Here is a 144,179-nt window from a genome sequence, read left to right as displayed (position 1 = left end):
CATCTCTTCAGCCAGGCATTCATATAATAATTTTAATCTTACAGTTAAATCCGGTCTCTAGTTCATAAACGCCAGAGGAGAACTGGCCCCTGACTGAGCCTGGGTTCTCCCAAGGTTTTTTTTTTCTCCATTAGGTCACCTGATGGAGTTTTTCGGTTCCTTGCCACTGTTGCCTTTGGCTTGCTCAGTTGGGGATACTTAATTTAATTAATCAATCAACAATACTATTGATCAGCATTACTTAACGTGGATGTTTTACACTAGAAACAAACACTAGAAACTGATGTACTATTTTATCTAATACTGTGAAGCTGCTTTGATACAATCTGTATTGTGGAAAGCGCTATATAAATAAAGTTGACTTGACTTGAACCAGATGTAAAATAAACAGAAAAAAATACTCAGATAAAACTAATATTGACTTACAGATAACAAACATCCTTGTTTTAAAAATAAATAATTGCACCCGGTTCATATTATTTGCTGCTTTAATTATAATTCACAACTAGATTTGTCCTACTATAACAGAGCTAAATGTGATGAACTGCTTTATAACCTTAATGTTCTTCAGCCTCACTAATGAAGAATCAGGAATAAACACCAACCTCTTTGTTCTTCAGTGTGTTTCATTCTGCAGTGTTCTGGATCTCTCATGTTCTCACTGTCCTTCAATAAACTCTGTCTTTGCAGATTTCAGCTCTTCCTGATGGTTTGATGCTCGTCTTCACTTGTAGCTGATGGGAATATTCCAGCATTTATTGGGGAATTGCAGTGGGAGGAGCTTCACTGAAGGAGGAGGAGTTTCACTGAAGGAGGAGGAGTTTCACTGAAGGAGGAGGAGCAGATCTGACAAAATCAAGAAGAAATCACTTACTGAGTAAAAAAAAATAGTCCACCCACTTTACGTATTTATAGTCACATTGTAAAAAAAATAAGAATAAAACAAGATTAAAACATATAAATATATTTACAGATTTGCAAGAAACAAATGGCACAGCTATTGAGTTAACTCAACTTTTTTTTGTTTATTGTGTTGCATATGAAACATGGTTCATCACAGATTATTGAAATAAAAGCCATTATAAAACTTACCTATATCTTGCAGATGTCACAATAGCTGATCGTGTCGTTTGCTCAAATCTGTTGACAATAAAATTTGCTTAATGTGTCAATTTACAGATCTGAAGACATCAGCATAATGAATGAGGAGAAAACAGGATCTATTGACATGAAATAAAGAGGCTTTTCAGCTGCTCTGATAATAGTGATGATCCATAGACTATCAATACTCATTCAACAAGCCATTCAGGATCAGCAGATCATCTCACTTTATTAAGTATTTGCTGCTAGAAACAGATTGAGTCAGAATATAAATGTAACAAATTATTATTATTATTATTATTTTACTGTCACTTTTGATCAATTTAATGCAATAAAAGTATTAATTTCTTTCCCAACACTTTTTTTTTATAAATTCTAACTAACCGCAAGCTTTTGAATGGTAGTGTATAATGCTACAAAAGTTTCTATTTCAGGTAAGGATCTGTTTACAGATCGTTTCTGATGAAATAGAACGGTTAAGATTAACTTTTCGATTTCCCCCCCACCAGTAGACTGGGTGTATGGTGCACTCGAACACTCCTTCCTAAAACACATTAAACTTTCGTTTACAAAGACGTGAAACTCACCGAGTGGTCAGGGGTGTCCACTGATATGCTCACACAAAAATCGCTGCAAAATATGCTTTCCAACAGGTTTTATCGTAGTTTTTTGTCTCCTCAATTGACTTGATGGGCTGTGAGGTAAGTTACTACTCCGCGCCGGAAACTGAAATGGGTTTCAGGGGTTGTTTTCTTCTTCTTCTTCGGTTTTTTTTTTTTTTTTTTTTCGGCGGATCGCAAACAATGAAATGCCAGTGGTTTGCTTGCAAAGGTGCATTATCGCCACCAACTGGGCTGTCTATTATTCAAGCTCTCAACGGAAGAAGGTACGGGTGTGAGGCGTTTGGAAAAATAGATCCACAGTTTTACAACGAATGGTAAAACACCTGTTGGAAAGCATATTTTGCCGCGATTTTTGTGTGAGCATATCAGTGAACACCCCTGACCACTCGGTGAGTTTCACGTCTTTGTAAACTAAAGTTTAATGTTCTGACCTCACTACGTGTCACTTCTCTATCCAGCTAGAGAGACAGTGAACAGGCGAGATGTTGATTCATGGCTTTTAATCCTCCTTTAGCTTTCATGAATATTTTCTCATTTAATTTTAACATTGTAAAACTGTAAATAGACATAGAAAATACAGCAATTAGAATTGCACATATTCAAAGTGCAGTTGACTGAACAGTATTTACTGACTAGCTAAAGCATTCAAATGAAACATTAAATCAAAACATTAAACGTTACATTTTCGTGCATTTGTTAATTATATTCCTTGTTTTAGGTAATGGCTTATAATCACGGAATAAGCCATATAATCATAACAAAAGATCGCTATGGAACTGACTAACTTTTAATACTCACGCTGTGCACGTCACTTCAAATTTCGTTTTTAGCAACATTTGCATCTCTAGATTAATGAATTTACTGATAAACATCTTAAACCTAATAAACATCATATTTATATAATAAATAATAGCGACTTACAGCCTTATGCGGCCACGACTTCACCGTACGAGCCGCATGTCAGCCATGATACTTCACAATGAACTCAACGCAACAAGTTATATGAAAGTTACCAGGGCCACAAGACGTGACTACACTCCAGGGCCCAAAAACATCTAAGCCGACCCTAGTGAACGGGGGCTCCATGGTGAGTCGATCTTCTGGGAGGTTGGCCATTTTTTGTTCAACAGGTTTTCCTCTAAGCCTACGACAAGTGACACACTGATAGACTAGTTTCCTGCCTCCAATTATCCAAACACCAGCAGATCGCAACGCTCCCTCAGTGAGATGACGACCTTGGTGTGCGACGCCTTGGTGGCAATGTCTCACAAACAGAGTTGACACATGATGTTTTTTAGGGAGTATCAGCGGGTGCTTTTTGTCGTATGGAAAGTCGGCTAGAGACGTCCGACCCCCCACCCTTAACAGCCCATCTGAGTCTATGAAAGGGTTTAGAGTCCACAAGGGGCTTGTTTTTGGGATTCGTTCCCCTTTATGCAGTTTCTTAATGTCCTCTTTGAATGCATAATGTTGGACACTTGAGATGACTGTAAGTTTAGCTTGAGTTTGAGGATTTGTACTGTTTTGGCCTGAAGCTTTGGACTTGTTTCTAGCTAGAGAAGTTTTGCCATACCTCGTATGAGATGTTTCCATGTTGAGAATCGTTCGAACTGGTGAGGTCTGAGGGGTTCGATGTTGGCTTTAGTTACATAGACATTTACTTCTGGTCGAATCTCTGAATCATGCTCTGGTTCTATTAGCTCAAACTTGTTTGTAGCTGCTGTAGATGAACACTGGGGCAGTTCCTTCGTCAAGAATGGGGGTCCGGTGAACCAGTATGTTTGTGGCAGTAGAAGTGCTGCTATTGGGCGAGTAGCAATATCTGCTGAGTTGTTTTCTGATGAGACATGATGCCACTGGTTTGGTTCTGAAGATTTTCTGATTCTAGAGACTCTGTTCGATACATAGACATAAAATCTTCACATGTTGTAGATGTAACCTAGTACAATCTTACTATCTGTGTAGTACTTTACAGCATAAAGCTCCAAGTCGATTTCTTGGCATATAAGCTCTGCCATTTCTGTAGCAAGGACAGCGGCGCATAGCTCCAGCCGTGGAATTGTGTGAGCTGTTTTTGGTGCTAATTTAGCTTTGCCCATGACAAATCCGGTGAAGTGCTGTCCCTGCTCATTGACAACTCGCAAGTAGGCGACAGATGCTATTGCTGTGGATGAGGCATCACTGAAGACACAAAGCTCTCTGTGCTTTGTTGAGGAAAGAGACAAAGGTACGTACGGTCTGGGAATGTGTAGGTGCTCTAACTCGAGAAGAGAGTCTCTCCATACAGACCATAGTCTTTCTTTGGCTGGCGATAGGGGGTCGTCCCAGTCGCATGGTTCGGAGGTTAGTTCTCTTATGAGTGCTTTTCCCTGTACAGTTATAGGCGCAACGAAACCTAGGGGATCGTACAAACTATTAACAGTGGATGGCACGCCTCTTTTGGTGAATGGTTTTTGTTCTTTAGAGATTTGAAATGTGAACGTATCCGATTCAAGACTCCAGCTGATGCCTAAACTTCTTTGCACAGGTAATGGGTCAGTGTCTAAGTCAAGGCTTTTAATGTTTTTTGCTAAGTCATTTGCTGGGAATGCCTCCATGACCTTGCTGCTGTTTGAGGCAATTTTGTGCAAACGCAGATTTGACTCAGCTAACATTTTCTGTGTTTTTTGCAGGAGAGCAATTGCTTCAAATTCAGTTGGAAGTGAGGTTAGACCGTCATCTACGTAAAAGTTTCTGGTGACAAAATGCTCTGCGTCCTTGCCATATTCCTTCAAACTGGCTTCAGCTGCCTTGCGGAGCCCGTAGATTGCAACAGAGGGAGACGGACGATTTCCAAAAACATGGACTTTCATGCGATACTCAATGATCTCTTTTGTGACGTCATTGTCTTTAAACCAGAGAAATCGCAGGAAATTGCGATGGTCTTCCCTTACTGTGAAACAGTAGAACATTTGTTCCACATCTACTGTTATTGCGATGGGCTCTCTGCGAAATCTGATTAGAACACCAAGCAAAGTGTTGTTGAGATCTGGGCCACTTAACCCTCTGAGGTCGGCAAACGCGCCAGCGCGTTTTGCCGGATTTTCTCCACATTGTAGCACTATAAACTTAAATTACTCCATCATTTATGGTCATACAGAAAAAAGAAATATAAAAAAAGAATCTGTGATATTTCTCCTTTTGTATGTGTCCACTTACAATCAAATCAAAACATTGTGCTTTTGTAAAATAAAGAAAATAAACAGGGTGTGCGTTCTGCCTCTCCGTCGCGGTGAACTTTTTTTTCTTGAGCACGTCTATAAACTGAAACAAAACTCAGCGAATACTTGTCACACATTTATGAGCCATATACCTTTATAAACATTTAAGTGTGTACTTTTAAATGATCGGATTCAAAACGAAAACAACTATTCTCTGTTTAAGTAATTTGTATAAAACCAACAAGATGTCCAGCTTCTCAAACGCTTGCTAATTACAGGTAATTTGGACACGCCCACTCGCGCAAAAGATATTCACATGCAAATCTCCACATGGGGACGCGAAAGCGCTCGTTACCTCAACAACAAAACACCAAAACACTTCACAAGTCTCTGCTTTTCGTCCAGTTTGAAAGACGCGCCTGAGCTTACATTGGAATTATACCTCAGAAGAAGAAGAACGCGATTTGACAAGGAAGATGTAAGGTAAGAAATTATTACATATTAGTTTGTTATTGTTGCATACATTTCACATTGCAGTTGAACTGTTGCTAGATTTATGGTGAATATTATAATATTTAGACCCGGGTTTACTGTTACTGTGTTTGTGGATATCTGCTCAATGTAGATATGGTAATCATAATGTTTTGAGCGCGATCGCGTTTGAATGTATCATATTTGGAGCGCGATCGCGTTTGAATGTATCATATTTGGAGCGCGATCGCGTTTGAATGTATCATATTTGGAGCGCGATCGCGTTTGAATGTATCATATTTGGTGAAAAGCACCAAACGGCTTCATGTTTTTACTATTATCTCATGCCATATCATCATAACAAATGGAAACATTTGAAGTAACATGATAATCAATATATTTTTCTCTAGCTTAGTTGTTTTATTTTGGAATATTTATAGGCTGCTAATATGGTTATTGTTATTATTTTATGCAGCACTGCGCATTTAATTTTTTTTTCTTTCAGGGCCCAGATGCCACTCCTGCTGACTTCAACATTCACATGAGTCTCATGAACATGGTAAAGTGAAAATCAAACACCTTGGAAATAAAAGGTATGTACAATGTTTTTAGGATTGGCACAAAGGTCTCTGTCTTTCGATAATAGTTTTCAATGAGTGCTTTTTTGTCATTGGTTTTGTATCTTTGGATTATGTTGTGTTGTAAATAAAGCCAAACAATTTAAAAGCCATTCTTTTTTAAATCTCCTCATTTACTGTATTGTGCAAGGTTGCTCAGAATGATAGGGCCATGATAGCTCCTAATAGGGACATTAGAGAGTGTCTTTGTCTTTCTCAGGTGAGAAAAGCCATACATATTAATGAGCTCTCGCATAAGGCTTATTCACACAAAACACGTCGTAAAATTTTTAAATCAATATATTGTCTTATCTGAATGAGCAGTCAGGGTGATTTTCACATAGTTTTAGAGCAAATATTCTAGGCTACGTCATACAATTTTCAAAAGTCTTGTGAAGAAATAATCAGTATGGGTTTCATGGCCTTATTTCAGTGAGAATTTTTTTTTGTATTTTCACAAACCACGCATAAATGTCATTATCTCAAAACAACAAACTTTTACACACATGCTGCTGATATATTATTGTAGCAGAGTTTGTGCTGAATACAGTGTAATTAGACTTTAGCCATGAAAATGTCACAAGTAACATAAATAAGCACAAATGTCAGAGCATGTCAGAACACCTCCAGGGCCCAGAAAACAGCTCAGACCTCAGAGGGTTAAAAGAACGTCGTTGAGTGCTACACCCTCATGTTTGGCACTTGAGTCAAAAACCACACGTATTTGCTTGGGCTTCTGCGGGTGGTACACCCCAAACATGGGAAGATACCAACACTCTTCATTCAGCTGTAAGGGGGGTGCGACTTCTGCTTGCTTGTTGTCTATGACTTTTGCATAAACTGTACAAAGTGCTCTCTCATTTCATGTTTTTTTGTCGAGACTTCATAGTGTGATGAGTCTTTTTAAAGCCTGGTCTCGGTTATTTGGTAGACGTTGTCTGGGTGTAACAAAAGGAAGGGGTGCAACCCAGCTGTTTTTCTCATCCTGATACATTTCGTTCTGCATTATTGTGAGAAATTGCGCATCCTGTTGTGAAAGTGCTAATTTTTTTATAATCCTCCCTCCTGATGAAGATAGTGTCCCCGAGATTGTCTGTTTGCATTGCCTGGTAAATATCTGTGCAGATTTGAGTGTCTTTTAGTTGACTTACAGATTTGTCTTTTATTTGCAGGACATTGGTACATGGACTGAGGTATGATGGACGCCCGTTGAGCAGTGTGTTAGTTTTGTATGCTGCGACAGATCTTGATTTGTGTGCACCATTCAAACAGACATCTCCCACAATAACCCAGCCGAGGTCAAGGCGCTGGGTGAATGGTGCACTATGGGGACCATTGCGCTGCTCTCTCACTTTGTGCAAACTCAGGATGTCTCTACCCAAGAGCAACAATATTTTTGCATTTGAGTCTATGGGATGTATCTTGTGCGAGAGCTCCTTTAAGTGTGGGTGGTATTGGGCGACTTCAGGCGAGGGAATCTCTGAGCGATCCTCTGGGATCATGTCACATTCTAGCATCGCAGGCAGTTGCACCTTTATGTGACCATCTATAGACTCGACAATAAAGTCTTTAGCCTTTCTCCCTCTCACTTGCATGATTCCTGAACATGTCTTTAATGTATACACCTCTGTGCCTCCTTTAACACTAAAGAGGTCAAAAAACTCTGAGCGGGCAAGAGACTGATTACTTTGCTCATCCATAACAGCATACAGGTTTATTGCTTTGTCCCTCTGTCCTACTGGATACACTTTGGCCAGGCATTTTTTAGCACAAGACCTTGAGCCGCGCTGTTCGCCACATACCTCTGTGCACATTGCAGTAGCTGAGACTGATGGTGTGCTGGTCTCAGGCTCCCGCCATGCTGCTTCACCTCTGTTGGCGGTGTGATGCTGTTAGGAGGGGGTGGGCCTGGATGTAGCACTGTATTGTCTTTCACTCCCACATTCTTTGCAGGTGAGTTTGATCTGACAGTTTTTGGCTTGGTGTTTGGTTGATGCACAACACTTGAAGCATATGTTTTTGTCCTTCAGATATGTTTTTCTCTCTTCTAGGGACTTACTGCGGAAACTGCGACATTTTCTGAGAGGATGCGGCTTTTTATGCAAAGGACATTGTTTGTCTGGATCCTCACTAACATCTATTGTTTCATTACTCTGTGCTATTTCTGTCTTTTTCACTGAAATCATAGGGCGAGTACTGTTTTTAACTGGTCTGTCAAACTTGGACTGAGCTGCTGACAGAAAGGCGAAGCTAGGATCATTTCTTATGCGTGCTTGCTCCCGTACAAAGTTAGAAAAGGTAGAAAATGGTGGAAAAGTGGCATTGTAATCTACCTTGTATTTGGATGCATGTGAGATCCATCTTTCTTGGATGGAGTAAGGGAGGAGCCGTTCCACTATGGGATTAACACCACAAGCTGTATCCAGAAAGGCTAGCCCAGGTGAATAACCCTCTGCTTTAGCTAGTTGTAGTTCAAGTAAGAGGTCTCCTAGCTCCTTTAGCTTACTTGAGTCTCTAGCTGTAATCTTAGGAAAGTTTTCAACCTTTTGAAAGAGTGCATGTTCAATTACCTCAGGTGCTCCGTAGGTTTCTTCCAAGCGTTGCCAGATCATTTTTAGAGCTTCAGAGGCATCGTTGAATTGAGCCGCACTGATTCTTTTAGCTTGTTGGTTTGACTTTGGTCCAAGCCATTTTACAAGTAGATCTAATTCTTCTTTAGGGGACAGGGACAAGTCTTTAGTGACATTCAGAAATGACGATTTCCAGCTACGATAATTTTGTGGATCATCATCAAAGGTTTGCAAAGTGGCTGACACCAGTTCACGTCTCATTAGATATTTAGCCATATCATTTACCGTAGATGGCTGTTTTGGGGATTTGGGGGCGTTGAGCTGAATGACTGGTGTTGGTGGTTGAGAACTGGATGTGATATGTTAGGATGTGGTGTTGACGTGTATATGGACAGCCGTTGTTGTCTGTGCAGCGGGGTTTCTTGCTTGGTTACAGGAGTATTGTAGAGGATTGGTGATGGTTCTACGCCTGTGTTATGTTGGTAGAAGGGGTTCGAGATTGAGATTTGAGGCTGTGACAGCACTTGGTTGTTTTGCAAGAATGCTTGACTGTCAATGAAATTTTTAACCTTCTCCTTAAGGTTAAGGTCCTTCTCCTTAAGGTTAGGAGGCGGGTGCGGTTTTGAAATTTGGTCAAAAACGTTGGTGCGGATGGATGGCGGACAGATAATGAGTTTTGTGATGCGGTTGCGGATGAAATAATAGCCCATCCGCGCATCTCTAGAAAACGCACAATGAGCGCTCCCTTTATAATTGCTAAAAAGCTGTTATCCATCTTCATCTAGATTTCTAGCACTCACTTTCTAGCAAGTTTGACTTCACAATGTTTGCAAAGACTAATTAGAACTGAGTACAGAACAGTGTGCTGAAGACCACAATCGCACCGGAGGAACCTTCTCATAGTTCCTAGAACTATTGGCGGAAGTTCCCGGATTTTGGCGTGTTCGCACCGCAGGAACTAGGAACGATTTTAGTTCTAGGAACTCCTTTTGGAGGAACTAATTTACTCCTACTTCAGAGTCGGTCTAAACCAGCGCTATAGGAACTACAGTGACGGTAGTGTTCGCTGATTGGCCGAACGCACGCGAAACACCAGCACCGCCATTATTAACACACAGATTATAGCCTATATATTTACTCCAGAAACTAACTCTACGAACATGTAAAAGAGTGATAGATGAAGCTCTTAACCTTTACGCTGAGGAGAAAATCCAACGCAACTTTGAGGGGATCAAGAGAAACATGATTATATATTTCTGCTCAGCAACACTGGACATCAAACACACGACATACGCTAATAACTGTTCATCACTGTCTACTTTATATGTATGACAGTTCTATCTAATGACGTATTAGACAGGACTGTTAGACAGATCGTAAACTAATGAACACAGAGAATGCAAGAACTGTTTGTATGCTCAGGCGTTTTTAGTGCTGTCAAAATAAAGGTCCCCCGCGCCTTCAAAATAAAAGTCACAACAACAAGCGTGTCTTACGTCACTTTAGAGCGGTGCAAATACAACCAGGAAAATGTTCTCAAGGGAACCATTAGTTCTCGGGGAAACACCCTGGTCTGCAGACAACAGCGCATGTGCGAGTGACTTGAACGCTTGAAAATAAAGTCCACTGATAATGCCCACACACAGAATGTGTCTTTCCGCGCTCACTGGCAAAAGAGTAAGCTTAGTTCGACCGGCTCGCGGAACAAAACTGAGCGGAACGCGGAAAATGAAGTATTCAAGTAATCCTGAAGACCTTGATTAGCTGGTTTAGGTGTGTTTAATTAGAGTCGGTGCCAAACTCTGCAGGGCTGCTGCTCTCCAGGAACTGGGTCTGACACCCATGATCTATAGCCTTCATTAAAAATAATAATAATAAACAGGCTATCTACCACAAATCAACAGAGATAAGTGGGATCATGATTATAGTTAAATAAGATAAAAGACACATCTAATATGACCAATTACATTTATTTTAATATTAAATATCACAATGTGTCATTCACTTTCAAATGTGACAATTTATCATTTATAATTAATAATGAATTTATATTATAAATACACATCTATGTAGCTATTATATGCACATGTATATTTATTTAATTCAAGTGTCGTCTGTGTTTGATGACGTTGCAGGTTGACAACGCATTTTGTCCAGTGAACCGAGTTTGAAACTAAATATATAAAAACTAAATTTAAATTTGTTCACAAAATAAAAACTTGTCCTTGTGTAATTCAGAATTAACTTTAATTCTAAAGTTTGTTATGTAACTATGTCTTTGAGGCGAGACACTACAGACAAAAACTGTTTTATCATGTTAATTTTGAGATTTTGGGCTTTTTGGCTTTATTTTTCAGACTAGTGTAAAGAAAACATCCTAAATACACTTTTAAGTGTATCTTTTATAGCACTTTATCTATTTGCGTCTGTAGATTTCAATTACAGTATGTGTCTTTAAAGTCTGCTTTAAAGGCCCTCTATTATTCTCAATATATATGTTGCCACTTGGAAAATTATAAGGAATATATATTTCATCACGGCCGGATGAAAACGCTAAATTATCCAAACTGACAGAGTGTGTTAAAGATATAAAAGATTGGATGACGCGTAATTTTCTTTTATTAAATCCAGACAAGACAGAGGTACTACTTATCGGTTCAAAAAACCGCCCACAAAACCTCTTACAATACAACTTTAACATAGTAGGATGTCCTGTTACTTCATCCTCTACAGTAAAAGACCTGGGTGTTATATTAGATTGCAACCTGTCTTTTGAAAATCATATGTTACAAAAACAGCCTTTTTCCACCTTAGAAACATTGCTAAGCTACGTAATATCCTATCAGTTTCTGATGCAGAAAAGTTAGTTCATGCATTCATGACCTCGAGACTAGATTACTGTAATGCTTTATTAGCCGGTTGTCCTGCATCCTCAATAAACAAGCTACAGTTAGTCCAAAATACCGCCGCTAGAGTTCTAACTAGATCAAGAAAATATGATCATATAACATCGATTTTATCATCACTACATTGGTTACCTATAAAGTCCCGTATTAATTACAAGGTATTGCTACTGACTTATAAAGCCCTAAACGGCTTAGCTCCAGTCTATTTAACCGATCTTCTATCGCCCTATAATCCATCGCGCTCTTTAAGGTCACTAAATTCGAGGCTTTTGGTCATACCTAGGATATCCAGATCCACCAAAGGAGGGAGAGCATTTTCACATTTAGCACCAAAACTCTGGAATAGCCTTCCTGATACTGTTCGTTGCTCAGACTCGCTCTCCCAGTTTAAAACTAGATTAAAGACGCATCTCTTCAGCCAGGCATTCATATAATATTTTTAATCTTACAGTTCAAACTAAAATCCGGCCTCTAGTTCATAAACGCCAGAGGAGAACTGGCCCCCGACTGAGCCTGGGTTCTCCCAAGGTTTTTTTTTTTCTCCATTAGGTCACCTGATGGAGTTTTTTCGGTTCCTTGCCACTGTTACCTTTGGCTTGCTCAGTTGGGGATATTTTGGGGATATTTAATTTTAATTTTATCAATCAATAAATTCCATTAGAAACAAACCTTGTTGTATTATTTTAATTTAATACTGTGAAGCTGCTTTGATACAATCTGTATTGTGAAAAGCGCTATACAAATATACTTGACTTGACTTGACTTGTTTTCTCAAAATGACTTTTTCTCTCCACTTCAGCAGCACTTACATATACCAAACTTTACAGTTTTATTCCTATCAATATTCTGAAGGTTTTTACAGAGGGGTTTGTTCATATAGAATTTACCTGATTTTATTCTATAAAAAGAAAAAAAGGAAATTTATTTATTCCTGGTTGTTGACAGTATTTTTTTAAACTTATGGAGTGATAAAAAGAGAAATCCAAAATCCCCTCTGTAAAAACCTTTGACTATAATATGTCAAAAAAGAAAAGAAAAACGAAACAAGAATTTTGTTCTAGAAATGTATGCACATTTGTGAGATAACGCTCCATTTACATATTTAATAAACATAACATTTCCGAAAACTTATAATACAAAAAATTTTTGCAATTTTAATGTAATCAGTCAGCTGAGGTGAGCTATTTTTGTTTACACTTTTCAAACTTTTGTAATGTATATGCAAATATGGTTGAGTGAAGCATTTCATATCTGATTGGCTGATAAAGTAATGGTCCCGCCTCCCGTACTGGAAAGAGGATTCCTATTGGATAGTTAATTGTCATTCAGAGGAGAGCGGTCACACGCGTATTCCTCAGTTGAAAACACTTAGTTATAGTTGTTATTTAGATTGTGTATTGAGTGGTTTCGACAAGAAATTCTAGAAATTTTAATGTATTTTATTTTGTTTCGTTATTTATAAAGTGGTGAGATACTGTTTGTTTACATTTGAAAGGAAAGTTCGTTAAATTGACCCTTCGCTAAGTCACGCCCGAAAACCGCCACAGGCCAATCGTGGCTTAGCAACCGTAACTAGGCGCGGGAGGTCTGGCAAGCTTTCGAGCGAGGGAAACATGCCGAAAGCGTTGTGCGTATGGATTGTGCAAATCTGATACCCGGTATCCTAAAAGTTTGGACGGGGTGGTGGATTTTGTTCCCTTCCCGAAACCTAAAACCCAAGTGGAGAAATGCCGGGCGTCATTTTCATTTATATAGCGCTTTTAACAATGTAGATTGTTCCAAAGCAGCTTTACATTGATAATAGGAAACGTTAGCCTGGCGCACTACAAATATAAGCGGGAGATCGTTATCATTGCAAAGTGGTCAGGCTAATGTCTTGTGTTTTTTCCACAATACATATGGATAAGTTGTTTGATTTATAAATATTAGAATATTTTCACATTTCACTTACCCTGCTGGCTCAATTTGTGTGTTTCCCATTTGAGTGGTCAGTGTATGAGGCGGCTGCTGCTTGCGCTGGGACCTAACGTTATAGACTTTAGCTTCAATTTTGATGAAATTATTCTGTAATCGTTTGCATATTATGTGGTGGATATATCCCTCGAATGCATACTGCAGTCTTGTTCTCTCATATTTTCACCTGTTCGCCAAAAATGACTAATTATCTCCTAGGAATGTCTGAAACCAGTGCATACATACTGTAATAGAGCTGGTAAGTCCCGCCCCTTCCGTAAAACCCCGCTGGACCTCAAAGTTGAAAAACCGTCAATGCAAGTGAATGGGAGAAAATAATTATTTTCTGATCCCGTTTGAATTGTGCCATGAATTGAACATATGTTGTCTGTGAATTTTTTATATAACTCTCCATGTTATGAGTTTGACAGTGTATGGTATGATTCTTCAGCTAGCAGTTGTGGAAAAGACATAACGAGAAAGACTACATGTCGCCTATGTGACGTCACCCCATAAAGTTGACTTACCCGTGGTTTTCACCAACTTCAACGATTTTGTTCTCTCCCTGAAAGAAGGCGGTGAAGTGCACCAAAGACACAGCCATGTTTAGCGGGATCCGTGAGCTAGTCCGTGTGCGAGTGTGTTGACGTTTCTAACGCGTCGAGAGTTGTAGTCCACAAAGTGCTCTCACATAAAGTCTAACCGTATCAAACTTCTACCCACTAAATTGTATCATTCTTTACACGAAAAGTTATATAAAAAATTCACAGACAACATATGTTCACATTCATGGCACAATTCAAACGGGACCAGAAAATAATTATTTTCTCCCATTCACTAGCATTGACGGTTTTTCAACTTTGAGGTCCAGCGGGGTTTTGCGGGAAGGGGCGGAACTTACCAGCTCTATAGACGTGCCAGGCGCAAAAGCTTGACAGGCGTAGCAACAGTAACTAAGGAGGGCGGGGCTTAGCGAAGGGTCAATTAACTTGGCGAAATACAGTGGTTAGTTGATGATTTATTCGGCGGACGACATCGCTGGAGGACAGACCCACAGAGAACTCTGATTCCCTCGCGATCGAGAGTTCTCTGACACCGAGAGAAAGAGTACGACACATCCAGATACTAGCGCTGAATTCCCGCGTGATTCAGATTTCCTCTGGCACTGAGGAAGAGACGACAGCGCTTCGGAAGCATTTCAGCGTCGGAATGAGTGAGAACCTGAGGTGACCGCTCGTGACGCTTGACTGCATTACTCCGAGAATTGAGGTACTATTATTTTGTTTGGCTCTATAGAATAAAGAGGCTTATCTAGAGGTGAGTAATAACTTTCATATTTTTTGTCGTGAGAAACTTATTGCTAGAACCCAACAGAATTTTTGGGAGACGTACACACACACACACACACACACACACACACACTCTGTAGATTTAGAATCTCTAAAAAGTACTGTAGTGTTGAATGACGAGCGGCAAGGCAAAGGTTTGTTTAACAACATAACTTTACTAGAGGAGATGCAGAAGTTCAACATACAAGCATATAACTTCATCACCGTAACACATACTCGCGCATGCGTAGAAACCAGCTTTTACAACTTAGTCTGTTGGATTTAAAGCTACAGAGCACTCTGTTCTACATCCTCCTTCTTTAATTGTGACAGATATTCCTTAATGAAAAGTTCCCTACAAAGTTCCTTAAATTGTAAGTTAACTCAAAGCCTTTATCTTTATAAGCAACACATTTAACAGATTAGTTAAGCTGAGAGTAAAAAGTCTTTTACACTTAACCTCTTTTTTCCAAAATAACCTCAACATTTACAAATTGAACATTTTGTTACTAAACTAAACTGTTTCCTCTTTCTTCTTCATTCCATGTATTTAGGGTTTGGTTTGCAAAGGCGACCTGCTCTGGTCACATATGGAGCTGTGGAAGGAATTCTTGTTGAATGTTCATTCAGCGGCTTCTTCTCGGCTCCTTGTGGGGTGCATTGTTCTTTGACTTCACTTGGAGTGGAGTATTTGTGCTTAGATTCAACAGAGGGGGTCTGGACAAAGGGAAATGTCACATCGCTGTGCTCGAACCGTTGTGGTTGTGGCTCCGCGACAGGAAGGATATGTTTTCGGTTTCGTCTGTATTCTTTTCCTTCAGTCTCCACAAGATATGACCTTGGTTCATCACAGAGCTGTTTGACGAGTCCGATCCTGTTATGGCCTTTAGAAGTTGCAAGTCTCACTATCTCACCTTGTATGAGTGGCCGGAGAGCTCTGCTGGACTTGGCGTAGTATCTCTTTTGACAGTGTCTCTTTTTTGAGAGTTGAGTCATGACAGCAACGTTGTCCTTTGAGGCTGGCACCAGAATGGACTTGCTGATTGGCAGAGTTGTGCGCGTCTGCCTCGACATTAATCTCTCCGCTGGCGAACCCAGTGTCTCATCGCGTGGAACATTTCTGAGGTTAAGCAAGTTTTGAAACACATCCGAGCCATCCCTTTTGGATTTCTCCATTAGATGTTTTGCACTCCGCACTGCCCTCTCGGCTAGCCCATTAGCTTGTGGATACTCAGGGCTACTGGTAGTGTGTATAAAATCCCAGGCAGCAGCAAATTCTTTGAACCGTTGGCTTGAAAATTGGGTACCATTGTCTGAAAAGACTTTGTGTGGACTCCCATGAACTGCAAAGTGCCTTTTGAGTTTTGTAATCACTGTACTGGAGGACAGGTCACGAAGCAGATCAATTTCAAACCATCCTGAAAAGGAGTCAACTAGTACGAGATAGTGTTGACCATTCCACTCAAAGATATCTGTAGCCACACTTGACCACGGAAGTTCAGGGATGTCGTGTAAGTGAAGAGGTTTTTTTTGTTGATGGGGCTTCATACTATTACAGACGGAGCACGACAGTACCTCCTTTTCAATGTCTTTGGTAAGAGAAGGCCAGAACACAATGCCTCGGGCCCTGCGTTTAGTTGCATCAAGGCCGGGGTGACCTCTGTGAATTATAGTGATATACTCGCTGCGCAGTGATTCTGGAACAACTGTTCTCGACCCCTTCATGAGCACATCTTCATCGACTGTGAGCTCATCCCTGAACGGAAAATACTCACGAATTTCTGCTGGCAGCTTTGATTGGCTAGAGGGCCATCCTGACTTGATAATCCTGCAGAGCCGTTGAAGGGTCGGATCTTGTGTTGTGTGAGTTTGAAGCTCTTTCAGTCTGGAAGATGAGATGTGTTGAATTGACATGACCTCGAAGTCAGCTCTGTCATCAGTGTGTTCGTCTGGTGAGTCTCTGGGGGAACGTGACAATGTGTCAGCGACGAACATATGTTTTCCTTTCTTGAATGTGATTGTGAAGTTGTATTTCTGCAATCGTAGCATCATACGTTGCAGCCTTGCTGGAGCTGTGTGGATAGGCTTGTTAAGGATGGTTACCAAAGGCTGGTGGTCTGTTTCAATGTGAATTTGTTTACCATATATGTAGTCATTGAATTTGGTGCACGCGAATACCACAGCCAGAAGCTCTTTGTCAATCTGTGCGTAACGCACTTCTGTTTGCGTCAGAGTGCGAGAAGCGTACGCGACAGGTGCATCTTCTTGAAGACACGCAGCTCCGAGTCCAAACTGGGAAGCATCACAGGTGAGTGTGACGGGTTTCTGGACGTCATAGTATTTCAAGGTAGGTGGACTGGAAATCCTGTGCTTCAGATCTTCGAAAGCATCCTGATGCTGTTTAAACCAGCACCACTCTGTGTTTTTACAGGTCAGCTCACGCAGGGGTGCAGACAACTCACTGAGGTTTGGTATGAATTTTCCTAAATAGTTGATCATACCCAGGAAGCGCTGCAGTGCAGTAACATTGTCTGGCGGCAGCATTTCTGTGATTGCTTTTTTGTTTTAGCAGGGTCAGGTTGTAGTCCCTTGCTTGTGAAAATATGTCCAACATAGCTCACCTCATTTAGGCGGAATTTGCACTTTTGAGGATTCAGTCTCAAGTTCACTTCACGAGCACGGTCTAACACTTTCTTCAAATTTACATCGTGTTCCTGCTCGCCGTTGCCCCCCACAATGATGTCATCAACTATGACTGAGCACGGGTAGCCAGCGAAGATCTGTTCCATAGCACGCTGAAAGACCTCGCTGGCTGAATTAATGCCAAAGGGCATCCGAAGAAATCTAAATCTTCCAAATGGCGTACTGAAAGTAGTCAGTAGGGAAGACTTATGATCCAGTGAAATCTGCCAGAATGAGCTTTTGGCGTCTAGTACTGAGAATACAGTGGAGTTTGGCATCTGCGCTGCCACTTCTTCCACTGTGCGCATAGGGTGATGTGGACGTTTTAGAAATTTGTTCAGGTCTCTAGGGTCTATACACAGTCTTATTTCATCTGAGTTTTTCTTGTGAGTGGCCACCATAGATGACACCCAATCGGTTGGCTCAGATATAGGAGTGATAACGCCGATAGCGACCATTCTTTCCAGCTCTGCTTTTACCTTGTGTTGCATTGCTGCAGGAATTCTCCGTGCTGGACGGACGACAGGTTGAGCTTCTTTGTCAAGTTTCATGCAGTATGTTACAGGAAGCCTTCCTACTTCATCTAGGAAAAGATCTGCATATTCTGTGTTAATCTCCTGCGCAAAACTTCCCAGCTGGCATTTTAACGTAGAGTCAGCGTTGAATCAACGTCAGGTGTCAGTGTTGGATAACCGTTGGATTTTGTTTAGATTTTGCAAATCTAATCAACGTTGAAATAGCAACGTCATTCCAACGTCAATCTAATCAACGTTGAAATAGCAATGTCATTCCAACGTCACGTTTCTCAACATAGGTGAATTCGCCAACGTTGAATCAATATTGATTTTAGTTTAGATTTTGCAAATCTAATCAACGTTGAAATAGCAATGTCATTCCAACGTCAATCTAATCAACGTTGAAATAGCAATGTCATTCCAACGTCAATCTAATCAACGTTGAAATAGCAACGTCATTCCAACGTCAATCTAATCAACGTTGAAATAGCAATGTCATTCCAACGTCACGTTTCTCAACATAGGTGAATTCGCCAACGTTGAATCAATATTGATTTTAGTTTAGATTTTGCAAATCTAATCAACGTTGAAATAGCAATGTCATTACAACGTCAATCTAATCAACGTTGAACAGTCAGCTAGGAAGAAGCCAACTGGTCAAAGCAAGACCAGGAAGAAGATTAATAAAGACATTTCACTGACGTAAGAAACATGCTTTATTGCATGGCTGCAAGTGTGCCAACATTTCACACAACATCATTTTACACGTGTCGAACTTTAACCTTTAGAAAAACGGCCCAAACATTGGGCAACATTGAACACGGCTGGTTAAATCTTCCCTTCTTGTTACTTCTTTCTGCCACCGCCACCTATCCTCTCTGGTGCATATTTCAAGTATTTGGCCATGTATTCGTCTACTTTTGTTGTAGTTGTATCAAATGAGCTCAAGACAGCGTCTGATGAGGGGGGGAAAAACAGATCAGTATTAGCAAACGTTAACCTCTCAAATTAAAATATTTTGCAAATATCAACTTTTGTGGAATTGCCAATGTTTCAAGTATATAAATTAGTATTGATCAATGTGCAAGGTCATTGATAATCATGTGCTTGGGCAAGCAACAAAAGGCAGTTGGTAGTAACCAGTGCTGCCGGTAGAGAAGTTAGTCTAGAGCCCAGAATGGAGTACTGTATATAATATTTGAGCATGCTCTGTAGAGTCCTCCAACTAAAATGATTTCTTCATTTCTTATGAATTATTATTCTGCTTACTATATTCAATTATTTAAAACACTGTTACAAAACTACTATGTTAAAGCAAACTCACCACAGATTATCTTGTAGAGACGGGTCTTCATGAAGGCAACCTTCCCACTTCTTCCTCTGAGGCTCATTATGGCCATCATTTTATTTGTCATAGTTCTGCCATGGTTAAACAGATTTATATTAGAATATTATATTGCAATCAAGTTCATTATGAAAATGTAGCAGAGAGTGAGTAAGTGGGTGTGTGGGGGGAGTGCATGACAGTATATGACAGGGAACATCACTGTAAACTAATGCAAAAAAGGAACATAAAGTTACTTACGCAGCCATTGACTTCTTCACATGGTCTGCAGCATCAACGCCTCCCAACATCTTCAGATGTTTACTCGGAAAAGAACAAGAAACAAGAAATTAAAATTATAACCAGAAAATGTGGTCAGAGTCAGACCTCCACAAAGCAGGCACATGATGAGGACGAGGAGTTTGTAGTGGTCACCAAAGTGAACAAGCCAATTGTCATAATGAAACTTTGCCAGCACTTTACAAGATTAATTATTTAAAACTTACCAGTTCTACTCCCTCATTCTTGTCCTCCAAGCGATTCTCTAAAGCTTCAAGCTCTTCTTCAGTGTTTGCCGGCTTCACTTCATAACTTGTTCCAGCAGAGCTCTTTTCCCGCTGTCTTCCCGTATAGTATTTTCCTATAAAATATCCCGAAAAATGAAAATTTCAACATTCATCTTTCTGTTGCTATCCCTCTGCTGACAGCAAAAATTCGTACTACAAAACTGCAGCATTAACTATGCGAGTTGTGAAGCTAGGTCTAACGTGACTTTGCTTACAGATTGGCATGAAATCGTGCTCTCACAACAACCACGCTGTTATCTTAACCCTTGTGTTATGTTGCGGGTCAATTTGACCCGTTTAGATTTTTTAGTTGTTGGAAATACTGGTTAACCTATGTTTTTTTTCTTGATATTTTGTGACTTTTTCTCATTTATCATCATGAACATGCATGCGAAGTTTCAACATGCTGGTGTTTTTTGACATACAAACAAAATTACTGTTCCTTTCGTGATGTTCGCGGGTCAATTTGACCCGCATATTTTAACGCTCTAAGGCAACTGTACGGACCCAAAATAATAACATTTCTTGGTTATATTTTGTTATTTTATTTTTTTACTACCTTATGAAGCTAAAAAATTTAGTTTTCCACACTTATTTCAATGCAGAAAAATATTTTGTCAGCCACAGATGGTAAAAATTACCTATCATTTATTTTTTCAAGCTACCTGAAATAACATTAAACCTTTTATTTTTTTCTTGATATTTTGTGACTTTTTCTCATTTATCATCATGAACATGCATGCAAAGTTTCAACATGCTGGTGTTTTTTGACATATACAAACAAAATAAATGTTCCTTTCGTGATGTTCGCGGGTCAATTTGACCCGCATATTTTAACGCTCTAAGGCAACTGTACGGACCCAAAATAATAACATTTCTTGGTTATATTTTGTTATTTTATTTTTTTACTACATTATGAAGCTAAAAAAATAGGTTTTCCACACTTATTTCAATGCAGAAAAATATTTTGTCAGCCACAGATGGTAAAAATTACCTATCATTTCTTTTCTTTTTTTCAAGCTACCTGAAATAATATTAAACATTTTTTTTTTCTTGATATTTTGTGACTTTTTCTCATTTATCATCATGAACATGCATGCAAAGTTTCAACATACTGGTGTTTTTTTTTTTGACAAATACAAACAAAATTACTATTACGTCTGTGATGTCCATCATAGGCAGCTATTCAAACGCAACTGTACAGACACAAAATAAAAACATTTATTTTATATATGTCAGGGCATTAACTCCAGTTCTAAAGTGTAAGTGTATCTAAAAGTGCTCTAACCCAAACCAAACACACTTGAAAAAGCTAAATCATGGTGTTCAGAATTAATTGCAAATTACAAATGAAAATCTTTGACAGACACAAATAGTAAAATAAGCTCTCATTTATATATTCAAGATATCTGAAATATCTTGAGACTTCGACATAGACAGCAGGAAAAATGAGCTCAGATTAATTGATTAATTGTTCAGTTATGATGTTCTAAGCAAAAAAAAAAAAAAAAAAAAGAAAGTTGAAAAAATGTATATGCAAATATATATAAATATAACGTATATTCAAATTTTAAATAGTTTTAAAAAATGGTTAAAAAACATTTTCATTAAATCATATCTTCAGATATATATTTTTTGGAATATTTGACAAATGCTGATATTAAAAGTTTACAGTTTGAACCTGAATCTTTGTTGTTTTTCATAGTGTGATTTTTGAGGAATTGTATTGAATCCAATGCGGGTCAATTTGACCCGGAACATAAGGGGAGTGCACAGAATTCCAACATAACACGAGGGTTAAAAAGGCCAATATCACGCTAAGGTTGACTTCAAGTAAGCAAAACGATGCTTTGAAAACATCTGTTTCGCTGAAAGGGCAAGGGGGTAGAAACAGGACAACAGTGCAGAGACTGACAGGTCCGATGGAAGGGCTAACATTAATGTTATGAGAGTAAGGTATTAAAATACGGGATATTTTACAGGAAAATTTGTCCACATACTGGTCCCTGGTTTCCCCATTTAACGTATCCCGGTAAATTCCACATCCTTTTCGGGATTCTAGCATCTTTTTTCTTTCTTTTCTTCTCCCTACTCTGTTTCTCCTCGTTCGACTTGCTGTATGTTTACATTCGCGAGGCCATCAACATGGCCGCCACGCCAAGTATGACGTCACGACGCCCATATATGTGACAGAGTCAGGCACACACAACATTTATTTAGGAATTTTCTAGTTATAAAATGTGACTTCAAAAACTTTGCTTACCGTTTGAGATGTTACCACCAAATTCATTCCGAACCCGTCCAGGTCAGAATCTGCCTGACGATGACGACACAGACCCACTTCGCGCATGCGCAATTGGGTGTTGTCTGGAACCGTCAGAGCCAATAGAATCACAGTTGTGTGATGGACAACCGCCGTCCTCCAATCAAGCTCTTGTGTTGAACGATATTCCAAAATGATCAATCAGACTGGAGTTGCTCTCAAAGTATGCCAGGAGATGTAGAAAGCGTCTCAATTCTCTTTTGGCAGATGTGTATTTATTTTTATTTTTTATTCCTTATGAAAACATGAATTGTATCTAAATGATGTATTACAAGATCAATTTCTTTTTTCGGCAAATTGTAACAAATGTGTTATGCAATAAAAAAATAAAAAAAAAGATGTAACGTTAGAAAGCGCTTTTATCACGACTCAACAAACGTTTAATTCAGAGTTGATCTTTCAACGTTGTATCATTATTCATGTATCAACACTTTTTCAACAGTTAATTGATCAGCATTGTTTGGATGTTGGAACAACGTTATTTTTCTATTGATATATTTCAACAAAATGTTTAAAAGTCATGGTTGTAAAAAAATAATGTTGATTTGACGTACAACTAAAAAAATTATTTTTATTTCTATGTTGAATCCGTAGTGAGTTAACAACACCACTTCAACCATTTAGTGTTCAACGTTGTTTTGACGTTGAATTAATGTTACTTAACAAACGTTTAATTCAGAGTTGATCTTTCAACGTTGTATCATTATTCATGCATCAACACTTTTTCAACAGTTAATTGATCAGCATTGTTTGGATGTTGGAACAACGTTATTTTTCTACTGATATATTTCAACAAAATGTTTAAAAGTCATGGTTGTAAAAATAATGTTGATTTGACGTACAACTCAAATTTGATTTATATTTCTATGTTGAATCCACAGTGAGTTAACAACACCATTTCAACCATTTGGTGTTCAACATTGTTTTGACGTTGAATTAATGTTTTTCCATAAACTGACATTATTTCAACCACATTTAAACGTTTAAGGTCAGTCGAATGCCAGCTGGGTTGAGCTCTCTTTTAGACTGACCTGGTGCACTGCGTTATTGAGAGAAATGAGGCCCATCCGAAGACAGTCATATAGCCCAAGCAATGGCTGTACATTTTTTTTCACCACGTAGAACTGTAGAGAATAGTTCTGGTCACTCAGGTTGCATGACAACACAGTTGAACCCGCAGTCTGGATCTCCTCTCCACCATACGCAACAAGCTTCACATGGCTTGATAACTGAAGATTCTCTTCTTGCTTTACCTGTGCAAATGGCTGCATAGACATGATGTTGCATGATGCTCCTGTGTCGATCTTTAGTTCGAGAGGCTTTCCATTGGTTTGGACTGTGCAAGATATTGTGGTTTTCTTTGACTGTTTTGCGTCAATTTCTGCCACCTTCTGTTGATTTAAGGAAACTCCATCTATAAAGAATGAGTCTTCACTGCTGTTTGAAGCTCTTGCAACATCAATTTGATTCACAGTCTTTTTTAGATTCCGTGTACGATGAACTTTCATAGATTTGCAGCATTTTTGGAAGTGGTTCCATTTGTTGCACCTGTGACACTGCTGGCCATATGCAGGACATTTCTCCCGTTTTGCCTCATGGTTGCTTCCACAATTGCTGCAATTATTAATTTGTTGTGGGGCAAACTTGTCTGATTTGTGTTTGGGAGTACGAAACATTTTTCTTTTTACCGTTTGTTGAACACTGTCCACATTTGCCAAATTATGCTTTGGTCCAGCTAGTGTTTTAGTGTGCTGGTCTGTCAGTTCATGTATTTGACATGTTTCAATGGCTTTTGTCAATGTTAGCTCATTGTCACGCAGCAGGAGTTTTCTCATTCCATCATTAAGTATCCCACACACAAGTCGATCCCTTATCAGTTCCTCTTGTAAATCTCCAAACCTGCAACTCTGCGCCTTGTTTCGTAGGTCGGTTACATATGCTTCTATTGTCTCTCCTGGCCTTTGATTTCTTGAATTAAATTTGTGTCTTTCCATCGTTATGTTTGTTTGTGGACTACAAAGTTCGCGAAACTTGCGTTTTAGACATTCCGGGTCCTCACGTGACTCAGCCGGAGTAATTATTCGTCGGTTTTCTCCCTCACCCGTGTAAACAGCGGGTGCATAGACGAACGTTCGTTCGCGCTCAATGGCCTCCGAGCCAGCCAGATTAAGCAGTATGAAAGCTTTTGTGCGAGGCTCTTTTTCTGAGTGTGCAGCAGCAATAAATATGTCAAATTCCTGCTCAAACACACGCCAATTTTCGGCGATATTGCCATCAAAGACAAGTGGATCAGGTCTGCGAAACCCTTCAGCCATGTTTTATTGTGCGATGAACGATGGTGGCTTACTGTGTGAATGTTCGTTGGAAGAGTATCTTCTTTTCTTCGCTGCATTCACGATTCCGTGACGACCACTTCTGACACCATGTTGAATGACGAGCGGCAAGGCAAAGGTTTGTTTAACAACATAACTTTACTAGAGGAGATGCAGAAGTTCAACATACAAGCATATAACTTCATCACCGTAACACATACTCGCGCATGCGTAGAAACCAGCTTTTACAACTTAGTCTGTTGGATTTAAAGCTACAGAGCACTCTGTTCTACATGTAGGTTTTTACAGGAACATACCACATTTCTACATTACAGGAAAATATGGTAATTTACTTTGCATTCTGGGTCATTTTGATTGAGCAGGAATGTTTTACAGTATATTTTAGTCTTGCTGTTAGCTGGCTGTAGTATGCCAGACAATAAATCCGGATTGCTGTATATTGCGAGCCACCTGACATCACATCACACTGACAGAACACAACTGATGGCGACTGGAGAAGCAGGACGCTGGATTTCTGGAAGTTTGGTAAGTTAATATTATTATTAGTTTTTAACATTATAGTGTTCATTGTTTTTTAAGTGTGAATGAAACTACAAATTTAGCCAGTGAAAGTTGCAATTTCTTCCCTCGCCCAATAATTTCTGGTCGGAAATACCTTAGATTGTCTACCCGCTGCTCTCCTGCCATTTTCAAATCTAATAGTGAATTAGCATAGGGTTTATTTCGACCAAACCAGAGTTTATGATAATTGGAACTGTGGAAAGACAAACCGAAACCTTTTTGGTGAACGAAGTTTGTTTTACGATAGTGTGCGAGATAAAATTACGTCAATGGATTCTGAGGGTTTGAGGAGATTTGATAAATGGCCATTTGTGTTTAAACAAAAAAGATCTTACAATTAACACAAATGTTTATATCTGTAGAGATCCTTTTAATAATGTTCCAAGTCTGTCATTGTGTCATTGGCAAAAACAAGCACTTTTATAGACGTACATTGACAGTGCTCAAAAGTAGGCTATTACATTTGCAGTTTGATTCGTTTGTCGATACTGGACATTTTCAATTAGTTTCCAATTTTAATTAGACATGAAAACATCAGAAAACTTGGTCCAGGTTGAAAAATACAGAAGTTTCCTGTAGCTCAAACAGTAGAGCGTTGGCACTTACAACGCCAAGGTCGATTCTCAGGGAAAGCAAGAACTGATAAGAAAACCTTGAAATGCAATGTAAGTCGCTTTGGATAAAAGCGTCTGCCAAATGCATAAATGTTAATGTAAATGTAAGTTTCCCTTGCAAAGTTGGGTGGTTTGGGGTCAGAGAGACTGGCTGTTGGTACCAGGTTATTACTGCAACTATTTGGGTGGAAGACACAGTATGGTAATTGTAATGACAAAAAGCGGCGAAACTAGACAGACATTTAAGAGATACGGTTTACAGTCATAACTCTTATTACACAGCATTTCACCACATTAATAATTATGGAGATAAGAGATATTGATTTGAGATTAAACTGTTTTAAAACCGTACCTGTTAGTATCTTATAATCCAACTGTGTACAAAACAATAGTTGCAAAATGGCGGCAGCGTTTGTATGAAACAAGAGAGAGCGAGTCCACGATACTGGATGGCATAATTAAATAAAAAAACTGTACACAAAATATTGATTTGACTGAGTTGTATTATTTTATTAGCTCACCAAAAGCAAAACGTCCACTAAGAAAAACCGTTCCTAGCGAGCGTATAGCGCTGCTGACTTCAGTGACTCGGATGAGCCTGTGTTTCTGTTCTCAGAGGTTGTTATCTGGGAATAATATAAAGCTGGATGATGCTATTGACCAATCAGAATCAAGTATTCCACAGAGCCGTGTAATAAAAATATAAACGGTATAAATTAATCTACTTTTAGTTCAGAATCACAGTTGCTAATCATCTATTATGCATCAATGACAAGTCAAATGCATGCCATGGCAAAATATTCAGCAAGGTCTAGCATTATATGATTTTTATTAACCTAGATGTTGTTGGAGTGTATGAAATACATGTATATAGGCGATAGTGTATGTGTTATACATCCTCAACAAGTAACACATCACTGAAACACATTTATTTAGATTTCTTTCAGGTCCACTTGTCTTTCCACCCTGGGAAGGGCATTGCTGTCACCAGGCGGTTTATTAGTTTTTTGTAAGTATTAGGCATAATAATACAGCTTTTTAAAATTAGTCGCATTTTGTTTTGCTACAGAATTTTGATCACCATTTCTCCCTTACACTGTCTTTTTATCTTTATTGGTGCTGTGGATAACAGGTTTTGTCTCTCTGTGTGTGTGTGCCATGACTTTCTTACAGTTTCACCATTGATGAGAAGAACACTGCCAGACGGAGTGAGCCGAAGATCAGGACAGTGGTGCAGAGTGATCAACACGTCAACATCTTAATTCGGTCCGAGATGGTGTTTAAATAGAAGACTTCTCACTGAGGGTCAGTAGCCTGTTTGCCACCAACCAGTTATGGGTGAAGGTTGTGGGACACTTGTTGTTTCTGCTCGCTTGTAGAATTTTTACGATACCAAAAGTTCTGTCTTTGGACGCTGGTCCCCAACCCAGCCCTCAGCTTTTCTTCTCTGGCATGTGTTTAATTTACATTCTTGCACACTTAAAAAGGCTTTCATGGCTGTAAATTGCTGATGCACTATACTCTGGGTAACAAACACAGTACCGAAATGTTTAGAACTGTTTATAATAGTTTAAATATATTGATTGAATAAAATTATTTTTGAAAAGAACTCTGTTTGGATTTCCTTTTGATTTGTAATGTTATTCTGAAGTATAGTAGTATTCAGGGATTGAAATTAACTTGTTCACTCACCGGCCAATTTGGCTACTAAAAATGTTTAAGTTACCGGCCATTCAGAATGCTATGCTATTTTAAAGGCTCCTAATTTTGTTTTGGAGTCTCCTACTATAGTTTTACTTGCATCCAAGGTCAAAAAACACTTTCATTTCCTCATAATATGCTTTGCGCATCACATCATTTCTCAATGTCCATACTATACATCTTAAATAGTATGTGAGATTAGAATAAGTGTCTCAAAGCATAGTTTGTTGCAAGAGTATGCCAGAAGTCGCCGGATGGTCTATTATTCCCGGTGTAGATCCGTACTCACTATAACAGCTAATATTACCCACAACCCATTGCGCTTTGGAGGATTCAGTTCAGAACTACAAACACGATTAAAAAGTGTTAAACTACAAACATGGCAGATGGCCACGACCAATGGATAAGTAGAGAGGTTTAGGTTAAAGTGACTAATAAACAATTAATCTGAGAAAAAAAAAAGGATTTTTTAATGTTATCCGTATTATATTTCATCTGCAACAACGTGAACTTTTATAAAGATCCTTTTGGCCATTAACTTTTAAATGCATCATTATGCAAAAATATGACGGGAGTTCTTTGCATGAAACACCCAAAACTGTCCGAACAACATGCTACATCTTTTCTCTTCAATATGGAAGGAAATTAAATGAAATATGGAGTTTTAATTAGCTGTGTATGATTAGCATTTTTTATTAGATTTCGGGCTTTTGTGTCAAATTGTGTGATTTTATGTATTTCTTTGTTTGTTCTTTGTTTTTCTAGCAATCTTGACTAGGACTCCCTGGTAGAAGAGATATTGTATCTCAGTTGAACCTTCTTGGTTAATTAAATGTATAAAAATAAATCAATAAACCACGTCTTTCCATGTGTTGGACCAGAGGCCTGTTTCATAGAAGACGCTAAGAAAAGCAGGGATTAAACTCCAACACCTGACATTTGAACTATTTTAAGTTTGCTTTATGAAACAGAATGTACCGACAATAAGTCTGACAAACATAAATAAGCCTTGCTTGTATTCTAATCTTGTTTTATGGAACAGCCCTCAGTTCAAAGGAAGAGACAAAAGCCTGAGGTAGCGAATATAAATCTTCTTTATAGACCCCTTTTCAGTTGGTAAACATGGTGACTTTTTTTTGTGGGCAGAGCTTAGCTGGAGGAAGAACGATCCCTCTGGCCGCTTTACTAACGTTAGTGTGCAAGTTCTGTTAGCTTGTTTTTTTTAATAATGAATGGAGAAAATCCGATTTTTTCTTAATGTGCAAGGCCACTCTCTGTTCAGGACCACGATTGTTATTTGCAAAAGTTCATTTTAACGTTCATCCCAGATTGGCTGACACAGCATACACGCTCAGTCAATGGATGGACGATCTGACAGGATTAACGTTAACGCTCCCTCCGGCTGAGTGGCCTGACTTCTACACCGACCCGATAGAGAAACCGAGGGTAAAGAGAAACTGAGGACATATAAATATATTTAGATGCCTATAACTGTACTAAATGGTCACGACTTGTGGGGTAGCCTTCGATCCGCAGTTCTGCCTCGCCAGCGACAATAAAGAGTGACATACGGGGGTAAGATGGCGGCGTGAGAAGTCGTAAAGTTGTCTGCTCCGCGCGTTTCTTATTATTTATCGACTTATTCAACACTTATTCGGTGACATAGTTTGAAATACTATTCACGACCCTCAGTAGGAAACATGCCGAGAAACAACACTAAAAAGTAGGCCGATATTACTGAGGTTGCTGGCGATATGCAGAGTGTGGACGGGGCTGCCTCGAGTCAGGGGGATATCAAAGAACTCCTTGGCGGGATTAGATCTGAGGTAGCGGCACTCAGAGTGGAGATCCTTGCAGAGCTTAAATCATCAATCTCTGCGGTGAAAACTTCATTACTAGAACAAGAACAGAAACTGAAGGATGTGGAAGAATCCCTTACCAACGTGGATGGTCGCGTTACTGCCCTGGAATCTACGTGCGCAGCGCTGTCGAAAGATAACGAAAAACTGAAGGCCAAACTCGATGACTTGGAAAATCGATCCAGGAGGAACAATATTCGTGTGATCGGTATCCCAGAGGGCTCCGAGGGCTCTCATCCTTCTGCATTTATTAAAGCAATGGTTCTCGAGGTATTCGGTGAACAGAGTTTCGCCAAAAAAACGGAGGTGGACAGGGCTCACCGTTCTCTAGCTCCCCCGCCGAAAGCTAACCAAGCCCACAGGCCGTTCATCGTGCGAAAGCATCACTACCAGATGAGGGAATTGATTCTCCGTTTGGCACGAGAAAAGGGACAGGTGTTATACAAAGGATCGCGTATACACTTCTACCCAGATGTAAGTGCTGATGTTGCAAAGCGGAGAGCGGCATTTAACCAGGTAAAGGCTGAACTCAGAGGAGCGGGAATTGAATTCGGCCTCCTTTTCCCTGCGCGTCTACGGATCAATCATGACGGAACGACGACATTTTTTGATTCCCCGCAGCGGGCTTTGGAATTTGTGAGGGGGATTGTTCCCCCTACAACGAGTGAGTAGGAATGCACATCACGGCAGATAATATGTAGCTGCCTGCTACGTGACTCCACTTTTGTTTCCCGCTGAGAGCAGGTTCTGTATGGCTTGAGTGGTGATGATAACGAAGAGACTCATTTAAGTTTGGACTGATCCACACTCTATAGTTCATATTAAATGTCACTTATTTCTTCTATCAATAGCAACTTAGTTTCAAGGAGCAGAAACACGAGCTGGTGAATTATGGTTCTTAGTATACCAGCAGATGTTCGATGTTTGAAGGAGGGAGGGGGGCGGGAGGGGAATTTAATGTTTTTTTTTTTTGTTTGTTTTTTTACCATATGTTGTTCGGAGTCAAGGTGCTCATGTGTTGTGTTGTGACAGATTCACTAGATTTGCCTTATTCATTTGCCAATACTTTCTGATAGCATGACCAACGTTAATAAATGTGATGTAAATTTTATAACATGGAACGTGAAAGGCATGAACAATTTCATTAAAAGAAATAAGATTTTTTCTCACTTACGACAATTAAATGCAGACATTGCTTTTCTACAAGAAACCCATATTCTGAATTCAGATGTAATTAAACTTAGGCGGAGTTGGGGAGGACAGGTATTCCACTCGAGCTTTAATGCAAAAGGCAGAGGTACTGCTATTCTTATTAAGAAGAACATTTCTTTCACCAGTGAGAAGGTTATTAGTGACTCCTCGGGTCGCTACGTTATCGTCATAGGCCGCCTGCTCGACAGGCAAGTTATCCTTGTTAACATTTATGCCCCAAACTTTGATGATAGCAATTTCTTCAGCAAAGTCTTCACATCTATTCCACCTGCTGATGATTATGCTTTAATTATAGGTGGGGACTTTAACTGTGTTCTGAACACTTCGCTGGATAGATCCTCCTCTAGAGTCATACAGCCTTCTAAGGCAGCTATAAACATTAAACATTTTTGTGACTAATTTGGACTATTAGACCCCTGGAGATTTCTTTTCTCTTCCTCCAGAACATTCTCCTTTTTCTCTCCTGTTCATCACTCGTATAGTCGCATTGATTTTTTCTTAGTGGATAAGAGTATCGTGCCCTTTGTCTCATCTAGAATGTATCATAGCATTGTTATATCTGATCATGCTCCTTCCTCTTTTGTGCTTAGTTTACCAACTCAACATTCTTCCTTTAAACCTTGGAGACTTAATACTTTGCTTTTGGCAGATGAAGAATTCATTATTTTTCTAACTAAAGAGATAAATATGTATTTGGAACTAAATGACAGGCACAATATATCTAGATCTGTACTATGGGAGGCATTGAAAGCGTATTTGCGGGGCAAAATAATCTCTTTCTCCTCCTATGCTAAAAAGCAAGAACTCTCTAAACTCAGAAATATCTCAGAAGCTATTAACAGGTTAGATGAACAGTACGCCATCTCTCCCTGTCCTCGCTTATACAAAGAAAGAATAAGTCTTCAGTCCGAGTATAACTTGCTGTCAACTGCACATGAAGAGAAGAGGTTGTTAAAAACGCGGCATGCATTTTATGAATTTGGGGATGAAGCCAGTAAATTATTGGCTTTTCAGTCTCGTCAATTAAATAATTCTAAAATGATAACTCATATTAAGGCCCCATCTGGATCCATGGTTCATAATCTGAATGATATTAATGACAGTTTTGTTCATTTTTACTCTACCCTATACACTTCAGAGTACCCGAATGATTCTGCAACTCTAGATTCCTTCTTTAAAAAAATTGATTTACCAACTATTAATTCTGACCTTTACTCTGACCTAGGCAGGCCTGTGGATGCAGCAGAAGTTGCACAGGCTATTGCGGCAATGCAGAGCAGCAAAGCGCCGGGACCGGATGGATTCCCGATAGAATTTTATAAGAAGTTTGCAGCCTTGCTGGGCCCGCTTCTTGTGGCTGTTTATAATGAGTCGTTCGATACAGGAACTCTTCCCTCAACGCTCACGCAAGCCTCAATTTCTCTTATCCCAAAGGAGGGTAAGGATCCCACTCGTTGCGAATCATACAGGCCAATCTCGCTTCTGAATGCAGATTTTAAAGTTTTGTCCAAAATTCTTGCGCTACGCCTTGAACCCATTATTCCTACTATAATTTCGACTGACCAAACAGGATTTATTCGTGGCCGTAACCCATTTAATAATTTACGACGACTATATAATATAATATACACAAATTCTCCCCCAGGCGAACTTTAAGCAGTAATCTCTCTCGACGCTGAAAAGGCCTTTGATAGGGTAGAATGGGAATACCTATTTAACACTCTTATACAGTTTGGATTTCCTACAGACTTAATCTCATGGATTAGATTCTTATATACCTCCCCGATTGCTTCAGTGTGCACAAACAATGTATACTCTGAATACTTCCCTCTGTACCGGGGCACCAGGCAAGGGTGCCCTCTCTCTCCCTTCTTATTCGCCCTATCAATTGAACCCTTGGCTGCTGCGCTTCGTCAGTCAGCAAATTTTAAAGGTATTACACGACATGGTACAGAACATAAAATTTCATTATATGCAGATGACGTTTTATTATATGTATCAAGCCCAATCTCCTCAATACCACAAATTATTTCACTAATAAAGGAGTTTGGCAAGTTATCTGGCTATAAGCTTAACATGAGTAAGAGTGAGCTTTTCCCAATCACTCCGGGCTCTTGTAGAGACTCTTCCTCTATCCCGTTCAGAGTAGTACGTGAGGGGTTCAAATACTTGGGTGTTCAAGTCACAAGATCGTTTAATAATTTGTTTAAGGCCAATTTTTTCCCACTTTTGGATCGATGTAAAAAGGATTTTGTGAAATGGTCCTCTCTGCCCCTGTCTTTAGCGGGTCGTACAAACCTGATCAAAATGTCTGTTCTACCAAGGTTTTTGTATTTATTTTCGAATATACCTGTTTTCATCAGGAAGAATTTTTTTACTAAGCTGGACAGTCTAATCACCTCCTTCCTGTGGGGGAATAAAACCCCTCGTATTAGGAAGACTTTTTTGCAGAGATTAAAATGTCAGGGAGGGATGGCGCTACCTAATCTGTTATTTTATTATTGGGCAAGCAACGTTCAAAAAATAATCTATTGGCTACCTAGTGTAGATCCTTAAAATACTCCTTTATGGGTGCAAATGGAACAATCATGTGCTAACTTCAAACTCAGTTCTCTAATTTGCTCTTCACTCCCCCTGGTGGGGAAAATTTATAATTCCGCACCCAATCCTGTACTGACTCATACTTTAAAAATTTGGGCCCAATTTAGAAGACATTTTGGTCTGCAATCAGCTTCCATTCTAGGTCCTATGGTCTCTAACTGTCTATTCCCACCATCTTATGTGGACGCCGCTTTTTGTGTCTGGGAGGAGAGGGGGATTAGGCTCCTAAGAGACTTATATATTGATAACACTTTTTGCTCTTTTGAAGAGCTTGTACGTAATTTTGCCTTACCAAGATCCCACTTTTTTAGGTTCTTGCAGGTTAGGAGTTTCATCAAGAAGGTTTTTGTCTCCTTTCCAGGATTACCCCCTATCTCACCTATGGATACATTGCTTGATCTGAAACCGCATAGTAGAGGTCTCATTTCTAGCATATACTCTATTATAATATCTATAGACCCACAGAACTAGGGAAGATTTCCGCAAAGATTGGCAAAGTGATTTAAGGAGAGAAATTACAGATGGAGAATGGGAAGATGCTTTAAACCATGTGCACTCCTCGTCACCCTGTGCGAGGCATGGCTTAGTTCAATTTAAGGTTCTTCATAGGCTTCATTTCACTAACGCCAAACTAGCTAAGATTTACCCGAATGTCAGCTCTGCATGCAATAGATGTTCACAATCGCCTGCCACAACTGCCCACATGTTCTGGCTTTGTCCTGGGTTGGAGGAGTTTTGGAGTGAGATTTTTTAATCATATAAAAATATATATGGCATCCAGATTGACCCTGATCCCTTAATGTGCATTTTTGGTGTTGCTCCCGAGGGTATAGAACTTAGGAAAGATATTCGCTCTGTTATCGCCTTCACTACATTACTGGCAAGGCGTTTAATATTATTTCAGTGGAAAAAGACAGGCCCTCCAACACATAGAAGCTGGTTGAAAGAAGTGATGTCTTACATTCAACTCGAAAATATTAAATACATGATACGGGGTTCGAAACGTAAGTTTCAAGACACATGGTCCCCCTTTATAAGGTATTTTAAAGAGCTCCCCTGCCTCTGAAATGGAGTAACCTGCCTCAATTCCCGCTTGCTATATCATCTTTCTGTGTGTTTATTTATTTATTTAATTTTTATAAATGTATCCATGCCGATCTTTTATAAATATCTGTTTCTGTTAAAACCACTATAGTATTTAAAACATTTTTATTTATTTATTTTTGTGTCAGTTCCTTTGTTTTCTGGACTAGTAGCTTTATAATGTGTGATTTATATTTTTTATGAAGATGTGCCAATTCTCCTAGGGAATATATCCCTCTCCTATTTTTTTTTTCTTTTTTTTTTTTCTTCTTCTGCATATTGACTATGCTCCATAGCTGCTGTCAAACCTTTCATGTTTAAATAACTTGTGGACTAAGCAAATGTGGAATAATTGGTTCCTTTACTGTTAATGCTGGGAAATCTAGAATTTGTCTTGTCTCAAAATTATCATTATCATTATTATTATTATTATTATTATTAATATACTATTATTATATAAATATTTTTTATTTATTTTGAATATTATTATTACCCTTTTTTTTTTTTCTTAAGCTGTAAGAGGGAGGGGTGGGAAGATTGTATTGTAATCGTAATTGTAACTGTAAAAAAAGAAGACAAGAAGAGTCTAAGTCTCTCGATGTCTATATAGTATATGGGTATTAGGCTAGCAGACAGTTCTTGTTTCCAGTTCTTCACCTCTGACAGCAAAACAGGAAGCAGATCTTGCCACTTTTTTGATACACATACATAAAGTGTTATTATACCAAAGCAAAAGCTATAGAAAATTACTGCTTCACAACATCGCCCTGTGATGGTAAAAACCTTGAAATGGAGACATTTCTTATCTCTTACTTATGAAGACCAACATCCATTAAAACCACACTATAATAAGATTAAATAACAAAATCAAGCATTCTAATGGTGTGCTCACACCAAAAGTGAAGCGTATATTCATATCGCATTACTTGCTCTAGATCAGGGGTTCCCAAACTTTTCCATTCCAGGACCCACCTAGACAAGAATAATCGATCTCAAGACCCACCAAAATATAAAATAATTTTAAAGCATGAATGTGGGGTGGGAGGCGTTAGTTCTCTTTGGAGCAGTTTTTTTCCTTGTTATAGTATGAATGACAAGTTTAATTGCAATACCAACTTTTGGCACATTATCAAAAATTGAGAGCCTAACAGCCTAATGGCTGTTGAAATAATGTGAAGAATACTGAGTAGTTTTTGTCTGCTGCCTCAGCTTATTTACCAGACATGGCAGAACAAATTTAAAGAAATGAAAAAAGATTAAGTAAGCTTAATCATAACCAAAGGTTTGATATGACAAAAATCAGAATATAAAAAAAATATAATAGACTAATAATTTTATTTGACAGTAGGCCCAGGACCTAGAATTTCAATAGTAATATTTATGCTGCGAGTGTTGTTAAACTCATTGCGTTGTTCAGCGCAGAAAACGCTTTCGTGCTCGTGTGTGTACATGTGAAATACTTTATATATAGGCTATATTTTTTGCGTTGTAGCAAAATGCATGCAAGAGAACGCAAACAACGCACTCTTACGACGACCATATCTCTGAAAGACAACAGTGCTGTGTTGAACAGACGACAGAGAAATCAGTGCGATTTGTTTCATGAAGCGCGCGCGCTTGCGACATGTTGTGTTAACAATTTCAGCGTCTCAGAGCGGCGCGGTTAAGCGGTTCTGTGCGCATTATTAACAAGAAGAAACTCGTTTACTCCAATCACTGCTATGCATTCTGCATTCTGCATTAGATCGCATTACACCGGATAATTCAAATGTCACGAAAGGCTGATTCAGGTCTCCGCTGCGTTTCCCTAAAGCATCGGGAGCTAAGCTGATCGTAGAGACCATAAGTGGCAACGGTTTTACGATCTACGATGCTTTTGGGAAACGCAGCGCCTTTCGTGACATTTGAATTCTCCTGTGTAATGCGATCTCATAGCGATTTCTATTTAACGTTGGTACATAGTGCAAAATGTTTGTGTGTGTGTCATTCATGAAACGTAAATTTAGCTGCAGCCAATAGTGACTGCGCGACCCACCTCTTCCCAATCTGCGACCCACAAATGGGTCGCGACCCACAGTTTGAAAACCCCTGCTCTAGATTACTTGCGAGGATGTTTCTTGTTTTCGCATCACTCGCGCAAATAAAAACATTACGGTTAGAAGTGTCTTCACGCACATTATTATCATCATCATCATCATCAACATTTCTTTCTGCCATATTTTCCATCATCAACCATGTTGGAGATGATTACTCTTGCTGCCCTGTACCTGTTGTGGAACTCCGAAACGCTGAGGTGTCTGGGTTCACAGCACCATCCAGAGGCGCACACACACAACACACACAATTTAACCTCTACTCCAGAAAATGCGCCTCGATGACAGCCATTTCCAGCGCTACTTGAGGATGACTTGTCATAAGCTGTTAACCCTCTGAGGTCTGAGCTGTTTTCTGGGCCCTGGAGGTGTTCTGACATGCTCTGACATTTCTGGTTATTTCTGTTACTTGTGACATTTTCATGGCTAAAGTCTAATTACACTGTATTCAGCACAAACTCTGCTACAATAATGTATCAGCAGCATGTATGTAAAAGTTTGTAGTTTTGAGATAATGACATTTATGCGTGGTTTGTGAAAATACAAAAAAAAAAATTCTCTCTGAAATAAGGTCATGAAACCCATACTGATTATTTCTTCACAAGACTTTTGAAAATTGTATCACGTAGCCTAGAATATTTGCTCCAAAACTATGTGAAAATCACCCTGACTGCTCATTCAGATAAGACAATATATTGATTTAAAAATTTTACGACGTGTTTTGTGTGAAAAAGCTTTATGCGGGAGCTCATTAATATGTAGCTTTTCACACATGAGAAAGACAAAGACCCTCCCCTAACGGCCCTATTAGGAGCTATCAGGCCCCTATCATTCTGAGCAACCTTGCACGATACTGTAAATGAGGAGATTTAAAAAAGAATGGCTTTTAAATTGTCTGGATTTATTTACAACACAACATAATCCAAAGACACACAACAAATGCCAAAAAAGCACTTCAAAGACAGACCTTTGTGCCATTCCTAAAAACATTGTACATACCTTTCATTTCCAAGATTTTCACTTTACCGTGTTCACGTACAGTCTGATTGGCTTGTGCGACAACTCGCGTGAATTTTACGCTTGAGTTGAAAATTTTCACCCAATTCGCGTCTTTGCATTGACTTTGTATGTAATCTTGCGTAAATAATTAAATTCACGTGAACACGTCAAAAACATGAAAAATAGGTAATATGGTAAATGATCAAATGGTTAAAATGTATAAGTGATTATGATTAAATTGAATAATGAGATGAAAAAATTATTAAATGAATAACAAAAACTCTATTATACTCCACACTACTCTACTAAACTCTACACTGTTAACCTCTTGAAAATGCAAACATAACAAACCTTTTTAAAACCAAAAATAACAGAACATGAATCACTAAAAAAATCTAACCCATGGTAATATAAACCCATAGTATTTCAACATTTACTCCTAGAGTCTGAAGTCTGCCGTAACTTCAGCTTAATCTATTTATCTTAACTAGGGTTTTCTGAGTAACAAAGGCATAGAACATAAATAGTACAGATTACTAGATTTGCAATTAAAATCAACAAATTGTTGTGCATTAAGTGAAATAAAAAGTGTTAGTTATGAAAACTGTTAGGTTAGACCTGAGCTATAGTTCAACTCTATTCAAATCTACTCCTGTAGAACTTCAGCTCTAATCAAACACCTTCATGACGGTCTTTAGGATCAGTTAATGAGCGGCAGGTGTAAGTGCAGGATTACGACTAAACTCTGGAGGACAGGAGCAGATCTGAAGAGCCCTGATTGAGTGGATAGAGAGAAAGAGAAATACAGAAAACCCCTTCACACATTATTATGTGTCAATGATTATCTGGCTCATCAATAATGTTTAAAACTGTTTCACATGACAAGACATGACCATTTATTTTCCGCATCGTATAGTTGTTTAAGCCTCTCCTTGAGCTCCTGAACCTGCTGATCTTGTCTCTTTCTGAAATCAATCAATTCTTCTTCTTGTTCTCCGGCTTCATCTTGATGTTTCTTCTTCATCTTCTCTATTTCCTCTTTATGTTTCTGTTCCATTTTATCACACTCTTTTTCTTTTGTTTCTATTAATTCTCCCTCCTCTCCTTCTCTTCTCTCAATCTCTTCTTTTTGCTCTCGTTTCAGATCTTTCATCATTTTCTCCCATCTCTTTCTCTTCTCCTCTCTTCTCTCTTTGTCTTCTCGTTTTCTCCTCTTCCACTCCTCTTTCCTCTCTCGCTCCAGCTGCTCATAACGTCTTTCCATTTCATTTCTCTCTTCTTCATATTCTTTGCCTTTTTCTTCTCTCTTTCTTCTCTGTTTTTCTCTCTCCTCTATCATCTGTTTTTCTAATTCTCTATCGGCTTCAAATCTCGTTCTCATTTTCTGCAGTTCTTCCTGTTTTTTTCTCAGTTGTTCCTCGTGTTTCTCTTTTCTCTTTCTTTCCTTTTCCTCTCGTTCTTTCATCTGTCTTTTCTTCTCTTCCTCCCATTCTCTCTGCTGTCGTTTAATTTCCTCTTGAGTCTCTTCATCATCTTCAGCCTCTTTTATTTTTCTCTTCCATTCTTCTCTCTCTTCCTCTTCTCGTTCCTTCCTCATTTGTTCCTCTAAATCTCTCTTTTTTATCTCCTCTTCCTGTTTTCTTCTTACCTCTGCCATGATGTGTTCCTGCTCAGTTTTCATCTTTTCTTGAGCTTGTTTATATTTTTCTTCCCTCATCCTATCTTCCTCTTCTCTTTCTTTTCGCTGGTTTTCACACTGTAATCTCTGATTTTCAATCTCTCTCTTCATCTCTTCTATTCGTTGATCATATTCAGCTCTTCGCTGTTTTTCCTCTTCTGATCGTTTCTGTTCCTCCTCCTCTTGTTTCTTCTGGTCTGATTTGTCTTTCTCCTCAAACTCTCTCTTCAGTGTTTCCTCTTTTCCTCTGAACTTGTTCTCCAGACTCACTCTCTCCTCCTCTATCTTTAGTTTCTTGTCCTCCACTCTCTTTCTCATGTTTTTGATTTCCGTCTCATACTTGGTTTCTAAGTCTTTAACTTGATCCTGTTTTTTTCTTTTATTCTCTTCTAGAATTTCCCTTCTGTCTTCAATGGAGATCGCTGCCTCCTCAAACATCTCATTAGTGAAGTATCGGCCCTCATGAGAGTTCTTCACCTCTTCTATCATGTTTATCAGCTCAGTAACTTGCGTCCGATCTTGTGTTTCTGTGTTGTTAAAAGCCAGGAATCTGTTTCCACATTCTCCGATCAGTTTCTTGAGTTCAGCATTTTTACTTTTCTCTACATATTCTTCTATTGTCTGTTCTTTCAGTTCATCTCCTCTAGTGAAGAGAACAATGCTGAAATCTGCTGCATTTGAGCCAAAGATAATCTTTATCTTGTCTAAAGTGTCTTGCTTCTCTTGAGTGATTCTTCCCAAACTCAACACAATGATGAACACATGAGGTCCAGGTGCGGACAGTGAAACACACTCCATCATTTCTGCCTCCACTTGTTCTTTTTTTAGTGAGGTGTCAAGGAGTCCTGGAGTATCAACAACAGCTACTGATTTACCATCAACTTTACCAACTCCCTTCTGACAAGTAGTGGTCACCAAACCTTTTTTATCTTCATTGTGAAACTTGTTGTTTCCGAGGATAGTGTTTCCTGTGGCGCTCTTTCCATTTCCTCTCCTCCCAAACAGCAAGATTCTCAAACATCCTGGATCTGAAGATGAATCTCTGTTATCTGAAAATGACAATAGAGTTTAGAAATTAATTACAATTTATTCAATTTGGGACCCTAAGCAAACTATTTACAACTGTCCGTCCCAGTGGTTCTCAACCTTTTTTGGGTCACCCCTCCCCCTATAATATTATTATAATTATTAATAAATAAATTAGATCAAAAGCAAAAAATATCGAAAGGATAAACAAAGCAGATTTATTTCCACATGCATATTTATAATTCTGACCTTCAGGGTGTGTGTCTGTATTGTGTGTCTCCTCTCTTCTTTTCTTTCGTCTTTCCTGTTGTTTCTGTTTATCCCATTCCTCTCGTTCTCTCTTCATCTCCTCTTGAATCTCTCTCTCTTGATCCTCTATGTCTTTAATATCTCTTCTATACTGTTCTTCTCTTTCTATATATTCCTCTTCTCTTCTCTTTCTCTCTTTATCATGATTCTGTCTTTCTTTCTCCATCTTCATCTTCACTCTATTCATCTCTTCTTCGTGTATGAACTGAAGATCTTCTCTCTCTCTCAGTCTTCTTTCTCTCTCTCTTTTAAGTTTCTCATAATATTCATCCCATGTTTCCTTGTCTATTTTTCTCCTTCTCTCATCCTCCTCTTCTCTTATTTGTCTGTCCTGTTGTTTCTGTCTCTCCCATTCCTCTCGTTCTCTCTTCATCTCCTTTCGCATCTTTCTCTCTTCGTCCTCTCTTTCTTTAATGTCTCTTTTATATCGTTCTTCTTTCTCTCTAAACTCCTCTTCTCTTCTCTTTCTCTCTTTATCATGATTCTGTATTTCTTCCTCCATCATCATCTTCATCCTCTTTTTCTCTTCTTTGTGTTTGTTCATCAGTTCTTCTTTCTCTCTGTTCAGTTGCTCCACTCTTTCTGTCTGAATCTTCATCTGTTGTTCTTGTATTCCTCTTTCCATCTCTCTGAACATCTTACATGAGTAGTAACTCTCTCCGTTTTCTTTCACCATGTCGTCTATCTTCTGCAGTAGATCAGACACCTGTGTTCGGTCTCCAGTCTGATTATTATTGAACACATGAAATCTGTTTCCACACTCATCAATGAGGGATTTAAGTGCAGGTTCAGGATCTCCTAGATACTGTTCAATGGTTTTCTTCTTCAGATCATCTCCTCTGGTGAAGAGCACAATAGTGAACATTAAAGAGTTTTCACCAAACGTCTCTTGGATGATCTTCACTGCTGTTGCTTCTTCTCGAGTGAATCGTCCCACTGGTATCAGTAGAAGAAACACATGTGGTCCAGGCAGGATCATGGAGATGGAGTTGCTGATTTCTCTCTGGATCTCCTCATTAGTAAGATTAGTATCAAACAGTCCTGGAGTGTCGATCACAGTAACGTGTCGGCCGCTGATTTCAGCTCTTTCTCTCTGACACACTTTAGTAATAGACTTTTGAGATGTGTCTGATATAAATGCTTCTCTTCCTAAGATGGTGTTTCCAGTTGAACTCTTCCCAACTCCAGTTTTTCCCAGCAGCACAATCCTCAGATCATCTTCTCTTTCTCTGGAATCTAAAGATAGATCAAATAAAAATTAAAAACAGTATATTGAATTTTAAGTGAAGATTGTTCATCATCCAGGTCATCAGAGAATATTGCGTATAATTTATACTGAAGGATCATGTGCTTATTTTATTTTATTGAACTCAGCATGTAATTTCTCACATATCTTTGTAAATCTTTGCAGTCATGAAAATGTGTTTAATCCATGCAGATTTTCTGATCATTACCTTGTGACTGAAACCACGTCTGTAATGAATGGATTCTCTTCTTCATTTCTTCAAATGTCTGCAGTTTTTCCATCTGTACATCCAACAATGTCTCTGTGGAGAAACAAACTCCACTATTTGCCTCATCCATCTGCTCTAGTTCCTCCATTAACATGGACCCTTGTGTGTCGGGGCCAATGAAATGATGTCGTCCTCCAAAACTCTCAATGACAGACTGTGTTTCTTCATTTAGTTCTGCTGTCCTGTCTTCTGGATTCTGGTATATGAGGATCATGGTGTGTTTGTTGATTCTTGAGCTGAATATCCTCTGGATCTTCTCCATTTCTGCTCGGTCTTCATTATTAAGTGGAGCATCAGGAATGATGAGGATGAACACATGAACTCCAGGATCACAGAGAGACACACAGCGGAGCGTCTGACGCATCACTTCCTCCTCTGAGATCTGAGTGTTGAACAGAGCTGGAAGCTCCACCAGAGACACCAGACGTCCATGAAGCTCCACGTCTCTCCTCACACACCCTGAGCTGAGCTCTGATCTTCTGTCTCCCTGGTTCAGGATCAGGTTTGATATGAAGGATTTTAATCCGTTACTCCCACACAGAACCAGATTCAGCTTCACACCCTCTGGAACTGTCAAAGGAATAAACTAGTTTAACAATGTGGTTTTAACGTTACAGTTCAAATTCTCTGTGGATTAAATTTGAAGATTACTGTTTTTTGTCTTCACAAAGACAAATTGTGACCCCAGTATATTATTTTTCATAATCGTATATCATAATATCAGCAGTTAATATCTCATATAATAATATCTAAATAACATCATATGTCATAATATCAGCTGTTAATATCTCGTATAATAATTATGGCTGTCAAGCTCTTATTTTTATGTAATTAATAACATTCATTAATCGAATGAATTGCAAATTAATGATACATGAACTTTGACTGAGAAATTACCTCCCAAAAGATCATTTAAAGTCATTATTGTGTTAAATGAGAAAAGCATTGAATAGACATTACAAACCATAGCTTTAGAAAGAAATAATTAGATTCAACACTGTCACACTTTCTAAGCGTGGTAAGTGTATAAACATGATTGGACATTTTAGAGTTTTTGTGAGTGTTTCTCTTTTCGGTTCCTTTTGTCTCTCTCTTAGGCTGCGTTTACACTTGGCATTAACATGCGATCACCTTTCGCATTCCCGCAAAAAAGTAAAAAGGATGGCTCCGGTGCAAAGTCGACCTGTAGTGGTGGGTTTACTTTTAAAAACAGTTTTCAGTCGGGGGACATTTTTCAAATCTCTCAAAATGAGGAGGATGAAGAGGCTGCAAGCAGTGATGGGAATAACGGCGTTATAAATAAACGGCGTTACTAACGGCGTTATTTTTTTCAGTAAGGAGTAATCAAACTAATTACTGTTTCCTCCGTTACAACGCCGTTACCGTTACTGTCAATAAAATGTGGCGTTACTATAATTGAGCTCACTGAAGCGGTTTTCATCCGAGTAGGCTCTCTCTCAGCCATAGGAGCTACAAAGTTTTTTCTCTGGTGTGTGTGTGTTTATGAGGTGCCGGACTGGACAAAAGCGAGGCGAACGCCGAGAGCGCGCTCGACAGTGCACGAGAGAGACAGAGTGTGTCCGAGAACACGCTCGATAGAGCGTGAGAGAGACCGAATGTGTCCGAGCATAAATACTTTATTTATAAATAAATTACACATTTCAGCATTAGAATATTCTCTGTATCATATTGGTATCATATGCAATGTTTTAATTAGTTTATATAACAAACTCCAAAATAACCAGCAGGGAACGTTCAAAGAAAACATATTTGTTTGACCGGTTGTGAACACGTGCAACAAACACGACTAGAATTTGGCTAAAATAACCTCTGATGATGATGTTCTCTGTAGGTTATAAAAATAAACCCCCAAAAGATTGTATTTTATTATTATTATTTATGTTGGTACATTGTTCAGTATTATATTGAGAACACTTTTTGTTAAACTTACTATTGTGAGGAAGAAAATACTTCATGTAGGCTATACAGTATGTCTACCAGTTGTAAAGGTGTGTGAGTTTTATCATTTTAATTATATGCATTAGTGTATGTGCATGCATATTTTTAATACTATTTATTTTTGTTACATTTCTTAAGAGGCATAATTTATTTTTAGACTTATTTGTTGGCCAGTTGTGGTCTGTGCAATAAATATTTACCAATAAATCTAATTGTGATTAAACCAGAAAAACTCAATATTAGTGAACAAAAACAATTTATAAAGCTAGGTCTTTTAAACATCAGATCACTCACACCTAAGGCGGTTATTGTAAATGAAATGGTCACAGATAATAGTTTCGATGTACTTTGCCTTACTGAAACCTGGCTTAAACCAAATGATTATTTCGGTCTTAATGAGTCTACTCCTCCTGGATACTGTTACAAGCATGAGCCCCGTCTGATTGGTCGTGGCGGTGGTGTTGCTATAATCTATAGAGATATTCTTACTGTTACTCAGAAAACAGGTCACAGGTTTAATTCGTTTGAAGTACTTGTACTAAATGTTACTCTCTTAGATGTAAGAAAGAAATCCATATTATCTCTAGCCTTGGCTACTGTATATAGACCGCCAGGGCCTTACGCTGATTTCCTAAAAGAGTTTGCAGACTTTCTCTCAGATCTTTTGGTCAATGTCGATAAAGCATTAATTGTTGGAGATTTTAACATACACGTAGATAATTCAAATGATGCGTTAGGGGCTGCGTTTACAGATTTATTAAACTCCTTTGGGGTCAAGCAAAACGTAAATGGTCCCACTCATCGTCTTAATCATACGCTAGATTTAATTATATCACATGGAGCCGATCCAACCGATATAGATATTATACCGCAAAGTGATGAAGTCACTGACCATTACATGGTCACTTGCATACTACGTACCGCTGAAATTTGTCATGTTGCGCCACGTTATCGACCAGGCAGAACAATCCTTCCAACAACTATAGATCATTTCTCAAATAGCTTACCTGATCTGTCTCAGCTGCTCAGTGAACCCAAACAAACAGATGAACTAGAGGAAATGACTAGCACTATGAGCACCATTTTCTCTAGTACATTAGACATCGTTGCACCAATTAGATTAAAAAAGGTTAGAGAGAAAAGTAAAGCACCATGGTACAACAGTGTTACGCATGTTCTAAAGAGAGAAACTCGTAATTTAGAGCGTAAATGGAAACAAACTAATCTAGAGGTCTTTAGAATCGCATGGAAAGACAGTATGTCACGTTATAAAAAGGCCCTAAAAGCAGCCAGGGCTGAGCATCTCCGCAAACTAATAGAAAACAACCAAAATAATCCTAGGTTCTTATTTAACACCGTCGCTAGACTAACAAATAAACAGACGTTACCGGAGCAAAATATTCCGTCACAGTTTAGTAGTAATGATTTTATGAATTTCTTCACTGAGAAAATAGAAAGCATCAGAAACACAATTGTAAATGTACAATCTTTAATGGTGTCTTATGATTCAGCCTCAATTATCACCCCGCAAGAACAATTACAGCGCTTTGCAACTATAGGACAGGAAGAGTTAAATAAACTTATCATTGCATCTAAACCAACAACGTGTTTATTAGATCCAATACCAACTAAACTACTGAAACAAGTGTTACCTGTAGTGGAAGAGCCTCTTCTCAATATTATTAACTCGTCTTTATCCTTAGGTCATGTTCCAAGAATATTCAAGTTGGCAGTTATAAAACCTCTCATTAAGAAACCACAATTAGATCATAATAACCTAGCAAATTACAGACCCATTTCAAATCTTCCATTTATGTCTAAAATACTAGAAAAAGTTGTGTCCGCTCAACTGGGCTCTTTCTTGAAAGAAAATGATATCTATGAAAAGTTTCAGTCTGGATTCAGGCCGCATCATAGCACAGAAACTGCGCTCGTTAAAATCACAAATGATTTACTTTTAGCTTCTGACCAAGGCTGTATCTCAATACTAGTTTTACTTGATCTTAGTGCTGCGTTCGATACTATAGATCACACAATACTCTTAGACCGACTACAAAACTACACTGGTGTTCAGGGACAGGCATTAAGCTGGTTCAGATCATACTTATCAGACCGTTACCATTTTGTCTGCGTAAATGGGGAAAAATCGATCATAACTCCAGTAAACTATGGTGTACCGCAAGGATCTGTGTTAGGCCCTCTGCTATTCTCAATATATATGCTTCCACTTGGAAATATTATAAGAAAACATGGAATTAATTTCCACTGTTATGCTGATGACACTCAATTATATATTTCATCACGACCAGATGAAAACGCTAAATTATCTAAATTAACAGAGTGTGTTAAAGATATAAAATACTGGATGACATGTAATTTTCTGCTATTAAATTCAGATAAAACGGAGGTATTACTTATTAGTCCAAAAAACTGCCCACAAAACCTCTTACAATACAACTTTAACATAGTAGGATGTCCTGTTACTTTATCCTCTACAGTAAAAGACCTGGGTGTTATATTAGACCGCAACTTGTCTTTTGAAAATCATATTTCATATGTTACAAGAACAGCCTTTTTCCACCTTAGAAACATTGCTAAGCTACGTAACATGCTATCTGTTTCTGATGCAGAAAAGTTAGTTCATGCATTCATGACCTCGAGACTAGATTACTGTAATGCTTTATTAGCCGGTTGTCCTGCATCCTCAATAAACAAGCTACAGTTAGTCCAAAATGCCGCCGCTAGAGTTCTAACTAGGTCAAGAAAATATGATCATATAACACCAATTCTGTCGTCTCTACATTGGTTACCTATAAAGTTCCGTATCAATTACAAAGTATTGCTACTGACCTATAAAGCCCTAAATGGTTTAGCTCCCGTGTATTTAACGGAACTTCTATCACCCTACAATCCATCGCGCTCTTTAAGATCACTAAATTCGAGGCTTCTGGTCATTCCTAGGATATCTAAGTCCACTAAAGGAGGGAGAGCGTTTTCACATTTAGCTCCTAAACTGTGGAATGGCCTTCCTGATATTGTTCGAGGCTCAGACTCGCTGTCCCAGTTTAAAACTAGATTAAAGACGCATCTCTTCAGCCAGGCATTCACATAATACTTACATTTTATACTACAGTTGAATCAGATTGAATGCATTAATATTATGAACAGCAGCTACGCTAATTATTTCCCATATGCTTTTCTGTTGTTATCTCGGGACGCTAGTCCCGAGGTAAATACAGATCATCAGCTCCAGTTTGCATCCAGCCTCTCATGGAAACTACAGATTCTCCAACACCCGTGCAGAGACGACTCGGCGCCTGTGAAGAGACGACTCGGCGCCTGTGAAGAGACGACTCGACGCTGGCGATGTTTATGCCCTAAATCAATACATGATTAACTAACTGTATTCTCTATGTACATTTCTGAAATGCACTTTCTGTAAAGCTGCTTTGAAACAATATGTATTGTGAAAAGCGCTATACAAATAAATTTGAATTGAATTGAATTGAATATTAAAAGTTCTAAACCATCTATTGTGTTTTGGTGTTCCACTATAGTAATGATAATATTTTAATATTTAAGTTAATAGGTGTCTCTCACATTGTCCCACAGCAACATTAAAATAGTGTAGATTAGTGTGTTTTATAATAATATGTTCTATTTAGTGTCCATTTCATTCATTTAACATTTCATATTGGGGGTATCCAAGAAATTTCTTATATTTAAACTTTTATTTTTATTTTTTTTTAAGTAATGCAATTGTTACTTTCCCTGGTAATTAGTTACTTTTGTAATGATGTAATTCAGTTACTAACACAGTTACTTTTTGTGAGAAGTAACTAGTAACTATAACTAATTACTTTTTTAAAGTAACTTACCCAACACTGGCTGCAAGTACTAATAATGTGGATTGATGCCATAATGGAAACGGCACAGAGAAGCGTATCCGAGAACGTTGCCAGCTGTGGTGGGAAAAATGCGTGTTCTTTACAGAAAATGAATGGTTCTGCAACTTTAGGGTGCGAAATCAAACATTTCAGTATATTTGCCATGTACTTCGCACTCGACTCTATCGCAAAACCACACAGCTACGTGCAGCATGTGATAGATTTTTTAATGAATCAACTTTAATCAACTAACATTTGTTTTTCTTGCTGGAACGACATTCATATGCTTTTAAATGTTTCCAAACTCTTTGGGGAAAACTTGTGACTTTGAGTGTGTGTGTGTGTGTGTGTGTGTGTGTGTATAAATGAAATGAGACTAGACTAGACAGATGACTAGTTCTCCAACCTTGTGATAAGTAATCACAAAAACAGAGTTTGCTTGTGACAGAAGTGACAGAAGAAAAAGGTTGGGGCTTTTGAACCAATTGAACCAATCATTCTGAAGTTGACATGTTAGTCTTATTTGTTTTCTCGATTCTATAAAAACTGTTATATCCGTGTTTTCTGGTGGGATTCTCAATGGAATTTGTCTGAGATCCTCCGGTCTTACTTCTTGGGAGAGATTCCCTGAGAACTGCTCGGGAAGATCTCCTGGTCGTGATTAACCCCCTGGGGTCGGCGGTATCGCCAGCGATACCAGCATGCTTTTTTTCTTATCAGTTTAAAAGAGATTCAAAATACTCTGTTGACTTTGATCTTACAAACAAGTTTCATACATCAATCGATCCTGTTAAGTGTGTATTTTTTTTGTGTATACTCACAGTAAAAACAAAGTGTTTTGTTTTTTGCCAAATAAAGAAAAATAAACATGATGCGATTTCTGCTTTCTCTCTGTCAGTGAAGTCCATTCTGAAACGCATCCGAAAATGAACTGTAACTCAGCGAATACTCAGTCAAACAGGCATACAGACACACAGGCATGAAGCTTGAATTCTCTTCTTTTAAATGAAGTCATTTTTATAAAAACACAAATATTCACAGTTTATATAATATGTATGAAAAGAGAGAGATGTCAGTTGTTCTCAACTCAGCTCATTATGTTTTAATGTGACCCCGCCCACGGAGAGCACGTGCTATTCAAACGCAAATTATCTGAGGCGATCCATGCAAACCTGTGAACGCCCACATCAACTCGATAAAACACACCAAGTTTAATCAGATTAAAGTACTTTATGTCGTCTTGCGAGGCTGTGAGGTATAATTCTGGGAAATTTAGCTCAGAAGTGCTGGTTTAGTTTCATTTTGAGGAGCAACAGATCCAGCTGAGGATTGTGAATAGTAAGTTCTTTATTCTTAAGTGCTTTGTTCTAATCGCGATATGCAATAGTATCTGTAAACCGCAAATAGACTGTTTAAATTTGAATCGCGTTTCTGTGAGTGAATGAATGAACAGGACAGATGCACACTGTTGTTTACTGTTACAGACGAAATATTAAAGACAACATTTCGTTGAATAGTTTTGGATAGATTATAAAGTTTTTATTGTAAAATAGACTACTACCACATCAAATAAGCTTTTGTTAGCCAGTATCTGCTCATATGTTAAATATATAGTATGTGTTGTCAAAATCAAACTCATCAACTAAGATGTTATTAATATAGTGTTTGTTCCAATGTAGGCTATATCAAACTAATGAATCCTTAACTTTGAAATATGTATGATAAAATGTATACTTTAAAAAAAAGGAGTGAGTGAATCTGGTGGAACCCTGACAGTAACCCCCCCCCTCCCGAGGCGACTCTTGACGACTGTGAAGAGGGACGAAGACGGCGACGAGGTCTACCACGACCCCTGGGGGCAGGCGATCAGGATGGTCGGCATGGAACTGAGTGAGGAGAGCTGGGTCCAGGATGTCTTCACGAGGTACCCACGAACGTTCCTCTGGGCCATAATCCTCCCAGTCGACCAGGTATTCTAGACGTGGACCTCGTCGCCGCGAGTCCATGATGGTGCGGACTCAGTAGATGGGCTCCTCTTCGACAGGAATGGGAGGAGGAGGCACGTCACCGGTAACTGGGTCTGTGGGAGGAGAAGTGACAGGTTCGGTGAAGGCTTTAACAGGGAAACATGGAAAGAAGGTGAGATCTTGTACTGCGGAGGAAGGTTTAGCCTGTAGGTGACTTCGTTCAGCTGCCTTTGCACGGTGAAAGGTCCAATATATCGAGGACTCAGTTTACGGCAGGGCAGGCGGACCAGGCTGGTAATGAGGGGGATCGGGACAACGATGATCGGCCTGATTCTTGTGCCTCCGCACTGCCTGTTGGAGTTGCACGTGAGCCGAGTCCCATACCCTCTCGCTCTGATGGAACCAGTAGTCAACAGCTGGAACCTCCGAGGGCTCACCCGACCAGGGGAAGAGTGGAGGTTGATAACCCAGGATACACTGAAAGGGGGTGAGCCCTGTGGTGGATTGCCAGAGGGAGTTCTGGGCATATTCTGCCCAGGGGAGGAAGCGGCTCCAGCTGTCCTGGTACTGGTGGCAATAGGTCCTCAGATAACGTCCGATCTCCTGGATCTTCTCCTCAGTCTGGCCATTTGTCTGAGGGTGGTATCCAGAAGATAGGCTAACAGTAACCCCGAGGAGTCTGAAGAATGCTTGCCAAACCCTTGAAATTAACTGTGGTCCTCTATCCGACACTATGTCTTCGGGGATGCCTAAGTTTCAGAACACATGATTGAAGAGGGCCTCTGCGGCCTCGAAAGCGGTTGGAAGTCCAGGCAGAGGGATCAGCTTGCAAGCCTTAGAAAACCAATCCACAACGACGAAGATACAGGTGTGGTTATTGGATCTGGGAAGGTCAGTCATGAAATCAATTCCAATGTGGGACCACAGTCGTTGTGGGATTGTACCAGTACCGATTACTGAGGAGCGAGAGGGTACGCCTGCTACCTGGATGTCCAGAGCCCGGAGCGGTATGAGCGGAATCCAGAAGGGCGGCACGAAGATGACGAGGTACGAAGATGAGCCCCTCTGGACCTCCCAGCGGAGCGGGATGACGAAGGTTCTCCTGGGAAATCTGCTCGTCGATGTCCCAGATGATCTGGCTGACGATCATGGCTGGAGGGAGAATGGGTTCAGGTAGAGGATCCTCAGACGATGAATGATGAAGACGGGAGAGAGCATCCGCTTTACAATTCTTGCTACCAGGTTGGTATGATACGATGAAATCAAAGCGGGTAAAGAAGAGGGCCCATCGTGCCTGACGAGGATTTCGCCTTTTCGCCTCTCTGAGGTATTCAAGGTTGCGATGATCGGTTATGACCTCAAACTGGTGATTGGCTCCCTCCAGCCAATGCCTCCATTCCTCTAATGCGAGCAGTTCCTGATTCCCGATATCATAGTTCCGCTCCGCCGGGGATAGCTTCTTAGAGAAGGCGCATGGATGGAGTTTGGGAGGATCACCCTGCCGCTGGGAGAAGACCGCTCCAACCCCTGTTGAGGACGCGTCAACCTCGAGAGCGGTCAGGAAGGCTTCTTTGAGACGTTGAAAGTCTAAGATGGATTCAGGAGATAAGGACAGAGACTTGGGCCGGCCCTTTAGAGATGAGGTCAGAGGAGCACTGATGAGACTGTAGTTATTAATGAATCTTATATAAAAGTTGGCGAACCCGAGGAATCGCTGAAGATCCTTCACAGTTGAGGGCAGGGACCAGTTCCGGATAGTTTCCACCTTTCTCTGGTCCAGAGGAAGGGGATAACTAAACTTCACAGTTTGAGAGTTGAGATGTCGATAGTCTATGCACGGCCTCAAGCCTCTGTCCTTCTTAGCCACGAAAAAGAAGCTGGAAGCAGCAGGGGACGTAGATGGACGAATGAACTGCTGCTGAAGAGCTTTCTCCACATACTCCTCCATGGCCTTCTGCTCCGGGATGGACAGAGGATAAACGCGGCCTTTAGGTAGAGTGGCTCCAGGTAGCAGGTTGATGGCGCAGTCCCATGGCCGGTGAGGTGGTAGCTTGGTCGCCAACTGCTTGCTGAACACATCCTGGAGCCGGAGTCAAGGAGAGCTTGCGCTGAGACACAGACACGAGAGGTTAACAAATGAACAGTAGTGCGATTCAAGGTTTCAGGAGGAATTTGAATGGAGCTTACCGCTGTGGTCGAACTGGGCAGTTGCTGATGAGATGTTTATCACCCCCACAATAAAGACAGAGGTTGAGTTGAATTCGGCACTGACGCTCCGTAGGAGAAAGTTGCAGTTGATCTGCATAGGCTCGGGTGCTGGAGGAGCGACAGATGGAGCCGAGGGCGGAGGACTTACAGCGGTTGCAGGGATATCACAGGCAGACAAGCATTGAGATACTCGAATGGTTTTCTGAATGAGGCTCTCGATTCCCATGGAATCGTCATATACGACCACCAGCTGACGGATATTAGGATTGAGACCATGTCGAAAAGCAGTAATCAGGGCGGTCTCATTCCAGCCACTAGATGCCGCCAGGGTGCAAAACTGAAGAGCGTATGTACTCACTGAAGAATTTCCTTGACGAAGGTTGTAGAGTTGATCGTGAATGGTGAGATCTGAAACTGTCTGGCCGAAAACTTCCTTGATATGTTGAATGAAGCTTGACAGAGATTTAACCACTTGAGAATTCGAGTTCCAAAGGGATTGAGCCCACTGGAGAGCTCGGCCGGACAGCAGGGAGATAACAAAAGCCACTCGGGCTAAATCATTGGAGAATTGATGTGCCTGCATTTGAAAATATAGCGATACCTGAAGCAAAAAAACGCTGCAGTCCTCCGCCTCTCCGGAAAATGTCACTGGTCGGGCCATGGGACTCGCAGAGGCAGCTGACGAAGCAGCGGGTGTTTGCAGAAGTAGATGCTTGCGTGCGAAGTGAAGGACGTCTTCAGGGACGGTGGGTGGGTTAGCCGGTGGAGATGGAAATATAGACTGACGGACAGCCTGAACAAGCTCTGCGAAAGGATTGCGTAGTGGATTCTCCACGGGCTCTGTTGGATTCTGCATCCTTGGTCTGGTCTTCTGTCACGGATGGACCAGGAGTCAGACAGGTGGTAAGTGAAATGTAGCTTTATTAACAGAAACACGGAACCAGATGGAGATGGAGATGGTGAGTATGCAAGCAGATGATAATCAGACAGGAACTTAACTGAAGAATAATCAGAGTCTCTGTTTCAGATGGCGGCTGGAAGATCTCAGGAAGAGGGCTGAAGACTGAAGAAGGCAGACAGAGCTTCGGATGTAGACAGAAGGTGGATGAATCTCAGGTGAGTAGCGGGTAAGTAGCTTAAGAGAGTCTCTGTGTCTTGCAGAGACGAGACCAGACAATGAGTGTGAGAAGAGGAACTGAATATAAAGGGTGGTGGAATGATGAGATGCAGGTGATGATAATTAGTACTCCGGAAATGATGAGCGAGTGGGAGGAGTGAGTGAATCTGGTGGAACCCTGACATTATTAGTGACACATTTGGGGAGATGATATGTTCCTTTTTTTTATTTTCAAGATGTTTCCAACTCTAACTTTGAGCTAATTCTTTAGAATAGCCCTATTTGAAAAGGATTTGTTTCCAGGTATGACTATGTACTAAAAATGTGCTTTTGACTTTCAATTATATTTGGATTATACACACATATATATATATATATATATATATTAGGGGTGTAAAAATGAATTGTTTCTACGATGCATCACGATGCAGACGAGGACGATTCGGTGTCGGTTCAGTAATAGACCATAACCGATTATAATGTACTGACGCTTTTCTGACATCATTTGTCGCGTACGTGCTTTTTTGTTGCGGTAGCATACAATGGCAGAGGGAGGTGAGACGTGAATGCGAGAAAATTAAAAATGCTCCAACTACTTTAAAAGCCTACATCTGGGCACATTTCGACTTTTATGAACAACCTGGTAAGCACGACCTGCAGAAGACGTGCTGTGTGCGCTCATATCACGCACAAATAGATTATGCAGGAGGTAATACCACTAACTTGATAAACCACGTTATCCGTTTTCACCCCGAGCTGTTAACGCCTGGCAGAGTCTGACTGCTTTAGAGATGCGCGGATGAGCCCCAACGCCGAATCCGCAGCCAAAAATAAATCATCCACCCTGTGAGAACTGTGAGACCAGTGTCGGTTCACACCCCTAATATATATATATATATATATATATATCAGTACAAAAGAGACTCTAAATAGTCTGTTGATTTTGATTTTACATGTAAGTGTTACACATCAATCAAAACGCTTAAATGTCTTCTTTTATTTGTGTACACTCACAATAAAAACAAAATGTTGTGTTTTTCGTAAAATAAAGAAAATAATCATGATGCGCGTTCTGCCGTCTCTCTCAATGAGAATCTCATTCTGAAATGCGACAGAAAATGACCTGTAACTCAGAGAATGTTTGTCACACAGACTTGAAACGCATGTCTATACAACGCTTGGAGTCTCTATTTTTAAAGTATGTAAATTATATAAAAAACAAATATTCTCTGTTTAACCCTCTGGGCTTCTTCGCCCGAAAACGGGGCGAAAACTTGAACGTTTCGAATTGTTTATTTTTTTTGCTTCATCGGATGGGGGTGAAACTTCGTGACTTTTGTTTTATTACCTATATGAACACACAAAAAAATCAAGGAGATGATTCTGATATGTTAAAGGGTCATAAAAAAAAGTCACACTTAGCTTCCTCCCGCCCGAAAAAGGGCTACATAGGAAATGAATGGGAAATACGAAAAAATAGGAAAACTCAGAGAAACAGCGGATTAAAGACAATATATATATATATATATATATATATATAATTTTTATTATGATTTTGCATATCTTTCTTATTTGTCATGGAATAGCTCAGGAAGGAAATAAGGTAGGAGGAAAATTCTTTTTTAGTGAAGTCCCCCTACATGTTAGCTGCATCTGGATAAAAAAATAATAATTTTTGGATAAAGGAATCAAAAGTTACAGCATTTGGAAAAGAGATAGCCTTTTTGTACAGTCTTTGACACCCCCTCATGGGCAATATTTTCTCCATGAAGAATATCTTGTCATAAAAGCAATAGATTATGTTAATTTTGGGCTCATTTTAATTGTAATAATATGCTGTAAAAAATGAAGTGCCATTTTCAATTATCTGAGAATGTTTCATGAGCTGTATGATGTTTTTGACACATTGCAGTACATTATTTTATAGATTATGAAAAAAAGGAAATTATATTTATCAGCAAATAACTCAGCAATACTTAAGAGTTTTTCAAAGTGGATACATTCACTGTAAAGTTCAGACTCTAAGCTTTCAAATGACATCAACTTTATGTTAACCAAGGCAAGATTTTTTTTAAAATATGGTAAAGAATATTTTTGCAGCTAGGTGGCACCTGCTGGCGGTACACTTGGTTTTAGAGGGATTACTCAGCACTCGTTAGGAGTTAATACATGTAATTATATGCATTAAAAAGCTGAGATCCTAAGCTTTAAAATGATATATAATTTGTGTTGTTCCATTCAGTGGTTGCTTAGTAATAAAAAAAAAATCTTTCCGAATGGGAATAAATCAAATAAATAAATAAAAAAGCTATAGGCCGCCTATAGGCGGTTATAGGACATGACACAAATTAATACATTTTGAAGCCACTTGTTGAACATTGGTTACCTTGAGTGTGCTCTTATTATGACTGTTGTCTAAGGGGTGTGAACCTAAGGGGTGTGGTTCATTCATTGTGGCTGTTCAGGTGTTGCAACTTAATAAATGACTGCATGCCCCTGTGTGTGTGTGCACGCCAGTCAAACGAAACCCGATGGCTAGTTTATTCCTCCGTCATGTTTTAGCCGGCTTTCTACCCTTTATGTTACGATGGCAGCTTCAACAGGTTATGGGCCCAGAAAGGAGTTTGGAAGCCGGTGGAACCGTTTATGCTTTGACGGGGATGAGAAAAATTATGAACTGTGGGAAACTAAGTTTCTAGCGCTCCTGCGTCTGCTCAGTTCAGTTTGAAGAGCACCATACTGAGCGAACCACCTGATGATGACGGTGTAGAAGAAGACGCAGAGAAAAATGAGGATGCGTATGCAGAACTGATTCAGCTGTTGGATGATAAAAGTCTTTCCCTCGTGATGAGAGATGCAGCGGATGATGGAAGAAAGGCGCTGAAGATTCTGAGAGAACACTATGCTGGTAAGGGGAAACCACGAGTGATCAGCTTATACACAGAGCTTACGTCTCTCCAGAAAGCTGTCAATGAGAGCGTCACAGATTATGTCATTCGCGCAGAGACCGCTATTACAGCGTTGAGAAATGCGGAAGAGACTTTAAGTGATGGCTTGTTGATCGCAATGGTTCTGAAGGGCCTACCAGATTCTTTTAAGCCATTTTCCATTCATATAACTCAAAGTGATGAAACGATAACTTTCACGGAGTTTAAAACAAAGCTGAGAAGCTATGAGAGCACAGAAAAGTTTAGTGCTGTTTGCTCAGAGGACGACAGCGTGATGAAAGCAAGAGACGGATGGAACATGAAACTGACCTGTTTTAACTGCGGACAGAAGGGACATAAGGCTGTGGAGTGCACTTCTGCTACGAGCGAGCATAGAGAACAGCGACAGTGGTGTCATCTTTGCAAGAGTTCCACACACAGAGATGTGAATTGCAGACGGAGAAAGCGGGACAACGCGAAGCGGGTGATGGACGAGGAGGACCACACCTTTGCTTTTAAGGTGGGCCAAGTGGATGCCGTCCTGGTCAGCGGAGTGAAGGAAAAAGGCCTCATGGTTGATACAGGAGCCACGTCGCATATCATTCGGGACATGCTGATGGGGGCGCTGTACGTCCCATCTTTTCCACAGGACATCTTCTCAGTCAAGGCAGCGACGTCACAGGGAGCGACGGTCATTTTCAAAGAAGGTCAGAACAGACTTGTTCATATGAACGTTGTAACATTTGACATCCAGGTGTATGATAGACTGTTCTATTTAAGCACTGTTACAGACAATGTTGATCAATGTCATGGATGTTATGATATACACACATGGCATGAAATTCTTGGTCACTGTAATTATGAGGATGTGTTGAAGCTGGAAAATGTCACAAAGGGGATGAAAATCAAAGGTAGAACTGAACTGTCTAATTTGAAATGTGAAGTGTGTACACAGGGTAAATTTGTTCAGAGCAGGAACAGGGAGGCAGATGAAAAAGCAAAAGTTCCTCTTGGACTTGTGCACACAGATTTAGCTGGACCTATGGAGCCAATAGCAAAAGATGGTTTCAGATATATCTTGGCATTTACTGATGACTATTCAGGTGCAATATTTACATATTTTTTGAGAGCAAAGAGTGATACAGTCAAAGGAACAGAGAAGTTCATTGCTGATGTTTCACCTTATGGTAAAATTAAATGTATGAGATCTGATAATGGCACCGAGTTTACATCCAGGGAATTTCAGTCCCTGCTCAGTAAAAATGCAATTAGACACGAAACCTCAGCTCCCTATTCACCCCATCAGAATGGGACAGCTGAGAGGAGCTGGAGAACTTTACTTGATATGGCGAGGTGTATGTTAATCGAGAGTAACTTACCAAAAATGTTATGGACGTATGCAATCCAGACTGCAGCTGTTATTCGCAACCGATGTTTTAACAGACGTGTAGGACAGACCCCATACTATATGTTGACTGGAAAGAAGCCTGAAATTTCAAGAATGAAAATATTTGGGTCAAAGTGTTATGCATACAAACAGAACAAGAAAAAGTTAGACTCTCGATGTGAAAAAGGGATTTTCGTTGGTTATGACAAGAATAGCCCTGCATATCTAGTTTTTTATCCAGACTCAGGAAAAGTGAATAAAAGTAGGTTGGTGGAGTTTATCACAAAGAGTGGGACAGAATGCTACACTCAGACAGATCAGTCAATGTGTGAAGATGAAGTGCGTAGGGAGAGTGCTGAAACTCACCTATCAAAACCTGAGATAATAGAAATAATAAATTCCCAGGACATAAAGTCTGGAACGTGTGACCCAAGCCCCAATACAGGTGAAAGAGAAAGTGTTGAGAGCAGACGTTATCCACAGAGAGAGAAGAGACCCCCACAATATTTGAGAGATTATGAGTGTAGAGTGAAATGTGATGATGACCATGCACTAACCAGTATTGATTATTGTTATAGAGTTGCATGTGGTGTACCCCATACTCTAAAGGAGGCTATAAGTTCACCAGAGTCAGAATTGTGGAGTAAAGCTATGCAGGAGGAGATGAACTCTCTTAAAGAGAATGATACGTTTACCCTTACAACACTACCTGAAGGTAAAAATATAGTGGGAGGCAGGTGGGTCTACACAGTGAAGGAAAACCCAGTTGGAACAACATACAAAGCTCGGTATGTGGCGAAAGGCTATAGTCAAGTTGCAGGCATTGATTATAAAGAAACTTTTTCTCCAACTGCCGACATGACATCAATACGTAGTTTAATGCAAATTGCAGCTCAATATGGTTTAGAACTGCATCAAATGGATGTAAAGACCGCATATTTGCATGCCCCTATTGATACTGAATTATATATGGAACAGCCGGAAGGATTTGAGGTTAAGTCAGAAACAAGTGAGAGGCTTGTCTGTAGACTTAACAAATCATTATATGGTTTGAAACAATCAGGGCGGAATTGGAATAAAATGCTAGATGATTTTCTGATTCAAAATGATTTTGTTCAAAATCCTGCTGACCATTGTGTTTACAGTAAACAAACTGGAAGTGAGAAAATCATATTGATAGTTTGGGTTGATGATCTTCTTATTGCAGCAAGCGATAGTCAGATACTCAAAAATGTGAAAAGAAAGTTGGAGGAAAGATTTAAAATGAAAGATCTTGGTAAACTTACACATTTTCTGGGTATTGATTTTGCACAAGGAGATGGTGAAATAAAAATGAACCAGAAAAGGTTCATTATTAAGATCTTGGAGAAGTTTGATATGATTAATTGTAAACCAAGGTCAACTCCATGTGAAAACAAAATGCAATTTGATAATGAAGGAGAATGTGTTGATCCAAAATTGTATCGAGAAGTGGTTGGTAGCTTGATCTATTTAATGACCTGTACTAGACCGGATCTAGGTTTCATTGTCAGTAAGCTGTCACAACACTTTTCTGAACCAAAGAACCAACACTGGGTAGCTGCTAAGCATGTATTGCGATATTTAAAGGGAACTGTGAATAAGGAATTGTGTTATAGGAGAAATGATGTAAATCTTAATCTCTTTGCATTTAGTGATGCTGATTGGGCAGCAGACCAAAATGACAGAAGAAGTACCACTGGTTACTGTTTTAGTTTGTCTACCACTGGCCCTGTTATTTCTTGGAGGTCTAAGAAACAATCCACAGTTGCTCTTTCTACATGTGAAGCTGAGTATATGGCCTTGGCAGCTACTGTACAGGAAAGCCTATATCTTGTCCAGTTACTAAATAGAATGGACAATGAATGTATGTACACACCAGTGACAATTTATGAGGACAATCAAGGGGCAATTGCTTTGTCTAAAAACCCTATATGCCGACAAAGGTGTAAACATGTTGATATTAAGTATCATTTTGTTCGATCTGCACTTGAAGATGGAAAGATAACTATTGAGTATTGTCCTACAGCATCCATGGTTGCAGATATTTTGACCAAACCTGTAACCAAAGTCATGCTTGATAAGTTTGTGTGTTTTATTTTTGGTGTGATGTAAATGTACATGATAACTGTATGTTATTCAGCCTAAGAGCAAGTGGGGGTGTTGAACATTGGTTACCTTGAGTGTGCTCTTATTATGACTGTTGTCTAAGGGGTGTGAACCTAAGGGGTGTGGTTCATTCATTGTGGCTGTTCAGGTGTTGCAACTTAATAAATGACTGCATGCCCCTGTGTGTGTGTGCACGCCAGTCAAACGAAACCCGATGGCTATGTGAGTTTATTCCTCCGTCATGTTTTAGCCGGCTTTCTACCCTTTATGTTACGATGGCAGCTTCAACACCACTAGATGGTGCTCTTCTCAGTTGAAATTTTTTTTTGTTTAGGCCTGCACTCTATTTTAATGTGAAATGTTGCATTTATTGAAAAATAAAATAAAATAAATAAAATAAATATATATATATTAATTCTAATGGAAAAAATAGCTCATAACAATTATATAATTAATGCAAAGTATCATAACAAATTCTAAAAATTCTAAATAATAATCAGAAAACATTATAGAACAAAAATATATTTGATTGGTTATCCTGGGAAAAAGTAAAGTAAAATTTTAAGGCTTTGCCCGTTTTCGGGCGGGAGGAAGCTAAGTGTGACTATTATACGAAGAAGCCCAGAGGGTTAAGTAATCTGTATGAAAGCAGCGGCATGTACAGTTTCTCAAACGCTTCCTCATTAACTCTAATGTGACCACGCGCTCATGAGCGATTGACATGCAAATGTTCCACGCGGAGAAAAGCAGACCTGTAAACGCCCTCATCACCTCAAAACAAAGAATCAGAGACTTCGACTCATTTTCATCGAGTTTGGAGACTGTGTTTGTGCTGTGCTGTGCTGTTTCACTTGGATTTACCTCAGAAGAATTAGAAGAACGCGATTTGAAGATGAGAAGATTTTTAAGGTAAGACATGTTAAACTGGTGTTGCCAGATTAAAATGTATGTTATGAAATGAGATTGAAGTAAAAACATGAACTAAGCCTAATATCGTACATGTATATGTATCTATAAATAGACAACATGTTGAAATGTGAACTAGACTGGTAGGCAATACATGTCCGACACAAGGATGTTTTTATATTCTATAATAAAACACAGCATGATAAAAGTAGGCTAGTATGAGTGTATACTATGGTGAATATTATAATGTTTAGAACCGTGTTTACTGTTAAATACTGTGTTTATGAATATCTGCTGAAACATAGATGTATAACAATAATTAGTTTTGAGCGGCTTGATCGCTTCAGTAAATGTTATCTGCATGCGTTTGGAAAGTAAAATGCGCCAAACAATCGGCAGATTGAAGTAACATATGATTATCAATATATGTTTCTCTAGTGCAGTGAAGTGTTGAAGTGTTCCTTTTTAATGATTTATAGGCTATTGTTATTATTATTTTATGCAGCAAAGTACATAGCTTATGCCTACAAGGCACAACAAACCTGGTGTTCATTTTATATATATATATATGCATCTGTGTGTGTGTGTGTGTGTTCTGTACATTTTAAAAAGCAATTTTAACCTGGAAAATCTAAAATGTATTCCCCAAATCATGCAGCCCTAGTTTCTCTTGATATCAGTATGTTCACAATGTTTTTTGATTGTTATTTTTTTTTCAGGGATCAGATGCTCCACTGAAGGAGTCCTGCTGACTTCAACATTCACATGAGTCTCTGTACATGAACATGGTAAAGTGAAAAATCAAACACCTTGGAAATGAAAGGTATGTGCTATGTTTCAGGAATAGCACAAAGGTGTATGACTGGTTAAGTCTCTGTCTGAACTCAGTGTGTTAAATAATGTGCTTTTTTGTCATTTGTTGTGTATATTTGGATTATGTTGTGTTGTAAATAAATCCAAACAATCAAAAAGCCATTCTTTTTTAAATCTCCTCATTCTTTGTGCAAGGTTGCTCAGAATGATAGGGCCTGATAGCTCATGATAGGGCCTGATAGCTCCTAATAGGGCCATTAGGGAGGGTCTTTGTCTTTCTCAGGTGTGAAAGAAATTAAATATTCATGATGTTCACGCCTCTTCACATAAAGCTTTCTCACACAAAACATGTCTTGCAAATTTTAAATCAATATATTGTCTTATCTGAATGAGCAGTCAGGATGATTTTCACATAGTTTTGGAGCAAATATTCTAGGATATGTGATACAATTTTCAAAAGTCTTGTGAAGAAATAATCAGTATGGGTTTTATGACCTTATTTCAGTGACAATTTTTTTGTGTGTTTTCACAAACCACGCATAAACGTCATTATCTCAAAACTACAAACTTTGACATACATGCTGCTGATATATTATTGTAGCAGAATTTGTGCTAAATACAGAGTAATCAGATTTTAGCCATGAAAATGTCACAAGTAACAGAAATAAGCACAAATGTCAGAGCATGTCAGAACACCTCCAGGGCCCAGAAAACACCTCAGACCCCAGAGGGCTAAAGGTGCTCTAAGTGATGTTGGGTGACATCACTTCTTGTTGACGTTTAAAGTATTGTCAAACAAAACGGAGGCTAGCTAGACCCTTCCTCCTACTCATCTGCGCACTAACCCCCCAAACCCCACCCCCAAATCCTTCTTGTCAGTTATTGGCTGGAACAGTTTGTTATTTTTTGTGGTGCGGGTGAGCCCAGTTTGTTTTTCTTGCTGTTTGTGGAGCCTGGGGTGTCTACAAAATTCCAATGATCACGCCGGCGCCTCACACGTATATTCTAGCATTGCTAACATTGCAGCCTGTTCATTGCAATCTGTGCCATGCAGCGTGACCACCGCCTCACTGTGCTCCTGTTATGTGAAGGATGATGTTTTACGTCGATAATGCTAGTGAAGTTCAAAGCCTAGTTTACATAATCCATAATAGTTTAGCATACAAATACGTTGCGGATATAGAAACATTTGGATTCGTGTCGAATAAGAGGCTTCAGTTTCACTTTAAATTAATTTGTTGTGGCTTGACATTTATATAGCCTGGATACTGTTAACTTTAGGGGATTTGTTATGGAGTGAGGGGAACTAAAATAGCCTATATTTTTTATAGTGTCTATAATTGTTATTGTTATATTATAAACATTGTTTTTAAGTTATTATAAGGATGTAGCACTGTCTGATCATTTCTGTATTTTCTTTGATATATTGATCTCTCCTGCCACTGAAGCTAGATCTGTGTCTGTCAAGAAGAGATGCTTAAATGAGAACACTAGTGTACTATTTATGAAGGCTATATCTTTAACACCAAGCATATCTGCAGACTCTGTTGATTTTCTCCTTGATTCTTTTAACTCAAAAGTTAAAACTGTAATTGATGATATTGCTCCTGTTAAAGTCAGGAAGAAGAGTGGCAGACAAAAAGCACCTTGGAGAAACTCAACAACAGTGCAAAATATGAGAAGACAATGCAGAAAAGCAGAGCGCATGTGGCGGAAGACAAAACTTGTAGTCCATTATAACATCTACAAAGACAGCCTTCATGCTTTCAATATGGAACTAAGCAAAGCTAGACAGACTTTCTTCTCAAATATTATAAACAGCAATTTAAACAACACACGCACTCTTTTTGCTACTGTAGAGAGACTGACAAACCCTCCAAGCCAGATTCCCAGTGAAATGCTCTCAGACAACAAGTGCAGTGAGTTTGCTTCGTTCTTCTCTGAGAAAATCAGTAATATCAGAAAGGTGATCAGCACGTCCTTGAGTTGCACTGAGGTCAGACAGATCAAACCACCTGAGAAAGTAGTTACTATGTCTGATTTCGAAGAAATTGATGGCAAAATTTTGGAAGAAACCGTACAGCACCTTAAAACATCAACCTGTGCTCTTGACACACTTCCCACATCATTTTTCAAAAGTGTGTTAAACAGTTTAGAAGCAGATCTTCTAGAAGTGGTAAATGTCTCACTTCACTCTGGGAGTTTTCCAAACTCCCTGAAAACTGCAGTTGTCAAGCCCCTCCTGAAAAAGAGCAATCTGGATAAGACCATATTAACCCTCCGGGGTCAGCAAACGCGCCCGCGTGTTTTGCTGGATTTTCTTCACATTGTAGCACAATAAACTTAAATTACTCCGTCATTTATGGTCATACAGAAAAATGAAATATGAAAAAGGAATCTGTGAGATGTCAACTTTTTTATGTGTCCACTTACAATCAAATCAAAACTTTGTGCTTTTGTAAAATAAAGAAAATAAACAGGGTGTGCGTTCTGCCTCTCCGTCGTGGTGAACTTTTTTTTCTTGAGCACGTCTATAAACTGAAACAAAACTCAGCGAATACTTGTCACACATTTATGAGCCATATACCTTTATAAACATTTAAGTGTGTACTTTTAAATGATCTGAAAACAAATATTCTCTGCTTAAGTAATTTGTATAAAACTAACAAGATGTCCAGTTTCTCACGCGCTTGCTCATTATTTTTAATTTGACCACGTCCACACGCGCAAAAAAAGATTGACATGCAAATCCGTCCACGCCTCACACGAACGCGCTCGTTACCTCAAAAACAAAGCACCAAACTTCACCACAGTCTCTGCTTTTCGTCGAGTTTGGAAGACACGCCGTGAGCTTACATTGGATTTACCTCAGAAGAAGAACGCGATTTGAAGACAAGAAAGATGTAAGGTAAGAAATTCTTAATTATTAGTTTATGTTATTGTTGCATAAACTTCACATTATAGTTGAACTGTTGCTAGATATATGGTGAAAATTATAATATTTAGACCCGTGTTTACTGTTAAATACTGTGTTTGTGGATGTCTGCTCAAACGTATATGTGGTAACCATAATGTTTCATATTTTGGAGCGCGCCGTGCGTTTGAATGTATCATATTTTGGAGCGCGCCGTGCGTTTGAATGTATCATATTTTGGAGCGTGCAGTGCGTTTGAATTTATCATATTTTGGAGCGCGCAGTGCGTTTGAATGTATCATATTTTGGAGCGTGCAGTGCGTTTGAATTTATCATATTTTGGAGCGCGCAGTGCGTTTGAATGTATCATATTTTGGAGCGTGCAGTGCGTTTGAATTTATCATATTTTGGAGCGTGCAGTGCGTTTGAATTTATCATATTTTGGAGCGTGCAGTGCGTTTGAATTTATCATATTTTGGAGCGCGCCGTGCGTTTGAATGTATCATATTTTGGAGCGTGCAGTGCGTTTGAATTTATCATATTTTGGAGCGCGCAGTGCGTTTGAATGTATCATATTTTGGAGCGTGCCGTGCGTTTGAATGTATCATATTTTGGAGCGCGCCATGCGTTTGAATGTATCATATTTTGGAGCGCGCCGTGTGTTTGAATGTTCCATATTCAAAACACGCTCTGCGTTTGAAAACCAAAATGCACCAAACACTAGGCTTCATGTTTTTATTCCAATCTCATTTCATATCATCATAACGAATGGAAACATTTGAAGTAACATATGATAATCAATATATTTTTCTCTAGCGTAGTTGTTACTGAAGTGATCCTTTTGAAAGATTTATAGACTGCTATAGGTTATTGTTATTATTAGGCAGCACTGCGCGTAGCCTATGCCTACAAGGCACAACAAACCTGGTGTTCATTATTGTTGGAAACATTTGTGAGTGTGTATTCTGTGAATTTTAAAAATAAATTTTAACCAGAATAATCTAAAATCTATTCCCAAAATCATGCAGCCCTATAGTTTCTCTTGATATCAGTATGTTTAATTTTTTTTTTTTTTTTTTTTTTTTTTTTTTTTTTTTATACAGGGCCCAGATGCAACTGAGTCCTGCTGACTTCAACATTCACATGAGTCTCTGTACATGAACGTGGTAAAGTGAAAATCAAACACCTTGGAAATGAGAGGTATGTACAATGTTTTTAGGAATGGCACAAAGGTCTCTGTCTTTGGATCATTGTTTTCAATAGTGTGCTTTTTGTCATTTGTTGTGTATTTTTGGATTATGTTGTGTTGTAAATAAATCCAAACAATCAAAAAGCCATTATTTTTTTGTGCAAGGTTGCTCAGGATGACAGGGTCTGATAGCTCCTAATAGGGCAGTTAGGGGAGGGGTCTTTGTCTTTCTCAGGTGTGAAAAGCCTACATATTAAAGGGTTAGTTCACCCAAAAATGAAAATTATGTCATTAATGACTCACCCTCATGTCGTTCCAAGCCCGTAAGACCTCCGTTCATCTTCGGAACACAGTTTAAGATATTTTATATTTAGTCCGAGAGCTTTCTGTTCCTCCATTGAAAGTCAATGGACGGCATACTGTTCACGTCCAGAAAGGCAATACAGACATCATCAAAGTAGTCCATGTGACATCAGTGGCTCGATCTTAAGTTTATAAAGCGACGAGAATACTTTTTGTGCGCAAAAAGTAAACAAAAATAACAACTTTATTCCACTATTCATTTCCTTCTCTCTGGTCTCGAGCTATTTCACGTAGTGTAACTGCGTAGCGCGTCTGTGTTGTACGTCACATGTAGGCTCACTATTGGCCGACGCTGGTCATGTGTGATGCGTGTGAGATTATGGAAACGAGATCTAAATTTTGCGGACCCGTCAGGTCGGGAAATAAAGCGGGTGATCACCGAGTGTATTTTAAGCGGTTGCTGAATAGAACCTTGTGGGAGCGGGATGGGGGAAAAAACAGTCCCGCGCAGACCTCCTTAAACCTTAGGTGTGTATGTGTATGTCCCGAATAAATAATAATAATAAAAAAGGAATAAAGTTCAAAAGTCGGACTGTAAGCGAATGAGGCATGATTGCTATTCACACCTTTATTAAAATGGCTGTAATCTGTTACCACAATAGTACTTGATCTGTTTAAAAGGTGTTAAATTACAAATTAAAAATCAAAATTAAAATTTGTCTAATCCAGTAATTAATTTTTTCTATTTTTGATCTGAGCACAATCAGAAAATCAGAAAATTAGAAAAAACGATTGAACGAATGATCCACGGACGGTGACGGACCCATCATATTCCGCGATCATAGGCCTATATAAGAGTATTTAATTTGTATCCATAGGCCTACTCTGTGTAGCTGGCCCGCCATCTACTGGCTAAAAAAAATATTGGCCCGCGGCCAAAGTTACTTGCAGACCCCAGTCTTACGGGCTTGGAACGACATGAGGGTGAGTCATTAATGACATAATTTTCATTTTTGGGTGAACTAACCCTTTAATGATGTGATCACGCCTCCCTCATAAAGCTTTCTTACACAAAACGCGTCTTACAGTTTTTAAATCAATATATTGTCTTATCTGAATGAGCAGTCAGGGTGATTTTCACATAGTTTTGGAGCAAATATTCTAGGCTACGTCAGACAATTTTCAAAAGTCTTGTGAAGAAATAATCAGTAGGGGTTTCATGGCCTTATTTCAGTGAGAATTTTTTTTTTGTATTTTCACAAACCACGCATAAACGTCATTATCTCAAAACTACAAACTTTTACATACATACATGCTGCTGATACATTATTGTAGCAGAGTTTGTGCTAAATACAGAGTAATCAGATTTTAGCCATGAAAATGTCACAAGTAACAGAAATAAGCACAAATGTCAGAGCATGTCAGAACACCTCCAGGGCCCAGAAAACAGCTCAGACCCCAGAGAGTTAAGCAACTATAGGCTGATTTCAAAACTTCCTTTCATAGGCAAGATCATTGAAAAAGTTGTCTTCAATCAGCTGAACAAATTCTTAAGCTCGAATGGATACTTTGACAATTTTCAATCTGGTTTCCGATCGCACCACAGCACAGAGACAGCGCTCATAAAGATAATAAACGATATTCGCTTAAAGGGATACTTCAGGATTTAGCATTAAGCTTTGTATTAGTAGAAAACCTGTAGTATTTTCGAATTACCATGCTTTCCACCCTCATATCCCCCTGAGATGAGAGATTTATGTATTTTTTGTCTGGAAAAAATCCTCCGATGACGCAAAAATCGTCATTTTGCGTCATCGGAGGATTTTCTGTCCAGAGGCTAAAGACTACAGCCAGTAGAAGGTGCTGTTCTGCATGTTTTCAACCCGTCCATAGGAGGAGGGATCTCACTCACAGAATGTACACATAGTGTCAGCCGTCTTTCTTTGGAAGCTAAGCTAGCAGGCTCTTGTTCTGTGGAGAAAGCTGAGTAGTAGGAGAAAGTATTAGGGGTTACCATCCTCTTTTTCCCGGACATGTCCGGCCGTCGAGATCGTCCAAAATGTCCGGGATTCAGCTTTTGTTTTCTGCAGTCGCTATTCATTGTTTACATGCTCACCTTTAGTTTCAATCTAACTGAATTCATTCCGATCGGTGAATCTGAATGTAGTGTTTACATGAACGCTAAACAAGTGATCGGTTGATGTGCGTTTTACCATTGCTAAGAAAATTCCTGCTCCTCCGTGAGAGATACGAGACCGCTGCGTCTCAGTAATGACGCCACCGGTCTCGCGTCGTTCTCCCGCGGCCGTCAGCCTCGTCCTGCTCGCCACAGTAAACATGATGAATGGCGACTGTAGAACGCAAAAGCCGAATCCCGGACATTTTGGGCTCGTCATGGAGACTCATTAGCAGCTAGTCTTGTTGTTTTCAACTGCGCTCTCTTACCAGTAGGCGTGGCTTGGGAGTGGCCTCCTAGGGCAGCGAAGCAAGTGCATTCTGGGAGTTGTTGTCTTTCATCCACATAAACCAAAAATACATTTTCTGGCTTTTCTCAGTCTAGAAAGCTCCAAATTTAAAAAAAAAAAATTCACATTTCTTCTACATAAATGACCTATTTTAAATACACATTCATCTTTCCAGAGGTGAAGTATCCTTTTAAATACTGATTCAGGTAAATTATCAGTGCTGGTACTACTCGACCTCAGTGCTGCATTTGACACTGTCGATCACAACATCCCATACAAAAATGTAATATATGGCCATATATGTACTTATATTTTAAATAGCATGACATATATCTATACATATATTTGACTTGTATGAGAACACAATATATGCCTGCAACATATATCTATACATATATTCGACTTATCTGAGAACACAATATATGCCTGCAACATATATCTCTACATATATTCGACTTATCTGAGAACACAATATATGCCTGCAACATATATCTATACATATATTCGACATATCTGAGAACACAATATATGCCTGCAACATATATCTATACATATATTCGACTTATCTGAGAACACAATATATGCCTGCAACATATATCTATACATATATTTGACTTATCTGAGAACACAATATATGCCTGCAACATATATCTATACATATATTCGACTTATCTGAGAACACAATATATGACTGCAACATATATCTATACATATATTCGACTTATCTGAGAACACAATATATGACTGCAACATATATCTATACATATATTCGACTTATCTGAGAACACAATATATGACTGCAACATATATCTATACATATATTCGACTTATCTGAGAACACAATATATGTTCAACATATATCTCTACATATATTTGACTTATCTGAGAACACAATATATGACTGCAACATATATCTATACATATATTCGACTTATCTGAGAACACAATATATGACTGCAACATATATCTATACATATATTTGACTTATCTGAGAACACAATATATGCCTGCAACATATATCTATACATATATTTGACTTATCTGAGAACACAATATATGACTGCAACATATATCTATACATATATTTGACTTATCTGAGAACACAATATATGACTGCAACATATATCTATACATATATTTGACTTATCTGAGAACACAATATATGACTGCAACATATATCTATACATATATTTGACTTATCTGAGAACACAATATATGACTGCAACATATATCTATACATATATTTGACTTATCTGAGAACACAATATATGACTGCAACATATATCTATACATATATTTGACTTATCTGAGAACACAATATATGACTGCAACATATATCTATACATATATTTGACTTATCTGAGAACACAATATATGACTGCAACATATATCTATACATATATTTGACTTATCTGAGAACACAATATATGCCTGCAGCATATATGAACATGTATGTGTCCAAACATGTGAAGAAAATATTTGAGTTCATCCATATACCATATATCTGAATATATTACAGTATAGTATTGGTTTCTCGCATATATGGACAACATTAATTATAAATATGTGACATACATATTTGTTTTCAACATATTTAATAAATGTATGTAAACATACACTGTAACCCTTTACTGTAAATTTACAACGAATTTCTTACAGAATTGTAGGCTACTGTATTTCCATAATACAGTATTAAGCTGTATCTTTTACAGAACAGCTGTAAATATACAGCACATTTATGTTTTCGTCCTGATAAATTCGTTACCATCATACTGACTGAAAAGGCATTGCATTGTGGGATTGATTTCTTTCGCGCTCAATTCAGTTCAAATGTGACGCGTCATGCGAGCAGACAGTTAGGCAGCTACAACAGGCAAACTCGTTTTGTCAGCGGGATTCAACTGAACAAATAATCATTCCTGTTATCAAGATAAACAATGTCTGCGAATCTGTGAGCAATTTTAAAGCTTTTTTGAGGTTCGGTTCGGTTCGGTTCGGTTCGTGTTTCAAACATTAGTTGCCTGTGACGCAGCAGAAAATGGACGACGTTAACGGTAGCAGCTAACTGAAGACGGATGGAAGAATTTGTCATTGAATAATCTAACCTGCGCGTGACGATAAGTGGGATTTAGAGTTTGAGAAGATGGAGAATTGTTCAACTGAGTGATACGGTAAGCCAATATATAAGTTTTTTTTTTTTTTTTTTTGCGTTCGCATTTCTACATTGTTTTCACGTATTTGGTTTGATTTTGCGAACGCGGTTTACTACCGTGGCCGCGCAAGCAATTCACTGACTCTGTTCCACCTGTTTACCAAGTAACGTTAACTTCGACATTTCATATAATAGACAACCTTTACCATGCTATTTGCATGACGTGCATTTGATATTTTTTTCGTTTTAGGCTTTGTAATCTGATGGCCATTGTTAATGTAAGTGCTTTTAAGTAGTGTTACAGTTATATTCTATGTTGTAAAAAAAAAAAAAATGCTGTCAAATTCTGTCAGTTCTGTGATCGTGCTTTTGAATCGTTGTCAGAATTTTGCTAGCACATGAAAATCCATGTTCCTAATGCTGTTTTCAAATGTAGTAGGCCTGTTCCTGATTGCCATCCCATGGTCCTACAACTACTCCCTAATTCAAAGAAGTTAGACGGTGTTATCCTTCAAGCAGATAAGTAGAGATTATTCAGCAAATCTCATTAATTTGTAATATGTTTTATGTTTTGGGTTCTGTTGATCAAGGTTGTGCTGTCCTTTTTAAAAATTGTTTCAGAAATTTGCATCGCTGATGTCCAGTAATCTACATTTGCCAGAAAGTCCACGACTTATTTCCTGGTATGTAAACATTAAAGGGGTAGATTAAACCTAAAATGAAAAGCCATCATTTACTCACCCTACTGCAAAATATGTTTTTCTTAATTAGTGTTTTTATTTTGTTTCCAGTCCAGATATCTACAATTCTTACATGAAGAAGCATTTATTAGACACGTAAAATTTGTCTTGTTTTCTGAAAGAATAAGTCAAAATTAAGTGAGTTTATGCTTAAAACAAACAAAATTATATGCCAGTGCATTTTAGCATTCTAACCAATTTTAATTTTTAGTTGAAAAATTTAATTCATAGAACTATGAATAGACAACTACATCGAACCACAGTGGAACCCACAGTAGTTATTTTTATTATTAATATTATTTATTTATTCTTTTTTTTTATTTTCTTTTTTATTCCATTACAGGTCAATCTCTAAGCAACCAGTGCTGGATATTAAGTTTGGAAGGTCAAGGTGTGTGTGAAGGATCACAGCCTCTTCATCACTGGCCTGGCAGCGCTGTTTGCCTCCTCCTATAACTTCAGCTTGCAGTACCAGGAAGAGGCAGCACCTTGAGTTTGGTCAGAGGTTAGTCATTGGCATATTTGCCATTCATATATATGTGTATATATATATATATATATATATATATATATTAGACTGAATTGTGTCACTAACCTTGACTTGACAGTATTTATTATGTTGACTACTGGTATGAACAATATGGCCCTGGTTTCCATACAGGGCTTAGCTTAAGCCAGGTCTAGGCCTTAATAAATTAGGGTATTTAAGCAGCTTTTATAATAATGTATCATAAAAAAAAATAAAAAAAACATTACTGGTGTGCATCTTGAGATAAAACAGTGGCAGTCATATATTTTAAGATATATCGTAGGGCTGTGCAATTAATTGAATTTCAATTTCAATTTCGATTTTTGCTCCCAACGATCACCAAAATAGTATAATCGAGTAAAAACGATTATTTTGCCATTTTCTGTTTTGAAGGAACGCTCTTATTTTGTCTTGTGTTCTGAATGACGCGCGCACGTGCACATCCGCCCTTCCCGATGCCGTAAACTCTCTCAGCTTGAATGTTTAAACTGATAAGACTTAAAAAGAAGTGAAAATGATAAACTTTAGTTACGATGCAATGCTGGCCCGATTGTACAAGTGACAATTCCATCATGTCCCGACTCCTAAACGCGAATGTGTAGTTTCGACGCTTGCTTTGTCCAGCGCATTTTGAGAGACAGAGAGAGAGAGAGACGCATCACCGCTGAACACTCACGCGGTTTGTAAAATTGCGTCTTGGAGAAAGTTTTAAAATTATTGATTTGATTTTATAATCTGTGTGGATTCATTTAAGATACTCATACAATCTACATGCTAAAGTGAATCAATGTTTGTGGGGAATTTCCCGCATTATAAGTGGTAGACCTGCGGGAATTATTAAAATACTCATTGAAGTATTATCTGTTACATTATTTATTTTAATAGTTCAAAAAGTACAATAAATGTTCACATTTCGATTTTTAAGAATTGTTGAAAGGTGTCTTTGGTAACACTTTACAATAAGGTTCATTAATAATTAGCATTATAACTAACTTGCCTTTGTTAAGATTAACTAATAATGAACAATAATTCTACAGCATCTTAGTTAATATTAATTTCACCATTTACTAATACGTTATTAAAATGAAAGGTTGTATTTGTTAACATTAGTTGTAACTAACTGTAACTAACATGAACAAACAATGAACAGCTGTATTTTTATTAACTAGCATTAAAAAAGATTAATAAATACTGTAACAAATGTTTTTCTCATTGTTAGTTCATGTTAGTTAATACATTAACTAATGTTAACTAATTAACATTATTGTAAAGTGTTACCGTGTCTTTTTAATAAATGCAACACGTTCCCAAAGTCATGTGAAATAATCGTGTTACATAATCGTGATTTCAATATTGACCAAAATAATCGTGATTATGATTTTTCCCATAATCGAGCAGCCCTAATATATCGGTGCAAGTTGTTTTCAGTTGAAGGATTAGTGAAAATTCTGTCATTAATTACTCGCCCTCATGTCGTTCCAAACCTGTAAGACCTTCGTTCATCTTCAGAACACAAATTAAGATATTTTTGATGAAATCTGAGAGGTTTCTGAACCACCCATAGACAGCAACGTCTTTGCAACTTTTAAGGCCCAGAAAGCTAGTAAAAACATTATTTAAATAATCCATGTAACTAGTGCAACCTTAAAGGAGAACTCCGGTCAATTTTAACATTGAGCTAATTTTTTTGTACATTTGGAGTGCTGTCAATACAGAGAACAACGACAAAAATCGGTGTTGCCTACACCGTGTTATCCTCTTTTTAAAATTTGCACTCTGTTGACTTCAATTTTTAAACCTGCTTTTAGCCTCTTAACATCCTTGATGTGTCATACAAGTGCCCAGCTAATGTGAGTGATTCCTTCAGAGTGAACACGGGTGAATCTGACTGCAGTAGATGTGAAAGATATCTTGTTGAAACATCTACAAATGTCCGTATATAGGTGAAAATGCCCCTTGAAATCAATTTAAGGTGGCAAATATATTACCCCTTAATAAAAAATGTTAATTTCTGTCACTGCTGTAAACTGACCACTGCATAGAATATGAATATCTTTGTCAGTCAGCTGTCAACAGGCCTAAACAAGCCATGGCACCAAGCACAGAAACACAATCCGTAAAATGTTATCTAATTATTATCAAGAAAACTTTGAAAATATCGATCGAGACATATTTTGTCAATATTGCTCACCCCTAATGCATGGTATTAATTTTGATTTCTTCGGGTCTTAAAAAGGTTTTAAAAAGCCTTAAATTTGACTTTAAAAAATGTGCAGAAACCCTGCTTCATAATATTTAGGTTGAACCACTGTAGCTATATATTTACCAATGTTTTTACCACTTTTCTGGGCTTTGACAGTTGCAATGATATTGATATCAATGGAAGGACAAAACTATCAGATTTCATCAAAAATATCTTCATTTGTGTCCCGAAGATGAACAAAAGTCTTGAGGGTGAGTAATAATGACAGAATTAAAATTTTTGGGTGCAAACATGCATTTAGTCTGGTAAATCATGTTGTCATATATGCAATAAACTTGCAAGGCTTGCAATTAAGTTAAATTATTTCTGTCACAAAGGTTTGGGCTGGATTCTGGCAGTGTGTGCTCTATATAAACGGAGAGTCTAAAGACTGCCTTTCCACTGATACTCTGATGGCACCGGATGAGGGCATGATATTGTTAATAGCAACCGATACCAGCTCCAAGTGATTTGTGCCGGGTCCCCGCTGTGATAACAGTAACTTTCTCAAATGTTTACAGAACAAGCGGGAACCCAGTGTTCCTGTATCATCTGTTCATTCACATGTTAGAAAGTCTAAGGCCTTTAAAAGCCGTACAGCAAACCCATCTAATCTGGTGCCTATCACACGACAAACTAAGATTGTGGACACAAAAAGCAAGACTGTTAAGTTAGCACTTTTAAACATCCGCTCACTTAAAAATAAATCACTTCTAGTCAATGACTTTATAAGCACATACAACCTGGACTTTATATTTCTAAATGAAACTTGGCTAGAAGCCAGCTGCAGTGCAACAATTCTCAATGAAACATCTCCTCCGAACTTTACCTTTATGAGTGTCTCCAGAGCTGGAAGGAGAGGTGGGGGTGTAGCTGCTCTTTTTAAAGATGTCTATCAATGTAAGCAAATATCATTTGGTAATTACCCGTCTTTCGAATATCTGGGTATTGTGTTAAAAGGTGCTCCACGGATTTTACTTATCACTATTTACAGGCCTCCAAAATACTCTTCAGCCTTTGCTGAAGACTTTACAGAACTGTTATCAATAATTTCCTCAGAGTTTGACAGTTTCACTATTGCTGGAGATTTTAACATTCACATAGATAATGCAGAAAATAATATGGCAAAAGAAATCAATACTGTTTTAAAAACTTTTGATCTGATTCAACATGTACATGGGCCCACACACAATCGTGGACACACTCTAGATTTACTTATCAGTAAGGGTCTAAACATTTCATTGAATGATATTAAGGATGTCGCACTCTCTGATCATTACTGTATTTTCTTTGATATATTGATCTCTCCTGCCATTGAAGTTAGATCTGTGTCTGTCAAGAAGAGATGCCTAAATGAGAACACTAGTGTACTATTTATGAAGGCCATATCCCTAAGACCGAGCATATCTGCTGACTCGGTTGATTCTCTCCTTGATTCTTTTAACTCGAAGGTTAAAAATGTAATTGATGATATTGCTCCTGTGAAAGTCAGGAAGAATGGTAAACAAAAAGCACCTTGGAGAAACTCAACAGCAGTGCAAATTATGAAAAGACAATGCAGAAAATCAGAGCGCATGTGGCGAAAGACAAAACTTGTAATCCACTATAACATCTATAGAGACACCATTCGTGCTTTCAATATGGAACTAGGCAAAGCTAGACAGACTTTCTTCTCCGATATCATAAACAGAAACCTAAATAATACTCGAAATCTCTTCGCTACTGTCGACAGACTAACAAATCCCCCAAGCCAGATTCCCAGTGAAATGCTCTCCGATAGCAAGTGTAGTGAGTTTGCTACCTTTTTCTCTGAGAAAATCAATAATATTAGAAAGGTGATCAGCACATCCTTGAGTTGTGCTGGGGTCAGTCAGATCAGACTACAACCTGAGAAAGTAGTTACTATGTCTGATTTTGAAGAAATTGATGGCACAATTCTGAAAGAAACCGTTCAGCACCTTAAAACATCAACCTGCGCTCTTGACACACTTCCCACATCTTTTTTTAAAAGTGTGTTAGACTGTTTAGAAGCAGATCTCCTAGAAGTGGTAAATGCCTCACTTCTCTCTGGGAGTTTTCCAAACTCCCTGAAAACTGCAGTTGTCAAGCCCCTCCTGAAAAAGAGCAATCTGGATAAGACCATATTAAGCAACTATAGACCGATCTCAAATCTTCCTTTCACAGGCAAAATCATTGAAAAAGTTGTCTTCAACCAGCTGAACAAATTCTTAAACTCAAATGGATACTTTGATAATTTTCAATCTGGCTTCCGATCGCATCACAGCACAGAGACGGCGCTCATTAAGATAATAAACGATATTCGCTTAAATACGGATTCAGGCAAATTATCAGTGCTGGTTCTACTCGACCTCAGTGCTGCATTTGACACTGTCGATCACAAAATACTTCTAGACAGGCTGGAAAACTGGGTGGGGCTTTCTGGGACAGTTCTAAAATGGTTCAGGTCATACTTAGATGGGAGAGGTTATTATGTGAGTATAGGAGACCATAAGTCTGAGTGGACGCCCATGACATGCGGAGTCCCTCAAGGCTCAATTCTTGCGCCACTCCTGTTCAACCTGTACATGCTCCCAATGAGCAAAATAATGAAAAAGAACCAAATCTCTTACCACAGCTATGCAGACGACACACAGATCTATTTAGCCCTATCGCCTAATGATTACAGCCCCATTGACTCTCTGCTTCAATGCATTGATGAAGTCAACAGCTGGATGTGCCAAAACTTTCTACAGTTAAACAAAGACAAAACTGAAGTCATTGTGTTTGGAAACAAAGATGAAGTTCTCAAGGTGAACGCATACCTTCACTCTAAAGGTCAAACAACTAAAAATCAGGTCAAGAATCTTGGTGTGTCTTTAGAGTCAGACCTTAGTTTCAATAGTCATGTCAAAGCAATAACTAAATCAGCATACTATCATCTGAAAAATATTGCAAGAATTAGATGCTTTGTTTCCAGTCAAGACTTAGAAAAACTAGTGCATGCTTTCATCACCAGCAGGGTGGATTATTGTAATGGACTCCTCACTGGCCTTCCCAAAAAGACCATAAGACAGTTGCAGCTCATACAGAACGCTGCCGCCAGGATTCTTAGCAGAACCAGAAAATATGATCATATCACACCAGTACTCAGGTCATTACACTGGCTGCCAGTTACTTATAGGATTGATTTTAAAGTATTATTACTAGTATATAAATCATTTAATGGCCTAGGACCTCAATACATTGCAGATATGCTCACGGAATACAAACCCAACAGATTACTCAGATCACTAGGATCACATCAGCTAGAAGTTCCAAGAGTTCACTCTAAGCATGGTGAGTCTGCTTTTAGCTATTATGCCAGCCGCAGCTGGAACCAGCTTCCAGAGGAGATCAGATGTGCTCCTACATTAGTCACATTCAAATCCAGACTCAAAACACTTCTGTTTAACTTTGCATTTAATGAATGAGCACTGTGTCACTGTTTGTCCGACTGTTTATACTGTGTCTTATTTTAGTCTTTATTCTAAACTGTTTTAATTATTTTTAGTTCTTTCTCGTTTCTTTATTTTAAACTGTTCTTTATTCTAAACTGTTTTAATTATTTTTAGTTCTTTCTTGTTTCTTTATTTTAAACTGTTTTGTATATTCTTATTTCTTCTGATTATTTTTAATAGTATGTAAAGCACTTTGAATTACCATTGTGTATGAAATGTGCTATATAAATAAACTTGCCTTGCCTTGCCTTGCCTTAATGAGCTGGGTGATGAGTAGACAAAAGTTGTAGAATAAAACTTTAAATCTGGCAACCCCACTTCCAAAAATTTAGTTAGTTGACAGTGTGCATGTAAACAGACACATTGAGTTGATGTATTTTACCAGGGCAGAAAAAATATCAGTTATTGATCACAACATCCAACATTGCATTTTTTTTTTCACAACATCCAACATTGCATTTATTTTATTTTTTTCTTGTTGTTCAGTTTTAGACCGCTTTTGTGCTGTCTCTCTTTGTCAAAATATATACACTCAGTTAATAATATTTAATTGTTGTTTTTTTCTGCCTTTTAGACACTTTCTTGACATCAATCCTGAACGTGGATCAAAAACAAAGAAAGGACAAGTAACTTCAAAGAAAACTGGCCAAGTTGTGCAAAACAAGAACACCACTGTAAGCCTACAGGTGTCCTCACTTCTGCGAAACCTTGCAGACTTTGAATGGGATTTCGTTTGCACTTTTATGGACTTCAAAAAAGAAACAGCATTTCACTGTCGTTATAAAGCTTGGAAGAGCCAGGACATTTTTTAATAGAACTCTGATTGTATTCGTCTGAAAGAATAATGTCATATACACCTAGGATGACTTGAGGGTGAGTAAATCATGTGCTAATTTAAATTTTTGGGTGAACTATTCCTTTAATTAAGTGCTAACTGTTACCTGTTTAAGTGTTAAAATTGCATTTTATGTTTAAAAAGTAATTCAGCCAACATGTTCACAGAAGGCAATTTAACTAAATAAATGTTTTAAAACCCAGAAAATGTTTTCTTTTTCCTAGTGTGACTACTCTTATGAAACCTTAAAGTATAATATTTTAATTATGTAATAATAAAAGCAGTATTCCCTGTAAAAATACAATTTATTGCTGTCGACAAGTTTAATGTAAAATGTGGTATATACTGTATTTGGTAATTACAGTGGAGTACTGTAAATGCTGTTTACTGTAGTAGTGTTGTAAAAATACAGTATGTGAATAGCAACCCAGCTGCCAGTATTTAACTGTAAATTTACAGTGAAAAGTTTTACAGTGTACATGCATGTGATACTGATGCATTTTTAAAGCTGTGGCATATGGTTATGGTACTTTGTGGATGTATTTGTCAAAAATGACAAAGAAAACACTGCATTATTGTATTAAAATACTATATTTGGTATTCACACAATAGACAATCTCCAACTATAGGCATTTAATTTCAAGGCATTCAGATATAAGGTTTGTATCCCTAATACATGTGAAAGTATGTACTATAGAAATAAGTACATATATGCATGTATAAATATATGCGTCATATATGCGTGTATACATATATGCGCCATATATGCGTGTATACATATATGCGTCTTACATATATTTCACATTTATGTGCATATACGGGAAAATATATGGCACTTACATGAAAACGGCCATTTTTGATATATTTTGAAATATATGTTTCATATATGTATATGTGTTTTACATATATGAATTTTGCATATATTCTCATATATGCAGCAGACATACATGGGCACTAACATTATATATGTAATTTACATATATTGACATATATTACATTTCTGTATGGGATACTTCTGGACAGGCTGGAAAACTGGGTGGGGCTTTCTGGGATAGTCCTAAAATGGTTCAGGTCATACTTAGATGGGAGAGGTTATTATGTGAGAATAGGAGACCATAAGTCTGAGTGGACATCCATGACATGCGGAGTCCCTCAAGGCTCAATTCTTGCGCCACTCCTGTTCAACCTGTATATGCTCCCAATGAGCCAAATAATGAGAAAGAAGCAAATCTCTTACCACAGCTATGCAGACGACACACAGCTCTACTTAGCCCTATCGCCTAACGATTACAGCCCCATTGACTCCCTGTGCCAATGCATTGATGAAGTCAGCAGTTGGATGTGTCAAAACTTTCTTCAGCTATACAAAGACAAAACTGAAGTCATTGCGTTTGGAAACAATCAATCTAGTAATCTAGTACAGATTACTGGTCTGGTACAGATTATCAAGAGAACACTGGTGACTAGTACAGATTACTTTTCAGTACAGGTATTTTTTCTAATCAAACCGGTTTCGGAACGGTAATAATACAGAAGGAATGCGGACAGGAACGTTAAAACGTTAAAATTCGACTAAAGCAAAGCAGATTACTAAAAATAATAAATAACTCTTACAGTGCAGTAGAGGCAGAAAATGACAGAGAGAAAAATAAGTAGCACTACTGTATGACTGTATCAAAGGACAAAATAATAGTTCCAGAAATGATCCAGAAAAGACTTTGACAAACCTCCTCCATCACTTCCTGATTTTGTGCTCTGATAGAATTTTACATCTTTGTCTCTGTCGTCTCCTCGAACTGAACCTCCAGATCTGCTCGGACCTTCATCCACTGATGTTCCATAATCTACATACTCATACATGTTACAGATGAGAAATTCTTCATGTTCTGTCTTGAGTATCTTCTCTGTCCTTCTCAACATCTCAGAGCGCCATCCTGGGTTTCCTGTATCAAACTGAAGATGTCTTCCTCCACACTCCTTTATTAAATTATAAATGCCGTCTTTCTTTACTATAGAAGTCCATTTGGATGTGCGTGGCTCTTCATCAGTAGTCAGCACTATAGTGTGTTTAATGGCCTTCTCACTGAAGAGGTTCAGCACATATTTCACTCTTCTCAGGTCCTCCTCTCTGAAGTCCTTATACTGCAGTACGAGTAAGATCACATGAGGTCCTGGAGCAGACTGAGACACACACTCTCTCACTCCCTGTATGATCTGATGCTGTGTGAGCTGTGGCTGGAGCAGGTGTGTGTTGATGACTGAGAGGTTTCTCTCCTCCACCGTTCCACTGATTATCACACTGTGCTGATGTACATAGGATGATGCAGCTTTACTCTGAAACAATGCTGGTCCCAGTATAATGTTTCCCACTTGGCTGTTTTCTGATACATTCTTTCCCAGCAGAACAATCCTCAGATCTCTCACTGAAAAAAAGCACACACACGTTTTATGGGGACATTCCATACAAACTGTATATTCTCTCCCCTTATACTAACCCTAACCATCGCACAAAACGTTCTGCATTTTTACATTTTCTAAAAAACATCACTAAGGGCTTATTCACAAATCAAAAACGCAAGAGGTTATACACGTCTGTCTAGCGCGTGTTTACAAAGAAAACAATGGAAAAGTAGCGCATTGAAATGGAAAAACGCATTCTGTGTGAACAGCCTCTTAGTCTGATTTAAAAGCTGTTTTCCTCATTGGGACCAAAAAATGTCCCCACAAGGACAAGGGTTTCTGGTTTTACTGTCCTGAGTCACACACACTCACACTAACAAACATACACACTCACTCATTACTTATACTTTGACACTTTTTGATCTCTAAAAAAACAGAATGGCTGCATTCGTGACCTCTAACACTGATTCAGTACAATAAACCTAACAGAGCAGGAGTTTGATGGTACATTTGGAGAGAAAGTGTTTTGAAAATGAAGAGGATTCATCCATCTGGAGTATATATTAGTCTGTTGTAGTATAATATATTGTGTTGGAGTGTATTTTAGTTTGCTGTAGTATAAAATATTGTGTTGGAGTATATATTAGTTTGCTATTAGTCTGATGTAGTATAAAATATTGTATTGGAGTATATATTAGTCTGATCTACACTGAACAAAATTATAAACACAACACTTTTATTTTTGCCCCCATTTTTCATGAGCTGAACTCAAAGATCTTAGACTTTTTCTATGTACACAAAAGGGCCATTTCTCTCAAATATTGTTCACAAATCTGTCTAAATCTGTGTTAGTGAGCACTTCTCCTTTGCCGAGATAATCCATCCACCTCACAGGTGTGGCATATCACGATGCTGATTAGACAGCATGATTATTGCACAGGTGTGCCTTAGGCTGGCCACAATAAAAGGCCACTCTAAAATGTGCAGTTTTATCACACAGCAGCTGTATATTGTGTTGGAGTATTTATTAGTCTGATGTAGTATCAGGAGTGATGTGAGGTTGGATGTTCTGATCCGTTTGATGTGTGGGTCTCTATCATTTCTCAGGGTAACTGATAATTTTAATGATAGTCCTCAGTTAACAGACTGATCTCACAGTAAATCACCAACAGGAAGTGAAATTTTGTGTCTGCTGAAATTGGCCTCCAGAATATCTGAATCTGGAACTTCAGTTCAAAGGATTTTGTCAATCTTTGGAAATGTTCTGATATTTTCTTATGTTTGAATGACACAAAACACAGAAATATATTCAACTACAATATGCAGAGATAATTTTCTAAACCTAAACCCTAAATAGAGTAGGCTACTGTATCAAAAGTACAGCTGTACAGCGTCTGACGTCACTGATGTGATTAATAAATAAACTGAAATTATGGACTGGAATATGTTTCAGTGAATGACAACTTATGTCAGTCTGTTCCTCAACCAAAGTTATCGTACAGGTTCAGAAGTCTTGAAATGCCGGCCAAGAGCTGGATGGACTAGTGTATTGATCTGTTTCTCACACAAACCTAATGGAAATGGTTTCACAAGTCTTGGAATAAAGTACATTGCTGTATGTACTGGTTTAATGTTGCTGTTTTTTAGTTTTTTTTTTAAATAAAAAGTGTATAATTATTATTAATCATAAAATGATCATCATTATCATCCATTTTTGCAATATGAAAAGTAGAAGTTTAAATGTTTTGTGTTCAGTATATATTTTCACAGACCTTTCATATAATTTAAAAGACTTAAGGCCCGTTCACACCAAGAACAATAACTAAAAAGATAACTATATTAGCGTCTACACCAGTGGACAATATCAATCTTTTTATTATAAGCGTATGCTTATCTGTCGCTTTAAATGCTCAATCTCGTTACAGAAGGATGGATTCTGATTGGCTGTCAATGTTTTTATTGTTCAGCAACTGGATAAAATCGTTCTGAAAGTGATTCCAGCGATATCGTTTCTCTGTGCCATTATCGTTAATGTCTGCTATTCTTTAATAGGGAGAACAATTTTTAGAACTATATCTTTATCGTTATCGTCCTTGGTGTGAACGGGCCTTAACCCATAATGTTTCATTAAAGGAACACATACATTCACATCTTCATTTCACTGCCAGTGATTTAATTCACTTACTGTTAGGACGATCAGAGTTTGGACTTCTTCTGCCTGCTGCTGAAAAAAAAAAAAATCACACACTTTTTAACTATTTATTTAAGTCCACTTAAAAGAAATGATTTACAGGGACATAAATACTATAGATGCAGTCAAATACATATACAAAATCATGGACCAGTGGTATACAGCAGATCTTCACAATATTTAGGGTCACTCAGTTGTTATGGATACAAGTAACACCGTCTCCGCCAAATATGACGGCTACCTATAATAACAGATAGAGCACAGCACTTAATTGGCAACAGTACATTGTTCCTTGTTCACTTTAGAATACCTACTGCCATAAATAAAAAAATATTTTATTAAAGTCCCCCTGTGGTGGAAATACAGCTTTTAATGTTGTTTATCTATAGCCCTATTCGGCGGGATTAACTTTAAAGGGTAGATGAAGTAATGTAATTTTACCACAGGACGTCTGTAATATTAATGGCCAATTCACACAGGATAAGATATCTCAGTAAACTAGCAGAAATGAGAGGGATAACTCGATTTGCGCATCACCGTCACTCCTGTCGTCATGTGTGCATTACGCTGCTTCCTAATATCATGTGCGCAAACACATATAACCTATATATATATATATATATATATATATATATAAAACAGTTATGCCCGGTTGAATGATGTATTAATTAACTTCAGATTGGATTGTGTTGGTGATAATCACTTATCTAACGCTAAGAGATGTTTTGTGCCTCTAACAAGTGCTTTCGATCTTCTTTCTGATCTGAATGGTGTGGAAAACACTTGAGTTTTGCCACAGACTCGTCCCAGCGACTAGAACGCAACTGATGCTTTTTCAAGAGTCTACATACTTGAAAAACCCACGGAAAACTACTTTTAAACAGGAAATGATGAAATATATAGCGGGTCTATTTGCACACGATTAGTATTAGCTGAGGTAATTTTTCCGGCCCTTTTTACTGAAGGTAAAAGTCGCCGTAATCTTTACTGACATTGTTGTCCATAATGATCACTGAGATGCACATTCAGACGGGACTAAAATCACAGAGAAGCTCTGGTAATTATTACTTTACGCCTCCTCTCCATGTTACACTAGTCCCGTCCGGATAGGGCTTATGTGGTGTTTTTAATGTGCTTTAAGACAAACCATGTGTAAGTTCATAAGTCGACAGCATTGCTGAGTATTTCCTCCTTAAAGGGGACATATCATGCTAAATGTGTTTAGAAGTACAGAAAAGATGAAATTATTCTCTTCAGGTGCTTCGTTGATATCTTTATATTCTGTTTTGGTCATATTTTTCAACCTGTTCCGATTTTTCTGTTATCTATGACGTTTTGTGAACTATTACGTCACAGCATTTGCAGCGGAACTGCCAAATAAGGACATTTTCTTCCAGCCCAACACTTCGAGCAATCCGCCATTATTATTTCTCGCTGCAATTTTGTAGTCCAAGCTAAAGGATGCAGAAGTTACGAGAGGGTAAGTTAAAATGATCTGTTGTTGGATGTAGTAACCCACACGCTTCATTACACCGTCTAATGTAGATGAACTGCCGCGCTTGTGACAGGACGCATGTTTAACTGAAAGAACGAGCAGAGAGAGAGAGAGACCCGGTCTCGCGCGCGCGCGCTCACTCTCTCAGAGCCCAGCGAAAGTGTAAACAAGACACCGTCTCCAAACTAGACGCTGTCTTGCTCTCTCTCCCTCGCACATATTAATCAAAATAAATCGACACGGTGGTAAAAGGTCGGAAGACCAAAGTTTCATGTATAAATACAGTAACACACCATTGCGATACATCCATATGAAGATGTTCTGCAGGTTCGTCGTCTTCATTTTCATTTCGCTCCGGCTCCAACTCTGGCTCGAACATGTAAGGCTGGCTGGACAAGTCTTCCGTTGTTGACTTTTTGTTAATAACGTGTGAATAAAAAGTTTCTGTGCTGCTAGATAATCGTATCTCTGCTATCAGACTACAAAAATGGCCGAACGGGGTGGAGTTGAACCTCTGCAAACTGGAGAGGGGGCGGGGTATGAAGTGTCTCAATTGTATTTAAAGAGACCGCACCAAAACGAGTTGCTTTCAGAAGCACCTCAGAAAAGGGGTAGAAAAGGGGCCCGTGGAGCTATAATAATGAGGAATTCAGACCCAAGCATTGCAGTTCCGTTTTATATAGACCACAAATGTATGATTTATATGTAAAAAGGAACAATTTAAAAGCATGATATGTCTCCTTTAAAACTGCAGTGAACCAAAGACAGTCTCAAAAACACGCTTTGAAACCGCTGGTGTTTCTGACGTCACAAACTACCTTGTAACCAATCAGATCAACGTCAGATCAGCTGAGTGAGTGAGTGGAGGCGGGGCTCGTTTGCATATTCATAGAACCGCGCATACTAAATGAGGAAAGGGTGTGACATGAAGAAATTTTTTTGAAGGAAAAAAATCAAAGATGTGTTTTAAGGGATAAAACTATTGACTACATGGGGAATTTAAAATCAAAGAGAGGTTTGCAGGTTTGATCTGTCTCACGTGATTTTTTTCCCACAAACTAGTTCAGCGGAAATCCCGCCCTGCAGCTAATTTCAGTGTTTAAGGTTACAGTGACGGGTAGGTTTAGGGATCAGTGTTTGGTGTAGGCAATCAGTACAGTGATTGACATGACCAATGAAATCTTTAGAATTAGCTGCAGGGCGGGATTTCCGCTAAACTGGTTTGGGAAAAAAACAAGCATCTGTCTCTCCTCCTGCCTGTGTTTTTGTTTTTTACATGTCGTGCTTGCACTTACAGCTGTTTCTCATGCTTTTCTGACGTGTTTCTATTTCTACCCCTTAAGTTTTTCTCTTTCATTGCCAGTGTGTTTTGTCTATTTGACTACATGTTTATTTTAATTGTCTTGTTTTTGATTTTTGTTCTTTTGTTCATTCAGCCCGTTTTCCTTTGCCAGTGATTCCTGCTACTTCTGGCTTGTGACTTGCTCCAATGGAGTATTTTTATCTGTTCCTGTGTACGCTTTAACATGTGTCAAGTGATCGTCTGTCTGGGTCTGAAACTCTGCCTGTTTTTATGGACTGTATAAACTGGCTGCCGGCTCGGATTTGGATTTTTCCCTGTTCCTGTCTAACCTGAGGGACGTGCTCATCTGTTTGCTTCCTGACCTCTTCCTCTGTTATCTAGTCACCTGTATGGACTTTGATCTTTTGCTGGGACAATGATTGACTGTTTTTACTCAATAAATTTTGAGTCGCATTTTTGCATTTGAGTCCTTTTCCTTGAAATCCCCGACAGGTGTTTAATAATCAGGGGCTTAAGCCACTAAAGTAGCTACTTACCAATAGCAGACACTGAGAGTATAAACTTTAAATATAACAGAGATAATAAAGTACTGCAGTTGCATTGCACAATATTCTCCTTGAACTTTGAAACGAGCCTCCGAAATGTAATGTATCTGTATGTATATTTATGAATCTGAACGCATTTTGTCAGGTAGTGAACTTCATTTATCACTTGCTCAGGGAGAAGTGAACACTGCATAGTCAATCCTCAGTTGGCGCTTGTGTAGATTTATGGAGTAAAAAGTCTTGATCAAACTCAACATGTTTTAAGATTGTGATGCTACGTTTGCGTCACTGCAAGCTTAAATTAAAATGTCTACCTTTTGGTTGTTAATTCGAAATTAAAAATGCTAAACTATAATAACATTGGCCAAGATAACAGAACTGATGTGTAAAAATAAATGTGAGATGTAGCCTTTTATATAAGTCAGTTATTCTTCTTCCTGGTGTTCACTGGCACTTTTAAACATACATATAAGAGCACGAAACAACTAAAAGAAGTAAACCATTGTCTGCTATTGGCTAATATTTCATAAACACTGCAAAAATCATTGAGAACATTTTTCTGCATAGACTATATTTGTGCCTTAATTTGATTCTTACCTGAACTCGACGCCATTTCAACACCAGCACCTTGAAATCAAAACGAAAGACGAGACTCACCTGTGCCACGCCTGCAGAGATAAGAAAGAAGTCATTTTACATTATTCTGTCCATTAATTCTATTATTAAACCATGAATAAAATACGGAAGATGCGGTTTATTCTTCAACTCTGATTAACAGAATAAGTGAACAAATGAATAATAGAACAAACTCATTTTCATTATTCAAAATTCTTATTTCATATACAGTAGCAGTCAAAAGTTTGGAAACATTACTATATATATATATATATATATATATATATATATATATATATATATATACCGGTATATATATATATATATATATATTAAGATAAAATAAATAAATAGATTAAATTAAAAGAATTTAACTTTTTCATTCTTGTCATGCAGAAAGACTTTTGTAAGAGGTTTTGTGTCCTTGCATGATTCAGCCAGAGGGTGGCGCTCTAATGCTGAATAATAGGCTCTTACCTTTAGTATTCAAGTTATACTGAAGATCTTTGGTGCTTCTCAATACTCGAATTGATGCTTCCTCATTTCTCCCTCTGCCTATTTGTCTTCTTAATAGTGCTGTCAATCGATTAAAAAAATTAACTATAATCAGAATTTTTTTCTGTGATTAATCACGATTAATCGCAATTAAAAGTATTTTATAATTTAATAATTTCACAGTTAATCTACATATTAATGTAGAAACAACATAAAGACAGTATATTTTAAGTATATTTCCTAATTAAAGGGCAGTATCACTGATACTAATACAGCTACTGATGTCTCGATAAACATGATTTAGCTTGAGCTAGTTTCCATCTGCAGTCCCCGAGCAGGTGAATTACAATACAAAATGTACAATATAAAATGTATTTAACCACTCAAATACAACTATTAATTCATTCATTCAACCATTCACCCGTTACAGCCATCAGACCATATTAAGCAACTATAGATATTTAGATATATACAACTAACATATATAAGACCATATTAAGCCGAAGTGTCAAAAGTATTCACATTCATTACTCAGGTAGGAGTATAGATACTATGATTTAAAAAGACTTCTGTAGAAGTTGAAGTATCAACTCAATCTTTTTACTCAAGTAAAAGTGTAAAAGTACTGGTTTCAAAACTACTTAGTAAAAGTAATGTAAGGAAAAAATGCCATTAAGGACAAAATCTTAGGCCGCGCCACAGGGGCCTATATAGTGCACTACCCCAGCTCCTCAAAAAAAAAAAAAAATTCTAAAGGCCATAATGACTATAATGTTATATTAAAATGTTAATGTTGAAAAATTTAGGATGCACTAGGCTACGGTCACAGTCATCGTCTGCACCATTCTGTCTTTGTCTTCACTACACTTCCCAGAATCCTCCTTGTCTTCACTGAACTCACTCCCTCAATTACCCACCTCACCTGTTCATCGTCTTCATCATCCGTGTCACCTGTCCTCACCTCGTTATAGTTCATTAGTGTCTGTATTTAGTTCTCTCTGTTCAGTCTGTCTTGGTCAGTTCTTGTTTATGTTACTTTGTATTTAGTGTGTGAGTGTTACCTGCCTGTCTGTACATACCTGAAGCAATATTTAGTAAAAGAGTTTATATTGGAATTCTTGACTGTTCCCCTTGTCTTCTTCCAACACCACGCCGTGACAGCTACCTGTTTCAGCCACATATATGCCCATTGAAAATGAATGCATTTTAGTACAATGCAAATACATTAAAGGAGAACTCCGGTCAATTTTAACATTGAGCTCATTTTTTTGTAAATTTGGAGTGCTGTCAATACAGAGAACAACGACAGAAATCGGTGTTGCCTACACCGAGTTATTCTATTTTTAAAATTTGCACCCTGTTGACTTCAATAGGGCAAGTTTTAAACCTGCTTTTAGCCTCTAAACATCCTTGATGTGTCATTACAAGTGCACAGCCATGTGAGTGATTCCTTCAGAGTGAACACGAGTGAATCTGACTGCAGTAGATGTGAAAGATATGTATAAAAATGATGTTATTTCAGCCAGCGCTCATACCTGTATTTACATCCTGTTTTCGGCTGAAGTCCACAGTAGTCGATTGTCGAGTTCACGCGCATAGGTTTAGTTACCTATGATCACGCGCGTGAACTCGACAATCGACTACTTAAAACTTGCCCCATTGAAGTCAACAGGGTGCAAATTTTAAAAAGAGGATAACATGATGTAGGCAACACCGATTTTTGACGTTGTTCTCTGTATTGACAGCACTCCAAATTTACAAAAAAATGAGCTCAATGTTAAAATTGACCGGAGTTCTCCTTTAAAGAACCATATATTTGTACTACTGAGCATTAACATGTGTTTCATGGAGTGGAAGATATGATGACTAGTTGCCTATAAGTATTGTAATGGTGCTAAAAGTCAAACTTCAAACTTTTTTTGAGTAACGTCCCCAACACTGGCTATGTCCTTGCTGGAGTGTGACCTGATTTGTGTCATGTGGTATGGTATGGAATGGTATATGATTATACTTATCCAACCACAATCAAATTCACTCTATCCGGATGGCGCGATTTATCTGGATAGGTTTTTTTTTTTTTTTTTTTTTTTTAACGATGACAAGCCGGAATGAAAACAAGCCGAAATGAAATAGGAGTAACGAGGCTATTTTTAAAATGTAAGGAGTAGAAAGTACAGATAATTGCGTGAAAATGTAAGTAGTAGAAGTAAAAAGTTGCCTGAAAAATAATTACTCCAGAAAAGTATAGATACCCAAAATTTCTACTTAAGTAAGGTAACAAAGTATTTGTACTTCGTTACTTGACACCTTTGATATTAATTAAGCAACTATAGACCGATCTCAAATCTTCCTTTCATTGGCAAGATCATGGGCGTCAGTCTGGTTTGAGATGTGCTGGGGACAGAGACGCATTCGGAAGTGCATTTTCAGAAGTGCTGGGTACAATGACGCATTCATCTCTTTCGCGCAGGTCATGTTTTGAAAGACGATGTCCTGTAGCTTACTAATGTAAATAGATAAAAATCTGATTATGTCCGATTCGTTTTATGAAGAAGAAAGCCTAAAGTTTTCAAAAAGCATTAGACATATGACCCACTATTCTGCTTCACAAGTACCATGTTGACAATGACATGACGTGGTTTAATGTACCAAAACAACGATCACCAAATTTCTCTCTCACATTGCTCCTCATAACCACTGAAAACTGTCAAAAAATCTAACCCAAAGTCCAATTATTATTATTAAAAAAGTGGTGGGTACAAAATAACTCATAACGAAATCTGGTGGGTTCGCGTACCCACCGCCCCCACCGAAATCGACGCCTAGGTTTTCGACGACAACTCACTACTCGTACCTGCTCGCTCAGCACTCACAGCGCCCCCGCCTTCTCATGAGGGCGCCTGCTCTAGCCTGTTAGTCCTCTAAAATGTTATATAACATTGAGGTAATGCAGAAATGATTTAGAAACGCACAACAGCAGCTATATATAGAAAATACCAAAAAAATTATTGTAAAATGTATTTATTTTTTTATATATTTTTTTAACCATCGCTTTGGCGCCCCCATGGTGCTGCGTCCCTATGTGCTGCGTATAGCGCATACCCACTTTTTGCGCCACTGTCCATACACAAAACCCCCATGAGTAACTTTTAGCTTTTGACTTTATCGCATCAGACATGTGACACTTTGCTCACAGCTGATTGGTCCAAGTTGCAACCTCTCACCTGGAACATCACCTGTCCCGCACCAGGTTAGCCGTGGAGCGTGAGTCACTATGGCGATGAACACTGCTAAAAGCCAAACCACTTTCATGGTGCTTAAACCCATGGTTGGCGCACACTAAACTGAAACACACCTGGCTATCCCCCTAAACCGGCTTCATGGTACTGGCCCCTGGATGAAGTTATGCAGGCTATCAACTGAGAAAGGAATGACAAAATAATCACAACTGAATCACACTTTATTATGCCACCACAGATACATTTATACAAGTTTTCAAACGAAACTATTTTAAAAGACCATCAAAGCAAGACAGAAGTAGCCTACTATATAATTACAACAAGCTTGATGGATTTTGGCTCATTTACTCTGAGCCTATAGGCCTACTAACAATAAGCCACTGGCAAATTAGTGTCTGTAATCATTAAATCATTTCACTTACATGTACAAACAATTTAGTATACAGAAACAGTTATAAATAAATAAATAAATAAATAAATAAATAAATAAATAAATAAAAGCTTAACTTCGTTCTTTGCTGAAATTATGTTACAGAAGACAGTTTATGTAGAGGAGCCTGTGTTAATATTTTCAGTGGCAGTTTAAACACAAAACAGGAAACTCATGAATATTCATGAAAGCTCCGCCCAGCGACCCATATCGGTGCATGTCTCTTTAAATGAGGCGATGACTTTTGTGTGTTAAAAGCGGAGGTTTTACCGAGCCAGCGCCAAGGGAAAAACACCACTATGTACCAAGCCTGGGTTGTGATCAACAACTGGGAAGACTACATCCATACTGCAAATTGCACCTGCAAGGCAGGGTAAGTATTTATCATTGGAGATGGATGCACCAGTTATCGCGGAGATGCGTGGAAATCGCGTCAGTGCGTGATGAGGTCAAAGGAAAGAAAAAAATTAAAAATACTCGGACAAGTCATTAAGACACATAACGCACGGTTAGAACAGGCATATGTAGCAACACGTGCTTAGTAGCCTACTTATAATTTTTCATAGTAGGCATGTTAGTAGTATTTAGTATTTAGTCTGTAGCCTATGTCTTATGTATGTAAGTATGTCTAGTAGTATGTCTTACCTGCACACCCATTTGCTGAGAGCAAGTGTTAATTTCAAAACCCACTCATAACATGAAGGAGAATGGTTTGACGTAAATTATATGCAATTTATTTCAGGCTTGGGTCATGCTGCAGTCATGAAGCTGCAATTTTATTCAAAATCGAAATCTGTGTGAGAATGGGTTAGGCAGAGAAACCAGCAGTCACTTCTGGAGAGTGCAAGTGCAAAGACTTAAGCAGGAAAGAAGTCAAACCAGCTCCATTAAAGAAAATCAGCTTCCAGGAACGGTCAGGAGTAGGTCTAGTGCCACGGCCAGAGCCACAGGCATGTAATAGTTGACAGAGCATAGATAAGATTCCTTTTGCCAAAGTTCATTTAGTTTATTTCCGTTACTCCTCCCAAGTTTTTTGACATTGTAATGTCACATAAGGGTCAAGTTTGTTCTACAGCCATCTTACACTGTAATGCATAAATTAATGCCATAGGCTACTGTATAGTGTTATGGTAGTTTGATTATGTGTAAATCCCAACATTCTGGAAATAAGAGTCTCTAGATTGTGTACTAACCATTTAAAATGATATGTTATTATACAAATTGAGGGAGAGAAAGACAAAAAATGTTGTTGTTGAAATGTGACTATACTGTTGTAAATGTTCTATAGTGATATAATTGTCTAGGTCTCCTTCCCCAGTGTTGACAGATGATGACAACCAAGAGTTGCAGATTATATCCCCTGGTGCTGCTGTACTGACAAGTCTAGAAAATAGTGAAACAGACACCGCATCCGATACTGATACAGAGGAACACTCAAACTTGCCCGAGCCCTTGACTGCTTTATTTGGTGGAACACTCAGGAAACTCTCACCACAAGAACTGCAGATGAAAAGTGAGGACACATTTCACACACTGAAGAATAAACCACAACCTCAGCAGTGTGAAAGGCTGGAATTTGTCACACGACAACAGTCAAGCTCAAAGGACTGGCAAACCTACTGGGCTGGTCGAATTACAAGTACTAGGTTTTATCATGTGGCTACAGCTGACAATATCAGCAACACCTACCTGAGTGAGATAATGCTGTACAACCACACACAGCTGAATGTCCCATCTGTTCTCTGGGGTAAGGCCATGGAAGAAACTGCAAGACAAGCCTACACGTCCCTTATGGTCGAAAACCATCAAGACTTCAGTGTAAGTTCCTGTGGCCTAGTGGTGCGGCCTTCTGAGCCACACCTCGGATCGTCACCAGATGGCATGGTAAGATGTACCTGTTGTGGCAAATGTTTGGTAGAAATGCAACGCATCCTTAAAAACGCAGTTTCTGCAAGAGAATTTGTCAAAGGCTCAACATGCCTTCATTTCAACTGTGTTGCATGATATCCTAACAGGAAGACATGACCCTTCCTTGCGGCCACAGTCAGTCTGCAAAATCTGTGAAAGGCCAGATTTCGGGAAAATGATCAACTGGTGAAAAGTGTTGACTAATTACCATTTCACTTATGTGTTCTGTTGTATTTCCTGAATGTATTTTGTTGTCTGTATACAGATGCACTTGTTTCTTGTTTGTATGCAAATGCACAAACACTTTTAGGACATTTACAATTCCATTTCATTATCCAGTAGCTTAAAGCCCATGTTGCAGGTTAGAGTACCCAGTAAGCCAATGTATAGAAAAATAATGTAGGAACTAGATTTAAATATAAACATATACTTATAAAACGCTATTTAGGCTTCTGGAGTCGTTTTTGTGAGAAATTTTTACTTCCGCATTTGAAAATCGCTTAACCGCCGAACCTGAAGTGACGTAACATGAGGTAGAGCGGTCAAAGTAAACAATAGGAAAGCAATGGATCGCAATGACAGATCGGAAAGCTGGGGGAATTGTAGCCTAAATGTTTACTCGTATGATTCATATATAATTGATATATATGATGATATCATATAATTATGAGCCTGATATGAAGCCAAGTGAGCAGGACAGGCCAGGATTAGACAGAACAACGGTGAGTTGTGGTGTGAGGAGAACAGGGCGAGAGAACAGTGTTACTTATAGATGTATTCACGTTAGCCGACGATATGTACAACACTTTGCTCAGATCACAATACTGTACAGATTATTATCATCATGTATCAGGCAATAGCAAAGCTAGTACTTAGACCCTTACCTGCATGTGTTGTGTGTGTCAGCCATTATGAGACAGATTCCAGAGGAAGAGGGACTTTATAAAGGCTTTGAATGGACCCATTTGGTGACAGTGAATAAAAAAATGATCACAGTCACAACTGTCTTACTGTATAAAAACATTATATGTAGAAACAGTCAACACAAACATTAAAGTCGGTTTGTACAGATTGAAAATGAATTAGAGGACATAATATATTATATTTATAATAATAATAATAATAATAATAAGTGTCGGCTGCAGACTAATAACAATGCATTACATTACAAGTTTATGTAGGATATGTTAATGAATTAAATTAAGACAAGGCACATTTTGTAAAACAGATGTACAATAAGTGATCTCTGACGGATCCGTGAGCGTCATGTTTCCTGCCAGTGGCCGAACCACATGCTGATAGCGGACCGGGCGACCCGATGAAGGAGCTGGGACAGTGTGCACATATCGCCGTCATCATATCACAGGGATTATAATCATCCAGTATATAGTGAACGCTACACACTACCGCATTTTTCAAAGCAGAAGCAGAAGTGAAGTCCCGTCTCTTACCCTGCACAAAACGCACACAGGCATGGAAGATCGCACCGTCCTTTTTCTTATTCGGAAACCTGTGGACTCGATGTCCTGACAGGCCATAATTCACAATCATTTACCACGACGATGATTAATTGAAATACAATAACCACCGAAAACACACTGAATCACGACCGCTCCAACTGAATACCAACCTACTCTGCACTGAGCGAACGCAGAGCCAAACGACTACCTCATGTGACGTCATATGACACGATGGTGAAAAAAAGCGCTTTTGTGACAACAAGTGACAGTAAATGTTACACTCTTCCATAATATGATTTACTTTAATGGAACATCTCCAATGTTATATTTTGACAATATACAAAATACATAAAAGTATAAATTGTAAAATAGCATTAATCATTAAATATTTCAAATGAATGACTTATTTGGGAACTCTGCTTTTAGGAACCACACTTTTACAGAGGTTTGTTAGTGCAGCGCACACAATCACTGCAACATCTAGCATATCAACCTGAGACACAGGAATAACAGTTTGTAAAATCTTGAAGTTTTTCCACCGACCAATGACTCGTTCAACATGAATCCTAACCCGAGACAGTTGTCTGGATGTGTCTACTTCTTGTGCAGACAGTTGCTTTTTCCCTTTAGTAAAATGAGGGATATGAAGAGTGGCTCCGCAAGCTGCAAGCTCATCCCGTATTAAAAATCCCCTATCAGCTAAAGCCTCGTCCATAGGCTCCAACACTTTGTAAAAGAGTCTGCTAACAGACTTTCTCAGAATGGCATTTCCTATGCACACGTGTTTCTGGAACAAAGCAACAGAACAGGAATTCACCCATCCTCCATGAGATGTCGGAAGCAGAGATGCTTGAGCTACTGCGGAAGATGAGCATCAACGACTGTTAGATGCTATGCCGTTAGAATTGCTTTGCAGAGCTATGCTGTAATAAGTGTGTGGAAAAAAAGTGATTGCAAAGATAGAACCTGAATTCGGTTGAATTCAAGACTATATAAGACGCAAACAAAGGAGGATATATTGCTCTTCCTTGCAAACGCCAATCTGGTACTCCAGCGGTTGCTAGATGCAAGAAGCATGCTAGCTTTAGCTATTTTTACATCTGTTAGTTAGTACTCATTTATAATCTGTAACAAGTATTCTTTTCATTTTATTATTTTAATAAAGTTTGTTAAACATTTATTATAATCATCTGACTGGACCTTGGATTCTTATACCGTTTTCTTCTGCCTGAATCAGGAAGTCCTTTGTGGAGGAAACGAGTCCAATGACTCTGTCCAAACTTATTTAAAACACAAAATTAATTTATTAGCATATACTTGAGAATCTGAATATCAGATATTTCACATTCTAGTCAACAAGTTTATGCTTTGTTACTCTCATTTACCAAAAAAAAAAAAAAAAATTATTTTTTTTAATAATAATCTGTTTGTCCTTGCATTAATTGTACATCACGCATTCAAGACAAATCCCTAGGCAGAAAAATTATATATATATATATTATATAATTATATATAGTTATATGGATGCCTTTAGTGAAAATAGTCAATACCTCATCTTACATGAAATTGAACACGGAAGACAAACACATTTAAAATGCCTATTATAAATGTACTATAGTAATTAATACTATGACACTAATTTGGGAAACAAGCACTAATGACTCGTTAAAGACTTGAATCTTGGGTTGAGGACTTGACAACTGGACTTGGACTGGCCGGTCTTGAGAGATGGTCCTCAATGCAGAGCATAAAATCCAACTCCTCCCACCTTACATACCTAAACCTACCAATCTCCACCCCCTGATCCCTAAACCCACCCCTAAACCTACCCATCTCCACCCCTAAACCTACCAATCTCCACCCCTTATATAAGATCCGACTCCTCCCCTCGGATCTTGTGTACTGCATTGAGGTGCTACTGGGTCTTGACTCGGGATTTGAATACAAAGGCTCGAGACTTTCTCTTCTTATTCACCTTGTCTTTCCTGTTGTTTCTGTCTCCCCATTCCTCTCATTCTCTCTTCATCTCCTCTTGTATCTCTTTCTCATGATCCTCTATGTCTTTAATGTTTCTTTTATACCTTTCTTCTGTCTCTCTAAGTTCCTCTTCTCTTCTCTTTCTCTCTTTATCATGATTCTGTCTTTCTTCCTCCATCATCATCTTCATTGTCTCTTTCACTTGTTTCAATTTGTGATAATATTTATCCCATGTTTCCTGTTCTTTCTTTCTCCTTCTCTCATCCTCTTCTTCTCTTCTTTGTTTTTCTTCTTGTTTCTGTCTCTCCCATTCCTCTCGTTCTCTCTTCATCGCCTCTCGCATCTTTCTCTCTTCGTCCTCTCTTTCTTTAATGTCTCTTTTATACTGTTCTTCTTTCTTTCTAAACTCCTCTTCTCTTGTCTTTCTCTCTTTGTAATGATTTTGTATTTCTTCCTCAATCATCATCTTCATCTTCTTCTTCTCTTCTTTGTGTTTGTTCATCAGTTCTTCTTTCTCTCTGTTCAGTTGCTCGACTCTTTCTGTCTGAATCATCATCAGTTTTTCTTGTATTCCTCTTTCCATCTCTCTGAACATCTTACATGAGTAGTAACTGTCTCCGTTTTCTTTCACCATGTGGTCTATCTTCTGCAGTAGATCAGACACCTGTGTTCGGTCTCCAGTCTTATTATTGAACACATGGAATCTGTTTCCACACGCTTCAATCAGGTTTCTGATCACAGATCCAGGTTTTCCAAGCCACTGTTCAATGGTTTTCCTCTTCAGATCGTCTCCTCTGGTGAAGAGCACCATGGTGTACATTAAAGAGTTTTCACCAAACATCTCTTGGATGATCTTCACTGCTGTTGCTTCTTCTTGAGTGAATCGTCCCACTGGTATCAGTAAGAGAAGCACATGTGGTCCAGGCAGGATCATGGAGATGGAGTTGCTGATTTCTCTCTGGATTTCCTCATTAGTAAGGTCAGTACCAAACAGTCCTGGAGTGTCGATCACAGTAACGTGTCGGCCGTTGATTTCAGCTCTTTCTCTCTGACACTCTTTAGTAATAGACTTTTGAGATGTGTCCGATATAAATGCTTCTCTTCCTAAGATGGTGTTTCCAGTTGCACTCTTCCCAACTCCAGTTTTTCCCAGCAGCACAATCCTCAGATCGTCTTCTCTTTCTCTGGAATCTAAAGATAGATCAAATAAAAATATATTAAATATAACAATATATTGCATTTCAAGAAGATTGTCAATCATCAACGTCATCAGAGAATATTGCGTATAATTTATACTGAAGCATCATGTGCTAATCATATTATTTCCTCTGAAATCTGCATGTACTGTTATTGTTTTATCTCACCAATCTAATTAATCCCTGCAGATTTTCTGATCATTACCTTTTGACTGAAACCATGTCTGTAATGAATGGATTCTCCTCTTCATTTCTTCAAATGTCTGCAGTTTTTCCATCTGTACATCCATCAATGTCTCTGTGGAGAAACAATCACCACTATTTGCCTCCACCATCGGCTCTAGTTTCTCCATTAACATGGACACTTGTGTGTTGGGGCCAATGAAATGATGTCGTCCTCCAAAACTCTCAATGACAGACTGTGTTTCTTCATTTAGTTCTGCTGTCTGATGCTCTGTATTCTGGTATATGAGGATCATGGTGTGTTTGTTGAGTCTTGAGCTGAATATCTTCTGGATCTTCTCAATTTCTGCTCGGTCTTCATTATTAAGTGGAGCATCAGGAATGATGAGGATGAACACATGAACTCCAGGATCACAGAGAGACACACAGCGGAGCGTCTGACGCATCACTTCCTCCTCTGAGATCTGAGTGTTGAACAGAGCTGGAAGCTCCACCAGAGACACCAGACGTCCATGAAGCTCCACGTCTCTCCTCACACACCCTGAGCTGAGCGCTGATCTTCTGTCTCCCTGATTCAGGATCAGGTCTGATATGAAGGATTTTAATCTTCTGTCACTCCCACACAGAACCAGATTCAGCTTCACACCCTCTGGAACTGTCAAAGGAATAAACTAGTTTAACAATCTGGTTTTAACTTTAAAGTAATGCTGTATTCACATCATGTCAGAATAACTGCAACCTGGCTTCAAGAAGTGTTTACAAGCAGTGACTCTTGCCATAGGGGCTGTTACTAATAGGAGTGTAATGGTTCCCAGAAAAATATCAAACCGTACCGTTCTCCACACCTCTCCGTTCGACAGGCATTTGCGCAGCGGTTTATCTCAAATCTGGACTCCATTTCCCATAATCCCTGTACCTGGTACTGATAGCCTCCACACCTGTTCTCTATCTACCGGACTATTTAAGGCATTCTCTCAAACTCATAGTTTGTAAAGTCTTGTTTTGCCCTGGCTGACATTACTGAGCGTTCGCTTGTTATTTTTGCCAGGCCTGTGTTTGACCCTGGACACTTTACCCTGTTTCTAACCTTTGCTGCCTGGCTTTTGTGTCTGCTTCATTTACCGGGATATATCCTGTGATCGCTTGCTGTCTGCCCTGATCTTGTGCCTGTTTTGTGACCACATCTCTGTTTTGCCTTGGATTTGACTAATACTGATGATCAACCCCTGCCTGTCTGTATTACTGCTTTTACTATTAATAAACTGACTCATTACAAAGACCTAACTAAAAAACATGAAAGCACAGTTTATTTTATTTGTATTTTTGCTCTATTGAATTTTTGTTCTCTTGCTTGTAGTTTGATTATTTGTTTTTATTTTCTTTATTTGTATTTGACAGTAATCCCTTTTTACCAGGACATACATTAGCACATACCAAACTGTACCTTAACCATGACCCTAAAGCCGCCTTTCCACTGCACACGACAAACGACAGCCGTCGGACCGGAAGTCATTCATTTCCAATGGAGGGTCGTACGGGAGCTGCGGGGAGTTTCGATCACATGTGTTGCGACCTAGAAGTATTATTTTATAATTTCATATTTTCCTAGAATAGGGATATGTTTAGAATTCTGTAAGGGAAATCACTATAATTTCATTGTAATTTAATTTGATAAATATTCTGGATATATCGTTCTGATTTATGTTACTGAGAGGCGAAAGTTCATACGATGATGTCATAGGCCAGCACAGAAGTAAAAAAAACAACAACGTAGGCTGAGCCAAGTGAAGTGAACGTAGGCTATATCGCGGATGGTATAAGATGTTGTGTCACTTCGTGTAAAAAAGGTAATTCCAACAGAACTTGCTAAATAAAGTTGCAAAAGAGAAGACGGAGTTGTTTTAAGTGTGCAACATGTGCGTTTGCGGAAATTTTGGATCCGATTTGAGATGCGTTGAAATATCTGAACTTCTGCAGCTAGACCGTATGCGACCGGACGACCGGATGTGATGTATTCTAATCAAAACTATAAGCGCGAAGCTAGAATTACCAATATTTTAATACTTTAACGTATATTCCTTTAACGCTATTCCTACAAAATGGCGGTTGTTAATAATTATGGCTGAAAAAAATATTTTATCATTATTAAATCAATATTTATATTGATTAGCTCTATAAAATCGACTATTTTATTTTAGATGTATTGGGTCATTTGTTTTGTGTGGATATATTCATGCATGCATTAAATTCATTAAAATCATTAATTTTACCATTGTGAATAGCCGAGGGTAACGGTTGCTTCATGACCAATTTCAAAGCTCCGTGCGACTGACACTAGGGGGCGAAATGCGACAATCGTATGCGACGGGCACTTTTTCTATTAAAGTAGGTTACTTAAGGCTGGAATACAATACACGACTTTTACAATCTGAACAGATTTTAAAACACTAGGCATCATACACTTGCTGACTTTGTAAATGTTACATAGGAAAAACTGGGCATCATACAACATACACTAAACAACTGAGGATAATACACTACATGATTTTCTATGAAATCTGTTTGAAATCTGGCTCTGAGTTTCGGCAACTGCCATCAACTCATCCAGAAAGTCGTGTAGTGTATCCCATCCTTCAGAGTCTGGTGATGTGTAGGATCATAGACTTTACCCAGTCAACAGCTGCAAAAGATTTAACAATTTATTCAGAAAAGTAAATGAATCCACTCACCCAGTGTCTTGATCTTCTCCTGTAACTCTTTGATTTCATTATCTCTCGCTCTCAGTGTCTCCTCTAGTTCATGTCTGACTCTCTTCTCTGGAGCTCTTATATACATCTGAAGTGAATAGGGTTCATCCTTCATCTTCTCTATATAATCCAGAATCTTTGAGATCTCTCCGGAGTTTCTATCATCCTTTAACCCCATCACACAGTACCAACTCCCATAGAGACTCACGATGCTCTGAGATTCTGTGGATAATACTAAATCTGACACACTTCGGTCAATAGTGAGTTCAGCAGTGAAAAGCACCATGAAGTGCTCATTAGAGTTAAATATTCTCTTAATCTTCTCCATTTCTGCTTTGTCTTCATTAGTCAGTGAACCGACAGGAGTAACGAGGATGAAATGATGAACTCCAGGATCACAGAGAATCAGACAGCGGAGAGTCTCCCGCATCACTTCCTCCTCTGAGAGCCGAGTGAGAGCTGGAAGCTGTATTACAGTAATCTGCCGTCCATGAATCTTCTCTTCTTTCTTCACACACTCTTTACTCATCTCGTTCTGAGGTTTACTTGTTTTCCCTCGAAATATTCTAGACACTGAGGTCTTGAATGTTGTATTATATCCACACAGCACAATGTTCAGCTTTGCTTTTCCAGAAGTAATCACTGAAACAATATTGAGACACAGATTACTCAGTTTAGCTTTGATAACAAATGTACACTTATTAAACAACAACAAAATATTATATAAAACTTAGATTTTTATACATTGTTTTATCTACTGAAAGCTTTCTTGCAATAGTTTACTGACTTACTGTCTGGGTGAATCTACTCTCTATGTATGGATGATGGATCTATGACATGTACACTCACACTACAGCCTTTAAAGGAATAGTTCACTTAAAACATCTCCTAATGTCTTGACCTCGCTCTTGTCATCTCATTCCTTCATTTGCCCTCACAGTCATTACCCTCCCTATTTATTCTCTGTCCTGTGCCAGATTGTTGTCTAATGTTCCCAGTGTCTCAAGCCTTGCCATGCCTGTAAGATAGAGCTGAGGCACATTTAGTTCAGGACATGCAGTATAAGGAGACATTGGTTCACGAAGTTCAAATATCCCAATCCCACCTCTTCATCCCTAAACTTTTCTGTCACATTCAACTGTCCTCAAAATAAAGGCTGTCAACTGACCTAAATAAATCTGACCTTTACTGTAAGAATTACTTCCCACTTTTGCTGTATAGAAAAGAATCACCTAGATGTTCCATCTCAGTTTGTTTTCCAGAGGAAAGAAAACATATCCAGGTTTGCAAAGAAATAAAACTGTATTATCAGAATGATCATGTTTGGGTGAACAGTGACAGTCAAACTGTGTTCAGCTGAATACTCTGTCTTTCTGTCTGTGTCTGATACTTTATTTTAAAGTTTTTTTTTAATGTACAAAACGTTTAGAAGCTTTTCAACCAAAGCAAAACATTTTACTAAAAATAATAAGTAACTGTTACAGTGCAGAAGAGGCAGAAAATGACAAGGTGAAAAATGAGAAGCACTACTGTATGACTGTAACTATCAGAGGACAAAATATGTAGTTTCTTAGTGGTATTATCCAGAAAAAAGACTTTAACAAACCTCCTCCATCACCTCCTGTTTTTGTGCTCTGACTGAGTTTTCCACTCCCTTTGTGATCAGACTTCTGTGGATCTTCCACTGATGATCCACCATCTCCAGCCTCATTCATGTTACAGATGAGAAATTCTTCATGTTCTTCCTGGAGCATCTCCTCTATCCTTCTGATCATCTCAGAGCGCAATCTTGGGTTTCTGGCATTAAACTGAAGATGCCTTCCAGTTCCTCCACACTCCTTTATTAAATTATGAATAGCGTTATTCACAGTTTTATAAACCATGAATGTGTGTGTCTCTTCATCAGTAGTCAGCACTATAGTGTGTTTAATGGCCTTCACACTGAAGACGTTCAGCACAGTTTTCACTCTGTTTCTGTCCTCCTCACTGAAGTCATTATACTGCAGGACGAGTAAGATCACATGAGGTCCTGGATCAGTCAGAGACACACACTCTCTCACTCTCTGTGTGATCTGATGCTGTGTGAGATGTGGCTGGAGCAGGTGTGTGTTGATGACTGTGAGGTTTCTCTTCTCCACCGTTCCACTGATTTTCACACTGTGCTGCTGTGAGTAAGATGATGAAGCTTCACTGTGAAACACTTCTGTTCCCAGTATAATGTTTCCCACTCCGCTGTTTTCTGACACATTCTTTCCTAGCATAACAATCCTCAGATCTCTCACTGAAAAAGAGCACACACACACACACACACATCTGGTTCACTATCTTTGTGGGGATTTTCCATAGACTTAATGGTTTTTATACTGTACAAACTGTATATTCTGTCCCCTTACACTAACCCTACCCCTAAACCTGCCCATAACACACATTCACACACACACACACACACACACACACACACACACACACACACACACACACACACACACACACACTAACCTGCCCCCTAAACCTGCCCATAACACACATTCTCACACACACACACACACACACACTAACCTGCCCCCTAAACCTGCCCATAACACACATTCTCACACACACACACACACACACACACACACACACACACACACACACACACACACACTCTAACCTGACCCCTAAACCTGCCCATAACACACATTCTCACACACACACACTAACCCCACCCCTAAACCCGCCCATCACACACAACTTTCTGCATTTTTACATTTTGAAAAAAACTCATTCTGTATGATTTATAAGCTTGTTTCCTCATGGGGACCTCAATTTAGGTCACACACACACACACACACACACACACACACACACACACACACACACAAACACACAAACACATACACAACTAGATGTACCGCATGGTGGTACAAAATATGACCGCCGCTCAGGCCTGCACTGGCTTTCCACAAAAATAAATGACGTGGAGCAATTTGGCTGTATTGCGTGTTTATGTATATAAGTTGTATATTTTAAAAGACTGTCTGGAGTATTCCTGTGGATCATGGATAATTTAGAGTTTTGTAATTATTTGCCATTACTATTTAAGTTTTATATCAAAAGTCATTAGTTTAGACACTTAACATCCATAATGTGAAAACGTCACATCCATAACAGTGGTTAACAGTAAAAAGCGACTGAAGTGCCCTTGAGCAAGGCACCTAACCCCTCACTGCTCCCCGAGCGCCGCTGTTGTTGCAGGCAGCTCACTGCGCCGAGATTAGTGTGTGCTTCACCTCACTGTGTGTTCACTGTGTGCTGAGTGTGTTTCACTAATTCACGGATTGGGATAAATGCAGAGACCAAATTTCCCTCACGGGATCAAAATAGTATATATACTTATACTTATACATACTAAGTATGAAAAATCTGTGATTTTTTTTTCAAAGGACCCTCCCATTCAATTTCTACAAACCTCTACCAAACGGTTGAGGTGCCTGTTGATGGTAAAAGTCAGTTATCTGACTTTGGCATGGGTTTGTTGTGTTTTACTGAAATAAAAAAAAAAAATTCCCCAAAAAAGTGGTTTTATCTTGTAGCCCTGGTCCCAGAGTTTTAAAAAAACAATGTTAACAAAATTAAACTCATTCCCACTGTACCTAGTAGAACACTTAAGTAAATGTCCCATTGAAATTAATGGGATTTTATGGATTTAGGTGAAGAAAGTGTACACGTAATACATTTTGGTCTGTATTTTCTGAAAGCGTAGACTCTCAGGATGTGATCTAACATGGCATGAAACATGTCCCACCCACCTCATTAGTATACTGCCCAAGCATAACACATTGGGTATTGGTAAATCGGGTATATGGCTGATACCTAAAAAAAGTAGTAGTATGTGCATGTCTGTCTGTGTGTGTATGTGTGTGTGTTTGTGTATGTGTGTGTCTGTGTGTGTGTGCGTCTGTGCGTGTATGTATGCGTGCGTACATGTGTGTGCGCGTGTGTGTTTGTGTGTGTGTGTCTGTGCGTGTGGATGTCAGTGTGTATGCTTGCGTTTGTTTGTATTCCTGCATGTGTGTGTGTGTGACAGTATCATACTAAACCAGCAACCCTTCGCTCAACAGCACCATTTACAGGCCGATGAGTGTACAGTCACTAAATGTGCACATAAATGAATTTATTTTATACCCCCCCATGGATGAAATTCTACGAAACTTAGCATACCCCCAGAGGATGTCAAGTTAATCATACACATGAAATATGGTGCAGTTTTGAACATCTCAACTGAAGATAGGGGTGATTAAAGCAGAATAATATTGCATTTTCATTTTTTATGGGAAGGGGCGCAAATCACAAGTGAGTGATTATGGGCTATGTTGATGTGGGCCCTTAAGACCAACATACCATAAAAATGTCTTCATCCTCGGTGCCACGGTTCAGGTAGTTATTTAGGAAAAACTGCATTTTTTGGGTTTCAGGGGGCCCAGTGCGGGGGGGGGGGGGGGAGTGGCCCCTGGGGACCAAACGAAATTTTTCCGTAAAAGTCTAGTCGGGCTACATGCCCACCAAATTTCATGTTCCCCGGTGTTTCGGTGTCCCTGGTATCGTTGACGAAAAATTCAGTAGATGACGAAAAAAAAAAAAAAAAAAACTTTGACAATCCCTATATGACCGCTTTCGCTAGCTATGCTAGCGGCGGTCATAATAAGCTTACTACGATACTCTGTGTTACACGTGTTCAGCCGTAACACCGGGTACATCACTTGCCCACCATGGCACTGCTCCCCAACGTCTTTTTAATTTTTTTTCTGCATGAAAATCCTTTCCGCAGCAGGAGTCAGATCTCAATCATCACGAGAGTGAGGAGCTGACTGACGAGACCATGGCAGGAGATCTGGTTTCAATGCGAAATCTAAAAGCACTTATTTGGCAATATTTTGGATTTAAATACAATGCTAATACTGAGCCTGCAAATGGTTAGTTGTTTTTTTCTAGTTGTGTTTTTATTAGTGTTTTTATTCACTTTGGTACTATTTTTACAGTAAGATGTGCATTTTCAAAACTCTTAGTACAAAAATCCAAACTGATGCATCTCTGGCTCTGTTTACTGCTGGTATTAAGATGCGTTTTGGTCGATCGGATCTCAAGTAGACGAGACAGACACATTTCTATTTACACCTGGTGTTTTAATCTGTCTCTTTTGTCTACTTTCAACCACTTCTGTCCAATATTCTTTGAGGCAGGGCCGGCCTGAGGGCATAAGCGAACTGCTTCAATCGAGTTTTTTTTTTTTTTTTTTACATATTAATTAACTTAAACAAGTGACATAAATGAATGAATGAATAATTCAAGACAAGAACATTCTGATTTCATGATCAATATACCTGCCTACAACTGCTGCTGTGTCTGCCAGTGTTTGAGTCATGCACATAACCTCGCGTGCATAGACAATTCGTGCGCAAAGTCACGGTGATATTAAGCCATGTCACAAAAATTTGATTTGCCTCACATGATTGACATTTAAATCAATGATTTATCCTTTAAATTGAATGATATTCAGAACAGAACAAGAATAAAAAAATAACTATAAACAAGCCGAAATGAAATAATTTAAAGCGAAAGTGAAAGTAAGCGGCGTTGGGCTCACGTATCTCTCTCATTAGAATCAAAATGTTTCAACATTCTGTAACGGATGACAGACCAGGATGTAAATGCAATAACGCTCTTTATTAGAACAGCACCAATGGTCAGACAATTACTCAGATGGTCACAACTCAGCGGGAACAGACGGGCGAACACAAACGCTGATGGAATGGTGGTGCAGGGTCCTCGGTGGACAACAGGTGACGGTGCTCAGACCCAGTGAGTAATCCCTTGGTGATGGTGCTTGGTGATCCAGTGAAGAGTGCAGAGAGTCCCAGAGAAGAACACGACGAAGACACGGGGAATCCAATCCGACACGGGGAACACAGGAACAGGCACGGAAAACACACTGGGAAACCACAACGATCTGACAACATGAGACACCAGTTACAGACTATAAATAAGGACAGACAATTGAAACCAGCTGGCGCTACTAATCACTGATGATCAGTGACCACGCCCACAGACACACATACACACACACAACAGCACGCAAGACGAGAGAGAGACAATGAATTCGTAAACCGTGACAGTACCCCCTCCCCTAGGAACACCTCCTGGCGTTCCCCGACGGACTTACCTGTCGATTGTAATCATCGATAAGGAAGTGATCCAGAATGTCTCTAGCAGGAACCCAACTTCTCTTCTCCGGACCATAACCTTCCCAGTCCACCAGGTACTGAAATCCGCGTCCCCTCCTTCTCGAGTCCAGAATACGATTAACCGAATATGTTGGTTCCCCATCTACGAGGCGCGGCGGGGGGGGGGGGGGGGGACACCGGAACTGGCGGATTAATGCGTGCATGAAACACAGGTTTGATCTTAGACACATGGAAGGCGGGATGAATTCTCCTGTACGCAGGAGGAAGTTTGAGTCGGACTGCCACCGGACTAATGATCTAGGTGACAGGAAATGGGCCAATAAATTTGGGAGCAAGTTTGTTAGATACGGATCGGAGAGGAATATTCTTAGTAGAAAGCCACACTTTTTGACCAACGACGTATACGGGAGGCTTCGACTGGTGGCGATCGGCCTTAGCCTTGGTGCGCGCTCCCACTTGGAGAAAAGTCTCACGGGCTCTAGTCCAAGTGTGACGACACCTCTCGACGAAGGCGTGAGCGGAGGGGACCGCGACTTCGGATTCCGTACTGGCAAAAACTGGTGGCTGGTAACCTAAACTACATTCAAACGGAGTAAGGCCCATGGATGACACTGGTAACGAATTGTGGGCGTACTCCACCATCGAAAGTTGTTGGCTCCAGAAGGAAGGATTCTTGGAAACCAAACATCGCAACACTCTCTCCAGATCTTGGTTGGCTCTCTCCGTTTGACCATTGCTTTGGGGATGAAACCCCGAAGAAAGACTGACAGTCACCCCCAGTAACTTACAAAACTCTTGCCAAAATTTGGACACAAATTGGGGTCCCCTGTCGGAAACCACGTCTATCGGGAGGCCATGTAAGCGAAAGACGTGATCTACGACCATTACCGCTGTCTCCTTGGCTGAGGGTAATTTGGGCAAGGGAATAAAATGAGCCGCCTTTGAGAACCGGTCCACGACAGTCAAAACGACAGTCTTGCCCTGGGAGGGCGGGAGGGCGGTAATAAAATCTAGCGCAATGTGGGACCAGGGTCTCGAAGGGATAGACAGCGGTTGGAGTAGACCATCCGGGGGTCGATTGGAAGTCTTGCCAGTGGCACAAACCGAGCAAGCCAAAACAAAACTGCGGATGTCGCGAGCCATTAATGGCCACCAGAATCGTTGCTTAACCAAAAAACTGGTGCGATTGACACCTGGATGATACGCTATGCTGGAACAATGACCCCACTGAATGACGTCGGACCGATACTCCTCTGGCACAAACAACCGATTCGGTGGGCAGTCGGGCGGAGGCGTTACCCCTTCTAAGGCCTTTATGACCTTCGATTCAACCTCCCATCTGAGAGTGGAGACTACTAACGTCTCGGGTAAAATACACTCGGGAGTGGACGGGCATTTGGATTGGTCAAAAATACGAGATAAAGAATCGGGTTTGATGTTCTTGGAACCTGGGCGGTACGAAAGAGAAAAGTCAAAACGTCCGAAAAAAAGTGCCCACCGAGCCTGCCTAGAGTTGAGTCTTTTAGCGGTTCTGATATATTCTTGGTTCTTGTGATCGGTCCAAACGATAAAAGGTACCCCTGAACCTTCTAACCAGTGACGCCATTCCTCCAGCGCTAACTTGACTGCCAACAATTCTCTGTTACCAATGTCGTAATTACACTCGGCAGATGATAAACGATGAGAAAAAAACGCGCAAGGATGCATCTTGTCGTCTGTGGAAGAATGTTGGGAAAGAACTGCTCCTACCCCCACCTCTGACGCGTCGACCTCCACCACGAACTGACGTGATGGATTAGGGGCAACGAGGATGGGAGCCGAAACGAATCGGCTTTTGAGTTTGGCGAATACAGCTTCCGCTGTATCGGACCACCTGAACGTCGTTCTGGGTGAGGTCTAGGCGGTCAGAGGTGCGGCTAGTTGGCTAAAGTTGCGAATAAAACGCCGATAGAAATTGGCAAACCCCAGAAACCTCTGTAGGGCCTTACGGGAATCCGGGCTTGGCCAATCTATCACAGCCTTAACCTTGTCAGGATCCATACGCACTCCCTCAGACGAGATGATGTAACCTAGAAAAGAAACAGACTGTGCATGAAAAATGCATTTCTCCGCCTTGACAAAAAGCCCATTCTCTAGCAACCTCTGAAGCACTCGCCGGACGTGCTGCACGTGTTCCTGGAGAGAAGATGAAAAAATCAATATGTCATCCAGGTAGACATATATGAATCGGTCAACCATATCTCTCAGCACGTCATTGACGAGTGCCTGGAAGACCGCTGGGGAGTTGGACAGCCCGAACGGCATGACCAAGTATTCAAAGTGCCCCCTAGGGGTATTGAACGCAGTCTTCCATTCATCACCCTTCCTTATGCGAACCAAATGATAAGCGTTACGTAAGTCCAATTTTGTGAAGATGGATGCTCCCTGTAATCACTCGAAGGCTAAAGACATCAACGGCAAAGGATAAGTATTCTTTACCGTGATGTTGTTCAACCCTCGGTAATCAATACACGGTCGCAGAGACCCATCCTTCTTCCCCACAAAAAAGAACCCCGCCCCCGCTGGAGATGAGGAAGGTCTGATAAATTTGGATGCTAGAGAATCAGAAATATATTTCTCCATAGCCTCCCTCTCTGGAACAGAAAGTGAATATAACTTGCCCTTAGGCGGAGACTCACCTGGCACTAAGTCTATGGCACAGTCATAGGGACGATGTGGAGGAAGAGAAGCAGCACGAGACTTACTGAACACTTCACTCAGGTCCTGGTACTCCTCGAGCACGTTAGACCAATCGACTCTGGGGTTATGTTGTGACAACCAAGGATGACCGAGTACGACAGGTGCGAGGGGGGTGAGTTCATGAGGAAAAAGGTTATTGTCTCTGTGTGGTTGCCAGAAGTGATGAGAGTGATGGGTTCAGTAGAGTGTGAAATGCCAGGAAGTATTTGTCCATTGAGAGCCTTGACAGAAATCTTGTACGATAGAGGGGAAACAGGAATGTGAAGACGGTGAGCCAGTTCTGAGTCCATAAAATTACCCTCTGCCCCCGAATCCAGTAAAGCCTTGGTGTCGTGTGTGTGGGTTGGCCATCTTAGTCTTACCGGAAGGAGAGTAGATGATGATGGTGAAGATGAGGTCTTCTCGGCGGAGATCCCATCCGATAGTAGACTCATAGTTACTACCGGGCTTGATCCTTTTACCGGGCATGAGTGGATGAAGTGACCCGCCTTCCCGCAGTACAGACACAGTCCTTGGGATCTCCACCGTTCTCTCTCCTCCCGGGAAAGCCGAGTTCTACCCACCTGCATGGGCTCGGGATCACAAACGTGGCTGACCGTGTCCAGGTAGTTGGAGCGCAGGGTCTCCGTGCCGCGAGACGGAAGGTTCAGTTGTAAGTGACCCATTCTGTTCAGCCGAGCATCAACTTGTAACGCCAGTTCAATAAGTCCATTGAGACTGCGAGGAAGGTCCAGCATATAAATCTCCCTCTGGACACGATCAGCCAACCCATGCAGGAATCTATCCCACTGCGCCTCCTTGTTCCAACGGCACTCTGCAGCCAGGGTGCGGAACCGGATGGAATACTCCGACACCGAGCCGTTACCTTGGCAGAGATCGGCGAGTAGTCTGGCCGCCTCCCTACCCACCACCGCACAATCGAAAACCCTTCTTAACTCCTCGGAGAGTGCCTGGAACGAGGCGCAGCATGGATCTTGATTCTCCCACACCGCCGTTCCCCAGTGAGCCGCTCTGCCAGACAGCAACGTCAGAACAAATGCCACCTTGGTCTGTTCTTGATTGAACGTCGATGGCTGTAATGAAAAGTGTATAGAACATCGAGTCAAAAATGCTCTGCAAAACTCCGGTTCACCTGCATATCCCTCTGGTGTCAGCAGTCTCGGTTCACACAGCTGTTGCGGCTCTGGTGGTGTGGGCTGAACGGGCAGTGTGGGTGGCGCAGTGGGAATTCTGAGTTGTTGAAGCTGTTGGGTGAGCTCGGACACCTGCGTCACCAGCGCTTGGATCGCACGTCCCGTGTTGGAGATGCTTTCCTTTTGAGTGTCCATTCTCGCGATGCTTCGAGCCGCAAACTCGTCCCACGTCGTAGCACCTGCTACATCCATAATGGTCAGATCGTTCTGTAACGGATGACAGACTAGGATGTAAATGCAATAACGCTCTTTTTTAGAACAGCATCAATGGTCAGACAATTACTCAGATGGTCACAACTCAGCGGGAACAGACGGGCGAACACAAACGCTGATGGAATGGTGGTGCAGGGACCTCGGTGGACAACAGGTGACGGTGCTCAGACCCAGTGAGTAATCCCTTGGTGATGGTGCTTGGTGATCCAGTGAAGATTGCAGAGAGTCCAGAGAAGAACACGACGAAGACACAGGGAATCCAATCAGACACGGGGAACACAGGAACAGGCACGGAAAAAACACCGCGAAAACAACACCGACCTGACAACATGAGACACCAGTTACAGACTATAAATAAGGACAGACAATTGAAACCAGCTGGCGCTACTGATCACTGATGATCAGTGACCACGCCCACAGACACACATACACACACACAACAGCATGCAAGACAAGGAATTTGTAAACCGTGACACATTCGCAATGTATTTGGATGGTAAACTGGATGGCTTTGTACTTCACTCACGTTCCAATATTGACGGAAAAAATCATCCTCTTCACACGCGCAAAAATGTGCTGTGCAAAAAAAAAATCACAGTGGAGCAGAGCTTACTGTGAATGTACGTATTGTACTACTGACTATTTAAACAGAGCAGTGTAATTTTTATATGTTAGGTTGACTATTTTATTATTATATTTTGTTACAGCTATCATGAACAGGCTGCGATGTCAAGATTGCAATGCTGGAATATGTTGTGTGTGTGTGTGTGTGAGGCGCGGGCGCGATCGAACAGTGGAAACATAAAAACATACTCCATCATGTTCATACAAGACATTCAAACTGCAAAGTGTTGCAAAACGTTGGAGGATATTTTGCAAATAATGTATTTAATATGTTTTGTGACAGTTTGTTTTCAGAAGTTTCGAAGAGGTAGTAAAAGAGTAAAGAAAAAGTTACAACTTTTTTATTTAAGTATCTATTTTTTATTAAGTATTTATATTGTATTAATACATAACCTCATTGTCATTATAGCGTGACATTTGTGTCAATAATCGTCAAACAGGTGATTCCGCGTGGTGGGAGGGGGCCCCCAAATCAAATTCTGCTTAGGGCCCCCAAAAGGCTCGGGCCGGCACTGATTCGAGGGGAGGGTCTATCGGGCTGTGCCAGAGTTCATTTTCATCTGTACTTCTGAACCAGCTGTTCAATTTCTGCTGTTATTACTCTTTTTTTGCACATACTAATAAGGTATTAATAAGGTGTGTACAGAGTTTGTTTTTTTAATACCACCGTTGTCTTAGGTTGTGTGTGTGTGTGTGTGTGTGTGTAGATCGTGGCTAAACTAGCAGAATGAAAGTGTCAAAATCCAGATGAATCAAATAAGATCGACTCAGAAACGAGTCAGTGAATGCATGAGTGTCACCGGATCCACAAATCTTATTTGTTGCATGCACAAATTCTGACCTACATCAAGGATTTTTTCAAAATCGAAGTTTAGTATTTACAACTATGTCTCTATTTGTACAAAATGCTGCAAATTCATGTAATTCTGGATTTTGCTCACTCAACTTATTACTAAAAAGTATTTGTTTAAATGTAGTAATGCACATATAGATAGTTGTTCACACATTAAAGCTGCTCTAAGCGATATCACGCGTTTTTTAGGCCGAAACATTTTTTGTCACATACAGCAAACATCTCCTCACCAGGGCTGGACTGGTAATCTGGCATACCGGGCAAATGCCCGGTGGGCCGACGTGCTTTTTGGGCCGATAGGCCTACATCTCATACTTTTTTTTTTTTTTTTTTTTTTTTTAAACGGCCCATAAAACTCGTACATCGGCGGCCCATTCGTTTTGTTTTGTTTAATTGACGGCACTGGGTTAAAAAAACGTAAGCGTTAGTTTTTTTTTCCACTGACAGACCGGCCCATGAAACGCGTAGATCAGCGGCCCATTGGTTGTTTTCTTGATTGACACTGTGCTGGCCCAATCACAGCTTTAAAAACCTCCCCCTTTGGGCTTTGAGTGAGCGTGCAGTGTCAAGTGTGTATCTGTCAAAATAGTCTGAGAGATGGAGAAGTGACGCAAGGAATGTGCAGAGAAATAGCGTGTAATAGAAATAGCAGACGCTGTAAAATGTGTCACAATATATATGTTTTCTGCAGCAGCATGACCTTCATCAGCTCCAGTGGCTGATGAGGAGGATAGTATTAGTGAGTGAGGAGGATCAGGAGAGAGATGAGAAAGTGTAACGTTAGAATCCGCGCGCGGTAAGCAGAACTACTTTCAAAAACACTTTGGCTATGAGTGTAGGAACCCATTACCCAGTTACGCATTATTTCCACATCTGCATAGTTGACGAGTTGACTGCATAGTTTTACAGAAATTTACTAGAAGTTTAATGAGACGCGTTTTTATCCATGTTTTCCGCCAAAATAAAAGCTTGATGCAGTTTCCGTCAAAATAAAAGATCATGTGCTGATCTCTTTCAAGTTTAGAAATTAGTACAAAACTAATTATGAAAGTTTTCTTTATTTTTCAGTGCATTTGTTTTACAATATATGGCTATTAGGCTACTGTCATGAGATTAATATTATAACTATTATTATGTAGTAGTGTAATATAGACAGATTTTTTCTTTGTTATATTTGCACACTGAATATGGGTTGGAGCTTTTAATTTTGAACCCTCAAACTGCACCAGATTGATGAATTTAACATTAAAATGCACAAAATTTTCTTAGGGGGAGCATGCCCCCAAACCCCCATAGAAAGCCACCACACCCACCACAGTTTTAACAAAATTCCTGTGAAAAACACTGGTATTGCTATGCCAATGCAGCTTATAGCTTGTTTTTTGGATGCATCACTGTGTATTAATAAATGACAATTTTGTACTTTTTTCATCTGTTAACTCTCGATCGTTTATACTCACTCATTACATGGCATTAGTGGGTTTAATGAATAGGAGTTGAACAAAAACATATTTAAGGGCGTGGAAAGATGGGTGGTGTTTATGATCATATATAGTGGGCCAGTCTGGGCCAAAATGCCAGGGCCGATTTTCTGTCCCAGTCCAGCCCTGCTCCTCACTATCCGCTGAACACACTATAAAAAGAACGCAGTCTCTGTAGACACCACAGGCTCCACAAATGGCAACAAAAACAAACTGGGCTCACCCGCACCACGAAACACAACAAACTTTTCCAGCCAATAACCGACAAGAAGGATTTGGGTGTGGGGTTTGGGGGGTTAGTGCGCGGATGGGGGGGGGACAAGTATTGTCAAACCGTTTTGTTTGACAATACTTTAAACATCAACAAGAAGTGACGTCACCCAACATCACCTACAGCGCCTTTAATAATCAGCACCAGGCCTATTCATCATTTCAGTTGCTTGTGTGTGGGTTGTGAAGTGTTTGGAAACCGCGAAAAGAAAGTCTCAAAATCCAAATGAATCAAATGATATCGACTCAGAAAATACGTAAATGAATGAACGCGTGTCACCTGATCCACAAATGCACATCTTCTTTGTTGCATGTGCAAATTATGATGCGCTAATACAAAAGAAAACATTTGTATTCACAAATCAGTCTCTATTTGTACAAATTGCTGCACATTCATTTAATTATCATTTCTCTGTGCCATTATCGTTATAGTTGTGGTGTGATCTCTGCTATTCTTTAATATTGAGAACAATTTTTAGAACTATATCTTTATGGTTATTGTCTTTGGTGTGAACGGGCCTTTATCCATAATGTTTCATTAAAGGAACACATACAAGTTTCAAGTTGACACACTTAATATCACTGCCAGTGATTTAATTCACTTACTGTTAGGACGAACAAAGCTTGGACTTCCAACTGCTGCTGGAAAAAAATCACACACACACACACACACACACACACACACACACACACACACAGAGAGGTCTTTAATCAATCAACAATTACACACTTAACACAATCATTCAAAAATGTATTATGTCACCAATTAAATGATAGTCATCTCATCTTCACAAACAAACCACTATTTATATGCCATTTCTACATAAATTCAACCATGTTTCCTGTGGTTTAAAAAAAATATATATATGTATATATATATATATATATATATATATATATTCTACCCTTATTCTTTATTCAACGAATACTGTAAACAGACCATAACATTATACATAATGTCCCTGAGTCAATTTTCAAAAAGATCAGGGGCTTTTAACAATAATCAGGGGCTTAAGCCACCAATAGCTACTGACCAATATCAGGTTAGGAGAGAACAATACGTCTGTTTTTATCTTCTGAATCTGAACTATTCTGAGAAGTGTCTGAAGTCCGCGGTCTTTTATTTCACATTTAATAGCGCTCATTATAATCGATCTTGATGAGCTAATGCTAATATAATCGCTATTTGCTAATGTGCGCCATGCCTGGGCGTGGCCTAATTAACTCCTCCCCCATCAAGACCATTCTTTTTAAAACAGCTTTTCATTTTCTAATTTTTTTATTCTAATGACTTTTTATTTTCATGAAAGTGACACTGAGAGTATAAATATTAAATATAATATAGATAATAAAATACTGCAGTCGCATTGCACAATGTTCTCATTGGTCTTTATATGGAGCCTCTGAAATGCAAAGTGTATGTATATTTACGAAATATTGTCGCATTTTGTCCAGTAGTGATCTTCAATAATCACGTGCTCGAGGAGAAGTGAACACTATAGGCTCCCTCAATCAGCGCTTGTGTAGATTTATGGAGTAAAAAGTGTTGACTGCTTCATTTTAGCGTATGCATTCTTTTACTATTATACTACAGGGCCGTTGAATGCTTGAATCTGATTGGTTGACGAACGTTCTAAGGTGTGCATTATTTTCAGGGAAACGCACGGCTAAAGTCGTTCCAGGCAGGTCTTGACCGCATTACAGTTCCATATCTCTTCGCGTAATCAACTGTAATAACGGAAAATAAGATACAATTCATAACAAGAAAAAACATTTAGCCCCATGCGCTTGATCTGGAATTTTCAATGTCTAGCTTCACAATCAATGGAAACATGCTGTTTAATTTGAATAAATAAAGTATATAGTCCTATATAATCAATAGATAATTAAACTGAATATAGGCTAAATAAATGGATAGTCCTGCAGCACGGATTATTATTGCAGATAATATAACAAATAAATAATTATTGATAGGCCTACTTGTTAAAGGGCTTTGTGTTTCATTTATTTGGCTAGTCTAATGTTATCTGTCAATAATAGAAAAAAAAAGAATGAACGAATTAATTAAAACGAATTGAATTAATAAATAAATAATAATATTGACGCGCATGATTTCGGTCTCATTATTGCAACATCTCTTTCTAATAACTGCATTAATAGCATAAAGCCTATGTAATTTGATACTTATGACTGATCATGTCCAAACGCGCGTTCAGTCTGTGTTCAGAGTCGGTGTTTAAAATCTGCTGCGATGAAAACAGTCAGAGAATGTGTCAGCTAGTCGTGTGTCCCAGCATTAGTCTGCTATCAGTGGCTCAAACCTCCGTTACTAACTCTAAAATGACGTTTTGGAATTAGCAACAGAGGCATTGATTAGATGCGTAAGAAATTAGTCCTACATACAAGAGCGTTTTAATGACAACAACTTTACAAATGTCTTGAAATAGCCTACATAATCTGAACAATGTTTCGAGGTGTGGTAACTGTAGTATAAGCGGAATAATTGACGACAGGCCGTTGAATATTAGAAAAATAATGCACACCCGAGGTGGTAATGCGGTCACGATGCAAAGCGGAGTACAATTATGTATAAGTATATAAGTATAATTATAAGTATTCCTTACTTACACTCATAGGCGTAATTTGCGGGTGGGACGGGTGGGACATGTCCCCACCAGTGGCGTTTTCTTGCGGAGGCCAAGGGAAGCCAGGCTTCCTCACTTTTTCAGAATATAATCGTCATTTAATAAACACTTTTGTTTTCACAGTTTACGTAATCCTTCTGTCATCTCCTCATCGTCTCTCTTCATTCATTACTGAGCGTTTTATGATGTGTAAAACAGCGCCCCTATAAAAGTGACATGGTGAATGAGCGTTGAAAACATGGTACTGCACTCTGTGTCTGTGAGGAGGCCAGGCTCATAGACAGTATATAAACTAGACACAGCGACCCCATTGGATTCAACGGAGAAAAGTGAAGTCAATTAGAAGCGCTCACTTCCTGATGGCTGAGCGACTGCGCAGACTCAAACTGAGCTTGACGACGTAGATGTGACATGAGCGACCCGTCTGTCTTCTAGTAGCTGTGCCGAGAGAAATCTGAATCATTCCCTTCCGAAACTTGCAGAGACGGAGAGCGTGAGTAGGAGCTGTCCATGAGCTGGAGCAGGAGAAGCTTTTGCTAAGTATTCTGATTAATTATTTTGTCATTTTGCCTCCACGTCCCCCGATTGCCCGCGAGCTTCTCCTCCTGTCCATACGGTGATTTCTCTACTGTGCGACAGAGAGCGCGTGGTTATGACGCAATCGTTAGCCTACTTTTACAAAAGTCGCGTCTGAGCGCGTTGTTGTCTTTGGAGCTCCATCGATTGATTTATAATTCTTGATTTCTCTTTAAACTCACTTACAACGAACATTTTCTACTTTTCCTCACCTCATAGTTTTAACGCGGATTGTTGAGCAGACGCGTCTCAAGCCTAGTGATCCAACGCTGGATACTCTTATAGGTTACGTCCGTGGATCACGGCTGAACGCGTCTTCTCCGCACTCATTTACAAACAAACATTTTTTCGCCTATCGTGCGTCTACTCTACACCCGTACCACTGAAAAGACGGATTATATCCAAGACTTAAGCCATAAATTAGTATTAATATTGATAGCACCACTGGTAGCGTCGTTGCTAACTTAACTTACTGTCCATCTGTTAAAATGGCGAATATATCAAATGTAAGTAGTCTACCTTTTGGTGCAGGTGAAGACACATTTGAGCTGCACGCGGTGCAGTCCGAGCTGGAAGCTGTTGAGAAACAGATCCACGACCTTTTAGTGAGAAAAGCCGAGCTGATAGACCGGCGTTTGGCTCTTGAAACATCACGCGCCGAGGCACACAAATCAGAGATTAACGTTACTAACCCGCTGACCTCGTCTACTCCGTGCGTTCCTCAACATCGGTCCCGAGCGTCGAGGTCGCGATCAGCCATGGTCTCGTTCACTCCGGCTCCAACATGCCATCACGAAGCCTGGATATTTCCGCAGCGGAAGACGCGAGCCAGGTCTAGACCAAGAAAACTCTCTCCGACCCTCCCGGTTTTCGAGATATCCACACAAAACCGCTTCTCCCCTCTTTGCGAAACAGAACGCGATGCTGTGATCATCGGCGATTCCATCGTTCGACACGTACACGCTACGTTAAATAAAAGTAAGGTGCATAGTCACTGCTTTCCTGGTGCTCGTGTTTCTGAAATCGCTGCTCACGTTCCCGAGATTCTGAACGAGTGCGTCGGAACCGTGGTCCTGCACACGGGAGGGGCCGACATCAGACTGCGCCAGACGGAGGTTCTGAAGAAAGACTTCAGGAATCTGATCGATACGGTACGCAGCACATCGCCTGATATAACGATTATTGTGTCAGGACCGCTTCCCACGTACCGACTAGGTCATGAAAAGTTTAGTAGATTATTCGCGTTAAACGAATGGTTAATGTCATGGTGCAATGAGCAGAAACTTCTCTTTGTAAATAATTGAAATCTGTTTTGGGAGCGTCCTAGGCTTTACCGTGCTGATGGCTTACACCCAAGCAGATTCGGATCGGATCTTCTGTCAGATAACATCTCCAAAATGTTAAATACCTTTTGACTAGTAACCAAAAGTCCAAATCATAGTCTCTGCTGCACCAATTTAACTGATATAAATAGTGTAGAACATTGCATAGAAACTATGTCTATTCCTCGTTTAGTGAGATCAAATCATAAATCTACTGCAGGATCTAGAAAAAATCTAATTGTTATTAAACCAGAAAATGTTGCTATTGGTAATCAAAAACAATTTCTACAGCTAGGTCTTCTAAACATTAGATCACTCACACCTAAGGCAGTTATTGTAAATGAAATAGTCACAGATAATAGCTTCGATGTACTTTGCCTTACTGAAACCTGGCTTAAACCAAATGATTATTTCGGTTTAAATGAGTCTACTCCAGCAGGATACTCCTATAAGCACGAGCCCCGTCTGAATGGTCGTGGCGGCGGTGTTGCAACAATCTATAGAGATTTTCTCAATGTTACTCAGAAAACGGGTTATAATTTTATTTCATTTGAAGTACTTGTACTAAATGTTACGCTCTTAGATGATAGAAAAACATCCCTATTATCTTTAGCCTTAGCTACCGTATATAGACCGCCTGGGCCTTACGCTGATTTCCTAAAAGAGTTTGCAGATTTTCTCTCAGACCTATTAGTTAACTTCGATAAAGCATTAATTGTTGGAGACTTTAATATCCATGTAGATAATCAAAATGATGCGTTAGGGGCTGCGTTTACAGATTTATTAAACTCCTTTGGGGTCAAGCAAAACATTACCGGACCGACTCATCGATTTAATCATACACTCGATTTAATTATATCACATGGAACCGATCCAACCGATATAGATATCATTCCACAAAGTGACGATGTCACTGACCATTACATGGTAACTTGCATATTACGTACTCCTGTAATATATCATGCTGCGCCGCGTTATCGATTAGGCAGAACAATCCTTCCATCCACCATAGATAATTTTTCAAACAGCTTATCGGATCTGTCTCAGCTGCTCAGTGAACCCAAACAAACAGATGAACTTGAGGAATTAACTAGCACTATGAGCACCATTCTCTCTGGATCATTGGATATTGTTGCGCCCATTAGATTAAAAAAGGTCAGAGAGAAAAGTAAAGCACCATGGTACAACAATACTACGCGTGTTCTAAAGAGAGAAACCCGTAATTTAGAGCGTAAATGGAAACAAACCAACTTAGAGGTCTTTAGAATCGCATGGAAAGACAGTATGTCACGTTATAAAAAGGCCCTAAAAGCGGCCAGGGCTGAGCATCTCCGCAAACTAATAGAAAACAACCAAAACAATCCTAGGTTCTTATTTAACACCGTGGCTAGACTAACAAATAAACAGATGTCTCCTGAACAAAATATTCCGTTCCAGTTAAGTAGTAATGATTTCATGAAGTTCTTCACTGAGAAAATAGAAAACATCAGAACCACAATTGTAAACGTTCAATCCTCAATCGCGCCTTATAATTCAGCCTCAATTATCACCCCGCAAGAACAATTACAGTGCTTTACAACTATAGAACAAAAGGAGTTAAATAAACTTATCACTTCATCTAAAACAACAACATGTTTACTAGATCCTATACCAACTAAACTATTGAAAGAAGTGTTACCTGTAGTGGAAGAGCCTCTCCTCAATATTATTAACTCGTCTTTATATTTAGGTTATGTTCCAAAAACATTTAAACTGGCAGTTATAAAACCTCTCATTAAGAAACCACAATTAGATCCGAATAATCTAGTAAATTATAGACCCATTTCAAATCTACCTTTTATGTCTAAAATACTAGAAAAAGTTGTGTCTGCTCAACTGGGCTCTTTCTTGCAAGAAAATTACATCTATGAAAAGTTTCAGTCTGGATTCAGGCCGCATCATAGCACTGAAACTGCGCTCGTTAAAATCACAAATGATTTACTTTTAGCTTCTGACCAAGGCTGTATCTCAATATTAGTTTTACTTGATCTTAGTGCTTAGTGTTCGATACTATAGATCACACAATACTCTTAGATCGACTACAAAATTATACTGGTGTTCAAGGACAAGCATTAAGCTGGTTTAGATCGTATTTATCTGACCGCTACCATTTTGTTTATTTAAATGGAGAAAAATCTATCATAACTCCAGTAAACTATGGAGTGCCGCAGGGATCTGTGTTAGGCCCTCTATTATTCTCAATATATATGCTGCCACTTGGAAATATTATAAGGAAACATGGAATTAGTTTCCATTGTTATGCTGATGACACTCAAATCTATATTTCATCACGGCCAGATGAAAACGCTAAATTATCCAAATTGACAGAGTGTGTTAAAGATATAAAAGATTGGATGACGCATAATTTTCTTTTATTAAATCCAGACAAGACAGAGGTAATACTTATCGGTTCAAAAAACCACCCACAAAACCTCTCACAAAACAACTTTAACATAGTAGGATGTCCTGTTACTTCATCCACTACAGTAAAAGACCTGGGTGTTATATTAGACTGCAACCTGTCTTTTGAAAATCATATTTCATATGTTACAAGAACAGCCTTTTCCCACCTTAGAAACATTGCTAAGCTACGTAACATGCTATCAGTTTCTGATGCAGAAAAGTTAGTTCATGCATTCATGACCTCGAGACTAGATTACTGTAATGCTTTATTAGCTGGTTGTCCTGCATCCTCAATAAACAAGCTACAGTTAGTCCAAAATGCCGCCGCTAGAGTTCTAACTAGATCAAGAAAATATGATCATATAACACCGATTTTATCATCCCTACATTGGCTACCTATAAAGTTCCGTATTAATTACAAGGTATTGCTACTGACTTATAAAGCCCTAAACGGCTTAGCTCCAGTCTATTTAACGGATCTTCTATCGCCCTATAATCCATCGCGCTCTTCAAGATCACTAAATTCGAGGCTTTTGGTCATACCTAGGATATCTAGGTCCACCAAAGGAGGGAGAGCATTTTCACACTTAGCACCAAAACTCTGGAATAGTCTTCCGGATACTGTTCGTTGCTCAGACTCGCTCTCCCAGTTTAAAACTAGATTAAAGACGCATCTCTTCAGCCAGGCATTCATATAATACTTTTAATATTACAGTTAAATCCGACCTCTAGTTCATAAACGCCAGCGGAGAACTGGCCCCCGACTGAGCCCGGGTTCTCCCAAGGTTTTTTTTTTTTCTCCATTAGGTCACCTGATGGAGTTTTTCGGTTCCTTGCCACTGTTGCCTTTGGCTTGCTCAGTTGGGGATATTTGGGGATATTTAATTTAATTAATCAATCAACGATACTATTGATCAGCATTACCAAACGTAGACGTTCCACTAGAAACAAACATTGATGTATTGTTCTAATTTATTACTGTGAAGCTGCTTTGATACAACCTGTGTTGTGAAAAGCGCTATATAAATAAACTTGACTTGACTTGACTTGACAAAAACTGCTTCTACGGGGCCACAACGTAAGCTACAAGGTAATGGAGCCTTTTATACATTTTCGTGTTTCTTTAGAAATGAATAATGGACAAATGGAGTCTTTAAACGCCTCAGATGTAAAGTTATTCGCTGTCAAAGTGACGCCAAAATGAATGGGAGTCAATGGGATGCTAACAGCAGGTGATGGTCTGATAGCCAATGGCGGCGCCCGGGGAAACTTCAAAATAATATGAAACGCTGCCCCCCTGGCCAGGCTGAGTTGGCATCCTACGCTATTGTCACGACACTGCTCCCCTGTGATTGGTCAGGACAGTGTCAAGGGAAGCCATGAACTTGTTGGCATCAGGCCAATCACATCACGTTATCATCGTCAATGAATGAATGAATGAAATAGCGGAAGATTTGTGGATTTGTGTTGACATCTTGTTTAGCTAGTTAGCTAAAATGATTAATTGTAATTATGGAGGGTGGAGATTTGGACGTATTTGATAAAAAAAATATTTTACTAAACTGCCTCTACAGCAGCAACTCAGAATTAAATCCGATGGCAGGCCAACACCAAAACTAAATGAAAAAGGTTATCTTCTTGTTGCTTACCGTCCGTTTCCTATCTATCTGCGAATGTTTTAATGAAAAGACCATAAGATGTTTAAGAGGACTGACTGTGTGTGTGTGTGAGAGAGAGAGCGAGAGAGAGAGAGCGCGTCTGGTCTGAACTGCCCATTTAGCGATGTGTATTTTTTTAATGTGATTATAGTTCTTCTCACTGTTTCTTGCGTGCTTTGATTAAGCAGCATGTGAGTGCACTTTGTTGTTTATTGTTGTGATTGTTTGTGAATAACCGCTATTGTATATCCTTACATGAGCGTCACACCGATTTAAGGGTGTATTAAATGAAAAAGGTTATCTTCTTGTTGCTTACCGTTGGCGTTTCCTATCTGCGAATGTTTTAATAAAAAACACCATGAAAGATGTTTAAGAGGACTGACTGTGTGTGTGTGTGTGTGTGTGAGAGAGAGAGAGAGAGAGAGAGAGAGAGAGAGAGAGAGAGAGAGAGAGAGAGAGAGAGAGAGCGTCCGTGCTCAAAGTATTGGATTGTAACAAGCGTAAGTCCCGGTAAGATGATGCTGGGCGCTCTATAGTTCATCCAAATAGCAACATATAAATGGTAACGTATGATTTTCTGCCCCCACCCCTTAAAACACACAGCTTAGAGGTTGTGTCTTAATTGGCTTCCTCAGAAATTTTCCCCACGCCACGTACGCCACTGGTCCCCACCACTTTTGAAACATCTCACGGCACGAATGTACCAATACAAATAAACAAAACATCTCCAGTTAACTAGCAGAGCATTCATTTAGTTCGTTTGTAAGAGGCGATCTAGCGCTGAAATGTGTTGTTTTTGAAATCAAGTGATCAAAGTGCGCGTTGCCGCTGCGATCAGTGGCGCGGATACTGTGTTCTCTTGTGGCTCGCGCACAGCCTTCACTCGGACGCGCGCTTCAATCCGTTGTGGAGACTCTCTATTCGTTCCGGTGAAATTACAAAATAAAATGCTTACAAACGTATGCTTGCCTGATATACAACCACTGATAAACATAATCGTTTTTAATGAGAAAAAAAACCTATAGGCTACGAGTGTGGATTAGAACCCACAACCTCTGACACGCTTGGCAAAAGTTCTACCACTGGACCATTTCAATACACGTATTAATAATGAATATACCCACACTAATCAAACCTCATTAAACGACAAATTAAACCCATGCACTATTTCAATCGATTGCTGGACATCGTAATGTTATTATACATACATCGATTTATGATTTAGCGTTCATAAATCCCCCCCCCCCCCCCTCCCCGTTTTTTTAAAACCCGTCCCACCCACTTTTTAAAACAAAGTTACGCCACTGCTTACACTACACATCTGATCAATCTCAACATGCGTTAAGAGTGTGTCGCTACGTTTGCGTTACTATAAGCTTACATTTATGTCTAGCTGTGGTTGTTAATTCGAATTTAAAAATGCAAAACTATACGCTACGCCTAGATAGCACAATTGATGGGTTAAAATGAATGTTAAATGTAGCCTTTTATATAGCCTACGTCGGTTATTCTTCTTCCTAGTAGGCTAGCATATGCAATGTCATTTAAACACATACGAGCGTGAAATGACTAAACGAAGTAAACAATTGTCTATTGTTGGCTAATATTTCATAATCACTGCACAAATCATTGAGGAAACATTCCTTCATAGGCTATGTTTGTGCCTTAATTTGATTCTTACCTAAACTCGACGCCATTTCAACACCAGCGCTGAAATCTGCGGTCAAGAAAGAAACACGATATAGCTCATCTGTGTCAAGTCTTTATTTATAAACCACGGTGCGCTTCCTTATTTAACTCTGATGCATAGAAAAAGCATATAGTAGCCTACAAACATTTAAATGATCCAAAATTCGTATTTCATTCATTCATATATATATATATATATATATATATATTATAAATATATTACTGAGATAGAATTTAAGTTTCAGATTCTAGTCATGGAACTCTTCTGTAAGAGGTTTAGTGTCCTCGCGTTATTCAGCCACAGGGTGGCGCTCTAACAGTGAGTAATCCGATCCTGGAGGGTCACAGTCCCAGAGTTCAGCTCCAGCCTCCTCCAACATTATTACACGAGTTATCCTGAAGATGTAGAGTGTTAATGCTTCCTCGTTTCTCCCTCTGCCTGTTAGTCTTCTTAATAATGATTATATGATATTAGCCTGTGCTTAAAAGACTCAAGTGTGTTCTGAGTTCTGTTATTGATGAGACTCAATCAGGATTAATGCCAAAAAGACATATAGCAAACAATACCCGACTTGTTTTAGATTGATTAGACTATAGCGAGTTGGTGTTTTATTCTCTTTGTATTTTTTACAAACCTTATATAAAGTTTATTTTTCTATCTCTCATAAATCTTGGGTTTGGTGATCCATTCTGCATATTTATAAGATCTCTTTACAATAATCCCTGTTCCTTAAATCAGGTGTTTCAGTTTCTCTTCTTCAAGAGGAGTTGGTCAGGTTTATCCCCTTATGTATTTACTTGTAGTCCAGAATCTGACGACACGACCCTGATTTAAAAGATTAATCACAGAGACCGATTGCCGTCCAACACATTGCATTTTCCTCTAAATCTTCTGTTTTAAATGTAAATCTTGATAAATGTGAGCTGTTAAAACCTGTTTTTCTGTCTTTAGGATATCCCAGTTCAGTCACAGGTGAACTATCCTGGTGTAGAGATGATAAAGTCAGAGGCAGACTGAACTGTGACGCGGTTGTTGAAGAAACTAGAAGGAAATTCAGGAGATTTCTCTCTGAGAGGACGAACTGAAGAATGACGGACCCGCTCTCGCTCTAATATCCTGGATTATGTGCAGAAGCAGAAGAGGCATTAATAAATAATAAATATGAATGTGCTAGTCTAAACTTTCTAGATTTTCCTTCCCTAAATAATAGGGGAGACCGGGGACAGTTGCAACATGTCATTTTTCTCCAATCAGAAACAAGCTAGAGTGATGACACTCACACTGCACATGCACAGTTAGTTATAATAATATTTTTGAAATAAATAATACTATAATATCATAGCAGGCCTAAAACAGTTAATATTTTCAGAATTCTAATGCTCATTGAGACAAAAAACTTAAGTTAATTAATGAAATTTAAGGTATTTTTAACATGTTGCAGCCGTCCCTGGGTCGGGGTCAGTTGCAACATCTGACTTCTTTCCATTCAAATAAATACTGTGAACGATGTGTCATATGTAATCATCTTTAAATGGTATGTGTAATTAGCAGACAGATGCAAGTTTAATATACAATATATATTTGGTTGGTCTAGTCCAAATAGTCTCTAAGTAACTGAGAGAAATGCAAAAAGTGTTACAACCGTCCCCGGTCTCCCCCTACTTTCAGGATATATTATCTTATTCTTCCCAATCTTGTTCTCTAAGGTGGGAATTCTCCCTTTCTTGTTGTTATGTAACTAACATCACTAAATTGCACCATAAATGATCAAACTTTGATGAAAAAGTGTTTTTGGCTTGGCACCTATAACTTACAAACATAATTTTAATCCTCACAGTTTTTTTTTTTTTTTTTTTTTGGGAATAATTGTGATATTCCTCACACAAATAAGTCTTGCGGCTCTACTTTTTCCCAGATTGGGTCAATAATAATATTATTTTAGTCAATTAATCAATGGTGATGGACACTTATATTCCTGTCCAGAGTTTTTGAGCAGGTCACTCTTAAAAGAGATTGAACCTTTGGGGTTCAAAAAAGAACTTTAAAGTGCAAATATGAACTTCTAACTATAAAAAAGGTTCAAAGTTGAACCTATAGGTTCTATAATGATCCACTGATTATTTGGCACATGTTGTCAGTTCATTTTAGAACCTTTGTTGTGGCAGAATGGTTCATATAAGAACCTGGCCTGTTGTCAAGGTTCCTTTTTGAACCTAGATGGACTGTAAAAAAAATAGTATTTTGTTATTAGGCCCTTGCTTTGCTATTAGCCCCTGACCATACAAGAATGGAACTTTTAAATTTGTACACATTCAAAGCACTTGATCATTAAAGATGCTCCATTATTGTTGTTCACCTGTTAGTTAAAAAATACTTTGCACAATTATAAGCAAAACTACAGCCCTGAAAAAGATGCCCTTTCAGGAGGATAAATGCAACATTTTTTATAGAAAAGTCAATAAATTATAATTCAGTAAACATTAATCAAAAACAACTTCTGTAAATTGCAAAGTGAACTACAAACTTTTGCCCTTATCATACATGGTTAAATTGGGCCGGGGCTCTTCGGGGCTCAGCCCCGGCACATAGGCCTAAGCCTGCTCGTTTGTGTCCTGATGTGCCTGTTTGCAGTCTGGAAATTATGGCATATAAAATTTGATGAAAGTGATGCTTTTGAAAACATATTTCTGACAATAAATGAAAGATTTTTGAAATGGCATGTCTATTTTGTCTCGGCGGAGCTGAGATGAGAACAATCGGAACACGGCCGTATTCTTGTTCAGCTGCTTAATCTCGTGTCAGTCGACCATGATCGCGCACCGCTCGCGCATGCAATGCGCATCTTAGTCTCGCGTAGCCAGACCTTCAGACTTCTCTGTGCCTTCAGACCGTGGGCGTGACGTCTGAGGCTGAGACTATGCGCATCTAAGTAGGCTACTACTCAGAACTCCGACACGGATAAATGTACGCAGCAATGTATAATGAATGTTCCTGGGAGATCAGTAGTTGCGCGGGATGTGGAAGCGCGCAAAAGTTCCAGAACCTTCTACTGCCTTGAAAAAAAAAAAAAAAAACCTCACGCTGCTGGCCGCCGCTGCAGCAGCAGATCAATAATAAATAATAAATCCCAATTTAACCCCTGTATATATATATATATATATATATATATATATATATATATATATATATATATATATATACACATTTTATTTTTTTACATAGTTTTCTTTTTTCTTTTCTTTTTTTGATACAGATATGGGCCTAATCTATTGAAACGTTGGGCTATTAATTACTCTTGAATTCTTCTAGCTAAAATGACATCCAAGAAGTAATAATATATCAATAATAATAATAATTATTATTATTACCATTATCATTTTTATTATGCATAACAATAATACTGTTCTGATTAGCCTACTATTTTTTTTTCATATTAATAGTAGCCTAGGCTAATAACATGCATAGCCTACCTATTATTATTATTATTATTATTATTATTATTAATAAAAGTTTTGAAAATTGTAACAATGTATTTGTTTCCACAAAAAAAAAAAAAATCAGAACACATAAATGTTTAGCCACTTTAATTGCACCAATACTAAATAATAACAATTCATTAATAATTTAATTAGCCTACATGTTTACATAAATCACAAAATCTTCAATGGTCTGTGCAAAAAAAAAAAAAAAAAAAAAGTTTAAACCGTTACTTTGTTGCGCGACTCACGTCACGTCAGCTGATGGACTACTAGAGGATCGACGGAAAATATTTTAGGTAAGTCACAAATAAAATGTCAAAATAACTATAAACCTTGATATCCGCGATAATATAATGAGTGTAGTGTGTCATAAAAAGGTTTGAGCTCATTTTGTGACTCTTCTATCGACAGTAAGATCGCAAAATTGATTGGATTCAGAACATTAAAAAAAGGTAAGAAAAAAACAAGAACAATTTGTGGTTTATATTTGTTTTGTTTGTTTTTACCTCTACCTCCTCATTTTTATTTTAGTAACAATATAGTAATAAAAGGTATTTTAGTTGGATGGATATAAGCTATAATCTTTTAAATTATTTACATCAGTGGTTCTTAACTAAAATTCATTACTGATTCTAGCTAATTAACGTTATTCAGTTTCATTTTAATTTCTAGTTAAAATAAAGAAATATATAAAACTAAATTGAAGATTTTTATCAAACTCCCTAGTGTTATTTTTGCGCAATTGCTCAGGGAAAATTACTCCATAGCGCCATCTAACGTACAACCAGTATAACCGTTTTGAACGCAGAAAACTTAACGGTATAACGTTATACATGTATATAATTGGTTGTATTACACATTTTTTTAGGGATAGTTCACCCAAAAATTAACATTCTGTCATCAGTTACTCAAATTGTCAAACCTGTATAATTTTCTTTGTTCTGATGAACACTAAGGAAGACATTTTGACGAATATTTGTAAACCAAGCAGATCTGGGGAACCATTGACTTCCATAGTAGGAAAAAAAAAAATACTATGGAAGTGAACGGTGCCCCAGATCTATTACAATTCTTCAAAGTCAGCAGAACAAAGAAATTATACAAGTTATACAGGTTTAGAAATCAGAGTAACTGATGACAGAATGTTCATTTTTGGGTGAACCAAAAACCTTTATATGCACTGTTCAATTTCTGGTTACAGCCTGTATGGTCCGGGTCAAATTGACCCTAACTGGATTCAATACAATTCCAAAAGATACAAAAATACAATCAGTTACAAATAATTACCTCTTAATATCAATGCTTTCCCCACATTACAAAGAATAAATATATACATTTATGATTTATAAAAATGCTTTGAAAATTGACAGTCTCCGATGCCCATATATGGCAAAAAACAAAAAACAAAAAAGAGATTAAAATCAGTAAACATAACAGGCTTGTATATCTCATTGACATTCTTCTACCCATATTAGATTCTGATCATGATTAATTGTTTATCCCCATATTTAACGAGTTTGCTTGCCCATAAAATCTTTCAGATATTAGGTTAAACTTATTTGGCTTGCTGTCCACTGAAGAGGGGCTCGATGAAGCAGCTTCAACTCGAGCTCTGATATACCCCCCAGTGGCTAAATGTAGGATATGATAATTGAAGGGCAAGGTACCGGAGATGAAGGTGGAGTTTGGGGAGGTGGAGGGATACTGGAACAGCTTGATGCTAGAGAGAGGTAAGCGGCTGCTTATATACTCAGGCTGTTGATTGAAAGATTAGATGGGCTCACTCCTCCCTAACTTGCGTTTAGGAACTTCATTAAGAAAATGTATGTGATAACACATTGTTCTCTAAATTTTAACACTATCTTTTCTGTAAATAAGGATGAGCACAGAGGTGATTCAGTGGACAATCCAAGATGTGGCTAATTGGTTGACTGCAAACAGTTTCCAGGAATTCATCCCTACATTTCAAGGTTAATCTGACAGAAATGCCCACTCTCTTTAACTGTCCACTATGCAGCAAACAAACATTCTCCCTAATTAAACAGATTCGTCATATTGGCCTTTACCATCAAAATGAACCAAAATTTGAATTCACATGCGGATTGAACGGTTGTGGCAAAACCAACAAAACCTTCAGTTCCTACAGATCACATATTTATCGCAAACATAGAGACCTTCTTTCATTGGTCAGTGAAGAAGAGGAAGCTTGTGATGATGATGAACATTGTAACTCAGAGGAACATACGGAGGACTTTCATGATCTTGAAGAGGAGATACCTAACACTAATGTGGAGGATATTGCTAACTGCAGAGAGTTTAGAACAGAAGATTTACTGCCAAACCTCAAGCGCAATCTTTGTCTCTTCATTTTGAAATTAAGAGAGAAGCATTGTATTGCAGCCACAGTTCAGTTCAGTATTGTGGAGAGCCTGCAAGTCATCTTTCAGGAGTTCACCACTCATTATGCTGAGATTATAAGATTTCATCTTCAACAACAACATCAAATTGACACTGATGCTGATGACAACTTATCTGAACTACTTGATCAGCAAAATATGTTTGATGAATGCCTTCAACAGATCAGTAGTGAATGGATGCTTGAGCACTATTGTGAAGATGAACTTGAATACATTGCACCTGTACAAATTCCGCTGGATCAAACAGAACGACATGGTGCGCATTTCCAGTACATACCTCTCAAGGCTCTGCTGAGAAAGATTGCTCATAATGAGGATGTGTGGGCAATGCTTAACCAAGAGAAAACACCCAAACATCCGGATGTTATGGAGGACTACACTGATGGAGACCAGTTCAAAAGTTGTGAGCTTTCTTCCTTATCCAATGTACGTCTACATTTCTACATCGATGAATTTGAGATTGTCAACCCTTTAGGCTCTAAAAGGGGAAAACATAAACTGACAGCTGTGTATTTTAAACTCGGAAACATTGATAAGAAATATACATCAAAACTTGAGAATATTTACCTTTCATCATTAATCAGACATCGGTATATTGAAGAAGATCTTACCAACTATAACAATCTGTTTCAGCCTTTGATTGAAGAAGTGACGTCTCTTGAGACAGAGGGAGTGACACTGTCATGTAATGGGGAAAGCAGAAGATTCTATGGCACAGTAGTCACCATCTCAGCGGACAATCTTTCAGCTCACTCTTTGATTGGGCTGAAAAGAAATTTTTCACATGGGAGAATATGTCGTTTTTGCATGGCCACAAAAGAAGACATCACTACCAAATTCAAAGAAGAGGACTTTACTCTAAGAGACAGTGCTAATTACAGATACCACCTGCAGGCTGTCTGTGAAAATCCTGATAATGGGTCCGTTTATGGTGTGCAGAGAGAGTGCTGTTTCTCATCACTTAACTATGCTCCTACAGTCATAACTCACATGTTTCCACCTGATGTGATGCATGATATCTTGCAGGGAGTTATTCCTAATGCTCTCAGATGGATTCTTCATCAGTTAATCAAGGATAAACACTTCACCCTAGATCAACTGAACTATGAAATTGAAAATTTTTCATATTCTGTAAATGATAAAACATCTAAACCACAAATCTTGACGGAAAGAATGTTGCGAAGCAGAGGTCAAATCTCTGGTAAAGCTTCAGAAACCTGGACATTGTTTCGACTACTACCACTAATGGTCGGATCTTATGTACCTCCAAACATGCATTGGAACTGCTACATCTTACTGTGTGAAGTGGTAGATTTGATCATGGCCCCAGTGGTTAGAAGATCGTGGATACCCTATCTTGAGGAGAAAATTACAGAGTTTTTGGCAACATTTCATGAGCTTTTCCCTGGTGGTGTCATTCCAAAAATGCATTTTTTGGTGCACTATCCTTCACTTATGCTGAAATATGGGCCATTAATTCATTTGTCTTGTATGCGCTTTGAGGCAAAACATCAATATTTCAAGAAAATGTCTACTGTTGTTTGCAACTTCAAGAACATCACCAAATCACTTGCTAGAAGACATAAGCTGAGACAATGCTGGGAGCAAGCTCAGAAGAAAAGCATTGGATATGAAGTGTGCCATGCCTCAGGAGCTTTTGATGTCCCATCAAACACCCTGCCTTCTTTAGTTTTGGCCACACTGGAATCACAGATTGGAAGAACTCTGTCAAATGAAGTCCTACAAAAAACAAATTCCATCACAGTTAACAATACAGCTTATAAAACTGGAGAATGCAAAGTGATTGACACTGTACACACTGAAGAGATTCCACTTTTTCTCAAGATCAAAGCAATATATGGACACGGTGGTTCGTGGTACATGTTTGGAAAAATACTCTCTCCATTCAAATTTGGCAGTCATCTCCATGCATACAAAGTTACCGAAACATCTTGGTGTGCCCTTGAAGTAGGGAAAGAGTTAGCTTTCCATGGACTGGACACTTATAAAAACCTGGAAGGAACTCTTTTGATCCCCTTGCGGCATCGGATTACTAAACATTAGGATGTGTATGTGCATTTATACACAATTCTTAATGCAGTTTGGTGGAAAATATCAAAGGCCTACTGACTCTTGTTGTTTTTACAGAGAATGAAATTGATGGGGACACTTTTGTAAACCTAACTGAAAATATGATATCAAAAATATTTCCGAAAATGAAGGATCAAGTTAAATTTATAAGATTACGGCAAAGCCTAAAGACTGAGATGCCTTCTAAGACCACACACACCAATCATGAGTAAGTATGTTAAAATGCACTGAGTACCTTTTTGCACTTATATAAATAAAGAATATTGCTAGTAGCTAGGTATGTAATCCTTTTCAGATACGTAGCCAAACAAATGATTGTTAATAATTAATTTTTTTAACACTTTTTGGGAGGACTTGAAATATTAAAACCACAGATCAGAATCTTGCGATGGCCAGTGTTACACTCACTTATACTGACACCTACTGGCGTGCATCCGTGCAGCATCATGTAAAAATAACGGTTTACAGTAACGGACGTGACTGTTAAAATGTTATTCGTAGTGACCCATGATAGATTTATTTAGTGTTTTTCATAGAATGGGCAGTTTGTGACTTTTGTGAGATAAACAACATAAAGTAGCACTGGTATTACAAAACATTCAGTGGCACATGCCATCAAATCAAATAACACTTTTAAAAAATATATTAATGACTTTAATTGATATTTAAAAATATTACAAAATTAGGCTATTTATTTAGGATTTTGTGTCACAATAACGTCAATATAGGTGCTCGATTAATCTAATTAATAGCGTATCAGATCCTGCTGGTTAGACTGAATAATGAAAGTACACTTACAGTCTGCGTTGGCATATTACACTTTGACTCAATTATTTACAATAACGCACCACATTATTTTCTACCTTCTTTATGGTGCCGTATCAAACCCGCGAGAATTCAGAGATTAAACCACGCCTACTGGGCATACGCAACACTTGAACAGAACGCTGTATAAGAGTCTTGTTTCTCAAAAAATAAAAATAAAATAAAAATTAGTCTCCTCTCCGGTGTTGAGTTGTGACAAACATACAAAATAACACTTTTCTAATTCACTTCTTTTTCTATAGGACTTCATTTGGTATTTCACATGGGGCAATCTCAACACAGAACTTTGCTCAAACAGTGTGGCCAGCAAATTATCAGCTACCAAAATTTCCTATGGCAATACAAAAAAAACTTGATGAGGAGAGCAGAGATTTTTGTTCTTCAACAGGACGGAGCAAATGGAGATCAAAAATAATTCAAACACTGTTTGATCAGATGTGCACATATACATGGTAATTATATAGCATAATTAATAGCATAATTTTAGAGCATGATGGAGGACAAATTTTGTTTCTCTTTTTTTTTTCAGGTCTCCAACAAGTGAACAATACAACAAGGTGTGTTCAGCCCTTGTTGCTAAATACCAATTCTTGAGAGACAGGACAGGAAGGGGATATGTAAGAACATGACAAAGAGTTTTTCAATTTCATAAAGCCTTTAATACTTCCTTGATATTGTTATCTTGAAGGTTATACGTGATTAATTAATATTTTTCAATTCAAGGAGTCATGGCATGAGATGCTTAAGAACAAATTCAAGAAAGAAAGATCACCCTTGGTTGACATTGAAGAGATAAAAAAAGTTCGCAGCAGATTCGGGAAAGTAAAGAACCAGATGACTTCTCAGAGCATCCAACAGACAAGTGTCACCGATAAGGTAACAAATAAAGAAATAAGTATGCCAAATGATACGACACCTTAATGGATATTTACAGTAATGGATGTCTTTTTTATTTTTTTAGACTGAGGATCTATCTGTTATCCAAGACATGCACCAAAAGAGACAAAGGTCTGAAGAGGTAAGAGTCACAAATAGAATAATCTTCAGGATTTAAGATATGTTATTTAGCATACCTATAAGTATGTTTTTTTTTTTTTTTGTGGAAAGAGTGAATCGGGAGAAGATGAATACAGCATAGGGATCCACTTGGAGAAAATGAGAACAGAATGCTTGAAGAGGACACCAAATATCCGACTTTTACAAGACTGCATGGCACGGACGAGGAATGAGAGGGCAGACTATGTGAAACATCACTCCACAAAAGAAATACTATCACGATATCCAGCCCTTAAAATCCCCTCAGTTGTGAGTAGATTTGTATTCCAAATTATGACTTCAAAGAAATGAACATTTGCACATTTGAACATTTTTGTTAATATTTTTTTTTTAACAGCTTGTATTAGAGTTTGAAAGCATACTTGATGCAAACATTGAAAAGAACATTCTGAAAAATCTTGCCCTGGTGGCACAGAAAGTTATTAATGAGTGCCACAGAAGAGAAGTCGGGGTGGATATTTGTGCTGAGTTGGCTGAAGCGAAAAAAACCCATATTGAATTGGCACACAAAGGTAATATATATAAATGAAAATGTAATCAATTTGTTTTTAGTAAATACAATTTTGCAATTAACACTAAACTACCCATATTTTTACAATTTTACATTTAAGGTCTCTCAATGGCTGCTGCTGTCCTGCTGCTTCCACTTTTATTCAAAGAGAGTCCAAGATCTCTATATCTTATCAATGAGGTATAGTATACTTAAAAAAATAGTTTTGTATGCCCCATCTCTTTGAATGTGTGCAGGTTCCACTATAGAGTGGTGCGGGTATGACGTCAAAACCCCACACCCTGGTTCCCTCGAGATTATATAGAATTTATAATGGGGGTTTTCAATTTATTAGTAAAATAAAGCCTGTGGTAAACATAATTTGACAACATTTTGTCACCCATACCGAAACCGTGAATTTTGAAGCAATTTTCATTTTTGGAAAAGTATGTTTCTAATAATTATATAAGACTATATACGACAATGTGCATATGGAGTTTACAGTGTAAAACAAAATGTTAAAGTATCATCAAGTTATGTTAGCACAGGCTTTATTTTGCTCATATATTGAAAACCCCCATTATAAAACCCCATTGGAAACTCTCAAAGGAGCCAGTGACAAATGACTCTTCTGTGTTCTGATGTCATTCTGATGCACCACTCTACATCACCAGCAACATCGAGGGAGTAAATGAGGAGAGCATTTTGGGGGAACTTTTCCTTTAATGGTGTCCTATAAATTTGTGTATAATTTAAATTTATCTAAATGACCAATTCTTTTTTTAGCTTTTTGAAAATGTTTGAAAAAAATTATAATCATAAATGGTATTTTAACTGCTATATATAATTATGCCTTATATAGCATTATCCTTTCTTTGTTTAGGAACCCCGTACACCCAACCCTGTGCTGTACATAAAGGGACGTGCCTTGGTTGAAGAGTCTCTCCTAGAAATATTGATGGAAGGGGAGAAGGTCTGTGAAGTGGATGATCTGACCATGGCTCTTGTTGTTCTGATGGCAATACACTTCATCTTCAACATTGAGTATGCTGCAAAGATGAGAAACACCCTGAAATTTGTTGAAAAGTTTTTAATGTGCCATAACGCAGAAACCAAAATACCACCCACAGTGATTAAAATGGCCAATTTCTTGTTTGACTGAATGTGTGTGTGTGTGTGTGTGTGTGTGTGTGTGTGTGTGGTGGGGGGGTGGGTAAATACATGATGTAAATACATGGAATGAGTTGTTGTGAACTTTATATTTTGAAATGTAATATTCTATATTCTCTATATTCTATATTCTATTCCAGTTTTAATAAGTCTTCATTTGTACTTTCTGTCCTGTGTTCAAATTTGTATATGCCTATATTAAATAAATATTGCAAGAAGAATAATAGGTTGTGTCTGTGTTGTGAAATGGGATTAAAGTAGTAATGTATAATAATAATAATAATAATAATAATAATACATATATACATACCAAAAGTGTGTCCAAAAAGGTTCAAAAATGAACCTTAAGGTTCCCCCACAGTTGCAATTTCCAGGAACCTCAAAAGGTTCATTTTTGAACCTTTTCTTCTTAGAGTGTACGTCACTTTAGAGCGGTGCAAATACAATCAGGAAAATGTTCTCAAGGGAACCATTAGTTCTCGGGGAAACACCCTGGTCTGCAGACAACAGCGCATGTGCAAGTGACTTGAACGCTTGAAAATAAAGTCCACTAGACAATGCCCACACGGAGAATGCGTCTCTCTGCGCTCACTAGCAAAAGAGTAACCTTAGTTCGACAGGCTCGCGGAACAAAACTGAGCGGAACGCGGAAAATGAAGTATTCAAGTAATCCTGAAGACCTTGATTAGCTGGTTTAGGCGTGTTTAATTAGAGAGCTCTGCAGGGCTGCTGCTCTCCAGGAACTGAGTCTGACACCCATGATCTATAGCCTTCATTAAAAATAATAATAATAATAATAATAAACAGGCTAACTACCACAAATCAACAGAGATAAGTGGGATCATGATTATAGTTAAATAAGATAAAAGACACATCTAATATGACCAATTACATTTATTTTCATATTAAATATCACAATGTGTCATTCACTTTCAAATGTGACAATTTATCATTTATAATTAATAATGAATTTATATTATAAATACACATCTATGTAGCTATTATATGCACATGTATATTTATTTAATTCAAGTGTCGTCTGTGTTTGATGACGTTGCAGGTTGACAACGCATTTTGTCCAGTGAACCGAGTTTGAAACTAAATATATAAAAACTAAATTTAAATTTGTTCACAAAATAAAAACTTGTCCTTGTGTAATTCAGAATTAACTTTAATTCTAAAGTTTGTTATGCAACTGTGTCTTTAAGGCGAGACACTACAGACAAAAACTGTTTTATCATGTCAATTTTGAGATTTTGGGCTTTTTGGCTTTATTTTTCAGACTAGTGGAAAGAAAACATCCTAAATACACTTTTAAGTGTACCTTTTATAGCACTTTATCTATTTGCGTCTGTAGATTTCAATTACAGTATGTGTCTTTAAAGTCTGTTTTCTCAAAATGACCTTTTCTCTCCACTTCAGCAGCACTTACATATACCAAACTTTACAGTTTTATTCCTATCAATATTCTGAAGGTTTTTACAGAGGGGTTTGTTCATATATAATTTACCTGATTTTATTCAACATTTTATATAAAAAAAAAAAAGGAAATTTATTTTTTCCTGGTTGTTGACAGTATTTTTTTTAAACCTATGGAGTGATAAAAAGAGAAATCCAATATCCCCTCTGTAAAAACCTTTGACTATAATATGTCAAAAAAGAAAAGAAAAACGAAACAAGAATTTTGTTCTAGAAATGTATGCAAATTTGTGAGATAACGCTCAATTTACATATTTAATAAACATAACATTTCCGAAAACTTATAATACAAAAAATGTTTGCTATTTTAATGTAATCAATCAGCTGAGGTGAGCTATTTTTGTTTACACTTTTTAAACTTTTATAATGTATATGCAAATATGGTTGAGTGAAGCATTTCATATCTGATTGGCTGATAAAGTAATGGTCCCGCCTCTCGTACTGGAAAGAGGATTCCTATTGGATAGTTAATTGTCATTCAGAGGAGAGCGGTCACACGCATATTCCTCAGTTGAAAACACTTAGTTGTTATTTAGATTGTGTATTGAGTGGTTTCGACAAGAAATTCACTCTGTGAGTGTTTTTTTAATGTATTTTATTTTGTTTCGTTATTTATAAAGTGGTGAGATACTGTTTGTTTACATTTGAAAGGAAAGTTCGTTAAATGAACTTGGCGAAATACAGTGGTTAGTTGATGATTTATTCGGCGGACGACATCGTTGGAGGACATACCCACAGAGAACTCTGATTCCCTCGCGATCGAGAGTTCTCTGACACCGAGAGAAAGAGTACGACACATCCAGATAGCGCTGAATTCCCGCGTGATTCAGATTTTCATCTGGCACTGAGGAAAAGACGACGGCGCTTTGGAAGCATTTCAGCGTCGGTCGGACTGAGTGAGAACCTGAGAGGACCACTCGTGACGATTGACTGCATTACTCCGAGAATTGAGGTACTATTATTTTGTTTGGCTCTATAGAATAAAGAGGCTTATCTAGAGGTGCTAGAGGTGAGTAATAACTTTCATATTTTTGTCGTGAGACACTTATTGCTAGAACCCAACAGAATTTTTGGGAGACGTACACACACACACACACACACACACACACACACACACACACACACACACACACATATACTATGTAGATTTAGAAGCTCGAAAAAGTACAGTAGGTTTTTACAGAAACATACCACATTTCTACATTACAGGAAAATATGGTAATTTACTTTGCATTCTGGGTCATTTTGATTGAGCAGGAATGTTTTACAGTATATTTTAGTCTTGCTGTAAGCTGGCTGTAGTATGCCAGGCAATAATACCGGATTGCTGTATATTGCGCGCCACCTGACGTCACATCACACTGACAGAACACAACTGATGGAGACTGGAGAAGCAGAACGCTGGATTTTTTGAAGTTTGGTAAGTTAATATTATTATTACTTTTTAACATTATAGTGTAAGTGTTCATTGTTTTTTAAGTGTGAATGAAACTACAAATTTAGCCAGTGAAAGTTGCAATCTCTTCCCTCGCCCAATAATTTCTGGTCGGAAATACCTTAGATTGTCTACCCGCTGCTCTCTAATAGTGAATTAGCATAGGGTTTATTTTGACCAATCCAGAGTTGATGATAATTGGAACTGTGGAAAGACAAACCGAAACCTTTTGGTGAACGAAGTTTGTTTTACGATAGTGTGCGAGATAAAATTACGTCAATGGATTCTGAGGGTTTGAGGAGATTTGATAAATGGCCATTTGTGTTTAAACAAAAAAGATCTTACAATGAACACAAATGTTTATATCTGTAGAGATCCTTTTAATAATGTCCCAAGTCTGTCATTGGCAAAAACAAGCACTTTTATAGACGTACATTGACAGTGCTCAAAAGTAGGCTATTCCATTTGCAGTTTGTTTCATTTGTCGATACTGGACATTTTCAATTAGTTTCCAATTTTAATTAGACATGAAAACATCGGAAAACTTGGTCCAGGTTGAAAAATACAGAAGTTTCCTGTAGCTCAAACAGTAGAGCGTTGGCACTTACAACGCCAAGGTCGATTCTCAGGGAAAGCAAGAACTGATAAGAAAACCTTGAAATGCAATCTAAATCTCTTTGGATAAAAGCGTCTGCCAAATGCATAAATGTTAATATAAATGTAAGTTTCCCTTGCAAAGTTGGGTGTTTGGGGTCAGAGAGACTGGCTATTGGTACCAGGTTATTACTGCAACTACTTGGGTGGAAGACACAGTATGGTAATTGTAATAACAAAAATGATTGTCAAGTCAGGGATAATGTACATCCAGCCAGTTGTTATCTCAGAATAAACACAGATCAGAGGGTCTTAATCAGCCTGAAGGGTTTTTTTCTGAGATAACACACACACACACACACACACACACACACACACACCTGAAGGGGTTTATTCTGAGATAACACACCCACACACACCTGAAGGGGTTTATTCTGAGATAACACACACACACACACCTGAAGGGGTTTATTCTGAGATAACACACACACACACACCTGAAGAGGTTTATTCTGAGATAACAACCGGCTGGATGTACATTATCTGCTTATTACACGGATGCTTGCCACTTCAGTAAATAATTAGACACAAAATATTGATCTGAGTTGAAATATTTTATTAAGTCTTTAAACGCAAAGCTTCCGCAGAGAGAGCAGTTTCAGCGGCGAGTTCAAACTAGACGGACATTTAAGAGATACGGCTTACAGTCATAACACTTATTACACAGCATTTCACCACATAAATAATTATGGAGATAAGAGATACTGATTTCAGATTAAACTGTTTTAAAACCGTACCTGTTAGTATTTTATAATCCAACTGTGTACAAAACAATAGTTGCAAAATGGCGGCAGCGTTTGTATGAAACAAGAGAGAGCGAGTCCACGATACTGGATGGCATAATTAAATTAAATAATAAAAAAACTGTACACAAAATATTGGTTCGACTGAGTTTTAATATTTTATTAGCTCACCAAACGCAAAACTTCCACAAAGATTTTTTTTTTTTCCTAGCAAACGTATAGCGCTGCTGACTTCAGTAACCCAGATGAGTCTGTGTTTCTGTTCTCAGAGGTTGTTATCTGGGGATAATATAAAGCTGGATGATGCTATTGACCAATCAGAATCAAGTATTCCATAGAGCCGTGTAATAAAAATATAAACGGTATAAATTAGCCTACTTTTAGTTCAGAATCACAGTTGCTAATCATCTATTAGGCATCAATGACAAGTCAAATGCATGCCATGGCAAAATATTCAGCAAGGTCTAGCATAATACGATTTTTATTAACCTAGATGTATTGTTGGAGTGTATGAAATACATGTGTATACAGGGTGGCCGCGGGTCCTTAAAAAGTCTTAAAATGTCTTAAATAAAGTTTTCCTATTAAAAGGCCTTAAAAAGTATTAAAATGTCTTAAATTCAGATTCGATAGGTCTTAAATATTTCTGGTCACGTTACCGCAAAAATTTCTCCAGTCTGACGGACCTAATGGCCGTCAAGTGAAGCATCGAATCGCCAGAATGATTCAGATTTTATTACATAAACAGCTATTGATGATAATCAAAGTCAAAGTCCATAGTAATCGATTGTCGAGTTCACGCGCATGATCATAGGTACTAAACCAATGCGCGTGAACTTGGCAATCGATTACTATGGCCTTCGACCGAAAACAGGATGTAAATACAGGTATGAGCGCTGGCTAAATAAATATAATTTTTATTCATATCTTTCACATCTACTGCGGTCAGATTCACCCGTGTTCACTCTGAAGGAATCACTCACATGGCTGTGCACTTGTAATGACACATCAAGGATGTTAAGAGGCTAAAAGCAGGTTTAAAACTTGCCCCATTGAAGTCAACAGGGTGCAAATTTTAAAAAGAGGATAACACGGTGTAGGCAACACCGATTTTTGTCGTTGTTCTCTGTACTGACAGCACTCCAAATGTACAAAAAAATGAGCTCAATGTTAAAATTGACCGGAGTTCTCCTTTAAGACGGTCGCCTGCCGCCTCCTACTGGCGGTTTAGTTTCATAAAGTATCATTCTTTTCAACATTCCTTATTTGTATATTCAAAAATCTTTAAAATAATCTCATTTAATACAGTTATAATTTTTCAATGTAAATTATTTAATTTGATTGGTAACAGCCTAGTGTCTTATTATTTTATTTGAATATATTTATCAAATTTAAGAATTTGAAATGAAAGATGGAGCATACATTTAATAAAATTAGGGGAAAAATGGCCTTTATAAAAGGTACAAAAAATTAGTGTTTTCAAACAGTGATGTAATGAAACATTGACAATTTAAGTTTGAAGGGAGTAAAGCCTCTGTTTATGCCATTAAGGAAATGTAATTTTGCCAAAAGAAGAACTTTTATTTTAAATAAATGTTCATTTTAAATCAGCCTACTTCAGTGTGATATGTTACCATATTATCATGCTTAACACTGAGATTTTGAATAATTGTAATGTGATGATCAGATGCAGATATCTAAATCAAAGAATATGGGTGGTTTGCGGGTGGATTATTTATTTTTAACAGTGGATTCGGGTGACTCAAAGTGCACCAGATTAATGAATTTATCTTTAAAATGTACAAAATTTTCTTCAGGGGGGCAAGCCCCCGGACCCCCCTAGGGGTACCGAGCTCCACCCACAAAAATAATGTGGGAAACACATTAGGCTTTATGATGATCTACAAAAAATACAAATTTAATTATCTTATTATTAAAATACATTATTAGGATTTTACCACCTCCGCCTCATTTTGAGCCAGGAAAAACCCCTGAGTAACATAACATGACAGGAGCTATTTTGCTGAATATTCTCACGTTTGCAAATGTTACATTGATTTTAGTTCAATAAACAAGTAGTGAATATTAAATTATTTCAATTACTTAGGTTAAATATTATATATACGCATGTAATATAATGTGTATTTCCATCACAGGTTTGGTCTTAAATTTCATTCAAAGTGGCATTAAAAAGGTCTTAAAAAGTCTTAAATTTAACTTGTTTATATCTGTAGACACCCTGGTATAGGCGATAGTGTATGTGTTATACATCCTATACAAGTAACACATCACTGAAACAAATTTATTTTGATTTCTTACAGGTCCACTTGTCTTTGCACCCTGTGAAGGGCATTGCTGTCACCAGGCGGTTTATTCGTTTTTTGTAGGTATTTGGCATAAAAATACAGCTTTTTAAACTTTTAAAATTAGTCACATTTTGTTTTGCTACAGAATTTTGATCACCATTTCTCCCTTACACTGTCTTTTTATCTTTATTGGTGCTGTGGATAACAGGTTTTGTCTCTGTGTGTGTGTGCCATGCCTTTCTTACAGTTTCACCATTGATGAGAAGAAACCTACTGCCAGACGGAGTAAGCAGAAGATCAGGACGGTGGTGCAGAGTGATTGCCATGAACACGTCAACAGCTTAATTCGGTACATGATGGTGAATAAATGGAAGACTTCACACTGAGGGTCAGTGGCCTGTAGGGCTGAACGATACATCGAATTTTCATCATCATCGCGATATGAACTGGCGCGATGAACACATCGCAACAGACAGCCTGACACGATGAAGCCTGGTTCAGATTACAAGATTTTTGTGTCTGTTACGATAGTCACGGTGTCAGATTACACGATTTTTACTCCTAAAATCTTGTCGTGTCATGGACAAGAAACATGTCAGACTACACGCTGCTTTCCGACCAGTCATCGCGTGCCGTCACACGCACGCATTCACTCGCAAACATTCACTCGCACACACACACTCGCTCACTCGCGCACACACACTCACTGTCCCTCGCTCACTCACTCACTTGCGCGCACTCACTCACTCGCGCCGCGCGCACGCACACACACACACACACACACACACACACACACTCACTGCGCTCACTCACTCACTGCGCTCACTCACTCACGCACACACACACACTCACTGTCCCTTGCTCACTCACTCACTCGCGCACACACACACACACACACACACACACACACACACTCACTCGCTCACTGGCACGCGCACACACTCACTGTTGCTCGCACTCTCACTCACTCGCGCACTCTCGCTCACATACTCAACCCGTCGTGGAGGACCGTTAAAAAATTAAACATTAAATTAAACTTTCTGTCGTGATGTTGTGAAGCATTGCAGATGCGACGTAGGTTGTCGCCTACTATGACACACTATACGAGATGAAACGATCTAATCTTGCGTCCCGACGCCCGTTGTCATTTACGAATCTCCACGACATCACGTCAAACGGATCGTGCCAAAATCGCGCTAAAATCATGTAATCTGAACCAGGCTGCTAATAAACGTTTGACCTATCACGCAAAGAACCTATTAAAGCACTAAGACATGGGAACAGTATAGCTAACATTCACATTTGAATATTTATCGCAAGTCATATCGTCATCGCAATATTAAACAATGTTATCGCACATCGCAGCTTTTCCTCATATCGTGCAGCCCTAGTGGCCTGTCTGCCAGCAACCAGTTATGGGTGAAGGTTGTGGGACACTTGTTATTTTTGCTCACTTGTAGAATTTTTAAGATACCAAAAGTTCTGTCTTTGGACGCTGGTTCCCAACCCTCAGCTTTTCTTCTCTTGCATGTGTTTAATTTACATTCTTGCACACTCAAAAAGGCTTTCATGGCTGTAAATTGCAGATGCACTGTACTCTGGGTAACAAACACAGTACCAAAATGTTTAGAACTGTTTATAATAGTTTAAATATATTGATTGAATAAAAATATTTTTGAAAAGAACTCTGTTTGGATTTCCTTTTGATTTGTAATGTTATTCTGAAGTAAAGTAGTATTCAGGGATTGAAATTAACTTGTTCACTCACCGGCCAATTTGGCTACTAAATGTTTAAGTTACCGGCCATTCAGAATGCTATGCTATTTTAAAGGCTCCTAATTATGTTTTGGAGTCTCCTACTATAGTTTTACATGCATCCAAGGTCAAAAAGCACTTTAATTTCCTCATAATATGCTTTGTGCATCACATCATTTCCCAATGTCAATACTATACATCTTAAATAGTATGTGAGATTAGAATAAGTGTCTCAAAGC

At 38.7% G+C, this 144,179-nt stretch overlaps 2 protein-coding genes and 2 long non-coding RNA genes across 5 annotated transcripts; 1 reads left to right on the top strand and 3 right to left on the bottom strand.

Moving 5' to 3' along the window:
- Positions 1–18,698: 18,698 nt before the first annotated feature.
- On the bottom strand, positions 18,699–19,723 carry LOC307170427. Of its 2 annotated transcripts, none has more exons than XR_013823383.1 (3): positions 19,552–19,723; positions 19,291–19,385; positions 18,699–18,922 (listed from the first exon to the last, which is right to left on the bottom strand). It is a non-coding gene; the product is annotated as an uncharacterized lncRNA (long non-coding RNA). The 2 variants fall into 2 exon arrangements; XR_013823384.1 differs by having other exon boundaries at positions 19,548–19,565.
- An 18,386-nt stretch (positions 19,724–38,109) lies between these two features.
- LOC307169658 (uncharacterized protein) lies at positions 38,110–124,080 on the bottom strand (the record flags this gene model as incomplete). The annotated part of the gene is made up of 8 exons (XM_079890389.1): positions 124,032–124,080; positions 114,314–114,346; positions 101,717–102,391; positions 100,093–100,752; positions 97,386–98,018; positions 40,189–41,484; positions 38,884–39,962; positions 38,110–38,730 (listed from the first exon to the last, which is right to left on the bottom strand). The coding sequence occupies exons 1-8, from the start codon at positions 124,045–124,047 to the stop codon at positions 38,110–38,112; spliced, it is 5,013 nt and encodes a 1,670-aa protein (XP_079746515.1). The 5' UTR covers positions 124,048–124,080.
- Positions 79,601–86,481, bottom strand: LOC307170532 (GTPase IMAP family member 7-like; the record flags this gene model as incomplete). Its single annotated transcript, XM_079891656.1, has 3 exons — positions 86,458–86,481; positions 82,512–82,550; positions 79,601–80,349 (listed from the first exon to the last, which is right to left on the bottom strand). Exons 1-3 carry the CDS (start codon positions 86,471–86,473, stop codon positions 79,601–79,603), a joined length of 804 nt encoding a protein of 267 aa, XP_079747782.1. The 5' UTR covers positions 86,474–86,481.
- A 9,501-nt stretch (positions 124,081–133,581) lies between the features above and the next one.
- LOC307170265 lies at positions 133,582–134,407 on the top strand. Its single transcript, XR_013823327.1, has 4 exons — positions 133,582–133,728; positions 133,814–133,870; positions 133,960–134,157; positions 134,246–134,407. It is a non-coding gene; the product is annotated as an uncharacterized lncRNA (long non-coding RNA).
- Positions 134,408–144,179: the final 9,772 nt, after the last annotated feature.

Source organism: Squalius cephalus (assembly GCF_949319135.1).
Source record: "Squalius cephalus genome assembly, chromosome: 13".
Lineage (NCBI taxonomy): Eukaryota > Metazoa > Chordata > Actinopteri > Cypriniformes > Leuciscidae > Squalius > Squalius cephalus.
This window is presented reverse-complemented; position numbering and strand designations above follow the sequence as displayed.